The sequence below is a fragment of the Carassius gibelio genome, chromosome B5 (assembly GCF_023724105.1).
Source record: "Carassius gibelio isolate Cgi1373 ecotype wild population from Czech Republic chromosome B5, carGib1.2-hapl.c, whole genome shotgun sequence".
Taxonomy (NCBI): Eukaryota; Metazoa; Chordata; class Actinopteri; order Cypriniformes; family Cyprinidae; genus Carassius; species Carassius gibelio.
In genome coordinates, this window is record NC_068400.1 from 25,211,335 (window position 1) to 25,327,362 (window position 116,028).

Consider the following 116,028-nt stretch of genomic DNA (forward strand, 5'->3'; position numbering starts at 1 on the left):
TTTCTTAGATTAAAAATAATTTTAATAAATATTAAAAAGTGTAAATTTTTATTTAAAAACACTTTAAAGCTGCAGTAGGTAACTTTTGTACAAACGTATTTTTTGCGTATTTGTTAAACCTGTCATTATGTCCTGACAGTAGAATATGAGACAGATAATCTGGGAAAAAATCAAGCTCCTCTGGCTCCTCCCAGTGTTCCTATTGTCATTTGCAGAAATTCATCCGCTCCCGGTAAGAAACAACCAATCAGAGCTGCGGTCCGTAACTTTGTTTGTGTTCAAAATGTAGAAAAATGTATATAATACGCGAGTACACCATGAATCCATTTTCCAAACCGTGTTTTTAGCTTGTCATGAATCACTAGGGTGCACCTATAATAAGTGTTTATATTCGGACTATTTTAGATTTCTTCGGGGGTACCGCGTTGGAGTAACCCAGTACCTTTGTGATTCTTCATAGACATAAACAGAGAGAAGTAGTTCCGGCTACGATGTTCTTCCGCGAGACGCAAGCAGTTCTGCCGCTAGAGCGTCAAAAGTTACCGACTGCAGCTTTAATTATTGTGTATGGAATAATTATTATTATTATTTTATTTCAACAACCCTCAATTTTAATAAAAAATTGCAAAAATCTGGATGAATGGGGACAATTTTTAAGTATTTACAAACAAACAACTGAAGACTTTAAACAAACACATTAATTATTGTGTATTGTTTGAGCTCTTAAGTCGTTCTTTTCACTTTTAGGGTTGTTTTAAGGTTTTAGGCAAAAGTTACATTGTCAATCCAACCAAGTTGTAAAATTTGTTATAACTTTACACAGAAAAGCTAATTTTGTTAACGTATGTAGTTTACATCTTGTGGCTACACGATTGAAACAAAGCATTTAAAGGGATAGTTCACAAAAAAATGTAAATTTTGTCATTAATCAGTCTTTGATGCACATTCACGAGAGTACTGCAATGTCGTGGTATTCTCATGAATGTGCATCGAAGATTGACATGGAATAGAAGAATTGTTAAATAAAGTCTTTATTTTTGTTTTCTTTGTGCACAAAAAGTATTCTTGTCACTTCATAAAATTAACCTGTTAACTGTCACTCAGGTTTTTGAAGATAGACTTGAATGTGCATGTTACAACCCTAACTTTTTATAATTCATGACTGAAAACATTTTGTAACATGATTTTGATGTATCATTTACATGGTAATGCAATGTCTGATTTTAAAATGGGTTTTAAAGGATGAATTTTGAGATTTTATGTTTTCAAGTGATATATAACTTCTGATTATTTCTAAAATATGATAGAGAAAAAGGCAACGAGGAAGTCTTTTTTTTAAACGAAGGTCAAAGCTCCTTTTGTAATGTAGGTTTCTGAGGGTGCACTCTTGTCATAAATTGATCTATTACTTTTCCTACGTAATTTTTTACAAAAAATATTGGTATAATATTTACCGATATATAGTTTGTCAACATTAGATTAGATTTGATTGTAATATAGTATAGTCAACGTAGGCGTCCCGTATACGGGACGGGGTGACATTTAACAGGTTAAGGTTGAACCACAGATGTCACATTGACTATTTTACTACCTTTCTGGCCTTGGTAAAGTTTCAGTTGCATTGCTGTCTATGCAGGATCATAAAGCTCACGGATTTCGTCAAAAATATCTTAATCTGTGTTCTGAAGATGAACAGAGGTCTCGCACGTTTGGAACGACATGAGGGTGAGTCATTAATGACAGAATTTTCATTTTTGGGTGAACTGTCCCTTTATAACTATTTTAAAGAATGTCCTCATTCACTTTTGTTACAAGTAGCTCTCTGTAAGCCAGATTCTTTGCTTTTCTTAAAGCAAGGGAAAAGTCAAATACATTCTGTAGCAATGCAAATTATGCCACAAATGCTGTCAAATGAACTCAACTTGTAATGAACCTTGGATATTTCTTTGATGTTGCTTAAAAAAGAAAAAACGGAAAAGAAAAAAAAGGTACATGGAAAAAAACCCTAGAGGGTTATATAATATATTTGCTCAGAGAGCTTTTGAATCCAAAACAATAAAGAGAAGAAGAACTCGCTGCCCTGAAGTGAAGAGGATCAAATAAAATCAACACTCATCAGTGTGATGGAACCATAAGCAACATAAACAGTAACGTATTACTTTCTGCCATTTCTGACTTCAGTGGCATTACATAATGTCACAGTCATCCACCGTTTCACATTCAATTAATTCTCCAGAGCGACTGAGGGTCAGTTTGCCTCTAGCAATCGAGTGTTAAGTGCTTTGCTCAATGCTAGTGATCTCTCACCAGCTTCTTCCTAGCGCTGAAGACACATCTTTGCAGCCTGTACACTTACACACATTGATCATATTGAGTGGCCACCGTGCAGTCATCCTAAAAACAAGCGAGTCCCATGAAGCTGGGAGAGTGAAGTGTTTCCAAAACAAAACAGACATGCGACACTAACATAACAGTGTAGTTATAATGTTTTAAGAGCTGTGCCGTAGGAAAAATGTCTCACCTCGGCGTCTGAGGACCTAACGTTTCAGATCCTCTCTGTATGTTTGGAAAGAGAGAGCCGGAGAAGGAGACTTGCGTGCTTTGCTCCAAGCCTTGAGTTAGCCTCACTAATTACTGGGAATAAAAGCGCCTTTTTACTAAACAGTAACCTGAGTGCTCTGCTGGGAGAGCTTTCCTGTAAGTAGCTCTCGGGAAGAGCAATCAAAGACTTGGAGTCACTGCAGAGAATCAAGGCACTGAAAAAGCAAAGTTACAAGAAAGTAAATCTCTAAAGTTCAAGTCGCAGGAAAAATAGTACAAGGAAAAGAGTGAACGTATGATTGATGGGGCTTTTAGAAGTAGTTTCCTTATGCAAGCAGACTGCTAAAGGGATGAGCGATCGAAGAGTTTTGAAGATCTGAAGAGGAATATTGTAAAATCCTCAAACTAAAATCACCTGGGGGCAAATCATTTCTTCAGTTGTAACACATACAAATATTTTACAACTATGATTTTTAACAGTATTCAGTTTGCTAGTGCATTGTTTTTTTATATATAAATAATAATATGAAATAATTTATTATTATTACTGTGTAAATTATTAGCTTAATAATGAAATGAAAAAAAATAAAATAAACAATATATTATTATTACTATTATTATTATTATTATTATTATTATGTAATAACCTTAATTTATTAACCTAATTAAGAACTAATCTAATAAATAAATATTATAATAATATATTATTTATTTAAATGTATATTATTGGGAGAAATATCAGTTATATTTATTTATTTACTTTAAATAGTAATATAATGTAATAAAAACAAATGAAAAAATAAAACACATAATATTTTAATTTTATTTTATTGTTATTATTATTGCTATTATTATTATGTAATAACCTTCATTTATTCACTTAATTAATTAATAATCATAAAAATAATTTATATCTATTATTATTTATTAAACATTATTTAACATGCTATAATTGGGAGAAATATTCATATATTTATTTTTAAATTGTAAATATTAATGAATTGTAACACAAATAAAAATAATAACATTTTTATTATTATTATTATTATTAAAACAACTGTAAGCTTAAAACATTCTGTCACTAGAGCTTTACTTGTACTGAAACCAGGATATTCCTTTAAAAATGCTGCTTGAAAGTGCATAAAGGAAATAATAAGAAACAAAACAAACAAACAAAAGTCAAATACTAATGTTATATTTCATATTATTATTAAATATATAACAATTATATAGTATTATATTGAAATTTTATTATGAATTTTATAATAATACACAATGTATGATGTGACAGTTTATAAAATACAGTAAACATACAGTATATATAAACAATTTAACTATAGGACCAACATTAAATTCTGTCTGTCAGTCTGGTTTATACCCGAACATTTTATTAAATAATAACATTAAATATTTTATTTGATTTAAGAATTAAAAAATCCATGGTTGATGGTGAGTCTTATGAAACTCAGTTTTGGGTCTAATTTGCTCGTTTGAGACTCAAGCTTTACACTACATTCACATTTATGAGACCCTTTTATCCAAAGTGACTTACAGTGCATTCAGGCTATACATTTTTTTTTTTTTTTTTTTACACTATCAAAAAACACCCAATTTAATTTCTGTCATGAACATGTGCCTTTTAATTTCATTCATCTTCACACATGATCTGTGCTATATGGGATTTTTATCATTCATCCCTACAAATCAAGATTTCCCAGGGGACAGAGAGACAGTATGACACTCTGCCTCTGCTCTGGTGAGTGAGGGGGCTGCTGACGGCTGTTTTAAAACCCTCATCACGTCGTCCTCAAAACACTAACAGCTTCATTCGCTATCCAAATTGCTGCAAGTCAGGCTGTCACCGTAGCAACCGCAGCTGCTACCCTGCCAGTTGCCAATCATAAAGAATAGCATCCTTTGCGTCCTGCGACATAGCCTATATGCACACTGTGAAGCACAACCCAAATAGTAAGTGGTGCTTTGAGCAATAATAGTAGATGGGAGGGAGTCAAGGGGGGCTACATTCAAGCTGAGGTAATTACAGGCAGATGGAGAGGAAGTGATTTGCTATAGAATATTTCTGCTTTCTACAGGGATTTTCAATCAGTTTGATGCAATATGTGCACGCAGGAGGACTCACGTAGCCCTGTTTCTGTGCAAGCCCTCAAATCTGAAAGCATTTCAGCCTAGAAAAAAATACAAATAATGACAGGCTCTGGGTCAAAATCATTTGAACAGTAAACCAGACGCAGTTAAAGAGCCCCATTTCACTGCAATTATTCCTTTATTTAGACACACTTCCTGACTCCACTCTGTTTATTTCATACTGCAAGAAATAAATAAATAATCATTTATAAAATAATAATAATAATAATATAATTTCTGTAACATTAACATTCAATTATTAGAAGATTTTTTTTTACATTTATTTTTAAATATAAAAAATGAAATGTAATAAAAAACAGAATGTATTACTATTTTTATTATTATCATCATTATGTAATAACCTTCATTTATTAAACGAATTAATAATGAATCTAATATATATATAATGATAATATATTATTTATTTAACAAATTGGGAAAAGTTTTAATTTTTATTTGTTTGTTTACTTTAAATATTAATAAAATGTAATAAGAACATACAAACAAAAATAAAAATACATAATGGATTATAACTATTATTATATTATATTGTTTTATTGTTATTATTATGTAATAACTAACGCTTCTATATTATTTTTGTATTCCATTTTTTTCTTTATATTTATTATACAATTAACAAAAGCAAAAAAGCTTGCTCTGTTCTTTTTCTAATCTGTTTTCTTTTTATTTATTATATTTAAAAAACCTTGCTACTTACTGAATTAAGCAAACTGAGACTTTTTACAGCACTCGTGTATCATTGCTCTTTTGTTGATTGTCAAGTCGCTTTGGATAAAAGTGTCTGCTAAGTGTAAAATAAATCTATATGTAATGTAAATGTAAATAAATAAATAAATACATTTAATTAATAATTTATATTTCTTGTGGCACTGTTAAATTTCATACTGCATAAACAAATATATACAAACATAATAGATAAATAAAATAATTAATTACAATTATTTAAATTATTATTTTATAGATACCTCCTGACTGTTTTCTTCATTTCGAGATACTTCTTATTTCATACTGCAAAAACAAATAAAAATAAATAATAAAATAATTCAAATGAAGGAAATTGTAATTTATCGATACTTTCTGATTGTTTATTTCATAGGGAAGAGCAGATGAAATTGCCTTGTTTATTTCTCTTTTTATAGGTATGTCAAGTCCTCACTCACATACGGTAATTAGGGCCGGGGTAACATGGCATAGCAGTAGTGCCACAGATGAATCACGACAACAGGCTTCACACAAACACCCCTCGTTATCACCTGCACCCCATTACCTCTAATAGCCAGAGCCCTGTCATCTGTTTTCTATTTCAAAGCACAATTATGACTTTTCAACACAAATTACAGTCTCAAATTTTCCGCACGACACATAACATTGACGAGATGATGCTGCGTTGCAGATGCAGTATGCGTTCACCGGCCTGACTTCAGACATTTTATTCAAGCCAAGTGGAGCACTGGAATATTTGGGCAGTTCACCCAGCTGCCATGGCAACAGGAATTTTACAGAGGCACAGGCCTATGGTTAGATGCTTTTCACTTCGTCTTCACCAACCAACGGCTGGGATCCGGGCCAATCCGTTTATCTCTACTATGCAGCGTTGTAATAATGGAGTGAGAGGGACTGTATGAGGTGTAGAGCTTGATGAGCGGGGATTCCCTGTCCTAAACTGCACACCGACACCAATTACAGCTACAAAAGACAAATATTGACATTCCGCACTTTTAATATAGCGTTCGTTCAATTTGTAAATTTGCAGTTCAGTGGTAAGTAAAGGAACATATGCAGATGAAAACTAGGATCTGTGAAGTGACAAACCTTTTAGAAGTGATTTACTATATAACACATTGACTTTTATTTTGTTTAGTTTTTTTTTTTTCAAGGAAGTTGCTCACTGAGGCTGCATTTATTAGATAAAAATGGTAAAATATAATTACAATTTAAAATAACTATATTCTACTTTAATATATTTTAAAACTTAATTTATTCTTTTGATGGCAAAGCTGAATTTTTAACAGTCTTCAGTTTCACACGATCCTTCACAAATCATTCTTATATGCGGATTTGCTGCTCAGACAGTTATATATTGAAAACATTTAAGCTGCTTAATATTTTTGTGGAAACAGTGCATTTTTAAGGATTATTTGTAGTGCTGTCAAATGATTAATTGCATCCTAAATAAAAGTTTTTTGTTTACATAATATGTGTGTGTACTGTGTATATTTATTATGTATATATAAATACACACACACACACACAGTATACATTTATAATATAATTTAAATAACTAAATTTACAATATAAATGTATTTTTTTTTACTATATACATGCGTTTGTATTTATATACACATTAAATATACACCGTACACACACATATATTATGTATTTTGGAAGTGATTTATTTGAAATATTACTCAAAAGCATTTATTTATTTGAAATATTAAAGAGTTTTACATTGTTACAAACATTATATCACCTTTTATCAATTGAGTGCATCAGTGCTGAATAAAAGTACTTCTTAAAAAAACAAAAAAACAAATTTACTTGCCCAAACTTTTGAATAACGGTGTACAACTTTTGTTAAATATTCTAAAATATAATCAGTTTGCTCAGTGTCACTAGAATATCAACAACTATGCAAAAAATGCAAAGACACTGAAGTGAGCTCTCGATAAATTCATTTATTATTTTTTTGCACAATGAATGACATGAACAAGATCAACTGTATTTTAAGTGCTCAATGCTCACCGGAGACGGCGGCACAAACGAGCTTTACAGTAAGAAGAAAAAATAATAATAAAAGAGGAGAAAACTACAAGATCATGAATGGCAAACATGACCAAACACATGCAAGCTTATATGTATGTACATATATACAGGCTAGTACTTGTATTTATAAACATGTCTGTATACACAGTTACACAAAACATGAATGTGTATACATACATTCTATATACAATGCATATGTTTGTGTATATCAGTATTTATTCTTTTCTATATACGTCCATTATTTGCTGTGTTTAATATCCATACAATGTACAAAATGCTTTATGAATTTAAAATCCATTACAAAAAAAAAAAAACATATCAAACAATGTATAAGATCTTATTCAAATCGAAATTCAATACTTCTCGGCTTCTTCAAAATTTGTGTGCATACAATCAAATAGAGCATGCAGATACAGAAATCAAAATGGTCGTGACACCATATGTATGAATTCGGAGAGAGATTAGAGCTTCTGCTGTGTCCTTGTTACCAATATTACTTTCGATTAACACTTCACTTGTATTGTAACTTCATTAATAGCAATACAAACTAAAATACGACACTACGTTTGAGTGGATGACATTCTCTCGGTGACCTCGGTAATGTTTACATGACACAAAGTCCAAAAAATTAAATTAAAATACACGTAACTTCACAAGGCACCACTTATCAGCTGGTGGAGAAAATATATCTGGCGTTTCAAAATCATAGAAGCCGACAAATTTGAGCTGCCAGGCCTTGTTACCAAAGCCATGTTTGACTAACCTATTATAATCATGTTTCAGAAAACTGCTACCGTGCACATTTTGTTTGAACACATAGCTTTTGGTGCTTAAAGCACAAATAAAAGGTCAACATTTTTGGCAATGTTCGCAGGTGTTTAGCGCGATTGGACGCATCCTACAAAAAGCCCAGTATAACTGGCTGAGGCAAATAGCTGCCGCCATATATTGTTTCTTTTAGCTTCAATGCACTGCGAGTTTTCATGAGGACAGAATGCTTCATGGCGTCTTTAGACACTCTGTAAGTCCTGCTTTGTGAGTGCAATATATTGATATGATTCTAACATCAACCCACAGATGGTAGACTATTTACAGGGGACTACAACTTATCGAAATGAACATTTGATTAAGGCTGCAATGCTGAGAGGCTGATTTTCCTCCCCTAGACAACTGCGAAAGATATGATAGTCAGTTTTAGCACTGTTCAGACTTCAGATTTAAGGTGATGCGAGAAAGTTATGCGTCAGTGGATTCACAGCCATAACCTGATGCATAGTAAATAAGCATGTATTCATGTCAAAAACCCTGCGTGGGTTTGTTTCGAGAGATATTTTGTATTTTTTATCATCATTAGGTGTACTGGTGTCTTGTCAAAGAACTGTATATACGTGTATATTGTAAGAATGTATTTATATAGTTAAAATGAAGACTATTATACTGTAGAAGGTGTACCGAAATGATAAACACATTACCAGCAAGGGCAGCAAATTACATGTACGTACATTATAGACTGATATCTTGCCATTATGTGTTCTAGTACCTGAACATGTTATGGATTTATAGACAAACATAAGGCACATATATGAAAAAAAACGAACAAGTGGAAAGCTATTCAAAAATTAGGACCACATTCAAATCTATCCTGACTCCAAATCGCGTATATCAGAGTAACTTGTATCTAAAACGGCGTAGGACACGTGTCTGATTAGTTTGTGATGTCCTATGCTCAGGACGATCACCTAAATAGTCTTCAGCGTACATTCGGTTACATTATTTTTCCAATCCAAACGACAAATAGGCACACCACCACACCATTCATAGTAATATACACCAGCAGCTAAACTGAAACCCATCTATTCTATGTTACACCACTACACTGAAACTTTGGTCATGTTGATATCTAATACTGACAGGTATATAGACATACTTTTATTGTTTCGTTTAACAAGAGCAGGCACATTCTCGAAAGACACTCGAATAAGACCTTGATTTCCAGTCAGATCATGAAAATATCGTCCAGACGCTCACTTATTTAAAGCGAAAAACCAACTCTGACACTGTGTACAACTTCAGCCCACTCAAACTTGTTCCTACAAAAAAGAGAGAAAAGAAATAAGTGCTTTGTTGTTGTTTTTTTTCCATCGAGCCTGGACTACTGGGAAGTGTTTTGATGTCCTGTGTCGTCAACAAGCCTTCGATCTGCAGTGTTTCCACTTCGTTAAGATTACACGACTAAATAGGTTTCGTTTTTCCATTTGAACAAGCTTTCTACTTCTATTTGGTTAAAAACTGAAAAAAAAAAAAAAACATTTCAAACTTTACATGGTTTTTGATTTGATATGCTGACAGTATAGGTAGATCTAAAATACTCTGAATTTGAAATGTTAGTAGAATATGTTTCTATGTACAGTGAACTGATAGCCATCAAAACATCACTGGAATGGGTTTCATCCAAAAGTATTGCCATTAGTTCATGCCTGAAACACACCTGAGCGCAGGCAAGCCTATGTAAGCGTGTGTGTTAGCAGTGAGTAACCGGTGACCTGTTGTTCCAAATCGACCTCTGCCAGAAGATCTGTGCTTTGTGCTTGAGTGAAACGAAAAACGAGAAAGAAAAAAAGTGCACAGTACTGTCATTGAAGTTCATTTTCATGTGCTGGTAGATTATGGCTGAAGCCATAGTTTCAACATCCTCATGGTTATGGGGTTTGGGAGGGTAAAAGTTCAGTTTGTCTCCTTGAGACCAATAAAAAAAAGTGTTATAGAATCATACCATATCAAACCGAAAGCGGAGCTTTTAGACCACAACCATGATCCAAATTCTCAGAGAATGCCCATTAAACTGTGTCAGTAGAATTCAGAAAAAAATAAACTCGATACAAGGACCCAAGCACAAGGCTAACTCACAGTGCACCATCATGAATTCTCTAATGTGAGGTGAAAGTAGCTTCTACTCTCTTGTTCCCTCTTCCTTTGCGGTTTGGGCGCTCGATTTGGAGCTCTGGCTGAACTTTGTGCCAGTGCTTGCCTCCTTGCGTGGATTGTGTGTTGGATTGGGATCTGGCCATGTGTACCACTGACTCGATGGCATCTGTGATGGAGTCGTGATTGGAGAACTCAAGCTGAGCAGGAACCAGACCAGTGTGATGGTTCTTCTTCCCAGGAAGATCCACACACTTTTCTAGAACTGGCATCTGACCCAGTAATCCCTCCTCGAGAGAAAGCGACTGCTTCCTCGGCCTCCCTCTGCGTCTCTTCACCATGTTATTCCCGGTCTTGGCCTGCCTCTGAAGCCTCTTGACTTTCAAAATCTTGTTGACGTGATCCAGGTTCTTCTTGGTGGTGAGGATCTTGGAGAAGGCACACATTTTTCGCATGTCACACTGGATCTCGTCCACTTCGTTGTGCTTGTGCCTTCTCTTGTAGGAACCGGGGTCTGGAGAGGAAAGGACAAAAGAAATAAATGAGAATGGCAAAAAGCAGTTCTGCTTTAAAAGAGAACAACAGAAATAAGTGACTGACTGTTTGGTTCCAATAACGGTTTGTGCTTCTGGAATGAGAAAATAAAACCCTTGTGTTGACCAGGTTTCCTGCACTACGTCTTCAGTGTCACAGCAACATCGTTAATACTTCACAAAATATACCGCACAGTCAAGACTCCCAAATAAACTGATCTAATGAATGACAGATACCTGTGAGATTTTAATCAGTAATTGGTAAGTTTTTCTGACAGTGTCCTTAAATGGATAGTTCACCCAAAAATTTTAATTCTGTCATTAATTACTAACCTTCATGTCATCCCAAAGCTATAAGATCTCCAATCATCTTAAATTAAGATATTTTTGATGAAGTCCAAGAGCTTTCTGATCATCCATAGACAGCAACAAAAACTAAACATACAAGACTCAGAAAGGTAGTAAAGACATTGTTCAAATTGTCTTTTTTTATGAAGCTATGAGAATATTTTTTGTACACACAGAAAAAAAAAAAGACTTTATTCAACAGTTCTTATCTTCTGTGTCAGACTTTGACGCGTGTTCACGAAAGTATCACAACGCATTAGTGTGTTCCTGCTGATGCAGGAGCCAGCGTTATGATGTAGAACCTGGATAATCAGAGGAATGCACACGTATGCGTTATGGTACTGCCATGAACACATGATATAAGCTGACATGGAAGAGAAGAAATTGTTAAATAAATTCTTTGCACATAAATAGTGTTCTTGTAGCTTTATAACAACATTTTAATGATGCCTTGCTACTTTTCTGGGCCTTGAGCGTTTGAGTTGTTTTGCGGTCTATGGAGGGACAGAAAGCTCTTGGATTTCAATAAAAATATCTTAATTTGTGCTCTGAAGATGAACGAAGGTGTTATGGGTTTGGAATGACATGTGGGTGAGTAATTAATGGGTGAACTAACCCTTTAAGGCCAATTATTGGACTGCATTAATATCGCCTGTCTTTTAAAAAGACATTTAAAAAGTCATTAGAAAGTCCTTTTGCAAAAACTTTTTAAAAATAATTTATTATTACAATTATCTCATCATTTGGCAAGAGAATTGCATCTCTTTGCTCCAAATATTTAGTCTCTAAAAGTACTAAAAGAATCATTAACGGAACTATTAAGGAACTGGAATCGTTAAAGAGGAATCAAACTGGAATAATGAAATTCGTTGTTTTTCCCATCCCTGGCTACAGCGAGACACTGATTATGAAAAATGTGCTAAGCCAGTCTGGTAAACATTTGGCCAGTCGTTTGTTATAATATAATTGATTCGCACATCATCTCGCTAGCTGAAGCGGTGATATTTCTAAAGTAAACTCAAGACTTCAGAGTGAGTCATGATGTATGCAGCCAGACCGAGAGAGACAAACTTTCTTCTGTGCTTAATGATGTGACAATCCAATGTGTCAACACTCTAATTTGTATTAGCTGGTGTATAAATATTCCTGTATATACAGAGATCTGATAGCAATTGATACAGCCAAGCTTGTTGAGTCATACCGTTTATCATTATCAGCTGTCAGTCTAACAGTGCATGAAAAATGCCCCACGAGAGGAGAAGCTTGTGAAGCAACAGCTCACTTAACACTTGAAATGTGGATAACTGCATCCATGCACATAATAAGGAAACATCAGGAACCTCTCACTTATCAGTCTATCAGTGAATATAGTCAGAGCTCACATTCACAATGAATAGATGCATCTGTGAACGCGAGTAATAAACTATGAGGCCTCAGATACATTTGTGATTAATTTACTGCCTCTACACTTCACGTTGGAGCTTTGGAAGGAAGCCCAGACCAGAGGAAATGCTGGGTTTCTGGCAGCCTCGATTGAAATGAGTTCAGACAGCCTAAAGCTGCCTAAAATGTGTGTTCCACATCTAAGATCTCTCCTGCACTCTTTTCATATCTCTGGAGAGGTCTCTTTTTCTCTTTTCTTGTTGACTGCCACTCCATCTGGTAGGTTTCCATGAAAACAAACAAGAGCTTTAATTGTGGAAGATGTTCGAGATCATGGGCGCTCTATGCATTTCCAGCTTTCTCTTAAGACTGTCTTAAGAGTGCACCTGTGCAAACCTAAAAACAGGATATGCCCCATAATTCATAATCCATCAACAAATCTCTCGTTCAGCATTTATGAGCATCGTTAAATCAAACAGCAACCGCACTTTCTAAACGATGCATTTCAGTTTTCGCAATTAATATCGTTCAATTTTGGATGCAAGTTAAAACAAAACAAACAAAAAAAATGGGTGCATGGGTCACTAACCAGCTGTGCATGGGCTCCTTCAGCCCATTTGGTTTCAATAAAGTAAAATGTGTGCCTGACTAAACATGAGCTCTTCCCTCTCTGGCCTCAGTTTATCACTGGGAAACTTGCAGAGTCTTCCCGAGTGCCAACAAATCATTGGACAGAGACATTCATTTTCAAAGGGAGTGTCACAACTCATTTATTCCCTGAAATCTCTACCTGCATCCTGTGCACAATGTTTTCATTAGAGGCAGCAATTTATGGACTTGCCTCACCGCTGTCCCCACAGCTCCGCTCTACACGGTAGTGGAGGCCTACTTCCTGTTGCCATGGCAACCGAATTCCACAGTTCAAAGGTAAGCGATTTACAAAAAAAAAAAACCAGTAGTGTAAGTTCTCTAGTCGACTTTCAAGGCAAGCTACTCATTTAATACACAAAATATACATTAAGCAAATGCGGGTGCAGACCTGCTTGAAAAGCTATCATGCACTGGCGTTAGTAATGGTTTTAATAGGGGTTTTCTTGCTTGCTGGAGTCTAAGTAGCAGCACAACTTGTATGCAGTGTAAAGAAAGATGAAACGCTATACCAGTACGATCAAAGGGAAATCCTTCGTGTAATTCCTGTGCTAGCAAATGAGTGGCATTAAGTTTTACGTTAAAGCCTGCCTTACTTAAAGAGGGTTTAGAGAGTTGAAAGATCTGTACATTGAGAGCCCCGTCAGAATTTCAATCTGTACCATATGTGCTCACTGATGTATAATGAATTACTTTCAAAAGCCTGTCAGAGGGGGATGTTTCTAATGAAGACGTTTATTTAGCATTTTACCTCACCTTATTCTTTGTGGAATGTACCTAACGAGAACCCAGACAGAATTAATTGCTAAAATTTAAATCATATGTGTTTAATCTATCCAACTATCTGTCTATACACACAGACATATGTTTCATTGACTGTTTTGTAGCTTTGATTGGGACATAGTAAAAGTTAGGCAACATGATATAATGCTTTTAATGGAAAAAAACATCTGCTCTAAACTAGACACTCCCGTCACAATGATTAATAGCCTTATTATAAAAAAGGTGCTGTCGTCATGCCGTGAATTCATAGCAAACAGAACTAATTAATCGTAAATGAGATGTGACCTTAAATGCAAATTTGAACATATAAAACCTCCATTTTGCTGCTATTTATTGCATGCTAGCTACAGTGCTACTGCAACAAAAAGCAATTCTGTCAAAACATGCTTATCTAAATCTGTTCTTTGAAATCAACAGATGTACACTTAGGTGGGATATGTGTCATATTTCTCTGTTTAAGTACAACAAACTAGCTCTTTGAAGCATCAAGTTAATTCATGGAGGTGGGTGGTAGCAGGCAAAATCTGAGTCATCTTCATAGCTCCCCTAGGGGAGTGAAAATGTAATCTAACTGTGCCTAGGGCTCACAATTCCCCTTCAGTGGAGTAGACTGGATTCATTAAACCTCTGGCTTCTCTCCAGCTCTTTTAACAAGAGGCAAGGTTTTTTTATTGCATGTCTGTAGAATATAAATCAAAACGTGTGAATAATATATCTCTAAGAAAAAAACATTGGCAGGCAGGAGTGAAAAGGGAGAAAAGAGAAATTTTGTGAATTATAGTTGTCTCCATCCATGCATTACACTTTGCTTGCCAGATGTATTGAGAACAGCATACAGAAAAAGCACAAAAGTGTTCAGAAAGCACATTTATACTTAAAAGCAAAACACAATTTCACTTGTATCCAACTAATCACTGTGTGGTAAACTAAAATAACCGCTAACGTTAAACTGAATCAATGTCTTGTTTTGATCTTGCATTTGTATATACATTGAAAAATATACATATATGTATATATATATATATATATATATCTATGTATTATTACCAGCTATAGCGGTGTTGGAGTACTGGTATATCTGCTCGGCCCTCTGTTCTCTGCCTCCTTGGAAACATGCCATGCTTCCTTCTCTGTATGCTGCAAAGTCCTCCAAGCCATGCCTCCTGATGTGAATGCTAGAATCATCATCCCCTAAGTGCTGCCCCTTGAACAAGTCCAGCGACTGGTCCTGGCTGGCTCGCAGGCGCTCGTGCGGTTGTCTAGTGCAGATGTTCAGGAAATTGTTTAGTGTCTGTCCTCGAATGCGTTTACAATGCTGAGAGTCAGATAAGGATAATGATGAGAGCGTGTCTACTTCAAAGTAGTTCCTGGAAGCTTTTGGCAAAGCATCTGTGCTTTGCTTGCCTCTTTGCTTGTCCTTCAGTTTGGACAGAGAGTTCTTCTCGAGTCTCTCGTTCAAGAGGTTGAGGAAGGCAGGACTCTGGGTTCCACTGAAGAGCCCACCAAGGTCCTCCCTCTGTGGGATGTACTGATCCTCTTTGTGTTTGTACTTGTGCTTGTGCTTGCGTTTGTGGAGACAGACACTTTCCATGCAGCTGCTTGAAGGGTGATTGGAGTCACTCATTCTAGATGAAGGCATCTCATGTGTAATATTCTTCACTCTATGTCTGCTAGGTGCAGCGAGACTAGAGGACACGCCAGGGTGGAACTTTGGTGGAGGGACTGGTGGCCTCATGAGAGATGAGGCTGAAGGTCCAAGTGCATGAGATAAGTACAAGGGTGAAGAGTACTGACCATAATAGCCCATGTTTACCATACTTGTGGCAAGAGGCATGGATGTATAAGGCATTGCGTAGGGTGCATAGTAATTGCCACCAGGCACTGGGCAGCCAAACCCTTGAATAAAAGGCATCTTGGATATTGGCTCGTTTGACTTTGCTGGCCGACCACGCCTCCTCTTTGACTTATCAGAGCTCCTGCGAAGATAGTGCACAGGGTCGTAGGGATAGTATGGCATAGGACAGTATTGGTCAAAGTTGAGACGGAATATGCTGGGACAGGAATTCTCATGGTAGAACTTGTAGCTGCGGTGGGAAATTCGGAAGACCTGGAATTTGCTAACCAGCTCCTCCAGGTCAGCCATAAACTGCAGGTCGTCCCAGTTCTGGAGGGCCTTGCGTTTCCTCCGATGCTTCTGCTTCTTCAGGCTCTCCTGAGCGAAGAAATTTTCCATAGCTACTCCAGTCACGCGCTTCTGGTAGTGCCCCCTCGCTGCTTTGCTCTTTGCCTCTAAAACAGCGCTCTCAGCGGCATCGAAACTACAAAGATCAAATGAGTATCTCCGACGGGATGCCGGGCCTTTCTCGGTCTGGTCTGATGTGCTATTGTTGTCGGTGCCAATTCCACTATCGCTAGGGATTGTCTCTTCACTATGGGACTCGCTAACTGGAGATAAGGTGACTTCTTTGATGGAAGCCACTTCAGACAGGTGGGATGGTGAGTTGGCCATTAGTCTTGGGGGAGACAGCTTCCAGTTACTACTAAGCAAGCCCTTATGCGTTTTTGTGGGCAATGCACTGATAGGCTGTAGATTTGGCATTGTTTTCAGGTCATGCTGGCTGGTATCAGTGTTGGCAGGGTGAGCCATCCCACCTGCTGCAGAGTGAGTAGAAAGAGAATGCATGACCCTGGGAGAAGGCATTCCGGTTGTGGATGATGTATTAGAAGGCACTAGAGGGTTCTCAAATGGACTGGAAATAGGCAACGGGTGCTTATCACTGGCTTTGTGCTCATTCTGTGTATGAAAATCAATTCTGGGCTTCCTTCCCCTCTTTTTGCCTATGTAAATAGTTCCACGCTTGCTGACATTGATTTGCTTGCCAAAACGGGCCTCGATTGTCGATGCCACAGTCGACATGGCATTTGAAACCGGAACACTGGACTTCAAGGCAAGATTGCCAGGACTAGAAGCGGTCAAAAGCTCATTCAAAATGCTCTGCATCTTAACCAGTTTCATTTTCTTAGTTGCCCTCTTTTTAAGGACACCTTCTTGACCTGATTTCTTGAGTTTTAATTGCTGTGCAGAAGGGGATTTGTTGAAGGCCAACTGCACCAATTTCGACATATTATGCTTCTTTCTCCTTTTTGAAGTGCTGGATGAATCTTGGGCAATAGGGCTAACGGGGCTTGTTGCAGTTCCTTCGTGAATTGTCTCCACAGTAAGTAACGGCTGTTTTTTGGGCCGGCCACGTTTCTTCTTGACTGGGGTAATGACTGTCAAGCTGTTTGTGTTTGTGTAGAGTGGGCTGGATGGGGTAATAGGGAAGGCAGAGGGTGGCTCTTCAATGGACAGAGATTGATTCAATTCTTTATGAGGAGAGGAGTTCTGGGACTTCAAAAAAGACCACCTGTCCTTGACCTTTGATTGCCTACCCTCTGTTTGCTTGTCAGCATCAATCACTGATCTTTGTCTCCCAGCTGGTGTTTTCCTCTGCCTATTCTGAAACATCTCAACATCATCAGTCATTGTCTCAGCACCATATTCCTCACTCTCCCTTAAATTTACACCAAATTGTTTTGGTGCACTGAATTCTATTTTCTTTGTAATTTTAGATTTTGTGCTCCCTTGGTCAGTTTTATTAGTCTTCTCGGCTTGCTGTGTGGTTTGTGCATCAGATAACAAGTTGTTATCGTCGCCAACTTTTCTGTTTCTCCGCTTTTTACTTCTAGATTCATCTGCATGATGAGTGCCACAGCTTGATGTCTTACTCTCATCATCTGGTCTATTGCTTGCCTTCTCAGGCTCCTCCGTCTCAAATTCACTTTTATCAGTGTTGTATGCTTGTTTCTCCTTAACACTATCTTGGTTTTCAGTATCTCTGTCCATTTTTTTGGTCCACTGAAGCCCTAAACTATGTGTGGTTTTCACTGGGTCTTTTCTTCCATATTTACGTTTGATGTTCCCAAAAACTTGCTCAGTGACTTCCTGCAAACCTCGGTCTTTATTAAAAGAGAACAGACTTGAGCCAGCTGGTGGGCTCATTACTGTATTAACGGGAGATGATGCTAGTGAGTCAGTGTTTGGGGAAGACATGACAGAAGCAAAGAGACTTCCAGATGAACTGTCTGTGACCTTTTTAACTTCCAATTTTGAGAATGGGCTCTTGGGCTCTGACAAAGGGCTCTTGTTGGTGCACACTGATTCTCGTTTTGATTCTGGTACTGTCCTGTGTTGTTCTTGGGATGCTGCATCTTCAACAGTATCCAATGGCTTTGTCCAGTCAGGGTGGTGAATGTCACTGCTTTTAGACTCATGCTTTGGTTTTGTGTTATCCATCATCACACTGTCAGTTTTATCCACAAGTTTATATTGCCTCTCGTAGGTCTGAAAATGAAAGACAAAAGAAAGAATTTAGAAAATGGACCAACATTATGTAAACATTATATAAGCATTCACATGCTCTTCATATTCTTACAGTATGTAACTTGACAGAGAAACATTCACACCCCATATAAAAAAAAAAAAACTAGGAACCTAAAAGTTGTTACTGATAACAACTACTGTTTTGCTGCCAAGTTCTCAGCTTGTGGGCCACACCTACTGAAAGCATATAATACTGTGCACTATTGTGCAAGCTTTTGAGACTTGTGGTTTGGTCCGTTAGAAATAACGTATTGCAAGATCAGCACTTGATACTAGGATATGTTCTGTAAAGCCATCCTGTTTTCAAAGCCAACAGCTACAGGCGGTAATGAAGTTTAACCACAGTTTTGTTTTTTAGCAGGTCAACTTCCATTTCAGAGCCCTGCAGCTGAGGCTAAGACAGTCTATGCTGCGGTTTCAGATTAGTTTACATCTGGGGTCCCAGTGTTTTCAACAGGCTCACAACAGGAAAGAGACAAAAAAAAAAAAAAAAAAGCCCAAATGCAAAATGCACTTTTAGAAAACACTACTTGTGCCTATTTATGTTACAGCATAAAATGAAAGATGAAAAATGGAGAATTAAAAAAAAAATGCTAAGAACCACTATGCAAAGTGTGTTTCAATGTTTAAAGCTTTAAAAGCTTTAAAGAAAGTTGTAGGAGTAAGTTGTTACTTTGGCACTCGCACATCAGATTACATCAGAAGAAGATAATTTAGTCTCCTGGAGTCTGGTTTGTTTGGGTCAGGGCACCGCGAATGAAAGGATTTCTTACATAAACCAAAGAAATGCATGGAAAGACAAATGTGGGAAAAGAGTTTAGAAGAGTTTATGTAAGTGCCCTTGAAAGATGACATCCCGGAGTGATGAAAGACCTGTCTCCAAACAACAGTGAAAGTGAGATTAATGGAGTCAAATAAAATATATAAAAAAGCAGATTACATTTACATGTCTTGCTTGATGTAAAATTTTAGTCACTTTAGGTATGATTAAATAATGACTTAACTGATGATTGAAAATCTGTAAACAAAAACAACTAGATTTTGGGTGGCACTTGTCCCTGTAAAACACCCTTGCCACCACAGTGCAAGGGTGTTGTGGGTCACTTTCAGGACAATCCTAAGTGGTTTCTAAGATGTTCTAAAGTGCTAGTACATGTACTCTGACATACTGAGCCTGGCAATGGGAGCTCAAACCAGGCTTGTAACATTTCCCAATTCTGCTTTTCTCTCATCACCACCTAATTTTCCTGTTCTCTACTGTTTTATGAATGATAGTGCCAAAAATGCAGGGGAAAAAAACACTTAAAAAGCAAAGATTTATCTGGCAGAAGGAGAACTGTAATTTGGTTGTCTTTTTAATTTATTGCTCTTAAAACCAATTTGAGAACCACCGGAGCTACCTTTGACAGGTTAAATGACCACAGACAATTATGCCTTCCATTGGCAATCCTTATAATGGTGACCTGCCAACCTATGCTCACACTATTTGGAAGCGCTTTTTTGTTCCTTCTCTAATCAGCCAATAGTAATGCATCACTTAAGACCTCACCAGCTCTTGAAAGAGCCAGGCAGGCAAGACTTTTATCTGTCAGACACAGCCCTCACTTTAGATTTCCCAGCATGCTTTGGAAAGACTCGCATGTGTGCGCGTGTGTTTCAGGAGTCATCCCTCAGCCTAATCCTCTCCAATATCATTCAATCAGTAGTTTTTAATTAAAGGGAAGCAGACATTAACGAGGGATCGCTCCTCTGCCAGCCTTGTCCTTTTTTATTTTCCCCATCTGTGAGAAACTGCATCACCTTTCAGATTCCTAATCCTGTAATCCTATGAGGAATTTGCGGTCTCCCACGGCCCACAGGATACAGTCTCGGCTGTTGAATGCCAAGTCTCCTGGCCACCCTTTAATTTGCCTAAATGGCATTATATTCCCCCTTGTCTCCAAAACAATATATGAGGGATATGGGGTAACCTCTGCATTGAGGATGTCAAAGCTGTTCTACAAACTCACTGGGAAACTCAATATCAGTTTAAGAGAGCGACAAGAAAGAGCTTTCTCAAAACCAGGAACTGTCATCTTCATCGTTTGCCGGTCATATTCCATTCCTTTCAGCAGAATAATGTGTAATCTGATTTGAACGAGACATGTAAGAGGATTGTACAATTCAACTGAATTAAAATCAGAAAATGAATGGAATGGAACAGGAGACCATGTTCAGCAGTTTTACGTCAACAAATATGAAACAGCTTTGTGTAAATACACCACCGAATACTGTGTCAATGTGTTTACAGCGAGTCCCTCACCAGATAATAAAAATCTCTGCGGTCATAAATGACTTATGAGCCCTCTAATGAGCATTTCCTATCTGTTGTAAACAGAGCAGCAGTTCTGGCAGGGCCACTGGGCAGTCTGGCGCAGTAGGCACCAAATCCTGGCGGACACCATTGCACTCAAAGCCCAGAACTGCAGGAGACGAGTCAGTCTCAGACCAGATAAACAGACAGGGAGAAGGCAGCCGAGATTGCGGAGTCCCTTGCATGATAATAAGCTAGGTTTGGCATCCTGACGGTGCCCTCGATACCCCTTCTCTCCCCATCCATTTTTTGCTAGCTCTTGTTGTTCTCTTCATTTTTTTCTCCCTCCATCACTGCCATGGTAATTGGCCAGCCAAAACCTCACTGGCCTTTTGTGTGTTTGGTTACCATGGGATACTGTGAGTCAGAGCCACCGAAAATAGACAGAAACGCAGCAGGCCAAACATGCAACTTTGTCTGACTGATACCCAGCCAAACTCGATCTACCCTCCACTAAATCCTGCCTGTCCTGGTGCAAGAGCTCACTGTTTGCCTTTCAGACTGACAGATGAGCAGCCCACGAGTCTGATGCTGGATCAACACAGCTTGGCATAACTCTGGAAGCTCGGACACTTCCAAACGTTGATAAACGATGCAATAACACCCGAGCAGCTTGTAGAAGCAGAGCCGCTGTACAAATTGCAACCAGCACAGCACAAACGCAATATTGTGAGGGGTCATTTCTTCCATTCACCTCATCCCTGCAATCCCAGAAGCTTTAATGGTTCGATTAACATGACAGCAGGTCAGCTTTGTTTTCTGACCGAAAGGCAGTGTGCTAGCCACAGGGCTAATTGGTCAAATTACAGTCTTTGTAACAGGTCTCAGTAACACTTTCTGAGTTGGTTAGTGAAAGCCAGCTCTGACTTGTTAGACAGCCCTTATGCTGTGGTGGCCTTAGGTAATGTGACACCCGGTCGAGGACAACACACACCTGGATAGAGTGTCAATCACCTGATCTGGAAAATCTAGCTCTAGTTACAGGACTTGAGGCATCTTCAAATCCATCCTAGAATAGACAAAATGTCCACTAGTTTGATTACCAAGTAGGAAAGTCAATAGAGTAATCCTGTGTGGACATGTCTGAGAAAGCCTAGATTTTAAAAACTGTATTTGACTGCTTGACACAAATCTTAAATATATAAGAATGCTATCAGGAGTGCTTCATAAAAGTCTCATAACTGTAATGGTAATTCTAACTAGTTCTCATGATATATAAACAGATCAAAAATCTGTTTAACATTACACACTTTATACAGGCAGTTACAGTGTCAGCTTGTGCTTAGCAAGCATGTGCTCATGACGTAGATGAATGATGTGACACGCACCTGCTGTAATATGCAGATTAGAAACCATGGTGGGGCAGAAAGCAATGCATTTCTGTGGTGAACTGCCCATCACATTTCTATGGCGCCAAAGAAGCATGGAATACAACCATACAAAATGTTTAGCATTAGATGTAAATAAATTAAAACAGTGGCCAGTAAACACTCTGAGTCCATCGTCATTTGTGCTGTGAAGTGGGGCATATGAATAATGGTGGTAAAAAAAAAAAAACACAATTCTTAGTGAATAATGCACTTAATGGAAATTGCATGTAAACTAGAGTGAAAACCTTTGCTCGACATGTATACATCATAATGCCATTAAAGTCCTTAAAGTCCTTACTCTAATTATAGGAAAAAAATGCGTTAGTCAGTGACTACGTTTACATGAATATCGGTAATCTAATTATTTACCTTATCCTGTTTTACACATTATAGAACCTTAGTATGATGGCACATGTCATTATATCCCCATGCAATGCCATCCGACGGCCCCTCCAGAGTTTCACAAATAAACATAGTTTGTCTTTGTTATGATGCCATATACAGTTTTGAGGTTTTCATTTTTAATTTTACAAAAGCTTCAAGTGCAGATTATGGTTTGTCATGCTACATGTGCAAACAGATGACCGCATTGTTGAAGCCCTGCTCTTTGGTTTGGCGTCAAACAGTTGATCCCTGCCATGTATGTATCCTGAAGCAAAATGCAGAGAAAGGTCCTACAAGACACACAGTGTGATTAAGGTGTATACCTGTCTATACTCCACTTCGATAATGCCACTAAAATAGGAATACTCCACGTCTTAATTCGATTTAAGCCGGATTAAGTTAATCAAAAATCTCTGTTTGCATGGTAGATTTTTAATCGGAGTAATCTAATCTAAGATTATCCATTACCAATCAATGGAAAAAATAGTTTGAAAGGAAGAGCAAGTCATTTAATTTTGGATAAAGGCTATCATCGTGTCTCCACCAGATGAGTCGCACCACACTGCAACAGCTATAGTCTTGCGCTGCTCACACACATGTATAAAATACATTTTTTTCCCATGATTCATTCCCAAACAGCTCAGGAACATGCATTCAGAAATAAATAGTGTCAATTATTTCATGTTGATTTTAAGGTCACATGGTATAGTTAGGAGACAACCAGATATAATGCATTAATTTCACTGTACATAATAAAAAAAACAAGTACATATTAGGCTCTACTGCTGATCTACTGCTTTCTGAAAAATATGAAATTATAAATGACTGCAACATTTAATTCAACTCCCTTCTCGTTAGTAGGTGAGGAATGGTTTACGTTTAACTTTTGGTTCACGCCACCACTGCTCTTTGCTAATACATCAGAATTAGCATGACAATGAACTATTTGACAAAAGAAACAATTAGCAGCCATTTCAATTCTGCACTCTCTCAGTCTAACGCTTTCAATGATGAATTAGATTTATTGGAGGAGAGGGTCAAACACAAATGAGCCCTTCTCTCTCATTGGCTACACTGCGGTACTCTCTCATCTCTTAATTTGGCTTTTAATACTATTAGCCTCCGTAATCACCGCAATTGGCTTTAAAGTTCCAGTCTCACAGTGTGTTTGTTGGTGTGGGGAATAATTAATTATGAGCAGCCCACCAGGGTCTCTGAACTCATCCGCCCTGCTTGAACTGACTGATTAACAGACCGTAGGCAGCAACGGCAGAGCGCTCAATCTGCCGCTAACGTATAAGAGATAAAACTGCCAGCTTCACCAGAGAGATAATAAAAGAAAGTATCCCGACCTCCCTCCTCCCAGAGCGTGTCTATTGGTTGCCACGATAGCAACGATTGGTATTTTTCACTCCTCACAATATGTGCAAGTTCCCCCGACTTCAAAGACGTCCCATCTGGATGATGGCTGTTCACAGGCAAAGAAGGAGAGGAAAAGATGGGCCCATTCTGAGACCCATTATGAAACGTCAACGGATACGTAGAGCTGGGGCCTAAACAATGCATCTGGCACAAACTAAATAGAGCGCCCAGTTTGTAGCAGAAGAGCCGCATGAATACGAGAATGGATAATGAAACATTTGTGGCAGTTCATAGGCTGAATAGAGGATAATAGGACATAGCAGCATTCTTATGCCATCCTGCCATGAGCCAGATGCCAACAACTGAAGATGCTCAGATTCCAGAAACATCTGTCCTTTAATAGCGGCTTTCGTAGCCAATCCACTCTTAACCGCAGCTCAAGTGATAATAAGAAATCCATTGAGTGCTGCCTTACAGGTTCATGGCCATTGTGCAGAGAGGGGCAGTCACAATGACAGATAGGACTCATAATATAAAAACCTTTACTAATGGATATATTAAGTAATGGAGTGTGCCAGCTCTAAAGGTCTCCGTCTTCCAAAGTCTACAAAAATGTGCAGATTCACAGGTCCTGCATGAATGCTGTACAGAAACGGTTAACAGGACGTTAGTAAAATGAAGTGTCCTCCACCTGCACTAATGAGAGCAGTCAGCAGGGGTCATTAGCAGGAATCATACAGCTCCGTGACCAATGTCTTTCCACAGCTGCTTCAGTCTGAAACTCTCCTCTTCAGGCTTTATATCTAAACTCCATATGTGGCATTAACAATGTTTGTATACTGCTAGAGTTAAAGAAATTTGCTTCACAATAACAAGGCAAACTAATTGTACCTAAGCTTCAATGCTCAATGGTTTATACATCTACATTTTAGATTTGCTTTAGTGTGATGCATTTATCTGTGAAATGTGAGTGGCACTTGTCTGTACAAAACACTGTCATGATGCTAAAGGCCAAAGTATACTTCCACCATTTGTTTCCGCATTACATCATTTCCGTCATCAGGAGGGCTCGCGGACAACCACACACCTGTCCACGTGCTGGCAAAAAAATGTTTTTCAATTCAATTTATTTAATCAATAATACAATAAAAACAACCATTTGTGAATTATTATAAAAATTCCAAATAACTGTTTTCTCTTTTTAATATATTTTAAAATGTCATTTACTCCTGTTGCGGCAAATCTGAATTTCCAGCAGCGATTACTGCAGTCTTCAGTGTCACATGATCCATCAGAGATCATTCTAATGTGCCGATATGTGCTCAAGAAGCATTTATTATCATTTTTATCAATGCTGAAAACAGTTATAATATTTTTGTGGAAACCGTGATACATTTTTCTCCCAGGTTTCATTCGTGAATAAGTTTGAAAGAACATCGTTTATTTGAAATGAATCCCTTGTAAAATTATTGTCTATATTTAATGCATCCTTACTAAAGTTTAAATATCTTTTCAAAAAATAAAACAAAAATCTGATTTATTGACCCTAAATATGATTCATAAACGGAGGCAGAAAAATTACACTTCAAAGTTTAATATTTAGGGTAATGGGTTTTGAAGACCTCTTAAACCAAACTATGAGCTGTAGTAAGTGCACTGTGACCTTACATTCTGATGTATTTCAGCATCATGTAGTTGACACACTCTGTGGCATATAGCCAGAGGTCATTATGTCATCACCCCAGTGCTTTAAGAAAATCAATCAGTCTCAGACTGTTTACAATAGATCACTTCACTAAATCTCCTTATCCAGATGAAGAATTCCTCCATTTGGCATTCCTAGTGTTTGTGGAATGCACTGCAGGAATGAGAGAGTGGTGCGGGAGGAGAGGTCTGGGGGGAGAATGAGGCCCAAAGGCCTGAAGAAAATAATACCTTGCTCACTTCCATTATCTACAACTCAAAACCTGGACTTTTACTGCAAGTAGACGTTTATGCAAATTTGTATGGAGTTGAATATGAGCAGGTGGAAGGTTCTTGATCAGTATATAGAAGGACGCCTCTGCTTACCTGCTTGATCAGATACAACCAGACTAAACACCATTAGCAAGACAGACTGTAAATCACCAACTCTAGCCAGGCAGAAAGACACAGATTAAAATACCTAGTTTTGATGATTAGCAAGCACTAATGAAAATATTCATTTGACAAACACGTGCTTCAAACAAAGCACGATCATTGCTCTTTCACTGTATTCATTAATTGTTCCAATTACAGTTCTGGGATTTTACATGTCTTATTTTTCTCTCTTACAATATTAAAATTGCCTTTAACAGTATAATTATTAGTATTTTTAAAGATTGACTTCTTAAAAAAAAAAAAAAAAAAAACATAATACAAAACATTTTCAACCTGAAGTTTCAAAATCTCATTTCATGTTATTTGCTTGCCAATGTATTTATATAAAATCAATAAAACTGCAACCAAATTTGACATAAATGTCCCCATAAATGTTTTCTTATCCTAAGATAGCATTAAAGACCTGTATAAGTTAATCTAGACAATCCACGTGTGCAGTTCCAAGCGTGCATCTAAATGAATGTTTCTATGGCAACCAACATTTGCCAATCACCAGTTGCAATGACTTGATGACTTTACCAATGAGTGATTAGCTTTTAACAAGAGGGGGGACTTATTATTCTGGATACCCACCCCATGAATAAAATCTTAGTACTAGATCAAATCTTTAAATAACAGAGCACATTATACAAGTTACATTTACGTCTGACCTCTTTTAGGATTTTAGAAACTGAACTTGGAAGAAGTCAGGTTACAGACAGAGCTCCACTAAAGAACACGATGCCTTCAAAAAAAGAGAAAATAAATTAACTACCAAATCTAGAGCGTAAAAGCACCCCTGACATTTCCCTGTCTACACACCCTACCTCTCCCTCTCTCTCTCTTGCACACTAATGCATGCACAAACACACACACACACACACACACACACACACACACAGGCCACTTCTTTGCAGCCCTTTATTTGGCAAAACGCCTGGTGGCCTGAGTGTTTCGTTTTTTCCTGTGTATAGGTCCGGGCAGATGTCCAGAAAGGCTTCGGCACAAAGAGGCTGAGAGAGAGAGACAGGAGAGGGAGATGTACTAAGGAGAAAGGACAGAGCAGAGACAGGAACAGGGAGACGAAGCCCCCCAAAACTCCCCTTTTCTTTCATAACTATTCCCTCCAAAAACTGTGAGTGATTGATATGATCCTCACACGGCTCCCTTGGCTTTGAAACAACCCCACACCCTCCTTTCTTCCCCAATAAACCCCACCCCTGCCCTCGTAGCCCCTCCACTACCCCCCTTTTTCTGCAGCGGACCACCCTACCCTGTGGGAACAACGCTGGGGAAGAGACGTCCCCCTCCCGTTCCCCTCGGCGGACCCCCTCGGGTTCCATTGAGAGCGGAGCAGCCCTCTCTGATCTGGCCTGCTTTGTGTGACAAGCTGACAGGTCCAGAGCAAACAAACAAAATGAATACTAACACCCCTTTGTGTTCGCTTCCCAACGAGCGGCACTTAAGGATCGGGGAGTGATGCTGGTAAGTGCAGCCTAGGCAGCGATGACAAAAACAGGGTGGGGGGGGGGGGTAAGAAACTCTGGACCCTGATAGCACATAGACGAAAAATACTCCCCTGCAACTCCCCCCTTTCCTCTAGCGAGAATAAAGAGCTCCATTTAGCGGGCCCGTGGGCCACGGCGTCTCAAGGTGCGTCTGGCCTTATGCATGTCACAGGCTGGACAGTGGTGGGCCAATAGCCTAAAAGGCTGTTCCCTCCATACATTCACAGCCCCTCCATTCATGACCTCTCGAGTGGCGCGCTTTCATTCAAGTGCTGGGAACGAGAGTAAGACATTACACGGCTCAGGGCTTGTGCTGGGTGATAAGTTTATTCTCATGCTCATCAGTCACTCCTCAAGCGTTAATCATTTCTAAATACTGCAAAAAAGCAGAACTACAGCGCAATCGGTCCATCATCTGTCAATACGTACAACATGCGAGGATGTGTAGCTGCCTAAAATACAAACACTTCCTGAAACGATATATATATATATGCACAATGTATCAAAAGCCCTTTAGAAATCACCCACATGACTGGTGGAAGAAATGCATATAATGAAACGTTACATTTCTTTTGTGTGGGAAATTACCTCAATTTTCTAGCAATAATGCGGGTAATAATACGTTGGGCCACTGCTGGCTCGTTTCACCTGGGTCTTAAATGGTTTTGCATTTAAATGACTCAAGCAGATGTTCTGAGACACCCTGTCGCTGCCAAGACCATGACAGACAACTGGGCCCAATAAAATCAATGATTTTTGCTGAAAAATAAGATGATGGCTTGTATTAATGGTGGAATCTGTGCCACAAGCTAATAATGCTATCAAAAACAGAGCATTGATTCATTGCTCTGTCAAAGCACCATGTACTCTACCAAAGAAAGTTGAACGAGTCCAAAACAACACTTGACCTCTCTACTACTAGTATATATTTGATATATTTATCATATGGCGCAGGAAACACTGCTATTATACCTGTGAAATAATAAAGGGAAGGGAACATGTCTGATGTATTTGAGGTAAATGTCAAAAAGTGAGGTTTAGGAATTTTCTGGTAAGGCAATATCCCGAAATGCTTCAAGTATAAAGAATGGAGGTCAACTTAAAAAGTTTCACATAAACGAGCACTAAAGGATATACAATTCTTAAAAGTCATTTAACCACAACCCATAAAGCCCCGGAGGCCGAATGTGAAAAGGGCCAGGCAGCCATTTTAAGAAAAGGAAATGATCCGAGGTCTGTGAGATTCTGGGTTATTTCAGTTTGTGGAAATGCTTCAGGCACCAAAATGTCAGTGCAGAAAGACAAACAAACAAACGCACAGACTTGATGAAATGTGTTCTTCACCACAAGCCAAACGCTGTGTAATTAACACAACGTGATTGCAGAAGTATCATAGGGAGCAATTTAAAGCTACCGTCTTTTTAGTCATGTACTGCCCCTGTGGGATCGCTTCACTCCGTTGAGAGAATTATACCATCAGTTTCTGGAGGCGAAATTCTTTTCAATCAAAATGGTACTTTACAGAATCTAGGCTGAAGAAATCAATTTCTAGGCAGAATATCTGTTCCAGAGGGTTGTGTCTGATCACATTGCAGGTTGGTAGTTACTTCTGAGCAACTGTGCCAGCTTATTAAAATAGCAACCCAGGCTCACTCAACCTACATTGTTGTAAAACTCCAAAAGCTTTCCGATACAACTTTCAAGCTGAAATTAACAATGGTAATTACTTGGACAGGTTATTGATTATTAAATGCTTATTTTCACATAGTTCCTTGCACAGAACTATGTTATGACCTCAAAACACTTCCCATAGATCATGATTTATAAATCAATAACCATTGATGTTCACATCCCATTAACCAGCAATCTCGGTGTGGTTTTCCTGCTGTATAGTAAACTTGCTCAATAGCTCACCTGGTAGAGCACTGCACTTCCAATGTGGAGCATTCGAGTGAAAATGTCACGAAACACAGTTCATTATAAAAGAGTTCATTTGATTCAGCAAACCTGCCTTTGTTAATACTACCTAAGTTTAGTGTAGGTACATTACTTTCAAACGCATTTACCATTTAGCGCCACTGATCAAAGTGTCAAAGAATACCCAAGAAACAATGAAGTATAGCAGTGATGTCACCACAGGCCTAGGATGTTACATTGGCTGAATCATTTTCCCCCCTCAATCTTTGCACTATATTGCAATGAAATTAATACACTTGCCGCATTCTCATAATTCTTGCTTTATGAGATCCAATGACTTATGCTTAGATTGATTAAATGTTCTACACCTGTTCTAGAAATAAAATGTCCATGGTCTAATTTTGGCACGTAACTTTGATGAAGATAGAATGAGAAGAAATTTTGGCAAGGCAGAAAATAGGTGAATCACACTAGTCTTCATTTAGAAATCGGCTACACCAACAGAGTAGCTGAGAAAGGATGGCATTAGATTTCCAATATATTACTTTCCAAGCCTTTGTTCAGTGACACATTTCAATAGGGCTCAATGACAAATCAAAACACAATACAGAGTAAGGCCATCATAACTGAAGTTAACATAAAAACACAAACAGGAAAAATTGAGAAAACTGGGCTACAATAGCATGAACAAATAAATTGCTTATTTTCAATCCTTGACTAACTGAACAATGCCTGCTTTGTGACAGTGAGCACTTGGCTCCCAGGCAGCAGTTTTTCCACTTGATATCGATCTAACCCAAAAAAAGAAAACCCAAAAAAGCACTTGTGCATTGCAATACAGGACAAGAGGAGAAACTGAAAAGCAAATCGGAGCTTGACTCTGCCTCCACAAAATACATCTATAGTATGCAGGTATAAATGATCTGAAGGGAAAGTATCACATAGTGATAAAATCAATGACCCTAACTTCTCAAAAGTGCATTAATGTATGAGCAGATCGATGCTAAAGCTGCAGAGTCATAGTTAAAGTGCCTTTAAATGATGACCCACACGCCAACTGCTCATCACTTTTCATAATCATGTTTCCAAAGAATGATTGAATACTAGCTGACACATAGAGAGGAAATAACCTTGAAAAAGCAGTACTGACAAATGCCAGACTTGACAACATGATGCTTTCTAGTCTCACGGAGCTAAACATTTGACTGATCAGTAAAGTCAGGTCAGGGATGCAGACTAAAAAAATTTACTTGGTAGTCAATGTCTGCTAAAATGAAATAGTTATGAGGCAAAAAAAAAAAAAAAAAAAGTGCTCAGCTTGAACTGTGAATGATTCACTGCAAGCCCAAAAACTAACATGTAAAGCAAGTCTGAGGCTTGACTCTTTGGAATCGTTTGGATTGATTCAGTGAAAAGAACCAGTTCAAAAGAGTCATTTGTTCATTTATTGGAAATCACAGTTTTGCATGAAGGAAACGCTTTAAAGCCACAAATAAAGCAATCTCATAAAATGATTATCTGGCAAATTTTAATATGGATGCACACAGATTTTTCCAGACTGTTGCCAATAGCAAATATTTTTTAAATAGTGAAAATAAATATTTTTTTAGACCATTGCAGTCTGAAGCCCTGACCTTGCAAGAGTCTGTTTGTCAGTAATGTAAAGCAACAAATCACCATTTGTTTTGTTTTAAGGTGGCGTTATCTGACATGGTTCATATCATCACAATAATAGACCATGAGAAAACATGTAAATGGGTCATTTTCAACCAATTTCTCTGCTTTATGCACCCTTCTGTCAGGAAGTCTGCTGAATACAGTAAAATGTGTCATCTGGTAGACTTTAGACAGCTTCAGGGCTTTTGTAAAACAGGTCAATTTTTTTTGTATTCCCGCAGACAGTAAGATCATCAGAGGGGCGGCACCAAAATCAAAAGTGAATTATGGGTGTTGAAAAGAAACAGCACATTTTCATTGTTTTCACTAGTCATGTAGCACCAATTTCGGAATATTTACACCTTTCTACTGCACAGAAAGCCAGGTTTTATCTACAGCCGACCTTGCCAGTGGTAAACTACCCCTTTAAATCAGATTTTTGATTTAGATATAACACAAAACTGCTCAAGAATTTCTCATATTGCCTAAAGCTCAAAAAGAATATCTTTCAACCACTAAACGCCACTAACCTGGTACACTTTTGGCACATCCAAAGAAGTTGCATAACATCAGCCAATCAGATTGGAACTGACACTTCCATCCAACTCTTGCCAGTTTTGTATGCAACAAGCATCAGACAGTCAGCGAACGGACAGTGGGCGGTCTGTGGGTGTGCCGTCTGAGGCTGAGACTATTTTCGGCGGAACATTTGTTTAATGAGCAGGATCTTTACTTGTTTGCTGTTACTTGGATCCGAGAAAGGAATGCTGAAAATAACCCAATCCTCATTTCACCCTAGAAATGGGTAAACTCAACTCAACCCTGATTAAAAGTATTTAAAAATGCTATTAAACTGTGTTACTATAGATGACTGATTTCAGCATCCACCATTCACAAAAATTTCTCTCTACGGAGACATCCATTTCCTTTCCAGATCCTCAAAAGATTAGGAGAACATGATGTTGGTTTTCTGTACTTTCACCTGAGCACACATCCGTTACGAACCACCTTCTTCCCATTACGCACCCACCCACACACACACACACACACACACACGCCTCCCCCACCTTCCAATGCATTGAGCGTGTGGGTGAAAGGTCACGGTAAAGTAGCATTCCACAGAGAGTGAGACACAGCCCTGTGAAAAGAGGAGAGGGGGAAAGGGGGTTTAGTGTCCCTAATCCTACAAGAGACTGGAGGATTTGCAAGGACATCCAAACCATACCCGGTGAAAAGCTACAGTTAACAGCTCACCCACAGCTCCCACAGTGTGTGTGTGTGTGGCAAAACATTACCATCCATCCACTGGGATAATATCATCTTCACGCCGGTCGTAAGTGCATGGGCACGTTAAACGGCATGATTTGATTTGGAAACCGCTGCAGGGCTCATCAGCATGAGATACTTTGATCGCCATGAGTCCAGGTTCACAGGCAAGGCTGTAGTTTCTCATGAGCGGAGCGCGGCCCGTGGAATAAAGGGGCTCTTTCATGGCTCCAGGCTGTTTGAGAGCCACTGCATTGGTTTGCTCTCCCTGTTTTAGCTTCACAATTAGACTGACACTGAATACTCTGAAGGGTCACTCCTGGTGTCAAACTAACAAAATACCCAACACAAACACCATTCTCTTCATTTGTCCACCATGCTTTTGGCCCTTCTCAGGCCTCCGCAGTAATTGTTCATCTTTGAGGACAAACCCTGCATATTAAGTACTTCAATGAGAGTATTCTTTTTCCCTCCCGACCATTCGAGAGACAAAGGCTGCTTTTGTAGGCCAGTTCAAAACGTCTCAAGTTTTGATGACATATTGCTGTCACTGTACATTATATTTGTCTGTGCTAATAAGTAAAAACAACGGCTGATATTGTACTGAGGGCACAGTATGTCAGTAACAATTAGGGATGTGCAAAACTAGTACACATTCTCTTTATCAACTAGTAAGTGGGTTGGCTGAACGATTAAAGACTTGTCAGACATCAGGGTCATGGCTGATCAGACAAGTTCTTACGGGGTTTTGCCCAGGATGCGTTTCGATGGATTAGAACAGGTCCAGATTCACATTTTTAGATTATGGGTTTTTAACTTGACATACAATCTTAAAAACTATGAAAACGATTCAATAATGTAACTGATTTTCAAAAAAGAATCAGACTAGTTATAGTGCACAGAATTAGAACAGAAACTATTACTAATACTAATAGTACTAATAATTGAATAGTCTATTTGTTTTCATTATAAATAGTTGGTTAACGTTAACAATTGATTAAATAAATAAATAATAATGTTAAATTAAGAGTAGTAATAATTAACTATTAAACGAAACACTAATTCTATTATTATTGTTGTTTATTAAAAATGAATGAATGAATGAACAACAGTATAAACATTATCATGTAAATAACAGTACATTAATTTATATTTATGAATATTAATCTTGGTATTAAAGCACCAGTGCATCGAACACCCAACTGTACCATGGTTCAACTACAGAACATTTTTATAAGGGTAACAATAAAAATGTAAAAAAGCCTTCACAATTTATACAGATCATCCACGTATCTCAGTCTGAGATGACCCTGTATGGCACAATTAATTACTACGGATCCCTTGAAGAGGGAAAGAGAGGAAGTGAAATGAAGAGGTGCTTTGTGAAAAGGTATCTGGGTGCTCTAGCATGTCGGTAGCATCTCCAGCAGACAGCTGATGGGTCTGATCGCATTTCACTGACAAACTCAATTGCACGTCGAGTGAGATCTAATGAAAGTCAATATGCCACATGGCCCCCGTGGCTATTCTGTCCAGCCGCCAAAACCTGATATCACTCATTTATTCAGTATATTTCCAACCGTACCTCCATGCAGTTTTGGGTTCCCAGGTGAAAACGAACTCCCAAAGAAAGATGCGGCAGAGCTTTACAGTGTTCATTTAGTCAGTGCAAGTTGAAACGTTTAACAAAACACAATTTTTAAGGTAATGAGCCTGATAATGGTCACATGCTATCATGACTTGAAAAGCTTTCTAGTTGACAACAGCATGACAACACAAAAACCTGTCCTTTTAAATATTGTGCTTCCAATGAAAGTCTATTACAACAAAACTGTGATTTCAAATTTTTTATAAACACACTGTACATGTAACCCATATGAACCGAATAGGGCTGGACAATAATTAAATATCAATATGTAATCTCGATTTTTAAATTTGTCATTTTTAAAAATAACGGTGATATGGTTTTTAAAACACATTTCCGATATTTCGATATACATTACCAGTAACTTATTTCCCATACTTTGATTTATTTGTGGCATTTGACTTCGTTGAATAAACATGAGCAGTGCACGTTTCAAAACCAAAACACGTCGCCCTGGGTGTTTTATATGAATGTATCTCTGAAGGGAACCGACTGTCTTCAGAAAGGTTTCATTGGAATTTTCATTTTATCTGATAAAGAAATGTTCATAAGCAGAGCTGCTTTGATTACAACCGTTACTGGAGAAAGCCGCTAGTTCTAATTGCTAATTGCTACATGTGCGACTGCATCATGTAATAACTATTAATTAATAATATTGATAGTTCATCGTCTAGCTGACTACGTCTTGTATTATTATTATTATTTTTAATTTTTTCTAAAATCCTGTCAAACGTGCACAAACTACTAGCTACTACTAAATATTGTAGAAACATAATTTTCTGTAAAGTTGCTTTGTAACCATTTGTATTGTAAAAAGCGCTATACAAATAAACTTGAATTTAATTGAATTCTACCATGTTGAATTTTGAAATATATTTTACTATTTAAAATAACTGTTTTATTTTAAAATGTAGTTTATTCCTGTGATGCGCAGCTGTATTTTCAGCATCATTGCTCCAGTCTTCAAAGTCACATGATCTTCAGAAATCATTCTAATATGCTGATTTGCTGATTATCAATATTTTAAACAGTTGAGTCATTTTATTTTTTCAGGATTCGTTGATAAATAGAAATATCCAAAGATCAGCATTTATCTGAAACATAAAGCCTTTGTAACATTATACACTATTCCATTCAAAGGCTTTGAGTTTGTATAATTTCTTTCTCTCTTTTATTGAAATTATAGACATTTTTATTTACCAAAAATGCTAAATTTATATAAATTGATTAAAAGTGATGATAAAAGACATATATAATGTTACAAAAGATTTATATTGCAAATAAATGTTGTTCTTCTGAACTTTCTATGAAAAATTTCTACTCTACTTTTTTTGAGCAGCAGATCAGAATATAAGAATGATTTCTAAAGGATCATGTGATCAGAGTAATGATGCTAAAAATATAACTTTGAAATCAATAAAATATTTCCAAATATAAAACTGTTATTTTAAATAGTAAAAATATTTTTGCTGTCTTATGGATCAAATAAATGCAGGCTTGATGAGCAGAAGAGAAACTTTTGACTGGTAGTGTATTAGCCTATATTTTGAAGTTAAAGACATTAATATGAATTACATGAGGCTGAGATAATTATTTGACAGTGATTTCACATTTCTTGTGTGTATGAATCTTATTTTTTTTTTGTAAAATATTATATGGATGTAAATGAGGTTTCATAGACTTTTTTTCCCATAAGTTAGTATACAGACATCTGATGTGGGCAGTTTTTACAAGGCTTTTTTAATAGTGTTCATATCGATATCAAAATTATATTGTATCGACCGAAATTAAGAAATATATTGTGATATAAATTTTGGCCAATATTTAGCCCTAGAACCGAATGGTTTAAGTCTTCTGAAGAGACAAAATCAATTGATATAATGAACAGGTTTCATTTGGCATAAATTAATTTACACATTAATCAATGCAATTACACAGATGGTACACAAAACATGCTTGCTTGACACGAGAGCCAATGAGGTTTGTTCTTGTTTGTCACAAAAACACGTTTGAGTTTCTGAACTTCAAATGGATGGACAAAGGATAAGAGAATATAAAAATATTGCTGCATTTTCTATAGTGAAGAAGAAAGACATGTAGTTGAATGAGGTAATGATGGTTTTCCATTTCTGGATCATCAAATGCTTCAAATGTCTACAAATAAACTGAAAAAAAGACAGGTAACAGGTAACTAATTTTTTTTTCTTGCTATGCTAACATTAGCCTTGTTTAATTAAGTAATAACACCCAGAACAAAAAGAGCAAAACCAGTCAAGAGCTACATTCTCATTTACCAGACGCAATAATCCTAACCAACATCCACACGAGAGGCTCACTTTATTGACCAAATCAAAGGCTCTCACAGGAGAACCTGTGGTTACCAAAGGCAGCTGCCCTGCAGGCATCAGTACAGGCAGGAAACACACTTTCCCAGCATACAGGCCTCAGCTTCTTACTGGGGACCCAATTAACAATCTGCTGTTACACCGAGGAGACACCCACGCCATGCTCTTCTGCAAATATTTGCTATCATATTCGCACATGTCTTCAGGGCAGTAATGGTTCATAATGTCAGCAAATATGGTGTCATTTGTATCATTTCATTTCGGAGTACTCCTATCCCTGTTCCAAAGGCAAATAAAACGCCTAAATACGAACTGTAATGAATTCATTTCAAAGCCATTTGCTTGGCAAGGTCTGATTGCATGATTGTACATGTAAATAAGTCAACTTGTACATAGGTTTTATACTCACACCGGAGCTTATAAAGATAGCAAAGGCTTGTTTGGAATGATTACTGTTGCGCCGGCAGGGCTGACAGCTATTAGCACACTAAAAGTCACATTCATGGAACGCCTCAGAACACTAACACAGTTTTGTTTTTCAGCTCTATCTTGAGAGCCAGTGTGCTGAGCTATGAGCTCAGTCCGTGCCACTCACAGAGAACCGATGCAGTGAGAAGGTCTCAGACTTCTGAGGAGCAAACCAATGCACTGCAGTGAGTTAAAAGGGCCCTCCAAACACCAGGGGACACTCGAGACGTCTATATGGATATAGAGTTTGTGTCACAGCCAACAGCATAAAGTAATTGTAAGTCATTCATTTTCAATGAGAGTGAGTGTTCTGAGTGTTCCCTCTGGTGATAAGATAACACTGAGCAACATATACAGCAAGCAAGGAGCAATCAGTCATGTGAACACTGCAGCCGATTTCACTAAATCAGAATTATTAGCAGTCAATTATAGCACCAGTGCCAGTCAAATGTAAAATTCTCCAGATTTCAGGTACCATATTTCAATATAACTGCAAGAGACAAAAGTGAGTGCCACTGAACACACTCTAAGAAGTTAAATATTAATAAATTAAATTAATTATGTGTAGTTTAGGGAATTTTCTTAATAAAGTCAATAAACATTTAAGTAAACAGATTTTTGAGATTCGATTAGCCAAAAACAACTGTTTTAGGTAAACATTCAGAAATAAAATTAAGAACAAATTAAAAATTAAGAGAATAAGTGAATTAATAAATAAAGTGGAATTAAAAAAAAAAAATCTGTGTGTCAAAATTTGTGATCATGTCTGAAATTTCATGTCTGAAAACTGAAATTAGTGTTTGGTTAATAAAAGAAAGCATTAGGTCTAATGCTATTTCTGTCACATCCACTTAAGAGATTTCAGACCATGTTTACAACATAGACATACAACTGTGAGCATTCAAATACAGCCACCGGTCTCATCTACTAAATTAAGCCAGCACCCATTACTACTTATACTATAAGTCACCTAACTTCAGTTTACAAAAGTTTCATACTTTTGATATTCGTCTTAACATAGCAGCCAAGCAAGAATAGCAACTACCAACCAAAAGTGACTTGGCGACCTCCTGCGACTGGATTGATGTCAGCCTAGCTGCCCTTAATGCAGAAGATGTCTGGTTAGACTGCTAACATTTTCTCATCCAGGTGGTGCACGGGTCACTTCCTGTTTTTCTTGGACCCCAATGGGCTGCTATGGAATAATGGGCTATTTCATGACAAACTCGGGCAAAGTTCCCTCAGACGTCCCGAAGTCCAATGTGGGAGTCCTTATAAGCTGACTGACATCAGGAGATTAGAGGGTTCAAGATGGGATCAGGATCAATGAAGAGGGACTTAAGTCTCGAGTAACAAAAAAGTGTGCACAGAGCACTCAAGTGTGGTGGCTTTAGGAGGATGGAGTGGCTTTTTTCACAGTCCCTTGCTATCACCAGTTTAAATTCAGGGCCAGGGAGGATGTACTCGTACATGACTAATGGCAGTAATCGGCACATAAACAGGCAATATGTTCATCGTGAATCTTTGTATAGTCTAGATTCACAATCGCATGTGTAAGCCACAGCTCCCAGGAGGCTCTGATTGGTGGGTTTGTGAGTTAATTTCCCTTTATACAACAGGATATACAGCTAGTTTAGTTTGTTGATATAAAATCTGGTGGCCATATCCACTGTTGCTCCACCTACTGAACACAATCTCCATTGAGACGGCATGAAAAGTGGTGATCAGTGTAAAATAAATCCACTCCTCCTGAAAACACCAATAACATAACAGTCCGTAACCCTGTGCCCTCCCACATTCCTTGGGCATTTCTCTGGTCCCAAAACTGTAATTTGACATCTGGTCAATATTAACGGAAACTGTGGCTAAACAGGCTTTTTTGTTCCACGGAGCAGTGATAATAAACACTGCTGATCTAGAGTAGGCTACTTGTAACCCTCATGCTCTATGAGTACAGGAATAAAGGAACAGTTCAGTCCAGGATGAGCACTTTGATGTTCTTCACGTCACGTTTTATTCCTTAAAAGGGACAGTTTTGGCCAAAAATGAAAATTCTTCAAAACAGTTTTTCCAAACTCACATGACTTTCTTCTGTGGAATAGAACAACTTATATTCTGCACTGTGTTCCAAGTCTTCTGAAGCCATATGATGAGAAAAACTGCTCTTAAACTCTTAAACATACCTCACAAATCACACTGACACTTCTGCATATTTATACTTGCTGTTTTTATTGAGCTTATAATGGTTCTTTGTTGCCATCTTTAGTTTCATGAAAAAAATAAAACCTTTAAAAGGGATAGTTCACCCAAAAATGAAAATTCGTCATTAATTTCTCAAGACCTGTGTTCATCTTCAGAACACAAATGAATATATTTTCAATGAAATCCGAGAGCTTCCTGGCCATCCATGGACAGCAACGGAACTACCACGTTCAAGGCTCAGAAAGGTAGTAAGGTCATTGTTAAAATAATCAATGTGGCATCAGTGGTTCAAGCTTAATTTCATGAAACTGAGAGAATACCTTTTGTGTGCAAATAAAATAAAAAGAACAACTTTATTCAAAAATGTCTTCTCTAATATTCGATATAATTGTGCGATTATGAAATCAAAGAAATCGTTCACGATACTGAAAGCTGTTTGCGTAGCTTCTCAGTGAACCATGGCTCTGTGTAGTAAATGCTGCTCCATCTGAAAGCACCTGAAAATACCACATTTAATAACGTTTTTACTCCAAACTCACTTCAGTCGAGGGTTAGAAATAAATCCTTCTGTGAGATGATGTGGCACAGAATAAGGCATGCAACATATTTCATAGTATTCTAAGCAGTGATAACAGCAATGTCGATTAGCATTTTATTATTTATTTTTTTTGTTGCGATTTATCGTGCAGCCCTAAACTCAGGCCTTCAATCAGTTAAATATTGATGCAAATCAATTAACTGGCATACTTCTCTGCTTTTCCTAAAACATTCATGCAAGGTAACTGCTGAGGTACACAGGCTACAATTTCATAGAGTTCAGAGGTCATGCCTGTTAACCTCCTATCACAGAATTCAATTTCCAATCAATCAGAGTCTAGAGGCCAACAGAGAAGGATTGACCTAATTTACAAGACTTGTGAAAGTACAAGTGACAGTGGGTGTGATTGTAGCTCTGAATGATCTACAGCAGTAGTTCTCAACTGGTTTTGCTACAGGACCCAAATTGTACATTCAACATCAAGTGGAGATTCAACAAAGTACCAAATTTATTTACAGCACAAAATGGGTTCATGCACAAATAATTAAATCCACAAAACATACCATGGTCAGCACAAACCATGTTTATCCTCAATACAACAGAACCCACATTTAGGGTTGTCTGGGTCATATTTTCTGTTACCTCTCAGGGTTTGTTAATTAGAATTAATTTTTGAGGGAATTCATGTAGCACAACCTATCAATATTGATTAGTTGCATCTTCCGTGTTTTCCACGAGCCATCATAATAGACAAGTGACTAGCTAAAAACCGATCTGAATGACCACATTACCACCTTACTGATATCGAAGTTAAGCAACAAGCGTACTGATGATACTCCAGTTAAAGGAAAGGCTTGCTAATGTTTTAAGGAGAAGATATGTATACAGTCCGCCCACAGCACTGGCATATGCACAACAGAGGGACTGTGAACGTGCCATGAGAGGCCTTGAAACAGACTACCACATACAGACATGGGAAAATGATATTCTTTGTGTGTATGCAAGGCATAGCGCTCGTAACCGAAATACTCATGGATTAGATGTGGCTGGCAACAGTCTGTTTATAGAAACCACCAACCAAAATGTAAAGGTCTCACCAGGGGGGAGATTCCAGTTGTCTAAACCCTGACCTGAGTCTGTGTTTCAGAGTCAACCCAGCTTTATTAGTATGATTGCTAGGGATTTAGTACTGCCACAGCATCACAGCATCTCACATAATGCAAAGATGTATTTTCAAATTCAACCTAGTGTAGTGAATAAGACATACATGACTTCTTGTCTGCATTACGGTGTACACACGACATAATTATTCCCATGTTATGTGTGTCAGTTAAAAGATTGTTCTCCACCTAGCTTTTGTAATCAAAAGTTAGATAAATAGCTGTATCTTGTTCAAGCCATTTAAAATAACTGTTCGGTACATGGCATTCGGTTCGGTATGCATTACAAACTATTACTATTACATTTGGAAAATAAAAGAGCTTAAAGTGTGTAAAATATAAATATCTTTTTATATGTAGACATTGCTCGTGCATAGTGAATTGACTGAGATTAATATGTTCACTGGCATAACTCTTGCGCAAAGTTTGCATGTTGCTTGTGTGATATCCACTGGCTCTCCTTCGTGGTTTAAAACCAAAATATTTCCTAAACTGCGATGTAACGAATTATCCTGCCCCCCGCATCAAAAATGTACAGAACACATACCAAACCGTAACACTACGGTGTCGTATTGAACCAAACCTTGAATTTTGTGAACCGTTACACCCTAGAAAAAAATATCTTGGTTTTTTTTTATCAAAAAATGAACAAAGGGCTTAATTTTTTGGAACAACATGAGGATGAGTAATTATTGACAGAATTTTTTATTTCAATTTATCCCTAAAAAAAAAAAAAAACCTGAGTTACATGCTATATAACAATTTAAAAGACATACAAGTCATAATAGCTATAGCAATATTTATGATCAGGCACTGAATAGAGTAAAGATTCAAGGTACTTTGAGCCAGAAGAATTGCAGTGGTTTCTTTTTCCCCAAACCAGTTAAGCGCAAACCCCAACCCACAGCTGATTTCTTTGGTCAACTCAATTATGTAGTTACCTGTCAAGAAAAGTTCAGTAAAACGACAGATGGATCCGATTTTGACAATGGATCCGATCGCAGCAATACCTGAACTGGTTTAGAGAGAGAAAAATCTTTTTAAAACACGCAACAATCTCTTTGGGTTCTTAAGTAGACTCAACTCATGCCTCTTCAGACATTTTTTTTAAGACGCTCCGTTTAATTCCACAATTAAAAGTTCTGCTTGGTGCTTGTCTAAATTTGTGTAGCTTTGTTAGCTAAATGGGCCCCTAATTTCATTTCCGTACAAGGCTGCTGGCTGATTCATGCTGTCAAATCATTTGCACCAGGCTGAAATTGGTCTCTCCCCCTCGCACACACTTAAACCATCCCCCAGAGCGGGCCTACCGTCCTAACGGTTCACCTCAGGTCAAAATATGGGGATCTACTGAAATCTAAATCTACATCTTGTTAAAGACACAGATAGCAATACAAAACCACGCTCCTAATACAAGAATGTCATTAGTTTAAGCAGCGGTTCTGAAGTCGATTAGAGTTTTATTAGACCGGTAGCAATGTCAACTTTCCTGGGTCTGGGATGAACACATGCAATGGCAGAGTGCCTGAGCTGGCTAAGGAGGAGGAGGAGGGTTAGACTGAACAGACACAGAGGGGCAGCTGGTCTTTCGGCTGCAGTAAATCATAGAGACTAAGCCCAAACCCAACCCCCACACCTTTCCAAAGAAAAAAATAAATAAAACAGCCCTTGCAGCCCAGTGGCCCAAAAAACAGGGACTACTAGCAAACAGCGGTTGAAAAGAGTAATCTCACAAAGTTTTGGAAAAACCTGGGAACAAACCATCCCAGTGAGAAGTCACAAACCTACCAAAATGAAAAGTTTTGGTAACACTTGTGACATTTTAAGGGGAAAATGGTTCGTTGTCATTGTCTATTGTCAATAGTGTATGAAGCACAAGCAGCTTTCTGAGGGTCAAAGAAGTAAATAAGCATGACCAACTGAACCAAATGTGAACTGTGTGCGAGGAAATCTTTTGCCCACACACAAAATTCCCAAACAACCTCAACTGAAATGACTGGATTTTGCCTGTGAAAATTTGCAGAAAAACAGGTAAAGGTGACCGCACCTTTATTCACAGCAAACACTTTGTTATCCAATGATTGGGTGATTTCAACAGCTGGGCAGAGCACAACAGAACAGAAGCGGCATTATAAAAATGCATTGTTCAAGGTGTGAGACACCAAGAAAATGGTGAGATGTAATACAATGACCAAAAATTTACATAAAGCATCAAAATATTGAAAAATAGGCTAATATTATATTTTCTATTAAAAAGAGATTTATACGATTCTATGAAAATCATTTGAACAATGGATTTCTGTATTCTGTAGGCCAGTGAACAGCTTATGCTAAATGATATGTTAACAATATTTACACTATTTTGCCAATTGAATGCCTTACACATTTGCCACAATAAAATGTTTGATTCATCTACATTAGCAAATCATGAATATGCAACTCACTGTGATTCATCCAATCAATCATCCTCAGGTGAATAAGTTGATAATACTTTGTAATCAATCAATCATCAGCTGTAGGTTATTTTTATTTTATTTTATTTTTAAACTTTGATTTTCTCTTTTAAACATACAAACCATCAAATTAAAAATAAATGAATAAATAAAATAAAAAGGTAGACTTGTCAGTTACACAAGATATGAGCAACAGCAATAGTGATTTTTGCTTTTACAATACCAGTATCAGATACGACTCCACTTGTCTACAAAATAATAAATGTATAAATACAGCTGCATCCCACTCATATTCACACCGATTAGACAGTAGCTAGAGTGCTAAATAAAGGAAGTAAAACCACATGTAGGGACTTTTTTCTTATTCTGACAGTCTCCTACACACAGAGGTCACTTTTATTTGACTACTCAGCTACCCACAATTTCCTCCCCGGTCACCATCGACACTCCCCCAGTGATAAACAGCTTGTTATAAATACCTCACATCAAGAGGCTGAGGGAGTCACCTATCGACTTCTGCGAGAGATGCCGAATTCATTTTCCGGTGAATACACTGGACCGGCTCCTAATGATTACGGTCTCGTATTAAAGGATGACTCCATGGGTGCTGGGTAATGAAGCTTTCGGAGCAGGGCTTGTGTGACAGACAGATAAGAGAGTGGCCAATGCCATTAGTACATAAAAACCAGCAGCCAACAGGAGGGCCATGGTTTGGACACCCTTAAAAGAGGCTTCCTTATCACACCTCACAGATACTTAAATGGATTTAAACCTGAATTCAACTCGTGCTGATGAAGAGATAGACAAACGTGTAGCTGAAAGAAGGTGACGCTGGCAGTAAACCAAGGAAAACCAAACAACGAGCCAGTTTATGGGAGTCTATATTTCTCTTGATGTGATTACTGTTGACTCTACATCACTGGCAACTATGGTTTGGACACACGGGCCAAAAGAAAATATGATACATATGTCAGTTGGACTGGTCTATGGCAGTAGATCACTGGAGTGAGCTATGCATTTGGGAATGAAGGCCAGACTTTTGGCGGGTGGATGAACGCTAGCTTGTGTACACAGGCACAGAGTTGATGGGCTGTAACCCTGAGTGATGAGGCTGTGTGTGTGTGTGTGTGTTGATATTGAGGTGCTGAAATGCTACATATTGAACCGAGTAAGAGGAACTCACACGGGGTTTAACCCAGAGTTTAATATAGGGGTGTAGCACATGTATGCACACGCGCACACACACAATTTCCAGGTCCAAATAAAATGAGATTAACATTCACAAATATATTTTTATTCTACAAAGACAGCTTTGCCTGGCATCCTTCTGTGAATCACGTCCGTACATTTGTGGATCGCTGTGTGCATTTGTGGCTTTTGAAACATTTCTAGCATCAAAACACTGACAAATTCACAAATGTGTGGACTTCAACCACCGTCAACTCAAACCAATCACATTTCGTTGACCCATCGTAGCACGCACATAAAGTTTCAAAATCCACAAATGCATGCAGCCATCCACAAATGCACAAAAAGGAATTCACAAATATACAGAGAGCGATCCACAAATGCGTGTCTATTTATTCTATTCTATTCTAATTATCTATTTATTTGGAATTATGCAACAAATCTATCTCCATATGAAAATACCACCTCCACAGCCATTTCTAAGCACCATTTATTTACATTTAAGCGAAGCTTTAAAAACTTGCAGTGTGTATTGCAGTCACTAAGCTCACAGTGTCCAGACACCAATATTTTAACCATTCATGAAAGATGAATCACTGTCTGCCCATCTGAGATTTCAGTTTAAAGATAAAGGATTTTCAAAGGTTTTTTCTTGGATATTACAGCACAGCGCGAGTGTATATTTGCACCGCTTGTTTGCTTTTTGCACGTGAAAGAACATTTAGACCCCAAAATTGTGAAATGTAGTGTCAAAATTAACAGGCCAGATGCTGGACGTCCTTAATCGTCCACACAAAAGACAAACAGGTTAACAAATGTACAAATTTATCGTGAATGGCCTGTCTTAAAAAAAAGAACATGATTTTGTGACAATGAATGGACTATTATCCAAAAGACTGTAGGAACTAATGAAGGCCCAAACACAGGTGTGAACACTAAAAAAATAATCACGGCTGATTGAAATCAGTGTAATAATTTGACGTGCAGCAGTGTTGTCTGAGGCTGACGGCAGGCCCGCTGAAAAATATTTTGCCACGCACAAAGGCTTAGCGGTGAAGTCAAGTCCTTCTCTTAATTACCTGCTATTGTAACACACATCTCCCGCCCATCCCCCGCCACAGTAGGGTCCCATTTTAACCAGGCTCCCCATATGCCCCAGCTCACTTGTTGGCCTTTCCTCTTTGCCACCATCTGCCATATTAGTTCAGCCAAAATGAAAAAAAGAAAGAGCCAGACACAATGAGACAGAGAGCTAGCCCATCTGCTCCCTTCCAGACTCCCCAATCATTACTACACAAAAGATGCATTTACCCTGCTACACAATCCACCGTTTTTAAACCTCTTATCCACTCCGCTATCATCGTTTGGGGAGGAAGTCATTCTTCAACCTGATCACGGATATGTTTTTTTTTTTTCGAGCAAACTACTAAATACGAACCATTAAGAGAGAAAACGCAAGGTAAAGACGTGAAGAAAGCAAGCTCCACAAGCTCGTCCTGAAAGGGAAAACGATCCTCTCAGCCCCCTCGTCAAGTCAGGGCTGGAGTCGCAGAATCCTCGCTCACACTCTCCCCTGACGAACACGGCACGCACCAATGAGCATGCCCGCTCCAGCGGAAATGGCTGACAATCAAAGTGTTGTCGTCAAACACAGAGCAGTGAAGGGGCAAAGATCGCTGCCGTCTGGCCCTCAGAGAGCACACACTCGCACATTGATCCACCTTCCATCGGGCTTGTCATCACAATGAACTCACTACTGTGTTAAACCGCAGGGGTGATACAGGATACAAATACATTATAGACTTAAAATTCAACTGGCCTTCAGTGGCCAAGTACCTCAGACTACTAAAATACTAGAATAAGTTGGGTTTCATAAATAAAAATCTCAATAAAGAAATTGATTTTTAACAAAATCTGGTCCAGACCTACCATGAGCTCTGAGGTTATCAAGCCAAAAATCTGTGTGTTTTTTAACATTTTATGAAATTGCCAAATTCCCTGTGAAGAACTACAATATCCTCAATCCTAAAGTGGGCAGAGCCTTGAATCCACCAATCAGAGAATTCTGTTACCAGAAAAGCATGCACCACACCAAAACTGCCCCTCCCATAAAGCATTACATATACTAACTAGGAATTACATAACCAACTCTGTCCTTTTTGAAAGCCCAGTGGAAGAAACTAATGGGAAAAATACTGGGGCGATCACTGTTATCATCCAGAAACATTTGTACCAGCCTTTTAAATTTGTTCACAGGGTTTTAGCAAAATGTGCATTTCACACTAAATGTTTTTCCTCAGAGTTCGGTAAAAAGGAAAAAAAATAATAGATGCCATTTGTGAAACCTTTCGTTCAAGTCCTAATGGAAATGGCAAACACAACGTGTCCTGACCTCTGCATATTCAGACCGCCTAATTGCACATCCAGACTCTGTGCTTTTACAACGCCAGCGAGAAGGCTGCGATCTATTTCTGGCTGCGTGGTCACACCATTGTGTGGGTGCAGAAAAACTTCTGCTGCATTAAACTAATTTTCCAGCAGCGCAGCCCACGACAACACTTAAAGTGCAAAACAGGTCATCAAGTGGAGTGAGTGGAAGAGGAGGTCTAATCCATACGAGGAGCTGGAGTTAATTCATCAGAGTACCCGGCTTGTCTAAACCGCCATTGCCCTGGCATTCTGATTACATTAGCAGGGGGAAAAAAGGCCGTACCACGAATGGAAGATGCAGCGAGCAGCTGTCGCAGTCCGAGTGGGCTGATGTAAGCCCCTATTCTCAGCGTGTCCCGGCCGGTTTCAATTACGCACTAACCCCTGACCCCACGCTGGTTGTAAGCGAGAAATGAGAAGAGGTGCTGGGCTTGACGCCTAAGCTCCAAACAGCAAGGACAGAATGGGATTTGGTGGCTCTAAATGAGGAGTTTGTGGCACTGTCCCTTCACGAAGTGAATGGGATTCCATCTGTAGGGTGTATTTGGGGGATGGGTGGTTGCTTTTCTTTGCCTTTTTGGAGCTGTTTTCTATAGACACGGCTACACTTTAGAGGGTGGCGTGAGGCCACCTCTTCTGTTCTTCTTTCTGCCCTTTTTGACCCTCTGTCTGTGGTCAATGTGGAGATTGCCAGAAAGAGACAGCTGCACTCCAGGCTTCCCGCCTCAGTTCCCTGTTGCTCTTTGAGCCTTTCTCTGTTTTCCATTGATTTCTCCATCGCGCTCTCCACTGCGTGAATCTACCGCTTTAGAAAATGTCATCTCTGTGGGGTGGACGAGGGCTAAGTTTCCCAGCCTGAAAATAAGAGAAATTTGAGACCCTTGGCTTTGGCTCTGTGGAAACATTGTCCTTCCTCTCCAGGCAAAGAGAAATCCCTGGGGAAATCAGATAACATGCAGCCACATACAAAATTCAAGGCCGATAATCAAACCCTCAATTGTTGGGATCAAGTCAAATGTGTTTGGCAGACGTGGATGGGCTTTTAAATGCACATCACACGAAACAGCAGGAGCTGGTCTTCCATTACAGTACAAATAATTCATACCCTATGAGATTACTGTAAAGATGAAAAGATATCAGAACGTTTCAACGTCGGAGATTCCACACCAAACGCGATCAATTTAAGCCTGCGGTGCATTTGCTGAAAGATGCTGATGCTGGCAGTTCCTTCTCTGATTCAGTAAGCACAGATTTTTCTCCCTAATTATGGTCAAATTACAGACTCTGGCTGCGGGATCACCAGCTTCTACTCCCATTCTCTCCCACAATCCTTCATTCTTTTGTGAGGACGGGAAAAATGCTACATATCTTTTTTGAAAACTTGATGGAGCACGCTGCGGTGAGCTGAAAGTGTTTACTTAAAGGAGCCATTTTAGCGACTCACATTTTCATGGGCTTACTCAATTTGGCACAATCCTCTGCAGCTCCATGTGCAAAAAGAAAAAAAGATAATAGAATCACAGCACACCAATGGTATCAAATGATTATTACCATTTTCATGTACTGTGGTCTTTATTAAGGATAAGTCGGTTTTCCTGGCTTTGGTATTTTTGGATGCTTTAATTTTTAAATCACAAACTGAATTTACAAATCACATGCATTCTCTGAAAAGTTTCTCAATTCAAGCACTACAGTCATTTTCGGCAAACAGACAAACTAACCAACGCAATGATGTTTTAGAGCATACTGCTCTGATGCATTTTTAAAATGTTGTATTAAAGGGACAGTTCATCCAAAAATAAAAATACTCTCATCATTTACTCACCTTCACATTATTCCAAACCCATAAGACTTGTTCATTTTCGAAACACAAAGATACATTTAATGAAAAAGATATTTTTATAAAGAAACCTTTCACACTTTAAAAAGTTCATAGTTTGTAAGAAAACAAGCTGTTTAAGGCGCCGTTCAGATATTGCGTCTTTTGCATGCTCAAGTATGTTATTTCAAATGAACAAGCCTCTAAGAGATTTAAAATGAGTCTTGAGACCTCTATTTATATCACTTCGGCTAGGCTTCATTCTGAAACATTGTGAAATGCACCTGATCAGGATAAGATGACCTCAGAACCAGCCTAAGTATACAGTTCTACCTTGTGACATAGGAACTTGTTCATTTCTAAAATAGTAATTTGGCACATCCCTACCATTTACATGGTACTCCAAGATACTTCAAAGAACAGCATTGAGCATGATGAAAAACATGAAATTACCATGAAACCATGCCCAAAAATCATTCTGCTCGTACCATTCTGTTATCCCAAATCAAAAGTTGTGTCATCTGACATATTCAAAAAAGGCCCTTTATACTGAGTAAGATATCTGGACCACATGCAAGTCAATGAACTCGCGGAGTTTAAATGCCACAAAAGGTTAATGACTAGCGGTTCTGTTACTCAATGGCACACACTGGACACACTTCATTTGACGAGCAGCCAAAAAGCTGACGGCCCAGAAAAAGCAATTGTGTCATCTAGGCTCAGCATAAACATGATTCCTTTCAAAGAGAAAGCACTTAAAAAAAAAATTTGAGAACATGAGCCTGAAAGCTATAATTGACATAATAAAATGTAGAAAAAATACTTGTCCAAGTGGTCATATTAGCGTCCTTAGTCCGATGCCATAGTTAATTTGACTCAAATAATGCTGTGAGGGACAGAAGTACAATCCGTTCAAAGATATGCATCTCAAAACATTTACAAATTTAAACAAGAATTTCAAAAAGCCAAAGATTTATATAGAAATTAGTTCTTTTCATGTCATAATCTCTTAGGTCGCATCTATTTTCCTATTCTTTCCCCCCAAAAAATTGCCTACCAGAAATGTGTGGAAAGTACCGAAGTACAGTTTCTGTCACTGAATAAAAAAAAGGTAATTGGAAAATTTTCTCTCACAATATTTAAAACTCGCAACTCAGACTATCGTTACTAAAACTTTGAGTTTGTTACACACAATTCTGACCTTATTTCTTGAAAATCCAAATTTACGTATCACAATACTGACTTTTTTCTGAATCCATATTAAAACGAAGCCTAATTTTGTGGAAGAAAGGATCAATCTGTAGCACAAAAAAAATATTTGTTCAAGAAATGTTTCTTATGTACATAACATTCAAATTCACATTAATGCACAAAATCACATTTTACATTCAAAATATATATATATATATATTGTTCAAGCAAAAAATAAAATAAAAGGCGCTTCCATAGAGAAAATACTTTCAGTATTTGTTCCACTGCCAATGGAACTTCAAAAGCAAATTCAACATGGCATCTACTCTGACCAAAGCTCACTGTATATCCCCATGATACCATATATGACATCAATGCAACGGAGTGATCACATGACAAGAAAACAAAAGCACTCTAAACACTGGCAGTGACACTAACCCTTTTTCTGGGGGGTCCTTTCTCTTCCTCCTTCCCTCCCCTGACACTCCTGGCATGCTTGGCGGTCTTCTGCTCTCCTGGCTGCTTGATGGTGATGCGGATCTCCGGAGGACAGATGTAGTTCTCTAGATTCTTAGGAGGCTTCTTGGCCCTCTTGGTCGTTTGTATCTTCAGCTTCAGGCTGCCTTCAGAGAAACTGGCCTCCTTGATGGAGAATTCCTGCTCTTCCAGCCCATCTCCCTGCCCCCATCTCTCACTGTCCGCATTAGAAGTGACATCGATGTCCTTCCCCAGACCAAGGTCTTCCTCCTCTTCATGGTCCTGTTGCTCTCCAGGTAAAGGGAGGCTCTTGATTGGACTGGCCAGGAGACCCACCTCACTGAGATCTGCTCTGTTGATGGTGGTAACAGTGGAGAAGAACTCCTCGTTTCCTTTGGGCCGGGCCGTCCGAGTAAGGTCTCTTTGCTCCATCTCGAAGCTTCGTGCACGAATCAGGAAACAGAGGGAACCCAAAAAAGGTCAGAGGGACACCGGTCTAGGTGATTGAGTTGAATCAGAGGGATGTGATTGTTTTTGGCTCTACTGCTCCCGAAATCTTATAAATCTCGTTAAGGTGGAGTTTTTCCCAGGTGAAACTGAAAGTAGAGTCAAAAAGAACAAATTATCAGTTAATTAAAACTGCAAACACATGCGTACATGTCCAGACACGCCAAAGCCTACATGAAAAAGAAATGAAAATGCTGTTAAACTACATCACAATCTCTTACATTTTTTCTAACCAAACATGACACAATAAAGCACTTTTCTTTAAAGAGTAATCAGATTTTTTGTCGTCCTAACCAGCCGCAACAAGCATTGTGTTACAAAACGTTTTGGTAGCACTTGGTTTCTATTTCTGTTACATTGTGTTGAGTAGCCCCGCCCCCAGACAAATCTCATTGGTCCAGGGATGTAAACACAGCTGTGTATTACACAATTCTAAATGTCTTTTTACTTATTTTTAATAAGAGATTTGCTGATACCATGTCAGATATCGACTGTTAATAGATATGCAGTTTAATTTATTCTCTTTAAAGACAACTTTTTTTTTATCTGAATCTTTAACAAATCTAAAAAGAGAATAATGATTTTAATAATGTATATTATAATGGCTAAATTCCACTGAATTTAGTTTTTACTTTGTATTTGAAATGTATTTAGACACAACAGTACAGAATTTTACTGTAATCTCCATTTATCAGTTATTGGCCATTATATGAAAATAATTTATGGCTTGCTGATTTATATTTTTTAAATATAATTTTTAAACACTTCAGTACATCAGACCAGTTTATGGTGATTAAACACTTCCTCAGTACCGTAATTCCTATTTAAGTGGGCAAGGTGAATTACTGAACAAGACAAACGAGTCTTTGTTAAAGCACCAATTAATCAGCATTGGGGTTTAAGCACACAGTCTTCAACCCGAAACAGTTGTACCGCTGGCTCCAGGCAAACTCCCTGACACCATAATTACATTGCTGACCAGCTCATTTGCTTTAGTGGTCAGTTGAGTAAGCCTAGTCACGGTGTGAAAGTCAACAAATGAGGCCTCTGGCCCAGCGATAAACACTTTCCAATCATCAAACAGACCACAACCTGAGTGACCAGAGACCTGGAAAAGCCCAATTAAGGTTTGAACAGAACACCTCCGCAGCACACACACACACACACACACACATCATCAAATTGGGTATTGTATGAATTTAGTAAAAAATAATAATAATTCAGGGTACTGTCATTCAGCATATCAATTATATCACTCAAGCATACCATGGCTGACAAAATCCATCTAAATATAATTCTAAAAAGCATTCTGATTGGCTCAGACATACGGATGTTATGTCATACCCATGTCGATGCCTGGAGACACTGACAGGCATTGAGCTCGGTCTCTCATCTGCTGTTGGCTTGTAGTCAGACTCAGCTCAGTGTCATTTACCCTTTCAACTGCCAGACAGGTGACAGATGAGAGGCTACTGAAAACAACGGCAGCTATCGCAAGACAGCCTGGATCCACGCTAGACTAAACAGCTCTATCTATCCATCATATCACGGCAGTCAAAACGGCATGATTCTCATTCCAGCCTGTGCCGACTCAAACACAGCCATTCACAAATCCTCAACGAAGCCCAGATGTTTATATCTTTCTTGTCTATACATCTGAGTAGTGTCCCAATGCATCTTGGGTGTTCTAGCTATTTGGCAAACAGACTAAAAAACAAAAATGACATAACACCCTAGTGAACATAGATGCAGCAGTCAAAAATGGTTGTCATTCCTTATTTAATGGCTTAATTCTGTTCTGCACAAACGGTTCAATATGTGAAGGAAAAAAAAACAGTATAAAATGTTAACTGTGTCTTCATTGCTTGTAGTTATGAGTTTATTGTATCTTACAATTTTGACTATTTCTTTTAATTGCGACTACATTTCACTTCATTGTAAATTTATTCCTTAAAATTGTGAAATGTATATCTCACAATTGGCCCTTCATTTGGCATAACAGTGACTTTATTTCTTATAATTAAAACTTTTATTTCTAGCAACGAAAATTTAGTATAGGGAGGGATCAGTTCTCACTATTAACTAGTTCATTGATCATTGACATAATGGCTGTTTATTATTACTTATAAAATATTCTGCATGATCATATTCTACCCAATACCTAAACTTAACAACTACCTTACTAACTATTAATATGCAGCAAATTAGGAGTTATTGAAGAAAAGGTGCAGTTAATGGACCTTAAAATAAAGTTTGACCCTAATACCATGAATTTATACAGTCTCTTACAATTTTGAATGTACATCTCACAATTGGCGCATAAACATCTATTATATTTTGCCATTACATCTCTATATGACACAATTGGACTTCTTATTTTAAACTAGTGCTGTCAAACGATTAATCGCGCTTAATCACATCCAAAATAAAAGTTTTTGTTTACATAATATATGTGTGTGTGCGTGTGCTGTGTATATTTATAAACAATAATATAAAATATAAGAATATAAATATATAAATATATATGCATGTAAATTTTCCAAAATATATTCTGTATGTGAGTGTATGTATATAGTATACATAATAAATATACTCAGTACATACACATATATTATGTAAACAAAAACTTTTATTTTGGAGGCGATTAATTGCGAGACAGCACTATTTGAAATTTTAAACTATTTCACAATTACTTGTTTTATTTTTTACTCTGGAAGCAGAAACTGACATTTTTCGTTTTGGTTATTTTGGGTAGTGACAACCAAATTCGCTCCCTAAATATTAACATTTGAATAATTCATCATTCCTTTTGCGCTACTGACATTAGTAATACCTTAAATTGGGTTTATGTTGTGTGTTGAGCTATTCGTTTTATTTACTGTAAGTGTTTCAATCAGAAAACCTTAGCAACCACCAAGAAACCACTTAGAACAACTTAGCAACGAATCAAAACAAGCTACTAGCACTACTTCAGTCAAAACACAATATGGAGTGTTTTTTCTGTATTTACACACAACGATTAGTAAATATGGTTGTTCAAGAGCCCAGTCAATAATCGGTGTGCTTCCTGATTGTATAAGTGTAATCCATACACTGACAAACATAATGCCTCTTACACAATACTGAACCCTAAGACCCAGTTTATGTAACCGAAAGCTCTGTCTGGCAGAGTGGGCATACTAACTGCACACTAATTGTGTAAGAAAAGAGTGGGCTCATAAACAGGTTTATTATTATCACAAATATGCCCCGGGCAGACGTGGGTAACTACAACACATAAAGCAGTTCTGTGTCAGCAGCTCTGCCTGTGGCAGCCTAAAGGGGGGTACATTCAGACGTTCATACTCAAGGGGCTTTACATACTGATCTGCCCTCTTTTCTGATGCATCTCAATTAAGATGATCAGAGCACCGGGAGGCAAATATCTGAACGAATTCATCTAAATCAGCTCAACAAAATCAGCTCAACTGGGTTAATGATGACATAATGCAAAAAAATTCAATCAAATGTCTGGCGCTGTAATAAGTTACTGAAAAGTTCACAATGAAACTGTAATCAGGGCTTAACAGAAAGGACAATCAGCTGGCCTGGGCTCCGAATTAAAGAACTGCCAATTGCCCTGTCAAGCCAGTGTTGTGATGCCACTGAATTTCATACATTTTTATGGCATGAAAAAACCAAACTCACATAAAAAAAAAACCTTACTGTTGATGCTGGTTTTAATAAGACAGTACATATTGTTAAGAAGTGAGATGTGTTCTTGGCTTCTTTTAAAGCCTGTGCAATAAGGACTTTTTTTTAACTGACACAATCTGTAATGGGGTGTCAAGACTGTCCGCTGTGCTGAGAGGATTCCTCTCTGTCCCAGTCCCTTTTAAGGCCATGAACAGTGAGCAGGCTTGAGGTAGACTCACAAATAGCCCTCCCAAACAACCATGCTCATCATTTGTTGAGATCCTGTAGTAAACACAGAGGAAACCATGTAGTTTTATCATCTTTCAGACAAAATACAAAAGAGACGCATTTACAATTTGAAATCCTTTGAAACAAACATACTTTAAATCTAAATTGCAACATAAGTTTTCTATTTTCAACAGCCGCAAAACAGTTTTAAATCTTATTCAATATTAAGCTTTCTGTCTTCGTGATTTCCTTCATGCATGTAATGAATTTTTTTAAAATCAAAATGTCATAAATGGATGTTGTGGTGAAAGCGTCCGGCTTCTCTCTGGTGACGTATGAACTTCTCCAATCATTTAGTCTGCTTAAAGGGATAGTTCACCCAAAAATGACAATTCTGTCATTACTTATTCACCCTCAAGTTGTTCCAAACCTGTATCATTTTCTTTCTTCTGTCGAACAAAAAAGAAGATAGTTTGAAGAATGCTGGTCAACAAACAGTGGCCTTTAGCATTTTTCCCAAGCTATATGGAAGTCAAACTACTGTCCACTATTCGGTTACCAACATTGTTCAAACTACCTTTTTTGTGTTCAACAAAAGAAAGAAACGGATACAGGTTTGGAAAAACTTGAGGGTGAATGAATAATGACAGAATTTTCATTTTTGGGTAAACTATGCCTTTAAATCCCATCCCTCTACAATAAACATCTTTCATTTTTTCATTTTTTGATAATCTATTACACTCAGGTGTACATCACAATAAGGAAGAAAATATCTATCACTACTTCCTTTTCGTTGCAACTTTAACGACCAAATAAAAAGCGCAGTAAAATCATTGCAATATTTACAGTGTTCCTATATATATATCGTAAATACTGGAAATACCTCCCAGCATAATTGTATTGGCAAGAAACACCTGTCAGTTAAATTTCCCATGGTGCTATGGGGAGCTGTGAGTGACTGAAGAACAGTCTGTTCACTGTAATTTATATCAACTGGAATATTTTAGGCAAGATATATTTTCAGTGTTTTGTCAGCTTGAACGATCGAACACCCATGTACACAGCAGCACACCGTATTGAACGGACTGTGCTTCTCCCTCACAGGCTGATTTTCATTTGTGTTGAATCAAGTAAGGCGTCTAACTCTGGCTAACATCAATAGGCCCCTCAGAACTGGCACGGCTGACACATACCCTGCACTACTACACATAAAAGGAAACTTCCCAATCCCGGCCACATTAGTTCAAGACATCAACGGTCATGACACGGCTGAATTACACACTCTATGTGCCGTAGCTCTGGGCGGCTACACAAAGCATATTCTGAATCTACAACAGTGGTGGGACGTAAATAAACACTCACCGGTCGCATAAGGTTGCCAAGATTGAAACAGATTTAAACCAAAAGAGTCTGCCGTCTAAAAATCATGCTTTCCTTCCCAGTGCCTTGACCCGATGCAGTCACACAGTGCGGCAAGCTGACCATGATCTTAATTTCAAGGCGAGTGAAGAAATCTGGCTATCACAACAGACAACACTAATGAGAAAAGATGCTGAAGTGAGATGAGGGGCATGGCAGAAATGATCTTTATAATCCAAGCACTTCACACAAAAAAACACAGATACAAGTAGGCCTGCAAAATAAACTGAACTGAAATCACAGTCGTTTTGAGTAATTACTAAGCCGCAAAAAAAGGTGAATTAAACAAATATACTGTATACTTGCGCTCTCTGTTGTTGGTTACTACACAGAGCACTGTTTTTATTGGCAGGAGACTGTGGGCAAAACACGAATCAAGTGACCGCCGCCTTAAAAACAAAACAGTCCCACATTAGTAACTGCTGACGTTCAACATTTTCACCAGTTTGTACCTTTCCAATGGAAGTCTATGAGGACCTGTGTGTTGAAGTTGTAGATGCAATTTTATGGGAATTACCATTTCAATTTAGTTTATAGAATGCAATGTCATTTAATTAAGCTACGTGATTATTAAAGGGGTCGTCGGATGCGGCACCTATAATACGTTTTTATATTCTGACTATTTCAGGCTGCTACTGGTGGAAGCGCTGCGGAGTAGCACAGTACCTGCGTGATTCGCCACAGACATAAACAAACACTTCTGTTTATTAACTGCTAAAGCGCCAAAAGTTACGAACTGCAGTTTTAAAGGGACAGTTCACTTAAAACTGAAATTTATGTCATTATTGTTCCAAACCTCTACAACTTTCAGCAGACATGAAGTTATTGTCTCATACTTTTTGTCCCTCCTTGGAAATAAATTAAAATCTGTTCATCATATAAAACAATTATTTATTTTTAGAAGATATGTATTACTTTTACAATGTCTTTATGAACTTTTATGAGACATCAACATTTTTGGTGGTATTGACTTTTAATGGAGGAATAGAAATCACTCAGATTTTATTAAAAACAAAATTCATTCGTGTTTCAAAAGATGAACTAAAGTCATACAAGTTTGGAATGACATTAAAATAATGATGACTAATTTCATTTTTATGTCAAGTAATGGCAAATAAAAATGCTTAGCACCTCATTCCATTCCCTAAAAAATGATATCCAATTACTTCATGAGCATATTTGACTAATAATCACATAGTTCGCAGAAATCACCTGCTTATTCCTATGGGATGCTGTGTAAAGCTTGTCTGTGTGTGAACAGTAATAAAGGTCGATTTGGAGGTATTCAGTGTTATTGGTTTCTGCAGATGAGAGCTGCTGTTAAAGTGTGATCGTTTGCCCTTCTGTGATTTTACCTGCTTAGCAACAGCAAACTGAGAGTCAGTGTTTCCCACAGTGTGGTTCAAATCACAACTGCTTCAAGGCATAGATAAACATTCAAATAACCATAGTAGATAAGGTTTACAGGTTATCAAATATGAGCATAAATCAAAGTCTGTCTGATTGAAGCTTTGAATTAAGATTACTGACAATACTGGACAGTTATCCATCAACACAATCCCTGGAGCCGGCCATCCCGAGTAACTGAAACACATCTGATACCGTCCTTCTGCAGCAAAGTTTCCAAATGTGCAGCCAATCCCACTTGAAGTCACACACACACACACACACACACACACACAAAACACACACAGCCGCCCTTGTCTCGTTTTCTTCGATGGCAAAAGCAAATGGATTTCTGCCAAAATGTAAATTTTAAACTGAGGAGAGATCAGAATTTCGACCGCAGCAAAAACAAAATGGCTGTAGTCAAAAGAAAGAGAAAAGAAAAACGAAACGCAACCCCCCCCTCCCCCTGTAGCTTGCTGCCAAAAGGTGTTCTTGTTCTGATATTTGGTTTGGAACGGCTGCCAAAAATTAGATATGTCCTTGGATATCTCCCTCTTTCCTTTGTCTCCTGTCAGAACTTGGCTGTCCTCCAGTGCAACTAGCCATAGCCGGGAACAGAGAGAGCTCCATTCACACACATAAACATCACTTTGGATTTATCCTTTGCTCAAATACTGTGGTTCTTTTGTGTAATCGTATACTCCGCATATGGATACAATAGGTTTTCTGGAATCTTTTTGTGGGCAAGCGCTCCATAAGTAGATGTGTTTGTGTTTTGATAAACGTGTTCAGTCTCCTCATCTGACCTGGGTTTTTCCATTGGCTTTCTATGAAACGATGAAGACTAACTAACAGTTCCTCTTCCATTCTGAAACAACTACACAGTGGTACAGTCATAGTCAGAAACACAGCACTCAAACCAAGATTTTATATTGTCCCAAAACTCCATGACCCACAAAACTCCATTCTCCATTACTGACTGTACACCATCAGTTCAGTTCAAGTATTAAGGTCTCAGTGAGGATAATGCTTTAACAATTCTGCTATCATTCGTGCACTCTCATGCCATTCCAAACCTGTAAGACTCTCTTTCTTCTTTGGATAGATTTTCTGTGGACAATATTTGGAGTAATGTTGGTAACCAAACAGTTTTAATTACCAATGATTTGCATTACATAGACATAAAAATTGGGATTTTGGGGTGATTTATCACTTTAAGGTATGATATTCAAAGCATATCACTTGGCTCCTAGAAGCTGTGTCAAAATTAAAAGTTGGCATGAAATGGAAGTTGTGATAAGTGTTATCTCTACGGTGGCTGAGAAGTGCAAAACAAATTACAATTCTGAAAACAAAATAAATTGCAAAAGCAAATGCAAATCTAAAAAACTAAATGACAATTCAGAGAACACAACAACAATTCCGAAAACATTATACCAAGTCAGAAAACACAACGACAAATCAGACAAACCGGAAAAGGTAGGTACAGTTTGAGACAGCGCCACTGGTGTGAGAATAGATTACTCACCGCTGACTGGACTGGACATCTGTCAATTAAAGATATACAGGAAGAACAGCAGAGTAGTGGTAGAAAGTTTGGAGATAGTCTTAGGGTGTACTCACACAAGCCAGTTTGAACCGTGCCCGAGTGCGTTTGACCACCAAAGCACGGTTCGTTTGACTAGTGTGAGTGCTCCGAACCGTGCCCGGGCGCGGCTTGCCCTCGCCTGGAAGAGGTGGGCCAGAGTTCAGTTGAGGTTCAGTTGGACTCGGGCGCAGTTCACATGCAGTGTGAGCGCTAACCGTGCCGGAGCACGGAAAAGGACACGTTTCGTCACGGTTTTGCGACGCTCCAAAACCAACATGGCAGGGAAAGGGTCGCTTTGGTCTACGGCAGAGGTGCAAAACGCATAAAAACTAAAAACCGCAAAGTCCTTGCTGCACTTCAGCTGGTACCTTGCAAACATCCTCATACGAGCAGCACGCTTACGTGAAAATTTTTGCGCCACTAAGGCGACACATCTGTTTAACAACAGGCTGTGAGACGGCTGTGGACCACCGTGGACCAAACGACACAAAATTATCCACAAAGAAAGCGATGGACTCCATTGTGTTCAGAGAGCGCCGCTCTTCCCGTTTATCCCGAAACCGTCGCACCATAATGACGTAAGCGTGCTCCGGCACGAATGCTGAAACCCTATATGTGAGTACAGGCCAGAGGGGGAGTGGGGAGGGGGGACAATCGTACTCGGGCCCGGTTCATGGCAACCGTGCCTAGTGTGAGTACACCCTTAAAGTAACAGTTTAAATGTATTGTATGAATTGCCTTTACTATGTAAAAAATAAATAAATGCATGTACATTTACAACATGTACATTTACTTATTAGGGATGGGTGATATATTGCATGCGATTGACAAGTGCGTTTCGCGTTCATTATCGCAGGTAAATCGCCTTCAATAATGAACGTTATATTGCGTAGCTGGTCAGTGATCTACGGCTCTGTCTATTAAGTGCCACTCCATTTAAATGCAGGTGATGGCGATTTAGCGGTAATCACAGAACCAGATTTACTGACTAAATGTGCATGATCATATCGTTAAATATATCGCCTAGCCCTATTCAGTAGTCATTCAAAGATTTGTTTCAATTATATAAATGCTCATTTGCTTAATGCTGACGACAAATGAGAAATTATTATAATGTTTGCCTTTCTAATTACTAATATGCCTAATATAAAAGAAATCGTTATAATACTTTCTGTATAGATTAATTCCTTCATCCGTTCTTATCTGATTATTAGACAGACTTCTATCCGTAATAGACAGAACTGTTAACGACGAAGAGAGAGAGTGTGAGCACTGTGTGCTCTCAGCGCCGTCAAAATAAAAGTCTCGAACACATCGGCAAAGCAAAAAAATGTATCGGCCAATGCCGATATTTGAAAAATGCCAAATATCCACTACTTATATTACCTTTGAATGAGATTAATAAAACTAGTTAACACTAATGCAAGGGTGTCTAATACAGTGTCTATGGAAGTGACAGTAAATTTGACCTCTCTTCTGACTGCTGTTCAGTCTCTCTCTCTTTTTTATTATAAGTTGTGAAAACATAATCGTGGCAATTTTCTGACAGAGAGATTTTAAAGGGGAGGATACAAAATATTAAGAATTGAACAGTCTTTTTATTGGGAAAATTAAACTGTAATTGAGTTATATCAAACAGCATTAAGGGTGCTTTTTGTTATGCACCCAGGTTCGATTGATGTCAGAGTTTGGTGCGTTTGGATAATAAAAGCTGTCTATTACCCGCAAACCGTACCCGAGTCTGCTTGAATAGGGTGGTCGGGGGTACAGTTCACGTTCGCTGCTGATGTGAACGCAAACGTACCAAATCACGGAAGTGAACCGCTATTAATGAAGTATTATTTGATTTAAAAAATTGTGTTTTTGTGTGTATTTCACCAAAGTCCCTTTAAAAAATAGCAAGGAAATAACTAATCTAATGGTATTCCATAGTCTTTGGTTTCATGCACTTTCCTGACAAGCGTGACTGACGTGCTGCAAGCGGAGAGCTGGATCTCATTTCATTGCCATTGTGTTTTCTGACTTCTTATAATGTATTCAAAATTTTGTGAACTGATTTGCACTTCTCAGCCAACGTGTTTCTTTCCTCTTGAGACACATTTCCAAATAAAAGTGTCTCAAAATAAAAAAAAAGGAATTTGTTTTCAAAAACAAGTAAATATTCGATTACAATGATATAAGAGTTGTGAATGTTGATTTCATGGTGGTTCTAAGTTCCCCTGGAGAACATTCTGTTTCAATCTAAAGATGCTGAAAAAAAAAAACACTCAGATGACCTTGTCATAGCCCCTCCCCTTTCTGCAATTAGGCACAGATTTCAGCCAATCACATGAGGGGCACGATACTAATCTAAGATCTGATAGGCTATTTATGGAGAATATGAATAATTACTGAAATTCTCGTTCTGAATAATATCTTGATCTTGGTAAATGTCAGCAAAGATTAACTCGACCACGACATATCAGATATGAAACCAAACACTTAGGGCAACAGTTTCATCATTGCTACCCATCACACACAAAACGCAGATGTCTCTCAAAAAAAAACCTAGTGAGACACATCCTTGACAGCATTTTAGGCAGCAAAGGACGTTCAGTTGCCCACAACACTGTCTAGATAGACAGCTCGCTAGGTTTTGTGACACATTCAGTCTGTAATGAGTAAGAACACAACTGACATGGAAATAAAAGCCTACACGGTGGCTTATAGTGGAAATTACTATAGGCGCTTGACAGTGCAAATACACGCCTACTCTCTATCAGCGGGAAACTGATGCATGGCCACGATTACAGTAAATTACGCCGAATAATGCGTCTTCGTTTAAACATACCTATATCAGATCATACTCTCTCAGTTTTGCAAATACTGCTGTCCTTCAGGGTGAGTTAGATAAGTAGTCTATGAAACTGTTCTTCATCACCGATTGCCATAAGTGTTGATATTTATGTAGATTTAGCTGCTTTAGGTCAATTAAAAAAGAAATCTAACGTAAGAGTATTCGTATAAATAAGGCAGAATGGCGATAGTCCACTTTTCTTCTTGTGGTTAAAATGGAGCTGTGCAGTTTGCAAGTACTTCACTTATCCACAAAAACCCGACCACTTTACTAATTTCAGTTCAATTACAGATCAAGTAAGATAAAAAAAAATGATAATATCGTAAAAATGGCATGTTGAAGCGGAGGTTAAAAGAGCGCAGAGGTAAAAACTCACCCATTTCTGAAGCTGCTGCTGCTGCTGAAGTCTACGAGAGTAAATCCATCCACTAGATTATGACAAGCACTTTACAATCCCTCAAACTCACGCAAACGGCGTTTTTATCGCTTTAAAATGGCGCCAGCTGCAATCTCGGGTGAGATTTCTTTTCAGAAAGGAAAAAGATAAATGAAGAGCGGTCGATTTGCGATCGATCAATGGAGTGCGTCTGCAGAATCAGATGAGCTGTGGACTGAAGCTGCAGGAATAATATGGAGTTCAGTCACAGCGCTGCATTGCTTCCCTCTCAGACACCAGACTCGGGGGTGGATCGAGCCTCTTCCCACTGCGGACAAAACAAACCTGCTCTTGCGATCCTAAAAGATATCCAAAGTCCTGCGTTAGATGGCACACCGGAACCGAGCGGTCATGCAGGGCAAATATCCATGGATATGCAGACTCTGGCGTTCCCGTTTCTGGAGGTGTTTGATCGGACCTGAGCGAGTGTGGTGTGACTCTTGCTGGACTCCCGCAGTAGTTTTTGATAATGTGTGTGTTCTGCTCCGGGTCTCAGCACTGGCCTGCAGATCGCTCTCCAGCGCCCTCTCCATGTAGCGCGCGACATAAAACAAAGATCAATCACACCTTTATTTGTTCATTATTATTAACAAACATTATCTGTTGCTTGTCGATCGTATGTTTGTTTTTTTATTTATTTTTATTTATTTTTATATTTGTTAGTCTGTTTGATTGTAGCGCAAAATATTTTTTGTAATGCAAAATGTATTCATTATTTTGTCTGTTTGCTCAAAATATGTATATTTACTTATTTATTTTTAGCTGTTTTTCAGTAGCGCAAAATATATATATACTTTTTCATTTTATACTCAAAATCTGTATATTGGTTAATTTTTCTTTTTGAGTGTACTGTAAAACATATTTAATAATTTATTTTATGAGTCTATTTGCTTGTAGTGCAGAATATTTAGGCTACTTATTTGTAGTGGAAAAGTTTATTATTTTGTACCTGTAGTGCAAAACATTTGTGTTTGTTTTATCTGCTTGCTTGTAGTGCAAAAATACTTTAGTATTCATTATTGTTTATTTGTTATTTGTTTTGTATTGTTTATTTATTTATTTATTATTTTTATTTGTAGTTTCATTATTTATTTCTCCATTTGCTTGTAGTTCAAATGTATATTGATTTATTTCTTTATAGCATAAAATGTCTGGATATTTTTAAATGTACATTTTTCAGTATACAGTCAGTATTTTATGTCTGCTATCCTGTCACATAAACCTTAATTTGTCCTTGACATGTTCATTGTTGGTTTCATTATGTTTAAGCAAATAATTTATTGAATTGCAGTATCCATCCATTTAGCACATTATAATTTACTTATCTTCATAATCAGTCAGCAAAATCATTATGCCAGCCAAATTGTTACAGATAAAGCAGCTCACATGCACCCTATTTTATTCATCTCTTTCACAGTGACTATAAAAAATACCAGACTGATACAATCTTTTTTGGGGGGGGGGGATAGTTTGGGTCAAACAGCTTGTTAACTGACATGAAAATGTAAATAGTAGCAAATACTCCGACTGTATTTGATCTAAAGAAAGCAGAGCACATTATTCACCTCGTTTGGCCTTTAGACAGGATGGGTGTTTATATCTGAGCTGTGTATTGATTGAGAGAGAATGTAATGACACTCTGAGACCTCTTCAATATAGAGGTCAGCATCTGCTCCCCTGACGGCCGATCAATGTCTCGACTGTGTTAGTAAATAGTTCTCATTGGGCAACCTTGAAAATCAATGATGCTGCCGATTATTCAAAAAAGGGTCAATGATTTTTCTAGTGGGAAAAAAAGGTTGCCATGGATACCACATGTAAAGAGTTTAGAGGTTTGTGGGATGTGCATGGACTACTGACTTTAAGAACAGATCATAGACATTATATTGTGACCTAGATATTTATATGCCTGTCTGAGGCCTGGAGCATAAAGAGTATATAATGTAAAGACAGCAAGTAAGAGCGAATGTGGAGTTACAGTACATTTCTCAGATCTGTGAAGAAGCTGATAGGTGAGAGGTTTTGATGTGCTGTTTGTTTCTCACACTAATATGTGGTTTTAGTGTAAGTTCTACCACAGCACTTGAGCAGGCATGTTACATGCACAGTCTCAGAAAGCAAAAGCTGTCGGTTTCAGAATTCATTGCCAGGATTGTGGCTTTACATTACTGAATGGTTAAAGTATAACCTAACAAGATACTTGAAAGACTTAAAGTCTTTATAAGATTTTTTTTAATGCTTTTGTTTATCCTTTTTATGAGTTTCATCATTCTGAGTATATTTCTTGGACGGCTTGAGCGTAAACCAGCTCACAAAATGTCATTTTCAGAAGAGGCTTGTTAACCATGGTTTTGAATTGCAAAAACACCTAGTCAATATCAGCTCATGACAAAACATCTTAAAAACCTTTTAAAGGTTTCATTTGCAGTTTCACAGTCGTCTCGCTCACCTGTTCTTCAGAATGACTGTTCGGACTAAGGATGATGGTTCTCGTTCTCCTATTGACTCAAAATCAGTGTAGTTTCTGCCTGCTAGCTGCTAAATCTAGAAGTTGTGAAATGAAAAATCATACGCTGCACAGAGAAGACGATTACTGAAACATGACACTGGACACTTGTGTTCTCAGACTGGAAAAACATTTGTTTTTGAGGCCCACAAGTGTTAAGATCTTTCTGTCAAACAAAACTGAAAAAAAAGAAGAAGTAAATGAAGAAGTCTTATAGAGCATGATTAAAAACCACAGAAGAAGACTTTAATGCTGTAACCCTATAGTAAAGCATACAAGCCCAAGATAGTTAAATAAATAAGTATAAAATTGAAATCAGTTTAATTAAAGGAAAACTCACTTAAAACCAGAGAAATTAACATTAAACTTTATGAAAAACTAAGCCCAATGAATAAAATCAAATTTTTAGTTTAACCCCAAATGTGGTATAATTTTAGAAATGAAAATCCAAATGCAGTTTAAGCCCAAAAATCCTAAATATTTTGCTGCTTTCAGTAAATGTGTGTAAATTTAAATAAATGTGTGCAAAAACTTGTTTGATAATATTTTTTTTTTTTTTTACAGATTTATATTCAGAGCACTGACTAAATAAACAAATGTGCTGCATCTCTCATTTCAAATGAGGCCAGTCTGATAAAACTGATATGAAATGAGTCACTGATGTTTCTCAAGCAAAGTACTGACAGAATATTTTAAAAACATTATTACTTAACACTAGAGGATTTACTTCTCACCAATCCAAAAGTCACGTTTTCACTGTATTGGATGCTGTTTTCGTGATAAACCCGCCAGAAATCATTCTGGAATTTGAGGACATTGGGTTTAGCAGCAGTTAAGAAAATTTATCTGATGGGGTTAGTGCACAAAACCACAAATGTGTTTATCAAAGTCAGAGGAAGTGGGCGTCTTCATAAGAACAGAGCTTATGCTAACCACTTCCTGTTGAGATGGGAAACTTCTGATGGCGATAGAAGGCGTACAGTAAACAAGTCAAACAAAAAGGTATCTAAGGGGGATTATGTTTTTGAAGAATAACTGTGTAATGATCACACCTTAACACAGTCTACTGACACACACTACCAAAAAACAACGTGTGAGCCATGTGATTGTGTCGATAAAAGAAGAACAATGCAGTGACATGCTGGTCGAATATTAATTTTGAACTAAAATCTAAATGTGTCAAGTGTCACATTGTTGAGTCTTTGTCTTAGGTTTGGAGATAGTATACTTTAATACATTTATGAAAATGGAAGATCCTCAGTATCACCTGTAATTGTTTCTGATTTATAAACTACCCTTTATATGAAAATATACTGATAATTAGCAGAAGTTGTTTATGATATGCAATGATATGTAAATTGTCCCCTTTCTATAGATACATTGTGAGAAATAATTACGCAGAGAAAGAGGAAACATGACTTTATTTGGCTAGAAAATCGCCCATAATGGACATGACTTCGGTTATATTATGTTTTAAATAGGATGCCAATTTGTTAGTAGATCTACTTAGTAAAAAGAGCTGTTTATGAAAATGCATGTAGTGCAATTTGTGCAAAGGAAAGGACAAGCTCAAGTTTTATTTTAATTTATTTTTTATTTTATTTTTTGACATTGACAACAGCGCCCTCTGCAGGAATAAATTGATAGATTGATCTTTTATGGCACGGTATCTCTTTGTGATTACATGATTAAAGCTACTGTTTTAAATGAATCATGAAAATTACGCAAGGAAATTCGATTTATAATAAAAAAATTGCTTATGAAACAATTCGTCAGTGTTTCTAATAAGTGAGGGTTTTGTAATAAATGTACAAATAAATTGCAAACTTTCTTAAACTATTTAAAATAAACTACAATATATACATTTAATTAAAATGCTAAATCTTCTGAAAATGTGCAGTGTAATATTTCTTAAATATTATTTTTTTAAGCTTTCACGGATATTTTTCACTGCGGCTCACAACTGTTAAAAGCAAAACTGGTATATAAATATTTTAGTCCCCTCAGAAACTGGCACGACCCATATTAGTCACAAAACTGCATAAAAAAAGGTCATATCTATTTTATTTGTTTGTTGGTTAAAATAAACTGAGTTATTAAATTATTAAAATCGATTAAAATATTTCTGCATTATTAAATCATTTTTTAATTATATTATATTATTACAATATGATGAACGAACCATACAGCATCAATTCCCTTGCAATTTAATAATATGCATTCAAATCCCGTGCTATTTTTAAACCCGTTCCCACTTCTGAGACTTTTATTTGACCCGGAAGTATAAACTGCTCTTTAATACAGAAGGAAGTGTAACTTCACAAAGAGCAGTTGTATAGTTGATATCATGGCATTAGATGTGAAATCCAGAGCGAAGCGTTATGAAAAGCTGGACTTTCTTGGTGAAGGACAGGTATATGACATAACTTAATCTTTAGTGTTTAGCTGCAGCAGCTCTTGCATGTGCATGGTAATCGTTCATTTTAATAATGTATATTGTATTAATGCATTTCGCAGTTTGCAACTGTGTACAAGGCAAGAGACAAAACCACAAACACTATTGTTGCTATTAAAAAGGTAAGACGCTTCAGTTTACACTTTTTGAAAAGCATCACTTTTGATCAAATTCTCTTGTTTTAGTATTTTACATTAGGTAGTAGAACATTTTGATTATTATTATTATTTGAATCATTCCTAAGTACCTTTATGTGAAATGTTGAATTTCTTGTTTGCAGATAAAAGTGGGGCACAGGACAGAAGCCAAAGATGGTGCGCATTGAATGTGTCATAATTTTTGATTATATATATATATTTTTTGAGTAATCATTTAAATTTGTGTCTTATATATACACCATATATGTTCTGTTATCCAGGCATCAACAGAACAGCCCTTCGAGAGATTAAGTTGTTGCAAGAGCTCAGTCATCCGAACATTATTGGTGTAAGTCTTGTTTATATTCATATAAATCTTTGATGCAATGCTGTGGTTATATACTAACACTGACATCAATGAACCTTTTTTCTATCTCAGCTCTTGGATGCTTTTGGACACAAATCCAACATCAGTCTTGTCTTTGACTTTATGGAGACAGATCTCGAGGTGACAACATTAAACTTGGACATTTATTGTTTTGGTAACTTCAACAACAAACCTATCACAGAGCAAAGCCATTACGAACTACAGTAGATCAAATGATAAAAGTCCACATTAACACAGTATGAGTATGATGTTTATAGCTCCTAACTGTTTGGTCACTGCTCTTAAAACCCTTCACATAAATAAGTAGCTGTATTATGGTCTGTTTCAGGTGATTATAAAGGACACCAGTCTTGTATTAACTCCAGCCAATATAAAGGCATACATCCTAATGACGTTACAGGGTCTGGAATACATGCACAATCACTGGATCCTGCACAGGGTGAGGTTTCATGCATCTGCTCCGTTACGCACACTACTGTTCATATGTGTGTGGTCCATTAATTGGTAATTTCCAAAGAAATTAATGATTTTCTGCAAAAGTTATTTATGTGTTACAGATGATTTCTATTTTCTATTTTATTCGACAAAGAATGTTGAAAACATGTCCTGTTTCCACAAAAATATTAAGCAGCACAACAGTTTTCAACATTTATAATGATATGACATGTTCATTGAGCAAATAGGAATGGTTTCTGAAGGATTACGTGTCACTGAAGTAATGGCTGATAACATTCAGCTTTGCCATTATAGGAATAAATTACATTTTTAAAATAAAATAGAATGGTTTTTGAATTGTAATAATATTTCATAACACTACTGTTTTTACAGAATAAATGCAGGCTTGATGAACAGTACTTGACTTATTCCCCAAATAAATCCTGATGAAAACTGCTACTTCAAGTCAGTGTAATTGTTTTCTTCTCTTTTTTTAGGATCTGAAACCCAATAATTTGCTACTGGATGAAAATGGAGTCCTGAAGCTGGCTGATTTTGGCTTGGCCAAAGCGTTTGGAAGCCCGAACCGAGTGTATACACATCAAGTTGTTACAAGGTTTGTAGAAGACTCTGATAATTCAGTAGTGAGCATTTACAGTAATACTTGGATCTTCTTTATTATGCCATTGTTTCATCTTTCATGTTGTGTGGGTCTTCTCAGATGGTATCGTGCCCCAGAGCTGCTCTTCGGTGCCAGGATGTACGGCGTGGGTGTGGACATGTGGGCAGTTGGCTGCATTCTTGCTGAGCTTTTACTCCGAGTGAGTACCTGACTTTATCCAGTGTTTGTAAAACCCTTTGGCCCTTTTCACATTTCTAAGTTCCCAAGAAGCAAAAACTGTCAATGATGGGTGAACTTCTATAGTGATGAACAGAAACTACAACAAATAAAAAATGTTGTGTAGCAAAAGAAAATAATCATGATAGTGTTTCTATGACTTTGTAGAAACTGAAAAATATCATTGCTTAGGTTTGATTCATTTGGTCAGAAGAGAGAAAGATGATCATTTTAATTAAAGTCTTGATTGTTCTTGCTCCAGGTGCCATTTTTAGCTGGTGATTCAGACTTGGACCAGCTGACAAAGATATTTGAAGCTTTGGGAACTCCAACAGAGGAGACATGGCCTGTGAGTTGTAGTCATCTTCTGAACTTATTTGTAATTGAGAGAATTTTACTTCAGCTTCATTTGCATATTTCTCAAAACATTCAGTTTTCAGGCTTCCTTGTGTGTATAATTAGTGATTTGTTCTGGTTTTTGTTTAAGGGGATGTCCAATCTTCCGGACTATGTGTCATTTAAACTATTTCCTGGCACGCCGTTGGAGCACATCTTCAGCGCAGCTGGCGATGACCTCCTGGAGCTTCTGAAGGGATTATTCACCTTTAACCCCTGCACACGCACTACAGCTTCACAGGTGCCAGTAAATGGGTCGCAGTTCATTCAACTTGATGCTTAAAGCTAATCTACATTAGAGAGCGTCTGGATGAATAGATATTATCATTCTAGGCTTTGAAGATGAGATATTTCAGCATTAGACCAGGACCCACCCCAGGACCTCAGCTTCCCAGACCAAACTCCTCAACAGAAGCCCTGAAGGAGAAAGAAAACCTGTTGATTGGAATCAAGAGAAAACGTGACAGTATTGAACAGGGTGAAGACAACATGCATAAATACTAGATAAACACATCCGATAGATATCAGTGTTGTTTATTGCTCAGATGTGTTGACTGATGAATTTGCACATGGTTTGACTTTCAGACCAGAATTTTGCACATGCTTTCAGAATGTTCCCAGATTTAAACAACATTAAAAACTTGATTTTCACCACAGGGGGTCTTAACATTTCCAGTGGTGATTTTTGTGTGATTAATGAAAGCTTTCAATTAGATTAGTGTGTAATAGAAAAGGATGATGTATAATGAAACCGTTATTGAAGTTGAAAATCTAATTGTTTTTTTCCTATTCCATTTCTCAGGTACCCTTAAAAAGAAACTGGTTTTCTGAGTTTTCTTCCACCGGTGCTGCTGTGGTTCTGCGTGAATGGCAACATTTCAACAGCACATGAAACAGAGATACGGAGTTAACATATTTATGTGTTAATAGTTGAATGAATTATTTTTTTTTCAATTATTTTTTTTTATGTAACTTAGGAAATTAAATTATCAAAAAATTTAGTTTTGCCTTTTGTCTCTTTTAATTATGCACATCACCCAAATTTGTCACTAGCATATTCAGTCATATTTTTAGCATATACAATAAATAAATGCTTTGCCATCTCTGTGATATTTATAATAAATGTGATATTAATAATAGTTAGAATAATGTAATATTTTAAACTGTTGTATTTTTAAGTAATGCTTATAAGGATTTAATGAGGTTACTTCCCTGAAATCCTGGTTAATATTTATTTCCAAGCTTTTTATTATTATCCACCATAAAGCATCTAAGGCAGTTTGGTTTATTTGAAAGCATATCTGTAGTCCTCAGGGAGGTGCTGTTGTCTTAGCTCTGTCTGTAACTTCTCTCTCTCTTCCAGGAGAGTTTGTTTGTTTGTCAGTGAACTGGCTACACTACAGCCAACACTTTGTGATATGTTGAGAGTAATGTTTACAGACAGAATTTTAATAAACGGAGACCATTTATACCGCATTAGTATTACATAAATACTTTCTGTCTCGATGCACAGATAGTTTATTCAACGCTTACAGTTGAAAACTGATGTTCTCTGCCACTTGCATACTTTACAGATGCGTCAGTGATGGGATGCGGTCAGTCCTCCACCTATTAACCTGTGTGTTTGTAAACAAAACAAGTACAACAACATTTTGACATGAACTGAAACAAAGATATCCGAATTAATATAATAACAATAATATAATATAAACCTCTTCCTGTCCCCAAGTAAGACTTGGCGCGGTCAGACTATAAAATACATCTTAATTAACGTTATATGTTTTTCGTCTTTGTTGTGGACGAGGGGACTCGAAACCGTCACATTATCACGATAGCGGAAGTGATGTGCGTCGGCGATTTTATCTGATTTGGATGTAAGATCAATAATGAATGTGAATAAACAATAAAGCGCCACTGTAAGCCAACACGGCTTTGTGATTTGGGATGTGTCGTAGGCCATCTTCTCACAGACGTCCGCACGCACAGCGCCGCTGCTCGCGCCCGTCACAGTCTATTGTGAGCGGGGACGCGCGGCGCGTGCAGAGAGAATCGCGGGAGCACCAAACGCTCGATCCACGGTCGCGTTATCAGAACCTTACGAACTCAACAATTGAATTGGATCGGTGTGTGTAAGGAGGATTTGACTCGCTGTCAGCATGTGTGCGCCGTGTTGTCTGTCTCAGGTGAGTGATACATTGACTGGAAACATCACCGTCTTTTATCATCAGTCGTGAACCTCGCGGAGCACTCGGGTTCTCCGGTTTAAAATGATTTTCTGTAGCGTTTAATGCTGATGCTTTAGAAAAAGTTTACAACTAAAACTTGTGTTCTTTTAACGTATATGATTGTAGTATTTGTTAATGTCTATCTAGCAATTTCAAGTATTAAAGCAGTTTTACTGTCACCTTGTTTGTTCTGTGCCAGTTATGTACAGTTGCGAGTTCTCAATAGTAAATGTGCTGTGCATCATTTCTTGAGAATAGGAAACCATATCCGCTTACATTTCTGTTTTTTATTGAACAATACTAGCTATTTGTTCATTTTAAATCAGTTGTGACTATGAAGACACCAAACAATATGTTGTTGGGGGAAAAACACCTTAAACCAGCCCAAGATGTTTCGATGGTCTCCCAGCCTGGTCAAACTGTTAACTAGTTTAGAAGGTTTTGAGACATGTTTATTTTTCATCCTGAATTTAGCTAAACACCTGTTTGGATTGGCTGAGAGACCCGCATAAACCACCTAAGACCACCAAATCATCTTAGGCTGGTTTAAGTTGTCTTTTATCAGCAGGCTAATGCTTTCTGCAGACATTACAGGGCAGGTTTTTTCCATCTACTGTGCTGTCAGACTTATCATTTTAGCCAGTATTTTATCTTGCTCCAACGGTCAGGAAATTATGTCATCACTGTGACTGACCTTGTTCTGTCTTCTGTCCTCATTTCATTCCAGTCAGGACAAATATGTCTGTATGTGTCCTTGTTCTTAACGGAACCATGTGAATCAAATGTGATCAAATACAGATAAAGCAGACAATATTGGACACCCCACCAGGAAACACTTCAGGGCTAGATGTGGTAAATGAGTGTCAGTGTATTGTCTTCTTTACATTCTTAGTCTACTATTTCTCTGAAGGCCAACTCGTCTTGTAGCCCCTTTGTATGTGGTGGGGTCCGCGGGTGGTCTTTTCATTTCCTGGTTGGATCCGTGTGGCTGCTTGTTTGCATAAGATTAGCAATGGAAAGAGAGAGCTTGCAGTCAGTGCTCAGCGTCAATAGTGTTGTCTCATTAGTGCTAAGCTTGTCAGGAGCCAGTGGCCCCACAAATGTGTGGAGACGGGTGGGGGATTGGCGTTATGTAGTCTCAATGTTTGTTAACTAATTGCTATCATTAGATAACCCTGCTTTGTTTAGCTGTTGATTCTGTTTTGATGGTAATTGATTCCCTCTTTATGCCAGCGACCGTAGCATTTATTAACATTTGTGGGTTCTGTATCCACATAAGCAACCTCACAAGACAACGCTTATGCTGTTGTAATATCAAAGCAATTAAAGTGGCATAACACAGGTAGGACAGTCAAATTTAAAAGTGGTTCCAAAAATTCCAAGTTACTGTTTATTAGCACTCTGTGTCATTATCGTTATAGCGGTGACTTCCCTATTAGAAAGATAATTAAAATGTCATAATTATAGTTAAGATTATAACTAATTCATGAACACATGAAGATTTTTAGAAAAGAAAACTCCAGGGTTACACTTTATTTTAGTGCGTCCCTGTAACTGTAGATCTAACGCAAGTACTAAGGAATATTAATGAATATGTTAGCCTACTTTGGGGTTATGTTTTGGTTTTGGGTTATTGCATGTAATTATGTAGGCTATAATATACTGTTATTACTGTAGTAAGTATGTTTAACATGTAACAAGAAGACTATAAAATAAAATAAAATGTTAACGAATCAATTTCTAAATTCATATTAATGAAAGTGGATAGAAACCACAAACATTCGCACTTCAGAAACCCACTTTACATAAACATCACACTTCAAACCATGATGATGGGTTGATGGGAATGGGTAATTTTTTTGAAAAATCTTGTTTTGTCTTTATCTAAAATCATACACATGTGGAATGCCATGAGGGCGAGGAAATGAAGAGAGAGTTTTCAGAATTGGGTGGAGCGTCCCTTTGAGATATATCCAGCAACAGTTTGAATAAGCCTTCTAATTATTGTCAAGATGTAAAGGGAATCATGTTTTGTGACATGTTTTGTGTTCATGTGTGTGAAAATCTTCTCCGCTCTTGCAGATTGGACTGTCTAGTCTTGTTCTACTGGGAAACATCATGAAAATCTAACTGATATCTGCATCAGATGTCTGGGCTTGAGTCATGTATGACTCCCTATGAATCATCCCTGATGATGCATTCTTTATAAAAGGTGGTTTTATTGCCTGGTAACACTGCAAAGTGAAAACATTCATGTCTGGATTCTGAGTTACTGTTGCAGATCTGTTAATACAGGAAGGGTATTCATTATCTTTTATTATCTAATGGTAATGAATTCAATTCTTGATCAGACCTTGAGATAACTTTGTTTGTGAGATCTTATTTGTCTAAACACCCATGGGAAACCTGCAAATTGTGTAGAGTCTCCAGCGTGCTACTCCGTTTTGACTGATGAAACGGCATAATGTATGAAAACGGCTGAAGAAGACGTCACCACGTGTGTACCCCACATCCTATTATCCTGTGGACTTTTTGTAGACTATTCCAAGTTCCTCAAATCTCAACTAGTGAGGTTTTTTCTTCCAGCGAACTGAAATGAGGCTTTGGTTTATCTGTGTTGACTTTGTGGGTAAAAGTGAGGCCTTCTCACCCTTGTGAATTTCACACAGAAAAAAACGCATCTCTTTCTCTCTCTGACTTCCTCCATTTCACCATCGTAGAGGGTGTTTACTCTTGTCCCGTGAGACTTTGGATTGCTCTGTATTTGCAACTGAAAAAGCTGTCGAGCAATCGCCATCCATCCATCAATGTTGTTCAGTGTGACTCTAGCAGGAAGGTTCGACTCTTCAGTGTTACTATGGGTACTCTTCACACTGGACAAAAGAGCACTTTTGTTGTGTACACTTCAAAAAGTAAAGTAATACATTTTTGCCCCAGCTGTACAATTGCCTTGCTAACAGATCCACAAAGCAGCTATTCATGACATGGAGACTATAGATTTATTGTTTGCTCTCAAGTTTCAATGGTAAACATACTTGAGCTCAGTGAAATATATCAGATAACTTGTCTATTAATGTTCTTGGCCATTAGTAATATACACCAGAGATCAGTTTAAATTGAGTTTGAATCGATTCGCCCATTTGTTTGGCTGCCAAGCATCTTATCAAGTCATCTAGTGTTGTAAACATCTCTGTTTTAATAATTTAATAATTTAATAATTGCATTTGACTAATTATAATGCATATCTAATCAGCTGAGTTCCTCAAACTTTAAAATGGGGAAATATTTCCATGCTTATTTTATTTGATAATTAATAACATTTCAGCAAAGAACTATAGCTTTATGATGTATTTTAATTTGCAATGTTTTTGTAAAATGTAAATTCTGTGAAATTCTGAGTTTTACTGTCAATTCCATAAATTAATTTGTATTATTAAAAAGCATATCTAATTCATAAAATACAGGAAAATGTTTGTTCATTTTATATGACAATGAATGAAAGTACATTAGAGAACTACAATTACATTTTTATGGATTTGTTTAAAAAATATAATAAAAAAAGTAACATTTATATAAAATTCAGAATTTTATTGACAATTCCATTAATTTACGTAATATGTTTCATATATGCTCTTTTATGTGACAATTCATGAAGCTCTACAGAACCAGCATTGAGTTATGGTGGACTTTTTCTGGACTTCTGGAATGTGAACATTTTGAAATCCAACCAATTATTGAGTTCACATTTTCCATATTATTGAGTCACTGCAGTCCAAACGTAGTGTGCAGCTTTCACTGGCTTACTATTTTTTTTTAGTTAAAGGAAGTTAAAAGTTACTGCAGTTCTGCAGTTCTAAGACCCTTATTTTCTGGTTATGGTCAACTTTTCTGCTGGGTGTAAACATGGTGGAACTGAATGTGTTTGCTAACACAACATTTCTCCAAGGGTTAGATGTAGCTTCTGAGGAGCCTGGGAATTTCCCAGTCTGAATTGTGAGGAAAACAATGTCCAGGTTATTGTCCTTACTCGTAGTCCGTCCCCTTTCATCCAGACCCCTGCTGGTTGTGGGAGAGGGTTAGAGAAGGGCTCTTTGTAGGTTGAGAACTGTCTCTGAGGCAGGAGATGGGGGGATGGTTTTATTGTGAGAGGGTGTCGAGTGCTGTCCCACTCGACCAGTGTTGACCAGCGATGGGCTCCATGGTGCTGTGATGGGTTGGGGTCATACATGCTATAAAATATAGCATTCTGTGTAGAATTCAAATGGGTCCTTTAAGTTGTATTTTTTTTGCCGACTTGTACATATTATCCGCTCCATGTATCGTGTCTTGGACTGGAGTAGATTGTGTGCACGGTACGGTTCACGTGACACTGCGTTAAACCAGATTTCCCCAACAGAAAGCATATTTACACTGTCTGAATCGTTCCCTATCCCCTATATAGTGCACTACGTGCCATTCACTGTACAGAAAATACAAATCCTGTGAACAAGTGACCGATTTGTGCCACAGCTTCAGTGTCTATTTGTAGTGTAAGGGGCAGGACACTTCGGGATCTAGAGAGCATTTGATTGGACAGAAAGTTTGATGAGAAGCTGAAGTGCAGTGTGATGTCATCAAAATGGCTGATCGATATTGGCAGAATTGAGAGACTGTAAGTTTTGAATGCTTGGGACTATATCTTGTAAAAGTAAATTTTGTCATTGTTTTGGAGCACACTAGCTTACAGATAATCTTGAGCCTAACATATTCATAGCAAAAGCCCCCAAAAAACTCAATTTTGATCTCATGGGGATGTTGTTCCAGACCTGAATTAATTTCTTTGTTTGGCTGAACACAAAAGAGGATATTTTAGAATGTAACAAAACAGTTAATTGGTGCTTTTCCACTGCGTGGTATGCCTCGGCTCAGATTGCGTTTCCACTGCAGTTTAGTACCGCTTTAATGTGGGCGGGATTATTCATGTCGTTATTGTTGCGCCAGCTCTACTGCTCGACTCGTGAATAACTTTTTCATTCGCGACGCTCTCGCTGGATCCGCTCCTCTGCTATCAGCGAGAGGAACGTCTGTACTTCCTCAACAGACATTGAAACAGCCATTTAAAAAAAAAAAAAAAAAAAAAAGGTGTGCTCGTCCAGAACAGTTGCATTAAAGTCTTCACTGATTTAAATCTAGTTTGTGTCTCAAGTTCAGTGACAGAGATAGTGACGATTCTTCTCAACCAATCCATGATCAGCAGAATTTACACGTACAATGGTACGGTTTAATTGGTACCTCAACCGAGGTGGTACCAAAAAAAGTACTAGGTACTGTACCCAGTGGAAACCCCCCAAAAGTGAACCGTACCATGCAGTTGAAAAGCGCCACAGTATGATTTATCTAAATGTTTAGAATTTATGATATAAATTATAAATAGATAAAAAAATTGTCAAATCAAATGTTTAAGGTATAGCTCATATATTTGTAATGATGTGAAGTGTTTGATTAATAATCGAAATATATATTTTTAGAACATTTTAAACTTACGTTAGTTTTGTAACACTTCTTTTCTTCTCTGGCTGCATAATCTGGTCTACAAACAGTAGTAGAGAAGATTAAGGGATTTTGTAAAACGTCTAGAAACATTTGTACTGGTACTGTATCTACTCAATCTGATCTCAGAGCCTCATGTTATGTCTGTGTCTTGCCTCATGTGAATCAAGTTGCCTCATAGTAACAGCCCTGCTCTACTGTTGCTTACAGCCAATAGGAATGAAGCATTTGTGTTGCTAAAGGGGATGACGACCAATAAGACGTTCACAGTCCCCTCAGTGCATTTGTTCAGATTCACAGCACATTATAGACTTCAAGACTTGTATTGGTTTATTTCAGCTGAAATGTATATATTACTTAATCTTAAAAAGATTGTGTTGTCTTTGCCTTGGTGTAAACGAACACTTTAGTTGGCTTATTTTATAGTTTTAAATGTGCAGATGTGCTTTAGAATGCATTTGTTTAATTGTAAATCACTGTAATGGTTTGTGAACTGTTAGCGTTAAGCACTTGCATGTGTCCCGCTCACTCATGTGCTGTTTTTCTGCAGCTGGCCTGCTGCTGTGGATCGGCTGCCTGCTCCCTGTGCTGCGGCTGCTGTCCCAAGATCAAACAGTCCACCTCCACACGCTTCATGTACGCCCTCTTCTTCATGTTGGCCACGGTGACCTGTGTCATCATGATGTCCCCCACTGTGGAGACGGCAATGCGAGAAAATGTGAGTTTGTTCAGAGCGTCTCCATTTGCATTTTTTAGTATCAGGTTCCCTAATATACAAAGACCATTAAATCTGGCCTAAGGTCAGCAGCACCCCCCTACATCACCTGCTGCTGGGAATCTGTCTTCCTGAAAAAAAAAAAAGGCCAGCTCAAGTCAAACACAAATATTTGTTCAGCGCACTAGTAGGCCTACTGATTTAAATGATTACTACACACTTTTGTGAAGTGAAAGCATAGGCAAATTGTTTTTAAGTCAAAATATTAATAAACACACAATGGGCCAGGTAATATGTTTCTAACTTTGTTAATGAGAGACATTGAAAACATGTGGAAATGTAAAGTATTTTTAGTGGCGGTCTATTGGTGCAGATTCTGTGTGGGCCTGACTTCTCTCTCAACCGATGCCATGAGTTAGAAGCGGGAAAACAATAAAATAATTTTAAACAAAATTGTATCATTTTGTTGTGGAGTAATGACAAAAAAACACTTGTATTCTTTGACCATTAGAGTCAGATTCACAAGCAAATTACTTTTATGAAGTGTTATTTTAATATCATTACTATTATAGTTTTTATTAATATTTAAAGTATTTTAATATTATATTTTTATATTTATTTATTTTTGTGCATTTTGTCATTTTTCTTAATTTTGTTTTATATAATATAAAATATATCTGTAGTTTTAAGATTTTTTGTTAGTTTCAGTAATTTTTCTATTTAATTTAGTACTTTTAGTTTTATTTCAGTTTTTGTTATAAATATTTTTATTTAGTTTATTAAACAGAAATGTTTTAATATTTTTAGTTAATGATAATTGCACTATATGTGTATATAAGCCATTTTGGTAAAAAGTAAAATATTTAAAGTATTTTTGTATATATTTTACATTTATAATAAAAAAATATATATTGTTTTGTGAGTTTTTGTGATTTTTATTAGTTTTTGATTTGTACATAATAAAAAATATATAAAGTTTTATAAAAAAAAAATATGGTTTCATTCGTTTTTGTATTTAATGTAGTACTTTTAGTTTAGTTTTATTTCAGTTTATTAATTTTATTATTTTATTTATTATATTTATTAACATTATTTATTAATAGCACTGAATATATAAGCCATTTTGAGTTCCCTCAGTTCTCGCATCGCTGGAAAGCCACGCCGATATTAACTCACGTTTTATTTCTTTGTTTATCCAAAGACTTTTTGTTCATTGCCTTTTCTTGTACTGTTACTGTCTTCCTTTTTTTTGCCTGGTTTGCCTTCACTAACTGCATAGGCCGGTACTGTGAATTTTGCTTGCTGTTTCTCTACAATTGTTTTGGTATTCCTAGGATCCGTGCCTCTTGAATTCCTCAAATCAAACGTACGCGCGCAAGTGGGCAGGTCATGTGTGGCAAAAGTGTGGTTGCCATGGTTGCGAGAGAGTGACAGTTGCGTAAGCCAATCCTATGTTTCGTGCCGAATGGAAATAATGAGTTGTGTTTAATACAGATTAAATGGTCTAGAGTCACTCGATTTTTATACTCTTTTGATCAGAGTACTTACATTTTAATTATGCATTGATATATATAGAAAGTTTAAACGAATTTGGAAGAAAGTTGTTTATAAATTTTTTACCTACCCTGCCTTTAAAGAGACACATTTGCAGTTTCTTCAGTGTTTTATATTTTATTTCAATTCATTTGATTTGATTTCTCAAGAAATGAATGCTTTGTTAATAGAAGAAATTTAGGGCCTACAGTATACAACCTGGACAGATCTTTTTTTTTTTTTAAAGCAAAGGTAGATTAGAAGCATTTGTAAGATCATAATTTATGTATTCATTGATTCATTAAAGAAAAGGTCACTAGAGGGATCAGGGGTTTATTCGCAGGCAGCTAGCCCGTGTTATTCAGACAAACACAAAGACTCTTCTGCTTCAAAGCATTGCAGGAATGTAAGACAGAGTATGAATGCCCCATCATAACCTCTAATACAGGAATTGTTGCACACTGTAGATAAAAACTCTTTCAGTGAAGCTGGGTTTTGTTTTTCTGTAACTATACTAAACCAGTAACTGAATGCGGTTTAAATGCATTTAAAGGCCCTGGGAGTGTAACGTGAGCTCAAGCTCTTTTTTTGCTCACCGCACCACAATGAGTGCTTACTGAGTAAATGCCATGAGTATAAAAAACCTAGACCAGCATAGCTATAAAAACGCTGCCTCTCAGTGAGGCACAAAAGAACTGTCACTCGGGTGCCCAAGACACAAAGATTTACAGCTGTTGAAGGTTTTTCACAAACTTAAGAGCACATCAAATCTTCTCCTGGTGGTCTTTCGTGGTTACAACACAGGGACAGAGGGATAGCTCAGTAACTTTATATTATGCGATGGTCCATGTTATAAGAATAACAGGGCCTCCCAGCATTATAGCAGGTCTACAGAATGTGCGCTGTTGGGAACCTAAATATATATTTGAAGAATTGACCAGTGCCCTGTAGTTTGTGCCCGCTTTCTCTTCAAAACCACAAAAGAGAACCGTAAAAACTTTTTAGAATCCGACTGGCTTTGTTAATACTCTTACAAAGAGAAACCATGGCAATACAGTATTTTTAGACAAATAAAATGTTAAAACTTTAGTTTTCAGTCAAATTAATTTGAACATTTATAATCATTCTTTACCATTGTACATATAAAAGTAGCATTGTTTTAATGTTTGATTACCAACACTATACCATATTATAATAATAATTACTATTTTTATTCTTATGCTACAGTTAGTGGGATTATTATTGTTACTATAATTATTGTACAGTGATGGTATGATTTTTTTTTAATCTCTAAATGTTAAATTATTAAATATTATTGCAATTTAAAATGACTCTTTTTGTATGTTTGTTTTATATCCATTTTTAGGATTTTGGTAAATAGAAAGTTCAAAAGAGCATTATTTATTTGAATAACAATATATGAAAAGTGTTGTGAATCGATAATAGCTGTAATGTTTTAACTGTGGTTACAATCATTCATTAGATTGTACAATGCATTATAAGGTGCATTACAAGGCATAATTAATGCATTTAAACTACTTTTATAATGCATTATACATAAAGGCTTGATGTAAAGTGTTACCAGTATTTTTTAAAGGGATGGTTCACTTTGAAATGTAAATTTTGGTATGTTTTAGCTTACCTCAAAAGATGTAGGTGTCTGTTTCCGCAATAGTTGCATGCACAAAGAAGTCCAAATTAAACAATTCCCCATCGTAAGTACACACTGATGGTCTAAGACAAGAAACAAGTGGTTTGTGTGAGAAAACGAACAGTATTTATGTAGTAAACCTCTTCTACACAACCACGTCCAACTGATCTGAGTGCGCGAGTGCTTCCTGATTTGACGTGCATGCGCTCTGGCTTAGTCTGCGCAAGCGCGGAAAGCGCCGGAAGTGATCTCTCACGTGTATACGTCACTCATTGTTTACTGTTTACAACACGATACCACTCTGCACTGTCTGAAATATAATACAGTAATTAATTGGTTTATAATGCACTCTATAATCATTGCGATAATAATAGGAAAAAAAAACATTACTCACTCTATTGACAGCATGCCATTGAGTCCTTCTGGCTTTGGATGTTACCTCCAGTTTATACGTGGCAAACTAAACACAAAGTGCAAAACGCTGTGACTCAGCAGCGGAGAAAACTCAGGATCTTCAGTCAGGCAGATGTGTGATGGGATACTGTCAATGTCCTCTTCGTCGTCTTGTAGTTGTTGCATTGCTATTTTCCATTCGTGACAACATATGCTCTCCACTTCTGTTGGCATCTCACAACCCTTGCTACTAAAACATGACCAATTTTGAAGATATCTCTGTCTCTCTGAGGCTTGAAGATGTGCTGCTGCATCGGATGCTTCCTATTCTGGTTAAAATAAATATGGTTGTGAAAAATTTCAACGTTGTCTGTTGATATATTGAAATCGTCTTCCATTGCGATGTCCTGTATGTCTAAATATGTTTAGATTTTCACAGTGAAAGGTAACATTTCCGAAATCTCTGTGTAAACGATGAGTGACGTATACGCGCGAGAGATCACTTCCGGCGCTTGCGCAGACTAAACCAGAACAGGCGCACACGTCACACAGCAGGAAGCACGCGTGCCCTCAGATCATTTGGACGTGGTTGTGTAGAACAGGTAAAAACTATGTAAGTACTGTTTGTTTTCCCAGAAACCACTTAGTTCGTGTCTTAGACCTTCAGTGTGTACTTACGATGGGGAATTGTTTAATTTGGACTTCTATGTGCATGATCTTTGAGGTGGTGACCATAGACCTCCATTATGTGAGTCACAGACGAGAACGGTTGGACCTAAAAATATCAAAATTCAAACTATTGCAGAAACAAAGACACCTACATCTTGGATGCCCTGAGGTAAGCTAAAACATACCAACATTTTGTTTCAAAGTGAACTATCCCTTTAAGTAATAAAAAAAAATCTAGGACTTCAGTGTCTGTTTAACATGTGTACGTTTTTTTTATTTTTTTTAAGTTCTTTTTTTGGCACCCAGCGTGAAAGGGTGTGTTCACCATTTGGATTCATTTTAACTTTAGTCTTGCCCTGAAGCGACTAACTATTCTGTTACTGAAAGTGTAATTTTATTCCTCTTTTGTTTTGTGCTGTCCCCAGATTCCTTTCTACAACGAAATGTGTAAGAAGCTGAATGCAGGGGAGAACTGCAGTACTCTAGTGGGCTATTCGGCCGTGTATAAAGTCTGTTTCGGCATGGCCTGCTTTTTCTTCTTATTCTCTGTGCTCACCATTCGTGTGCGAACCAGCACAGGATGCCGGGCAGCTGTTCACAACGGGTAAGAGGTCGACTCAGACACTTTTGAAGTGGTATTTACTCTGCAAACAGTGCTTGTTCCTCCTCTGTCTTGCTCCGTGGCCCCTCTGGGCCCAGGTTCACAGGACCTATAGGGACCACCATGTATTGTTTGGCCTGCTGCCTCCATCTGTACACCCCTCCTAATGCTCCATTATTCACCCACAACCAAAGCCCTGAATAGAGGTATTCATTTAAAGCTCTGTCCAGAGGAAATGGCGCTTGGAGACGAGCTTCACCCCTATAAATGGGATGGTTCAGCCCCACATGAGAGCACTTCATGTCACAGTAATTGTATCTTTGTGTTGTATGCAAATGTAGGATAAGGAAGTATATGGCTGAACTCAGTGTTGTTGTATGCAGTTCCATTCTGCTTTGTACATTCATACAAGGCTTTAGAAGAAACACATTAAAAACCTCATTTAGTTCTTCCTGAAACTCCCTATGATCACATACTAACAATGATAAACAGGACATCCTATACTAGATAGCATGCATACTGTAGGAAATGTGTCGTGGTAAACATTTGGGGTGGTAGGATTTTTTATCTAGTTTGAAAGAGGTCTTTCATGCTCACCAAGGCTGCATTTATTTGTTACAAAAATACACTAAAATAGTTATATTAAATATACTGGCATAATAAAACTGTTTTAATAAAGCTTCAAACTGAATTTATTCCTGTGATGGCAAAGCTGGATTTTCAGCATCATTACTTCAGTCTTTAGTGTCACTTGTTTCTTCAGAAATCATTCTAATATGCAGATTTCCAGCTCAAGAAACATTTCTTATTATTATCAATGTTGAAAACCATTGTGCTGCTTAGTATATCATTTCTATGAATAAAAAATCGAAAAGAGCAATGTGTATTTGAAATGTAAAACATTATAAGCAAATTTACAGAATAAATGTAAGACACCCTTCCTCAGTTAGTATTAATTAAAAACAAAACAAAAAATCTTTATTGACCCAAAAGTTTTGACCTTCTAACTTAATCTTTAATCTGGGTTCTGAAAGGGGGGGTTGGGTGTATAAATTAGGGTTGCAAAATGATTCATCTCAATTAATCACGTTCAAGATAAAAGTTTGTTTACATACTACATATGTTTGTACTGTGTATATTTATTATGTATATATAAATGCACACACTTAAATGTGAAAGTTAAGGAAAAATATGTTAGAATTACATATATTGTAAAATTTTGAATGCGATTAATCGTTTTTCAGCGCTAGTATAAACTGAAACAAAATTGCTTTGGTTCAGTATCTGTTGTGAAAAATCAATGTAGGCCTATTGATTTATTAATAATTATTTTTAATTAATATTATTTCCCAGATCATATAAATAATTTATTTTAAACTTTTGTACAATGATTTAATCTTTAAACTTACTTTACTCCCTTACTATTGCTTTCAAACTGTTTGCAAACCCATGTCTTATGTTCTGTTGTAAAGCCAGACTGCCAGTATGAGACATCTTTTCCTTAAATCAATAGTTTCTTCTGTTTCGTTGCAGGTTTTGGTTCTTTAAGTTTGTGGCTTTGCTGGCCTGCTGTGCAGGCGGATTTTTTCTCCCAAATCAAGACAAGTTTCTAGAAGGTTCAGTATGCTCAGTTTTCACATGCTCGTTCTCTTTTTATTGTTTTCATGCACTCTAATGATGCTCGTAACGTTTCTTAGAAACTTTTTTTTTTTTTTTTGAAAAGTATTGAGACATTGCTGGAAAGTTTCATTATTTGTACTTTGAGCCTGTGGTGGTGTTGGGATATCTCCCCTTACATGAGTTGATCTGCTGTGAGCATCTCTGTGTGCTTCGTCGCTGCCTGTATCAATAACCTCATGACCACACACATATTTAGACAAGATCCGGAGCAATGGAGAGGATGCTGTCCTCTTAGAGTTGTCCTTAAACTAGCAAGCTAACTTGTTTTAATCTCAACTATTTTCATAAACAAACTGCAGCAGTTCCATAGTATTATTTAGATACTAATAACAATAGTTTTTATTAATATTTTAAATCATATCAGTTTTATTTATTTTAGTACATCAAGTTAAACTAAATTAAACTAAAAAGCTTTCTATAGCAATTGGTTGAAATACAGTACATTTTTATATATTTTATTTCAGCTGACAATTATACGAGGAATGTTTTTTATGGTTCTTATGTAACTATAATAACCCTTATCAGATGTTTCATATATTCATTTGGTGCCATATATGTTACATTTAATAACAACATGCATTATTTGTGACACATTACCTCAAGAACAGCTCAAGATAAATGGTACTATGATGGTTGGTTGTATGTTTGTGTTTGGTGTTATAAATAAAGTGTTTAATTAGTTGTGCTCTGTGCGCCAGATAAGTTCATGTACACTTTTATATTCGCTCAGGTCCAAGTGATTATCGCTCTGTGGTGTTTCTTAAATGATGTGTGCTTCTCGATGTGTTTTCAGTTCCTGGCTTTTAGCAGAGAGCCGTGTTTGTTTTGTCATGCAGTATCAGCCAGAGGGAAAGACCTTTGACTCATCTCTCTCTCTTTCTCTTTTTCTTTTTCAGTCTGGCGTTATGTGGGGGCTTTCGGAGGTTTTCTCTTCATCATCATCCAGTTGATGCTTCTCGTTCAGTTTGCCCACAGATGGAATCAAAACTGGTGAGCTAACGTTTAGCTCTGTCCAAATAACTCGGTTTTTCCTTTCTTTTCCCCCTTTTTTCACCCAGTGGAAAACGTATTAGGCTCTTAGAGAAGTTCTTTAGTACTTTCCATCATTGTATCCAACTGTTGCTTGGTATGCAATTTGAATCCCCACAACTGGAAATCATTAGTTCTGGGAATGGAGACTATAGTGTAATCTAGCTGCATTTCATTTCCACTGTCAGTTAGGTTGCATAGTTGCCAGCCGGGGTGGTCTTTACATTGTGCTGCTAAAGCAGAAGGGGACTTTTTAACATCGGGTTGAAAGATTTGGGGAAAGTTTTAATGCGCTTGCTATTATTTAGTCACTGGCGCTGTGGCAGACAAGGTGTGAGGTACACATCACATGTATAGTGTGAGTATAGATAAATGAATACTCTCACAACCTCCAGTTTTATCAACAAGCAAAGCAGGTTTCATAGCAGTGAAAGCATTTTTAGTCTTCGAGTTTTGTTTCAGAGGGAGTTTTCAATACATGAAACATTTCGCCTGTAAGACAGTCACACTGAAGCAGATTGGTTTATAAGCAGAGCTTTCTCAGGGGTGTGTTCATAATTAATTTGTGTTGTGGTGGTAGAGTATGGCTTTGTGTTGTGCTGTTGACATTATTGGGCGGAGAAAGAGAAAAAGTAAGAGGTTCTTGGCTGCTCTCCAGCTTGTGGACGGGAAACCTATGGCAGAGCTCAACGTGCATCATAGTTTCCTCTTGGCTTTTTCTCAGCAAATGGAAACCTCAGCATTTTGTAATACAGGAAGTACTGGGGACAAAACAGTTCTAAAAGGAACCTAAATGTGACCTCCCTTTGACACTTTTTATTATTCAGAAATAATGTTAATAAAAATGCTAATTTAAATAAAATGTGATTTCTTTACTTGTTTACTCTGAAAATGTGTGTGTGTATATATATAATATATATATATATATATATATATATATATATATATATATATATATATATATATATATATATATATATATATATATATATAATATTAGAGGTGGGCATAGATTAATTTTTTACATCTAGATTAATCTCACTGTGATCTTGAAATTAATCTAGATTAATCTAGATTAAAATGGCTCATTCGAATTCTGCCGGAGGCATTCAGAATATGTGTGTTACCCAAATAAAACTGACAAACAGTAGGTCTTTGAGAAGGGGTTTATCAAGTTAGGTGGTGCATTAGAAAAGAGGCTCATCTCCTGTTTCCAAAATGCATCACAAAGTGCTTGAAAAAGTGAGCCCTGTTTGAAATCGTTTAATTTGTATGTTCGTTTATTTTTATTTATTTGTGCCATTTACACTATGTTTAAGTTTTTATCAAGTATGTAGGTGTCAATGTACAGAAACCAAATAATTAAATGTACAATAGCACTGGATAGTCTTCAATGTAAAAATTAAATATACAATCAAACCTACATTTATTCATACACCTTCAACATATCTCACATTATTACAGTTTTGCTACATATATAAAAAGTTATATCTGGTGTCTGAATTATTTTTGGTTTGACTGTTAAAACGAAGTAATTCAGTCAAGAGCAGTGAGTGATTTTCATTTTTTTGGATTAACATTACAGCAGCCAGTAGCTAAATTAGGCGCGGTCACTTTAAGAGACGATGAACGTATCCAATAAAATACACACCCCATTTTTTTCCTCAACTCTATTTACTTTCACTGAAGAAATAACTGACAGTTTTTTCGAGCATAATTTCCAAGGTGGATATTTTAACATTTTGTATGTATTTGTCGGCACAAGAGCAAAATTCGGTGTTCAAGATGTTTTGAGACGCCTTTCTCTGCGTGAGCCCTGAACACCAGAACACCGCGGTCCTGAATTGGGCTCTTTCACATCTTTTTGATTGTTCATACTGCGATTTGGATTTGTTCGTTCAGGGGCAGGAGGGACTTCGAGGAGAACTTCACAGAAGAGAGCTCGGTTCAGTGTCGCTGTCCGTGATATGCGTCTCTCTCTCTCTCGTGCGCACCGAACACAGCGCGCGAGTAACCAGTTACTCTGTACAGCTTTTCCACGTCTTGTTTTTGGATGCTTTAATGTTTAAATCGACAAGCGGTAAGGCTTAAAAACACGTGAAAAAGATAAGCTTTCGTGACGATGTGCAGCAGTGGCCCGTCAACTGTCCTGAGCATCTTTTTAGGCTGGCCTCAGTCTGTCGGTTATATAAAATATCAAGGTAAAAGTCATCATAGCTTGCTTAGTATAGACCCAGCTCTCAACCCAACTTAACAGCGTTTTTTTTTATCGCCCGATAAGAGTCTCATGTTAACGCAACACACTAACGCCAATAACGGCCCACCACTAATATAGATATATATATATATATATATATATATATATATATATATATACCGTATTTTCCGGACTATAAGTCACACTTTTTTTCATAGTTTGGCTGGTCCTGCGACTTATAGTCAGGTGCAGCTTATTTATCAAAATTAATTTGACATGAACCTAGAGAAATCAATACCGTCTCCAGCCGCCAGAGGGCGCTCTATGCTGCTCAGTGCTCCTGTAGTCTACACCAAAGACATATAGCGCCCTCTCGCGGCAGCAGATGGTAATGTTTTCTCTTGGTTCTTTGTTCTAAATAAATGTAACTTATAGTCCAGTGCGACTTCGTCATGACATATTTTTGGACTAATGCGTCTTATACTTCGTTGCAACTTATAGTCCGAAAAATACGAAAAAAAATATATATATATATATATAAATATATATAAATGTCTTTACTGTCACTTTAGATCAGTTTATTGCATCCTTGCTGAATAAAAATATTTATTTTGTAAAAAAGAAAAAAAACGTTTATTGTGTAGAAATGTATATAAAACCTAGAAGAACAAATAGAGTTTATCCTCAGTGAAATGAAGCAGACGCTGGAGGGCTGCCGAGCAGATGGAAGTCACTGCTGTCAGCACTTCTCATGTGCGTTACTGAAACCCCACGCCTTCACAACTCTTCACTGCTCACTCAGTCATGCTAATCATGCACTGATATGGTACATTAATGATAAGAGCAATCTAGCACTGAGACTAACTGGACATTTACAGAAGCTCTTTTTTTCCAAGTGGGTGAGAGTTGATTAATTGCAGTGACATGAAATCTGGGTTTAATATCCTGTAAGCAGGCTGAGGAACACAACAGTGATGGGCCTTTAATTAAAACATCAGGAAGTCCAGTTGGTCACTGGTTACTCCTAACACTCCTACTAACTCTTATCAGATAGCACCCCCACAGACCACCTGGTCAAATGACTAAGCACTTTTTGTTCAAGATACCTAGTAGCAATACACAATAATACCATTCACAAAATTGGGTTCAATAAGACTTTTTCTTAGTAATTCATACTTTTATCAGCAAGGGTGCATTTAATTGATCAAAAGTGACTGTAAAGACATTTATAATGTTACAAAAGGTTTCTATAAAAAAAAGAAAAAAGAAAAAGCTAATTCAAGTGTCACGTGACACTGAAGATTGGAGTAATGCCTGTGGACAATTTAAATTATTTATATGTTATATTATAGTATATTAAAATAGAAAACCCTTATTTTATGTTGTAATAATATTTCACAAACTTACAGTTTTTACTGTATTTTTAAGAGACTTGTTACAAAAACATTTTTAAGCATATATATTTTTGAGCACCGCTGTATATTGCAGTGTGGTATTGGTATCAACTTGTTTCAGATTTACTATACCCTAAAATTAAGTTTGTGGCTGTTTGTGTTACATGTTGGCGTGATACCTGGGTTGGATTGTAGACCAGACCTTAAGTTGATAGCCAAAACACTCTGACTACCACGACCCAGATTTGAGATGTGGATCTGATAGGATGTCTGCAATGAAGAGCTTTTGTCATGAAAGGAATGTTCTGGGTTGATTACAAGGCCAACTCAACAGTTAATGCAATAGCTTAAAAAAAAAAAAAAAAAAATCATAAATTTATATATAAGAATTCAGGTGGAAAATTTTTATATATATGTTATATGTATATATTTTATATATATATATATATATATATATATATATATATATATATATATATTCACACAAATATATAGTCTTGTCTAAAGTTTAAGAACTTTTTCTCTGTATAATGAGTGTTTTACAGATAGTTAAGTCACATCTCTCTCTGGAGTCCTTTGCATCATGAAAGTTGCTAAATAAATAGTTTATATGATTGTGAAAATTAAGCTGAAATGTTTCATATAAAAAAAGTAAGTAAGCCAGCCTAATCTTTGTTTAGAAACATAATTTTTACATTATATAAAATATATTTTATATTATATTTATATAATTTTTTTCTTTCTTCCTTTCCCCTTGAGTGCATTCTTTTTTGTAAACCGAGGGATGAAATGATTTCCTGTGGTGACTGTCATCATGCCACAAAAGCTGAAGTTGTACTGAACCCAGAGCATTCCTTTGAACCGTCTCCACTGTGTCCCTCCACAGGAGCTCAGGGGTCAAGTATAATAAAATCTGGTATGCAGCGCTGGCTCTGGTCACACTGGTGCTGTTCTCCGTGGCAGTGGGAGCCCTGGTGTTTATGATCATGTTTTATACAGACTCAGAGGCCTGCTTCCTCAACAAGCTCTTCCTGGGTGTCAACGGCGGCCTGTGCTTCGTCGTGTCTCTGCTGGCCATCTCACCCTGCATTCAGACCTGTGAGTTTACAAAGTCTTCACTGACCTACATTTTATACTAACAAACAGATGTTTGCTCGATGTATTCATAGTGCCTGCAGCTTTTCTCATGTGTGAGCAAGTTTTATCTTGGATTCTCACTAAACAGAACAAAGTGGGAGGTGAAATTGTTTTAGCAAGTAATTTACGTAAAATACATTGTTCTTTTGAACTTTCTGGGAGAAAAAAGAGCTCAACTATTTTCAACATTGATAATAATAGAAAAAGCACCAGATCTGCATATGTGACCCTGGACCACAAAATCAGTCATGAGGGTCAATTTTTGGAAATTGAGATTTGTACATCATCAGAAAGATCAAACATCATAAATAAGCTTTCTATTATAAAACAGTCCTTGATCCTTATTGGTTGAGCCGAGTTCAAAGCTGTTGTAAATTACCCTACAAACAAACATTTGTTTACTTCTGTGTTGCTCCGCAACCACTTTGGTGAAACCACAACTGTTTCTAAAACTACTGTAACTGAAACTACATTGTTTGGTGGAAGAATACTGCTTTTATTTATATCATTGCACTTTATTTGCTCTGTTTTATTCTGTGAAACCTTACTACATACATGGAATAACACTGTGAAGTCATGGTTTACAGTGAATTTATAACAGTAACAGCTTCTTGCATTTTTTTTTTTTACGTATGGTTTGTTATGATAGGATGATATTTGGCCAAAATACAATTATTTGAAAATCTTGAATCTGAGAGTGCCAAACAAATCTAAATATTGAGAAAATTGCCCTTAAAGTTCTTAGCATTGCATATTACTAATCAAAAACTAAGTTTTAATATATTTCGGTAGGACAGTTACAAAATATCTTAATTTCTTAATATCCTAATGATTTTTGGCATAAAAGAAAAATTAATAATTTTGACCCATACAATGCATTGTTGGCTATTGCTACAGTTATACCTGTGTGACTTAAGACTGGATCTGTGGTCCAGGGTCACATACATGATTAGACACTGGAGACTAGAATTTTGCCTTTACAGTAATAAGTTACATTTTAAAATATATTAGAATACTAAAGAAAAAAAAAAAGACAGTTTTTACTATATTTTTGTGCAAACGAATGTAGCCTTGGTGAGCATAAGAGACCATCGGTAAAAATATCATACTGACCTCAGACTTTTGAACAGTAGTGCACATAGTTACTTTAATAAAGAAGTGTGATGTATGAAGCATAAACTCTCAAACAGACATGGTCAGATCAGATTATATGCTGTTTTTTACGAACACATCTGATGTTTTGTTCTGTTCTGCACACAGTCCAGCCCACCTCAGGTCTGCTGCAGTCCGCGGTCATCTCCGTCTACGTCATGTACCTCACTTTCTCCGCACTCGCCAGCAAACCCGTTGAAAGTGAGTACGTCTCTCACTCAAACACTGCATCTCTCAGCTTGTCCTGGGTGTGTCTCTCAGTGTGGTGTGTGGTTTCCTTAGTGTCTCCTACTGTAGCTTGTGTGTGGACAGAGCTGTAAACTGAGGTTACAGTAGCCTCAGTAATAATGCATTTCAACCCACCAGACTTATGTAGTTATTTCCCACACCCTTATTAAAATCTGTCCTGTGCTCTTTCTCTTTCAGTGGTGGAACGAAATGGAAAAAATGTCACCGTCTGCGTCTTTCCCTACAAATCAGGACTGCAAAGCGACACGAACATAGTGACGGGTGTCGGCACGGCCATCCTGTTTGGCTGTATACTCTATTCTTGGTATGAGCAATGAAAATCCTGTTTTTGATTTTGTGAAGGCCCAGTCCAGACTGTTTTATAAAAACCACCATGATAGTATCATGAAAGCTATTTCGTTCGCTATTTTGGTACCATTCACAACTTCTGACAATGGAAACGGACATAATTGTACTGAACCATACTGCTCGGTGGAAACCTATTTCTCTCCTGATTCAGGCAAGACAACTTTTTCACTGAATTAAGCAATATTATGGATAGAGGATAAGTGTTTTAAAGTGGAAAACATCCTAATAATGAAGTTGTTTCTTACAAACATGCAGCTTTTCGCTTCTCTTGTGTATTATTGTGATGTTTTAAAAACTCTCATTCTGATGGCACCCTAATATTTAATGCTACATTTTTTATTTATTTATTCATGCATTAATTTCTGAATGGTGAACTGTTCCTTTAAATTGTAATTTCCATAAATCATCCTCTGGGCCATAATTCACACACAAACACACACACACACACACAAAATCTTCAGAGGTATTGTTCAGTTGTGTAAGTAAGCCATTTATTTTATTCCACTGAAGAAAACATAATACCGTTTAGAAAGGCATGATTTTTGGGTGAACTATCCCTTTAAATAAGCAGGGATATTCCTGGCCTGGATGCAAGTTCCCATAACATATTATTTAAATGGGTGATCCCTAAAATGAACCTGGGAGGAGTGGAAACATGTAATTATCTGGTTATGACAAGATGTTCATTTAGATTTAAAAGCAGGTAGTTTGGTAGGAAGGGAGTGAAGATTAGAAGCTCTCATACTGTGAAGACGTGAACTCACATGTGTTTCTCATTAACTGCAGACATGTCTGCTGAAGCTCTCTCTCTTTAGAGCCGCTCCTCTCCACCAAAGCCATATTTACATGCCTATGTGTTAGTTGTCAGACCGGTGATTCATTGTTGTGTCTCGCATCAAAATGTTTTTTTTTCCCATATTTCTAGTTTTCATGAGGCAAAACAAAGCTTTGAAGCAGAAAAAGTGACTTGTGAATGTCTGGTGGCATTTTGAGAAGTTTTATGGAGTGCTCTGCTTTTACGTTTGATGGTTAAAAAAAGAAGACTGCCCCCATGTGTCTGATGCCTGAGTTAACAAAAATCCTCTTCCTTCAGTTTGATCTCCACCACCAAGAGGAGCTCAACAGCATTGCAGGTGTACAGGAACGATATGCCTGAAAATGAGGTGAACTTTTGCTGTGTTCTCTCTCTGCTGTGTTTAAGATTACAGCAAGTGATATCGTTAATCAAACCACTTTTATTTTCTCTCTCTTCAGAGAGCACGCTGCTGCTTCTGCTGCGCTGATGATACAGGTAAGACAGTAATTTCAACCAACACCTCCTCTAGTATTTTAGGACAAAACATGAAGATTTCAAGCTCAAATGTTAGAGGAATAACACATTTTTGCATTCATTTAGGCCATGTCCACACGTACACAGGTATTAGTTTTTCCTTCTTCTGTTTAAAAAAATAAATAAAATCTCTGTCCACATGAAAACTTGAAAGCATGCTATGATCACTGTCCAGAGCAAGCCAAGCCAACAGGTGGTGAGTTTTCGAAAATGTTTAGTGACCTGGTCCTGTGTTTGCGTTTGGAAGAACGGCCAAGCAGCATAGAAGAAACTGTGGTATTGAAAATACCCATGTTCATGTGGACAGCACCAGATCACTGAAACCAAACGTTTTTGAGAACTCCTGCCAGGGTGAAGATTTTCAAAAACTCAGGCTTCTGATTGGCCAACACGGCTTTACGGTTGAGACTATATCGCCACCTGTTGGCTTGGCTTCATGACAGTGACGGTGCTTCATAGCATGTTTTTATGTGTATTCATGTGGACAGAGAATTTCTTTTTCTTTTTTTTTTAAACAGAAGAAGGAAAAACGCTGTTTATAGAAATACTTGTGTATGTGTGGACAGGGCCTCAGACATTTGAAAAAAGTAGATGGAGCCTCCTGATGGTCAAGAAGAAGTTCTATAGTTTCTTAAAATGGGTGCTTTTTTAATTTTTTCCAGAGGACTATGATGATGAGAAGACTGCTGGAGGGCAGAATGTGAAGTACGATGAGAGAGACGGCACAATCTACAGCTACTGCTATTTCCATTTCGTTTTCTTTCTTGGCTCCCTCTACGTCATGATGACTGTAACCAACTGGTTTCAGTAAGTACATAGCAACAAAAACAACACAAAACCTTATTTTCAAGACCAGCTATTACATTTTCTTATTGCTTATTTGAATCTATATATGTATAAATATATATATATATATGTGTGTGTGTGTGTGTGTGTGTGTGTGTGTGTGTGTGTGTGTAAAATTGTAAGTTTTATTTTAGTATAACTAATATAAAATAATACTAGTATTTTTACTATCGTAGTCATTTAATTGTGTTATTTTTAATTGTATTTTATTACTATAGTATTCTTGTTTGTCACTATTATTGTTAACAGCAGAAGCTCAGAGGTTGCCGTGCATTCAAGTATTTCACCCATAAATGAAAATTCTATCATTAATTTCTCACTTTCATGTTGTTTCCAAACCCATAAGACCTTGGTTCATCTTCTGAACACAAATTAAGATATTTGTGATGAAATCCGAATGCTTTCTGACCCTGTATAGACCGTAACACAACTGACAGGTTCAAGACCTGACAAAGAAGAGAAAGAATCGTTGAATTAAGTCATTATTTTTGTTTTCTATGAGCACAAAAAGTATTCTCATAGCTTCATAAAAATTAGGGTTGAACCACTGATGTCACATGGACTATTTTAACGATGTCTTTACCACCTTTCTGGGCCTTGAACATTTCAGTTGCATTGCTACCTATGCAGGGTCAGAAAGCTCTCAGATTCATTAAAAATAGCTTAATTTGTTCTCAGAAGATGGACAAAAGTCTTACAAGTTTGGAGCGACATGAGGGCGAGTAATTAACGACAGAATTAAACTTTTAAATGTAATATGCACATGATCTTGTCTCTCTGCAGTTATGAGAATGCAAAGATCGAGAGGCTGCTGGAGGGAAGCTGGTCAGTGTTCTGGATCAAGATGGCATCCTGTTGGGTCTGCTTATTTCTCTACATGTGGACCCTGGTGGTCCCCATGCTCTTCCCAAAGAGATTCCAAGCCTAGAAACCCTTCACACATGATCCAGTATCACCACTGTTCATTTAAAACTACTGTGTGTTTGTGTGAGAGCTTGTTTTGTCTGTTTTTAATGTTTTCTTTAATATTATTTGATTTAATAGTTTTAGTATAGTAATGGCTTTTGGTTTCTCAAAAGCTGCTTGTTTTATGTCTTTAAATACGTTACAGAAATCATGTTACGATTGCTCCCATGCTGATGTAGGGCTCTTGTTTTCCTCAATACATGAAGGTAGAAAAACAAAGCATTGCTCAGGCTCACACATCACCTGGAAGTGTCTTGCTAGTTACACTTTTATTTTGGTAGCTGGAGAATTCTATGCAAATCAACAAACCATCTGTGATTTTCGATCATTTGTCTGCCTTTTTGAAAGGTCTTCAAATGTGTTTTATTGTAGTGTTTCACTTCAAGGGTGTTTCAGTAAGGTAGCAAGGACTTTGAGCGAATCAACATATTTATTTAATAGAAATATCTCTTCTCAGTGGATAGGAAAGTGCTGCCTTGCAAAACCAGACCACTATACCACCAGTTGCACTCTTGGAAACACGATCAGGACCAGCCGAGGAATTACTGTGCAAGGTCATCCCTGTACATATATGTGAATAAATGTACTCGTATGAGATGTCACTGCATTTATTGAAGCACCCTAATAACGTCCTTTTAAAACCACACCAAAACAATATTTGCAAAGAAGTCCGCAACATTCCTCACGTTTCCTATCTCTCGGCTTCATCTTAAATCTCAGGTAGTGATGAGTTCCACATGCTGTTTCCCATGAGTCACCATTGTGAGGAAAGCATGTGACTGCCATTGCCAGTAATTGTTTTTATGATGATTTGGAATGGATGGGCAAAGCCAAGGCCACATCGTAATGCCCCAAAATCCCAAACTGCCACACAGATTGTTATACGGCCAACAGCAACACTGAAGCTATAGATTTTTCTTTCTTATTTTTGGATTTTTGTTACAATTTAAATGGTGCTTTAGAACATGGATGTCCTGTGATATTTTATTCTAGCTCATGCACTAGACTTGCAAGCATGTCATTTGTCAAAGAACAAGTTTGTACGGTCTTTTATACTTAAAAAGCATCGTTTCAGCTACTCTGTTTAATCATTCAGAGGTTTTTGTTGCTAGAAGTGCATGTCTGTATTTCTTATTTGTGGTGTTTAGTTTAAATTTCCAGGAGCTGCCTGTGTTAGACATCATGCAGTACTTATGGTGCTCCCTGGTAGAAAAAAAAAAAGTGTTGAAGTGTTGTCAATGAAGGAAATACAGTCTAAAACTGGAATTATTTTACAATTTATGGTTATTTCCTGTGTAGCAGTTGTAGCTGTCCTACATGTTTTGACAAAAACCAAAATCTCTTTTATTAGAATTAGAGCTGGCATGGCTTTATATTCCTGGTGAGGGTGATGTTTTTGGCCTTTATATAAATCCAAATTAGCAAATAGTTAATGATTGCCTTAAACACTACATGCTAGAACTGCATTAAGCTATGAGCATACGGTTTATGTAACCACTGAACGATTAAATATAATGCTTTCCTTTAGTAACAGATATGCTGAACATAAAGGTGACATCTGATTGCAATATGTGCTTTATGTAAATAGTCCATTGTAAAGATGACCACTAGATGTACTCATAATGTTGCAAAAAAAAAAAAAAAAAAAAGTAATCTTGCGCTTTGTGTTGTTCTCACTAATTTTGCATGAAGACATTATAATCCAAAAATATGTACAGTAAGTTTACAAACAACTCTTGTTCTCATTTATATGCATTGATTTTTCTTTATTCATTTCAATACATTCCATTAAGGGAAGTCGTATGAGTTCAATTGCTGCAGGATCAATATTCTTTTTAGTGTTTTTATTGATATTGCCAGTTCTTTCAATAAAAAAGACAAATGAATAAAATGGTGTCGTGCATTACATTATTTAATGTTTTAATATATGGACGTTTTGTAATTTGTAGTTGTGCACTGAAAGCAAATAGCTAACACATATACAATATGAAAATTAGAATATAAAATGAAAGGTTTAATTTGTGATGAAACAACCTTCATGGGGCTTGCAAAATAAAACCAATGTTAAACATCAGTCAGTTTCTCAACACAAAGCCTCACAAAACATTTCCAATATATACAGGACAAGTTGTATGGGGCATTTTAAAGTGTTTTTTTTTTTATTATTATTATTGTACTTTAAAATTTCTGAAAGAAGTCTCTTTTGCTCAGCTAGAAATGTATTTAATCAAATTTTAAATTATCTTTTCTTTTTAAATGTATATAAAAAAATGTATTTATTCCTATGATGGGAATGCTGAAAACATTTATACTGACCACAAACCTTTTTATTTAATCTAATTTTTTCTCAATTTTTATATATTTTTTCGAGCAACACAGTTTTTTTGGGATGTCTTACTGTATATTTAAATCATCGTTTAAACTATAACTTCAAGATTATAAGTCTACAACATTCTCTGACAAGTCTGAGCACAAAACTTGACAATTTAAACTTATTTATTCAGTTTATTAATATTAAAACATTTAGTGAGTGTTTAGTAGCACACAGGCTTTGCTCTTTCCTGCTGAACTGCATTTTTGCGCAGTGAACATTACAGAAGTGTAAATTCATATAAAACTGGATTCGTCTTGAATGTAAAAGTCAGTAAATGGTCCGTGTTTTACTGGAAATAGGAGTACCCAAAACATCAGTCACCTCACTAGTAGTGCTCTCCAGTTTCATTCCATCTTCGTTTCATTACTGATGGCCTTGTTCTGTATAATCTTCCGGGATTGTGTCTGTAAATGTCATAAATTGTATATTAAGATACACACCGAAATGATCTTCTCGTATTGTTCAAGCACTGCACTCACCATTACAGCGGTATCTCAGATTGGACCAGATGATGTTTTCCTGTGAAAAGCAGAACACTCCAAGACGGCCTCCTCTCATACTGGTGTCAATAACAACCCCAGAGTCTGCAACCAAGTCGGTACCCTCATAGAACTTCACTCTGTGCCAAAACAGAGAAACACCACAAACATGTTTCGCACATCCAAATCCAGTCAAGTCTGAACTCTCCAGTATTCACGGCGTCTGACCTGATGTAGCCCACTTGGGGTCTGTGCTTCAGATTCCAGCGGTAGGACACCTTGTCCTTCCAGCCCACATTACGAGTGTCTTTCCACAGCAAGCGCACTTGATCATTTGTGTCTCCAGTGTGCCACAGAGAATTCCTCAGGAACTCCCCTGGTCCGGTTTTAGACTTCACAGCCTAGAAATATATGGAAATATATATTGATTCGTGTCTGTGTGCTTATTATTTCAATTGAATAATCAAATCGAATTGGGATGTACTTGAAGTCCCTAAGAACTATTTGGCTATAGCTTTAACATCCGTTATTTCTGAGTGGAGCAGTAATGATAAAAGCAGACAGTAATAGAGATGAAGATCGCTGGGACCTTAAGCTGAATGCCAGGCTCAGCCACGGCTCTGAAGGGCACGGCCTGCCAGTACGTCTGCTCCGTCTGCTTCCACATCACCACATAGAAGCTGGAGGAATCCTGGTAGCCGAAGATGAAGCCTGCATAGTCATCATCGGTCACTGTATTCACGTGGAAGGTGCCCTCAAAGTCCACGCCACTGAATGCTGTGTACCCTGTTTGTGGTGGCAAGACTGTGTCACACTTTGGCCAGATTTTCATTTTTAATTGAAATACTAAAGCTCATGTTTCAACCATGATTTAAACAAAACTGAGACAAAAACAATAGTTTATTCTTTAGTTAAGGAGATACTCAAAAAAATTACAATACTCTCATCATTTATTCACTCTCATGCCATCCTAGATGAATTTGACTTTCTTTAGAAAAAGAATCCATCTGAGAGAGTCCATTTAATGCAAGTGGACAGCAAACCAAAAGCTGATGCTTCAAAAACATGCAAAACAAACACAAAAGTAACCCCAGTTTATTTTCTTCTGAAGCGGAACGATAGGTGTGAAAAATACTAATATTTTAAACTTTTTTAAACTGTAAATTTGCTTCAGAAGACGCTGATTCATCCACTGTGGTTGCATGGATTACATTTGCTTTTGTTTTGTGTGGTTTCTGAAGCATCAACTTTGAGGGTCCTATCCACCTGAATTATATTATCTTACTTTGTGTTTCACGGAAGAACAAAAGTCATATAAATCTGGTAAAACGTAAGGGTCGGTAGCTGATGAGGGATTTTTTTTTTTTTTTTTTTGAGTGGAATACCCATTTTAATGATTTCTTTACTACCTTTCTGGGCCTTGAGCATGGTAGTTGCATTACTGTCTATGCAGGGTCAGAAAGCTCTCAGATTTCATCAAATATATCTTAAATTGTGTTCCGAAGATGAACAAAGGTCTATCAGGTTTGGAGCGACATGATGAGGGTGAGCAATTGAAGACAGAATTTTCATTTTTGGGTGAACTACCCCTTTGAATGAAAGAGGAGCCATATCGGCCTAGAAAATCACAACCTTTCATTTTCCATCGGTCTTAGTACACGATGTAACTACAGAAAAGTCAAGTTTTAAATAGGAAAAACAGAGAAACTCTTTGATCATTTTTGAGCGAGATGCTAACGGTCTAATCAGATTCAATTATCTATGTTAAGCTAAGCTAAAAGTGCTACCACCGGAATGGATTCAAAAACAGTAAAACTCAACTGTTTAACTCTAGAGGAGTTGAAAAATGATCCTATTTTCAAAAATAGTGACGTGTTCCTTTAAAAGACCAATTAAGACCAGTATGAATTTCCAGGCTGGTCTATGCTGGATTGGTGCTGGTTTAGCTCGTCTTTTCACCATGGAAATACTCGGGATGATTTGAATGATGTGCGTCACATAAACATACCAACAGCTAGTCCTGGGTCACTATTCATGGTTTGGACAATCTCCATTCCCTGATTAAGAACAACCCAGTTGGGGTCGATCTGAGCCTCTCCCTCTGGGTCCAGAACCACGGTTTGATAGGCTCTGAAGTCAGTCAGAGTGATCTCTGCATTCTCAGGGCAGGTGTCGATTCTGTCTATCACATGATCTTTGTCAAAGTCTCCAACACAGTCATCACCCACTCCATCATCTGAGAAAGAAGAGAACAACAACATTTTGCTTAATTCTCTTTTTAGCAGTGGTCTGATTTTTGATGGAGTCCGATATAGATTTGTAAGGCACATTATTATACAATATTTGGACACTTAAGTCACACTTTAAAAAAAACACAAATGCCCTTGTATTAGCATTTACAAAAAATGTAAACTAAAACATTTGTCTTGATTGACTGTCACTGAACAATTTATGACATCCTACTAAACACATGTTGCTATGCGTACTGTTTTCATCCTTTTGGTCTGGGTTTGGCACCAGTCTACAATTATCTTTATCATCCGTAATGCCATCATTATCATCGTCATCATCACACTCGTCTCCAAGTCCGTCCTTGTCCGTGTCCAGCTGTGCGCTGTTGATGATGGTGGGGCAGTTGTCTTTGGTGTTCTGATGACCATCTCCATCACTGGAAACAAACACCCTTCATTATAAACTTGTTTTATATTGACAGTCAAAAAGAAAGTAAAAAAAATCAGACTCTACCTGTCAATGTTTGTGTCACAAGTGTCTCCAACAAGATCATTGTCAACATCAGACTGATTGAAAAAAAATTGAAAACAGGTTCAAAATAGTAATAATGAAAACGACATATTTAACATACAAAATATACTAAATACACATTATGTAACAGTTTGTTTCCCTGAATCTGGACAAGAGGCCTTAAAAGAGTTCTGATATAGGAACCTAACAGCACTTTGTATTTGCACCAGTAGGGGGCAGCTAATGACTGTTTTGTGACTGAATCTTTCATTCAAGCGTTTCACTCAAAACGCTGATTCATTCCGGACCGGATGAGTGAATCATTGAATCATTCACTCAATGACTCGTGTTGCTCAGAGTCACCAGAGGTTGTTTCTGCTTTGGATTTGTTTTCTTTGTTTTCGATGGTGAATAAAAAAAATAATAAAATAAAATATATTACAAAATAGCTGCCAATTCTTTGTATATTAACTTGTTTATTCACTGAACTGGACTCAGAAACAAAGCAACTCAGAATCATGTTGTTTTGTGAATAGTAGCAGGCAATGAGCAAGTGATAATTAGGGACAACAGTACTCTTGCTTGTTTAATATTGTTTAACTCGATTGGTCAATGTTATGATAATAGGCAGTATGAAACAGTGTTATTATTATTATTATTAATATGTTTTGAATTATTGAGGTACTATTTTAGTTTTTATAACTTTTTGGAATATTTTATAATTATTATATTTTTTATTTAATTTTTTTCAGTAAAGTTTGAATCGTTTTATGTTTGTTATTTGTATGATTATTTTTGTCATTTTTGCTGTTATTGAGGTACTATTTTAGTTTTTATAACTTTTTGGAATATTTTATAATTATTATATTTTTTATTTAATTTTTTTCAGTAAAGTTTGAATCGTTTTATGTTTGTTATTTGTATGATTATTTTTGTCATTTTTGCTGTTATTTTATAAAAATGTATATATATATTGATTTACCCCATTTACATCAAGTTTATGTAAATAATAAAAGAATGTGGTTTTAGTTTGTTAACATTAATAACTTCTTTTTTTTTTTAGATAAACAGCTGATAAAATGCCTAAATAATTAGCAGTTTTCAAGAAACATTGATATTTAAAAACTAAAGCACTAAAACTATCCATTTAAATTAGGTTCAAATTTTGGTTTAAAAACTAGATGAGACGAAAACATGATTTATTAAAATACACAGAATAGAATAGAATAGAATAGAGATAAAGTAATAAAGCTGTTTGGCACCTGGTTGGGGTTTGGCACCTCAGGGCAGCTGTCACATGCATCCCCAACACCGTCATTGTCTTTGTCCTTCTGGTCAGGGTTGGGAACCCTCTGACAGTTATCCAGGATGTTCTTCAAACCTATCAGAAGTAGAGAATGTTCATGGATGCATTCAGTGATTCATCACTAGAGTCAGAGCCAGAGCACCAGTGCTATAAATGAAAGTATTATGCAGAGGTATACTGCCTAAAATGTCAATGAATGGAGCAAACTCCATCAGGAGAGAATGCACTGCGGTGTTTGTTATAGAGTATACAGTGATGTCTTTGTGTGCAGTTTGTCGGGTTATGCATGACACAAGGTGGCGGTGTTTCGGAAAGACTTCTGTGGAATAGTTTCCACGCGTCAGCAGCTCTTGGCGCAGGTTCTTGGTGGAAATGTGGTTGCACAAACTAGACATGACCAAGCTCTAAAGGTATCAAGTCAAGTGTCTGGATTTCTGCCTTGATGAACAGACCGTAAATGTCAAGCACTGCCTGGACTCTATTTTGCTCAATTCAGACTGGAATAAATAATTGTCGATTTGAACGAAAACAATCAGTGTGGTGCCGTAGAAGCTGTTAATACCCCTACAAGTCACTTCTGTTTTACATGACCCATGCAGGCAAAAGAGCGCTCTAATTTTAGCTTTAAAAACACAGAAGCTTCTGTTTTTCCTCACAAAATGACCTAAGCACAGGGAAATCCTGATTAAAAAAACAGGCCCAAAGGGTGAAAAGGATATTTAAAACATTACACCCCATTTCTGCCACTAAATAAAATACACAGCAGCTGCATGGCATACGGAATACTTGCAGAGACTGGAAAATTGTGTTTTTTTTGACAAAATAAGACCTGAATTAAATTACCATCCCCGTCTATGTCATCATCACAGGCATCTCCCAGTCCATCTTTGTCTGTGTCCCGCTGGTCCGGGTTCTCCACGTTTATGCAGTTATCACAAGCATCACCATGGAGATCTTTATCACTGTTGATCTGGTCTATATTAGGAACCAACCAGCAGTTGTCCTGTAGAAATACAGTCATGCAAGCACTGACATGGAAAGGAGCTTCTCAGTTCATCAAATCATGATCTAATGCTGATTAATCTGTACCTGTTCATTAAAGATGCCATCACTGTCTGCGTCCTCATCACAGGCATCTCCCTTCCCATCTCTGTCTGCGTCTTCTTGGCCCGAGTTTGGAACGAAAATGCAGTTATCCTGAAAATGGAAAGTAAAATAATCTAGTAAAACATTACAATAAGATTTAGTTTGTTAACATTATTTAATACAACAGCAAAAACAACAAGTATTCTTTATTGATTAAAGGGTTAGTTCACCCAAAAATGAAAATTCCATCATGTCGTTCCAAACCTGTGACTCCTTCGATCATCTTCAGAACACAAATTAAAATATTTTTGATGAAATCCGAGAGCTTTCTGACCCTCCATAGACAGCAATGGAACTGAAAGGTTCCAGTGCTTCAGCCAGAATTGTATTAAGCTATGAGAATACTGGCAGCAGATGGTCATTTAGAGGAGAAGAAATTGTAGAATAAAGTTGTTATTTTTGTTTTCTTTGCACACAAAAGGTATGGACTAGTTAATCTAAGTCCTTGCAATGTTTCTGGGTCTGGGAACATTTCAGTTACATTGCTCTCTTTGGAGGGCCAGACAGCTCTTGGATTTCATCAAAAATATCTTCATTTATGTTCTGAAGATGAACAAATGTCTTATGGGTTTGGAACGACATGATGAGGGTGAGTCATTAAAGACAGAATTTACATTTGTGGGTGAACTAACCCTTTAATATTGATTAATGTTCAGTTTTACACAGTAATTAAAATGATAGTAATAATTTTAAGGTGACAATGTTATTAATTTATTTTTAGTTTTTACTGTATAACTGAACCCAAACTTTAGTGGAATTTTGTTTTATTTGTATGTGTACCTCGACTGATAAATGAAGAGAATGTTGTTCATTGTCAGTTCATGGTATCTAATGTGTTAACTGCTGCTAATAAACAAAACTTCTAACAAAAACAGCAGGTCAAGTGAAGGTCACCTTCTTGCAGGTTCCATCTCTGCACTGAAGTTTCTTATCTGGATAAGCGTCAATGTCTGTGTCCTTTCCACACACATAGCCATTTCCTGCCCAGCCAATTTGGCACTGAAAGCAACACAGATGTCAGCTGAGAAAGTTGGGTCCTTGCTCAAAAGAAAAAAATCTCGTTGTTTTCTTGAAATGCACAAGTAGACAAAACATCAGCGTGAATGCTTGACATCTCACCACACAGCTGATGCTCCCGTCTCTCTCCACAACACACTCTGCGTTGACGTCACATGGATTCGGCTGGCCGTTCCCACACTTCCTGTCTGTTAGAGGAGCAGGGTCCAGGCCAGTTGTGCAGCCACTATATTGGTCACCAGCGAATCCAGTCTTGCACATCCCACAGTGAAACGCACCCTACAAGAAAGCAAGTTTCACATATGAACTATATTTACTGTACCTGCCACTGGCCACATTAGTACAATGGGCTATCTAGGATAGTTATAGTCTTACCATTGTGTTGTGGCAGTATGAATTGGGTGTGCAGCCACCGTTATCTACCTGGCACTCATCAACATCATTACATATCTGAGAAGAAAAAAGATAAATAAGGTGTTAATCACAGTATTGGTACTAAAATCACAAACAATACCATTTTTACTATGTGTATCATGGTAATACTATGTGTGTGTGTATATATATATACACACATACAAACTGGTTAATTTAATTATTTGAATTAACTGTCCTAAATACATACTTGTTTGTTTGCCTGAGCATAGTGAACGCCCACACCCTGGACCTCTGGACCAGTGAAGCCTCGGGGACACTTGTCACATCTGAACCCTGGTGCAGTGTTAATACACCGGACACCAGAGAAACACGGCTTGAACTGGCACTAAAATTGAACAGTTTATAAGGTTAGCTGGATTTATGATGTTCAACAAACAATGCCCTGTATAGTATATGGACGAATAAGTCACACAATTGCACTGCAATCTGTTAAAAGTTCTATAAAAACCATTGGAAAATTACCTTAGAGCCTACGTAACAGTTTAAACAATTATTAGTCTAATAAAAACCCCTACTGAAATGATTATATGTTAATAAAGTTTTATTTTAATATAGTTTTATTGTTCATCATTAATGTAGAACACAATGTCAGAGGTGTTGAACAGTCTGAGCTATTGAGATACTGCAGTGAGTAATGGAAATAAATCAAATTAAATAAAATAAGTCTTCATGAGCGTTCTTGTTCTTTCCTAAGAACCCAACTACGAGAGAAGTAAACAGGAAATAAGTGGCTAGATGAACATCATAAACAGCAAAACTTGATTCAAACCACAGAAAGACATATAGAATAGAAAATTATAGTATTATGATGAACAAAAACTCAACATCTTTAGTCTAACCTCATCCACATCATCACATTGGAGACCATCTCCAGTGTAGCCCTCAGGACAGGGTGCACATTCCACACCTTCAGCTGTTTCGTTACACATGTCCGGCTTAAAACAGACCCCTGGCCTACACTTGGACTGCTTTTTATGTGCTTCTGCTTTGTCCCGTCCAGACGAATCTACATGAAATAAAACAGAACCCTTGAGTTCACCGGTCTGACCCCTTCAACATCCTCATTCTAAACTCATTCTGTTTTCTCATTCTGAGCACAGGCACGAAAAACTGCTAAACGTCTTCTCATTTCAGCTGTTTTGTAACTTTTTAACTAAAGTCTTACCTTTGCATTGAACACACTCCATGATAGTCCTTCTCAAGTCAGCGGTTTCTTTGGTCTGTTATGAAAACAGTTTGTTATTAATCTGTTATTATTATAGGGAGAGTTCACCCAAAAATGGAAAGTTCAAATATTTGTTAGAAATTTTCTGGTCACTAATTCTATAAACACTAATAATCTCCCCGCCATTACTGAACCAGTGAGTTGAATCCTGATTGATGCAGGAATCTTTCAGACTGGTCCTGTCAACTGATTTAGTGACAATAATGATCTGTTCCTGAAAGAACTCAAAAAGAACTGTATTTTTTGTGTGAACTATCCCTTTAAGGAACTGTTTTCCCACTCATTTTCAAGTTACCTGCTGATCGACCTTCTGTTTCAACTCTTGGATCATTCGCATGAGCTCAAACATTGGGCCAGCTTCCATTTTTGAAGTTGTTCCTGCAGAAATGTAACATAAAAAATAAATCAAATAACCAATCATTCAAACTAAACAATCAAAAACTAAAGCTGAATAAGACAACAGAGAAGCAACAGCCTCACCTACTAGCTGCAGTGTTTCGCTCTTTTCACCGTGCTCTGGAGCATTGCAGTCCTGAAGCTCTACCACGTTATCAATAGACTCATCAAGCACCAGTTTGAGGTCTGTCAACTTGTCCTGTAACACACATATTCGCACACTGTAAAGAATGTTAGTCATTTTACAGAAAAGCACTGTTAAATGTAAAACATGCTAATTAAGTGTAAGTTACCTTACACAGTGAAAAAATTATATGTAATTTGATAATAAAATACAGTCAAATTGATGGTTTTTGGCTGATCACATGTGATTATCTTTTGTACAAGTAATTTTGTTTCACACAATTATTGCCTGTTATTTTTGGAGATTTATTGAATGCACTTGCAATGAAGTCTGATTCATCATGTGGTTTTTTATTATGCTATGTGTATATTAGGATGGTTATCAGCAGAGGCGTTTCCTTTGAGGCAATGCCTCCTCAAAATATTGGATGAGAAAGAAATTTGTAGTACTAAAGTAAAACAACGCAGATTTTACCAAGCTTCGATGACCGATGATCTGAAAAATTCAGAAAAAATATATATTAAAAAGAATAGCTGAATGTAAGTTCACAAATAAAATCTATTGTTTAATGGTTGCTGCCTTGAATTATTATTTTGGAATAAATGTAGAATGCTTAAAAACACTAACCTGATGAGATTCATACATGGCTTTAATAAAAATGTACAAATCTAAAATACAATAGATTTATTCTTTTTATGATAGTGTAAGTAATGTATATTTAACCAACAAATTGTGACTGGGACATGAATTTACATTTGATTAAAAAAAATCATTTCAAAACCACCACCACACACTAATTATCAGTATATTTTAAGGTAAAAAGGCAGTTATTAGTAGTGTTCAGTTGGCATATTAACATTATATCACTTATATATGAAATATATTGTTACAAGTTGTAAAATATACAAGTATCCTGCAAAGCCTGTAGTATTTTTACTAGAAATGAATTTCTGATGACCAAAGATGCCAGTTTTTTACTGTAGATGTTTTTTTTTTTTTTTTCATCTTACTGTATGCATAGATAACCAGACTAATGAGATTATTTGTTCCACCCTCTAAGATTACCTGGGATGAGGTTGGCAGGGTCTTGAGCGTGACTCGTTTTGGGCCCTGCGGCAGTGATTTGAAGGCCAGCGGCACGTCCTGAACTCTGTCCACCAGCCTGCAGTCCACATAGAAGGTCGTGGTGGGGGTGCCCTGCTGCAGCCCACTGAAGTGGAGCAGTATATGGTGTGTTTGACCATCTGTCAGTGGCACTTTACTGAAAACGGTTGATCCAACCTTTCCATTGCTTTTCAGATATTTCAAAACGACTGTGAACAGAAAAAGTATTTAGTGCACATATCAAGTTTCTACTGAGCCACTGAACATAAAGCACATTAGTGAGCTCTGATCACACAAACCTTTGTTTAATTTCCCCTGAATGGTGAAATCAAAATAGTCTGTGTGGTCTAGGGCATTGAAGATGCGGAAGACCCGAGTTGGAGCTTTGTTCTGCAGCTGCAGGCTTGCAAGGATAAAAACGTTGTCCATGTTCTTTGCCTGTATTCCTCCTTGCAGAAGGTCAGGTAAGCAATCCGGTGACACCAGAAGATCATAAACTGCAAATTTAGCATTTTTGTCAACACATTTGCATTGGATACTGATGTTTTTGATGCATTTGCATAATATATGTTATCCAGCTACTTTTGTCCAGTACACAATATTAAAAGCAACCAATAAGTCCATTTGCAAATTTGTCCTCAGCTAGTGGTTATTTCATAGAGCACTGTAAAAAATCAAAAGTTAAGAGAACTTAAAAGTTTAAAGCAACCAGCATCAGAAGATTTTTGAGTTATCTCAACTTCTTTTATTCAGTTTACCCAACAAAAGAAATCCTACAAATACAAGTTGAGAAAAACTAAAAAAATCTCCTGAAGCTGTCTGCCTTAATAATGATCTTATAATTAATCAGAAATGAGCTGGTTTTCATTTATTTCACATTTTAACAGTAGAAAACTAGGGCATGCACACTTTTATTCATAAACAGTTTTGCAAATATATGCAAATAATAAAAATGCAAGAATATTAACATTGACAAAAAAAAAACATATATTTAACATTTTTTTTATATTTAACATAAATATTTAACATTTAACTATTATAAGTTTAAAGGACTTACCAATTCCTTGTGTTTTCACTGTATCAAAGAGTTGTAAAATGAACTGTAAACTGAATATGATTCTTATCCAAGTACACATTGTGGATTTTTTATTTTTTTTTATGTTGCAAATCCAGTTAAAAGGTTCCTCCCTTATTCCTGGAAAAATCGTTTCTGCTCTGACCCCTGATTCAGTTTAGATCAGTAGCCCTGTTCCCTGTAGTCCTGCAGATGAACGAGGACCAGACTGGTGCTCGAGTGATTTACGCTTTTCAGATGTCTCTCTCTATATAAGGTGTGACCAAGCACCTCCTCCTGAATGTTTCTGTGCTTTTACCAGACACTTATTGCTGTGAACAGGTCAGATCAAAACCTTCTAAAAGAGCTCTTTGTTAATGACGATAAATGATGGGAGGATATGCTTTGGTTTTTGGTCAGAACCTGCGCCAGCAGGTTAAAGGTTGCAAAGAATATTCTGGTTTAAATTATCTAATTAAACAAATGCTTTTGAAAGCACACACACACACACACACACACAAAAAAATGGTTTGTTCATATTTTTACATTTATCGTTTTCAATTAAATTATACTTAAAAGTTACAACTGAGGATTTTTACATAGAAATAATATTGAATTTACAATCTGACTTAATCAAACAGTCTGCCAAAAAAGAAAGAAAGAAAGAAAGAAAAAAGAATGAAACAAAGAAAGAAAGATAATGAAAAAGAAAAAAAAGAAAATGAAAAAGAAAGAGAGAGAGAGAGAGAGAGAGAGAGAGAGAGAGAGAGAGAGAGAGAGAAAGAAAGAACACATTTACAGGAATGATCTGGCGTGATCTCTGCTGAGTCTTGCCAGTTTGAGTGTACGACAGATGAGTTATGGAAAATCAATTAAACTTTCAGCTTCATATGAATGAGTTTACCACATTAACTCTACAACTGCCTGTGTATTGTATCCTGCAGATTCTCAAATAAAGAAAACTAAGAATAAATAAAGAAAAGAATAAATAAATAAAAAACCTAACAGGATTGTTTTATGATGGCCAAAATCACCAGGTCACTGCCTCTTGTTAGCTTATCCTAAATATACATCTATATAACCTATTTTTATTTTATTTCTATTATTTATTTACAGTGTTGGGAAGGTTACTTTGGAAATGTAATAAGTTACAGATTACAAGATTTCAAATGTGATAAATGTGTAAATATTCATGATAGTTAATTTAACTATTTAACTATAATAGTGTAACTATATAGTCCAAGTAATTAATTACATTTGATTACTTTTCTAATAAATGTTTTCAGCTTTTAATCATTTTCAAACATTTAAAGCAGACAGGGTTAACCTTGCACTAGGGCTCAAATCTGTCTGTGAGAAAATATTCAGATGTAATCCCCTTTGTAACAGTAAATATTTTCATAAATAACTGTAATTTTAACAACACATTCATTTCATACACTTATTACAGTAACATTTATTTAGTTACTCTGTTACTTGTAGCTGGTTACTCCCCAACACTGTTAATTTATTTGCTTAATTTGACAAAATAATTTATTGACTGATAAAATACATAAATGTAAGCAAGAAACTGAAACCTTACTTTTTAATTAATTAATTAATATATATATAATTAATTAAAAAGTAAGGTTTCAGTTTCTTGCTTACATTTATGTATTTTAGCAAACATTTGCTGGGTGCAAGTTCACTCTTGGCGCACTGGCATGCTGCTGGGCTCGCGCGCGCGCGTGCGTGCGTGTGTTGTGCACACCATCATGGCGGAACCCATGGAGCTGTTCTGCTGGGGAGGCGGCTGGGATCTGCCGTCCGTGCACACAGACTCTCTCGTCGTGCTGGTAACAACACGGCTTATTTCAACGCTTGAGCTGTATGCATATTTGAAAATGTAATTTTTAATCACGAACGTCGATGGATTTTTGGATAGACGTGTTCTGTGCTGGGATCCGGATAGCTGTACGTTATCCGAGTCACTTTGATAAATAAAAGTCTCTGTGCACTATTTATGCGCCAGTTCAGTTGTCAGCTGATGACTCCTGTTGTTTTAGCTGTCATGCCTAAAGCTGCTCGACTCAGCTGCATTGCATTGCTTTGACTGATTGATAATAGGAAGCTAATATGTGTCGCACAGCTTCAGGTTTTATTTCTTGAAGGTCAGAGGAGTAATGCTGATAGGACCTGAATGGTATGGGCTCCTTTCAAACGTTTACACCTAGATTATAGATTATAAACAAATGCTTGTGTTTAGTGCTGGAGTGTAGATTTTTTTTATCAGCTGCCTGAAAACATGCGTTCTGTTCTGATAACCTTTTGAAATAATGCACAATAAAAGTCCTAGTTACAGGATAGCGCTTTAGTGCTGCTTATTCCTATTTACTTAACCTTTAATCAATTATCTGTTCACCTGATATTTTCTTATGTTCTCTTACAGGCATATGTCAAATTTTCAGGTGCAAAGCTTGCAGTAAAGTCTATTGACTGGACATGGAGGACTATCACAGGTCAGAAAGGACTGATTTTATTAATATTGGTGTTCGAGCTTGTTAAATGTAGTGAAAGTCTGGGATGTAGCCACAAGCATCCATGCCATTTTCCAAATGTAACACCGTGAAGACCAAACATCGCTAAAGTGATGGTTAACCTGCAGGTGTCCTGTTTCTCCCTCACAGCATCTGTGCCACAACTACACTATGAGGGAACCACAGTCACAGAACCAACACAAATTCTAAACTTCCTACGAAAACAGGTCGAAATTCATATTTGTTTACAGATTTCTGTGTAAAGTGTTTGTCAGCAGAAGAATCCTGATGAGTTTATTGACCAGCTGACTATATATGATCCTACTTATTACATGACTTTACCAAATAAATTCATACAATAATGAAGTATGATGTGCTTGAGGAAGAGTGATTATGCTCCCTGGATTTTATATTAAAATAACAATAATACATGTGTTACTTAATCCACGCAGAGATTCAATGCCGACTTTGAGTTGACAGCTAAGCAAGGTGCAGATACAATGGCTTATATCGCCCTCCTGGAGGAAAAGCTTCGGCCAGCTCTGGTGGGTCCATCTGCAATTCAGCAATTACTGACTGAAATCCTGTTTCTTATCCTCATAATGATTATCAAATGGATTAAGTGTACATCTGTGCTGTTAACATGTAGCTGCACACATTCTGGGTGGACGCAGAGAACTATGCTAATCTGACCCGACCCTGGTTTACGTCACATTCCCCGTTCCCCCTTAACTTCTTTGTACCGGGTCGACAGGCCAGCTTGGCTCTGTCCCGCATCTTACTGACCAAAGCAGAGTCGCCATTGCTGAACATCACAGAAGTAGAGGGAAAGGTATGAGAAAACAGATCCTATAATCATAACATTACGTCAGAGACATTGACTGTCATGCATTGCCTTATTTTTTTTTCAATGCCGTGGTGAAATGGAAATGTTTGCGGTTCTGCATTGTGAGATGGAAAACAGTTTATCTCAGGAAAATTGTCTGTCCTCATGAGCAAATCTGCCTGAGATGGAGCTTAGAATCCAGAGGATCATGAAATAAGTTGTAGTTCTGCCATTCCTCATAATAATGAATATTAAATTTGTATGGTTAGTAATAGAATTTCTTATAGATCTACAGTGAAGCCAAAGAGTGCCTGAATTTGCTCTCCCACAGACTTGGGAACTTCCATTTCTTCTTTGGAGACACGTGAGTTTTTCACTTCTTTTATTGCATTATATTTTTCAGCTGTTTAAAGGGACAGTTCACCCCATAATAAAAAGTTTGTTATAATTTATTAACTCTCATGTCATTCCAAACTTATATGACATTGTTTTTTTTGCTTTCGTGGAACATAAAATATATATTTTGTGAAAATAGAGATAGTGTTAGTGTAGAGTTAGTGGGTAGTGTTGTCCATAGAGTGGCAGTCAGTGGGTTTCTTTTTTGTTATTTTATTCCCAACCTTTTCTATGTGAATATATTTGAAAATGTAATTTACTAAATGATGCTGCTGAAAATTCAGGATTTCTCTCACCAGGAATAATTTCTTTTTTAAAACAGAAAAATGTTATTATTTACATTGTAATAATATTTCTCAATATTAATGCTTTTTCTTTTCTTTTTCTTTTTTTAAATCAAATAAACACCAATTTGGTGAGCATTAGAGACTCTTTTAAAACGTTACAAAATCTTACCAACTCTAAAGTTTTGAACACTAGTGTATAATTGAGTTATAGGATAGTTTAAATAATTTCCTTGTTCCAATCTTACATTTCTTTCAGCTGTTGAACAGCGTAGTTGTGGATACACAAAATACTATGGAAGTCAAAGGCTGCTGTGAACTATTTGGTTACACACCTTCTTTAAAATGTAGTCCTTTGTGTTGAGCAGAATAAAGACAGTCATGGAGGTTGGAACAAATTGAAGGTGAATAAAGGATGGCAGAAACTTTCATTTTGGGGTGAACTATCCCTTTAAATTGAATCATCTTGGTCTATCAGTCTGAAGTTCACCATGTTTTCTATCGGCCAGGCCTACAAGCCTGGACGCCTTTGTGTTTGGCCATATCGCCCCTCTAATTAAAGCCCCTCTGCCCAGTGGGCAGCTTCAGAAGCACCTGAACCAACTTGATAACCTCTGTCAGTTCTGCAACGCCATCCTTAAAAACTACTTTACCGATCCCCCTGCTGAGAAGAGAATGGACTGTAAGTAGTAAGACCTCTGTCATAGCCTGTCCTATAATCTTATATTAATAAAACCACAAAAAACATAGTATTGGTCATGCTCTGCTCTCTTTCTTCTTTTTTATTAGTTTATCTCAACCTCCATTTGTTTGCTGCTAAATCATAGAAATAAACCAGACATTCATGATTCGATACCCTTCTATTTGGCTTATAGCAGATGCTAAAAGACAGTTTAATAACTGGGCCTCGTGGCTATTTTAAGTGATTTGCTATGTCTCTTTGGCTGCACTCTGTATCTGCACTAACCTATCTCCCATGTGCGTAAAAATGCCTGCTTTTCTTCAGAATCAGTGTCCTGTCGTCTTTTCTTTTGTCTGTGCCCTCTCGCTAGGCTCACCAACGGCTAACCATGATCCTGTCGATGCAAACCTCCAGAAACTGACACAACTTGTTAACAAAGAGTCCAACCTTATTGAAAAGGTCTTGGCCAGATGTGCTTATTCACTTCTGAATTTAATGTTGCTAGAATTCACAATTACATGGTTAAAAGTATGTGGATGCTGTTTTCTTTTTGAAGCAAGTATTTGCTCCTATTCAGAATTCCACCGCAGCTTCAGTGAGGTCACACAGACGGACATCTGGCTCACAGTCCATGTCCCAATTCAAGTCCAACCAGACTTTAGCCGTTTATTTTTTTGGAAAAGAAAAAGGATGGAGTATTGTGCTTAAAATATTTGTTATACGGAGATGTTATAAAAAAAAATGATTAATGAAATGTTTTTTTTTTAAATACATTTTCAACTTCAAAAAAACAAAAAAAAACATGGTTGTATACTTGATTTTCTGAACCTGCTGAAACAGACACAAGGGGAGTGTCTGTCCACATGCTTTTGGCTGTGTAGTGTCTCTTCTTACACATCTTTTGGAATGAACACTTATCCCCTGGGTCTTATCGTCATGTATGTTTTTGTCACAGATGGATGACAATCTTCGCAGCAGTCCGCAGCACAGACCGCACAGACATGAGACCAAACCCTTGGCCCTGGCCGGCGAGAGGATCTCCACCCCTCCCTGATAAACAAAGCACACACTTTACCCTCATTTATTTATTTTCCATTGAAACTGAAATATTTCCAAATGTTATTTATAATTTAACATTCTTGTGCAGTCATAATAAATGAATACTAGCTTTTCATAATGAAGTTGTTGAAATGTGTTACACAAACTAACGCTCAAACCACCAACAACATACAGTAAAGGGCTTGTTAAATCTGTTGTATTTAAAAATCACTAACACATATAAACATTAATCTGACATTTGGTGACTTAAGATACAAATGCCATAGTTTAAAAGAAAAGTGAGTCGCATTTTCCAGGATAAGTTTTCCTAGCGGTCATAGGCTTTTCACACATCATTGTATATGAACTTTGAATGCACTAGCTGGCTTTCCAAATAGAAAAGGTTTTGTGTGTGTTTATTTATATTTTTCAATCCTGCCCCAGCACAAGTACAGGTACATTAAAAGCTTTATTCAGCTTTTATTCCAAGGCTTCATCATAAAGTTGTTTATAATGATCAAATTAGGAGTTTAAATGTTGATATCTTTAAGGTTCATAACAGTTTAGTTTTAGTGCACATGGCAGGTTAACTGTCACATACTGTAGTAAGCATTGTGCCTCTTTACAGTATAATTATCTCATTTTAACAGATCTTTCTATTGATTTCACTTGATTGTGTAACTTTCCACATTCTTTTGGGGCGAAGGGATCTTTCTTGACATCTGATTTTGTGTACTGTGTATACATTTATAGTTCTTCATATTCTTCTGGAGGTTTTATACATGCAAGGAATGCCTAAAAAGCCTTATTGCTTAAAAATGTAATGTCATTCATTCTTTCAAGAAATTGTATATTTCAAAATATATCAATGTATAGCAAATATATGTACATACATGCAATAAAGGGAAGATCTTTGAACTATACTTTTTCTTTCAGATAAAATGTGGAGGAAAACAAGATAACGTTTAACTTATGTATTTATATATATATATATATATGTTAGTTCTTTCCACCGAATGAATGTAGCTAAATCGTGACAGAACTTATTTATGCTCTTTGAATGAACAATGCTAACATATTGCACAACTTTCCATTCATTCATCATTTAAATGTGGCAGTAACATAGAGACAGCTGTAGAGCTGCTGTTTGGATGTCACATGGAAGCTATTACATCTCTCCACTCCCCAAATATTCACATTGCCTCAACAAAATGGAAAGGACAGTTTTTTTTTCCTCCTTTGTCTTGCTGGTTATTTTCCCCTGGTCTATGATGAATTACGAAAGAAGAGGGGTTAAACACACACACACAAATTCAAATAAAACATTTAGGGTCAGTAAGTTTTTATATAGCTGAACGTATACTTTTAAAAAAGTAAACATTAAAATTGATAGAAATTAAATATCTTTTAAATAAATGCTTTAATTATTCATCTCGAACTCTTGAGAATGATTATGTTTTCTACAAAAATTAGCAGCACAGCTGTTTCCAACATTAGTGATAATAGAAAAATGATGTGCAACAAATCATATTAGTATGATCTCAGAAGGATGATGTGACACTGTAGACTGGAGTAAGGGCTGATCATGAAAATTCAGCTTTGCATCACAGGAATAAATTACATTTTTAAAATACATTGAAGTCGAAA

General features: G+C 37.1%; 5 protein-coding genes and 1 long non-coding RNA gene across 10 annotated transcripts; 3 read left to right on the forward strand and 3 right to left on the reverse strand.

The window, feature by feature from the left end:
• Positions 1-7,362: 7,362 nt before the first annotated feature.
• LOC127957627 (SET-binding protein) lies at positions 7,363-62,941 on the reverse strand. The gene is made up of 4 exons (XM_052556249.1): positions 62,379-62,941; positions 50,322-50,956; positions 15,135-18,471; positions 7,363-10,906 (listed from the first exon to the last, which is right to left on the reverse strand). The coding sequence occupies exons 2-4, from the start codon at positions 50,790-50,792 to the stop codon at positions 10,398-10,400; spliced, it is 4,317 nt and encodes a 1,438-aa protein (XP_052412209.1). The 5' UTR covers positions 50,793-50,956; positions 62,379-62,941; the 3' UTR covers positions 7,363-10,397.
• Positions 62,942-67,213: 4,272 nt separating this feature from the next.
• Positions 67,214-70,594, forward strand: LOC127957796 (cyclin-dependent kinase 7). The gene is made up of 12 exons (XM_052556471.1): positions 67,214-67,357; positions 67,462-67,521; positions 67,680-67,713; positions 67,818-67,885; positions 67,976-68,044; positions 68,253-68,363; positions 68,857-68,975; positions 69,081-69,180; positions 69,460-69,546; positions 69,685-69,834; positions 69,927-70,071; positions 70,396-70,594. The coding sequence occupies exons 1-12, from the start codon at positions 67,292-67,294 to the stop codon at positions 70,422-70,424; spliced, it is 1,038 nt and encodes a 345-aa protein (XP_052412431.1). The 5' UTR covers positions 67,214-67,291; the 3' UTR covers positions 70,425-70,594.
• A 432-nt stretch (positions 70,595-71,026) lies between these two features.
• Positions 71,027-71,447, reverse strand: LOC127957797 (uncharacterized). The gene is made up of 2 exons (XR_008153846.1): positions 71,306-71,447; positions 71,027-71,209 (listed from the first exon to the last, which is right to left on the reverse strand). It is a non-coding gene; the product is annotated as an uncharacterized LOC127957797 (long non-coding RNA).
• Positions 71,448-71,610: 163 nt separating this feature from the next.
• LOC127957795 (serine incorporator 5) lies at positions 71,611-97,128 on the forward strand. Its single transcript, XM_052556470.1, has 12 exons — positions 71,611-71,776; positions 77,898-78,065; positions 82,734-82,912; positions 84,443-84,525; positions 85,486-85,579; positions 90,096-90,307; positions 91,607-91,699; positions 91,925-92,051; positions 93,189-93,258; positions 93,350-93,386; positions 94,088-94,232; positions 95,055-97,128. The coding sequence occupies exons 1-12, from the start codon at positions 71,750-71,752 to the stop codon at positions 95,197-95,199; spliced, it is 1,380 nt and encodes a 459-aa protein (XP_052412430.1). The 5' UTR covers positions 71,611-71,749; the 3' UTR covers positions 95,200-97,128.
• Positions 97,129-97,230: 102 nt separating this feature from the next.
• Positions 97,231-108,891, reverse strand: thbs4a (thrombospondin 4a). Its single transcript, XM_052556469.1, has 21 exons — positions 108,643-108,891; positions 107,885-108,082; positions 107,547-107,794; positions 106,442-106,556; positions 106,257-106,339; positions 105,902-105,956; positions 105,576-105,742; positions 104,924-105,061; positions 104,677-104,751; positions 104,404-104,580; positions 104,179-104,283; positions 103,228-103,335; positions 102,982-103,141; positions 102,095-102,213; positions 100,836-100,888; positions 100,577-100,758; positions 100,099-100,326; positions 98,680-98,876; positions 98,319-98,491; positions 98,091-98,230; positions 97,231-98,015 (listed from the first exon to the last, which is right to left on the reverse strand). Exons 1-21 carry the CDS (start codon positions 108,719-108,721, stop codon positions 97,975-97,977), a joined length of 2,841 nt encoding a protein of 946 aa, XP_052412429.1. The 5' UTR covers positions 108,722-108,891; the 3' UTR covers positions 97,231-97,974.
• A 1,429-nt stretch (positions 108,892-110,320) lies between these two features.
• On the forward strand, positions 110,321-115,304 carry mtx3 (metaxin 3). Of its 5 annotated transcripts, none has more exons than XM_052557076.1 (9): positions 110,322-110,474; positions 111,068-111,137; positions 111,306-111,382; positions 111,608-111,700; positions 111,805-111,987; positions 112,269-112,345; positions 113,171-113,343; positions 113,714-113,802; positions 114,299-115,304. In XM_052557076.1, the coding sequence occupies exons 1-9, from the start codon at positions 110,343-110,345 to the stop codon at positions 114,395-114,397; spliced, it is 993 nt and encodes a 330-aa protein (XP_052413036.1). In that variant the 5' UTR covers positions 110,322-110,342; the 3' UTR covers positions 114,398-115,304. The 5 variants fall into 5 exon arrangements, with proteins under 5 accessions (XP_052413040.1, XP_052413036.1, XP_052413039.1 ...); XM_052557077.1 differs by having other exon boundaries at positions 110,409-110,592; XM_052557078.1 differs by lacking the exon at positions 110,322-110,474 and adding an exon at positions 110,609-110,821.
• Positions 115,305-116,028: the final 724 nt, after the last annotated feature.

What these genes read in the sequence shown, in the direction of transcription:
- thbs4a (XM_052556469.1), bottom strand. Translation starts at nt 108,721, where the DNA reads ATGTGTACTTGGATAAGAATCATATTCAGTTTACAGTTCATTTTACAA. An exon ending in TGTGACACAAACATTGACAG is followed by an intron (nt 100,759 to 100,835) that starts GTAGAGTCTGAT and finishes GTTTGTTTCCAG; the next exon opens with TGATGGAGATGGTCATCAGA. An exon ending in AGCCTGGCATTCAGCTTAAG is followed by an intron (nt 98,492 to 98,679) that starts GTCCCAGCGATC and finishes ATATATTTCTAG; the next exon opens with GCTGTGAAGTCTAAAACCGG.
- LOC127957795 (XM_052556470.1), top strand. Translation starts at nt 71,750, where the DNA reads ATGTGTGCGCCGTGTTGTCTGTCTCAG. An exon ending in CACAGATGGAATCAAAACTG is followed by an intron (nt 85,580 to 90,095) that starts GTGAGCTAACGT and finishes GTCCCTCCACAG; the next exon opens with GAGCTCAGGGGTCAAGTATA. An exon ending in GGCTGTATACTCTATTCTTG is followed by an intron (nt 92,052 to 93,188) that starts GTATGAGCAATG and finishes CTCTTCCTTCAG; the next exon opens with TTTGATCTCCACCACCAAGA.
- LOC127957627 (XM_052556249.1), bottom strand. Translation starts at nt 50,792, where the DNA reads ATGGAGCAAAGAGACCTTACTCGGACGGCCCGGCCCAAAGGAAACGAG. An exon ending in AAGGACCCCCCAGAAAAAGG is followed by an intron (nt 18,472 to 50,321) that starts GTTAGTGTCACT and finishes TTTCATTTTCAG; the next exon opens with ACCTACGAGAGGCAATATAA. An exon ending in CTCCAACACCGCTATAGCTG is followed by an intron (nt 10,907 to 15,134) that starts GTAATAATACAT and finishes TTTCCTCTCCAG; the next exon opens with ACCCCGGTTCCTACAAGAGA.
- LOC127957796 (XM_052556471.1), top strand. Translation starts at nt 67,292, where the DNA reads ATGGCATTAGATGTGAAATCCAGAGCGAAGCGTTATGAAAAGCTGGAC. An exon ending in CAGGACAGAAGCCAAAGATG is followed by an intron (nt 67,714 to 67,817) that starts GTGCGCATTGAA and finishes TCTGTTATCCAG; the next exon opens with GCATCAACAGAACAGCCCTT. An exon ending in ACACATCAAGTTGTTACAAG is followed by an intron (nt 68,976 to 69,080) that starts GTTTGTAGAAGA and finishes GGGTCTTCTCAG; the next exon opens with ATGGTATCGTGCCCCAGAGC.
- mtx3 (XM_052557076.1), top strand. Translation starts at nt 110,343, where the DNA reads ATGCTGCTGGGCTCGCGCGCGCGCGTGCGTGCGTGTGTTGTGCACACC. An exon ending in TAAACTTCCTACGAAAACAG is followed by an intron (nt 111,383 to 111,607) that starts GTCGAAATTCAT and finishes TAATCCACGCAG; the next exon opens with AGATTCAATGCCGACTTTGA. An exon ending in CATTTCTTCTTTGGAGACAC is followed by an intron (nt 112,346 to 113,170) that starts GTGAGTTTTTCA and finishes TCTATCGGCCAG; the next exon opens with GCCTACAAGCCTGGACGCCT.